A 144,179-nucleotide genomic window follows, 5' to 3' on the forward strand; every position below is an offset into this window, starting at 1 on the left:
GTGTTATCTCTTCACTGCAAAACCGATTAAGTTACTGCAATTCAATGTATGTGTTATGTGTTATCTCTGCATAACGGATGAATTAGTTAATTCATCGAAACACAACGTCTTTTGTGTTATATTTTCAATGCAGGAGGAATGCATTAGTTCTTAGGGTAAAGGGGAAACAGTGCATAACTTACAAGCTGCAATGCAGCCGCATATATTTTATATTAATTTTATCTATTCATAGTTAACTATTGTATGCAATGTATTGAAACAGCTCTTGATTCATTGCAATGCAACAGCATATGTGATTTGTTTTCTCTTCGATGCAAAAAGGAAAGTTCTTGTATGCAACACAGCGCAAAAAGTACCTGTTTTGTTTTTCTTCTAGGGACAACATAAGTTAAATATTGTTTGCAATTCACTGAAACAGTTCTTGATTCATCGCAATTCAACAGCATATGTGATTTGTTTTCTCTTCAGAAAAGCACAAATGAAAGAGTTGGTTCTTGTATGCAACGCTGTGCAACAAGCACCTGTCGTGTTATCTCTTCACTGCAATACGGATTAAGTTACTACAATGGAATGCACGTTATCTCTGCAATGCACAACGGTTTAAGTTACATCAGTTCAATAAATTAGTAAATTCATCGCAACACAACGTTTTTTGTGTTAGCTCTTCAATGCAGAAAGAATACATTAGTTATTGTATATAATGTAAGGAAACAGTGCATAACTTGCAATGCAACAGATATTTTATATTAATTTCTTATATTCACAGCGTATGTTACAGTTTTTCTCGATTGCTTAAACACATTTCTTTAAACTATGCCTCATTTTCTCAAAACAGTAAACACAAATCCATAACGTCTCACCCGATTCCCCAAACATCCTATTTTCAGGTCAAAATGAAGCTCTACACTCAAAACTATTCACTCTCGCTGAAAAACCAAAGTTTGCCCTCAGACATCACACACAAGCCCTCAGAAACACACACACTACAACATAGTCTTACACATTGGTGAAATAAATTCAAAACAATACTACAAAAACCATAAACAGTAATAAGTTGTGTTGCTTGTGTTTGTCTCCCTCAAGTTACTTTTCACATGATGAACACGTGTTCTTTAATGTACTGTACAGTACAATACAACAAACAACAACAAAAATATTCTGCCCCAGCATCACATCTTTGCTCTGGGACAGGTCAGAGAATCTCGTCAACATCACAGGCTGCACTGGTCCTATCCAGGCAGCGGGGGGGGGGGGGATCCTCTTGCATGCCTGATCCACCCCTGGCACGCATCAGCTGAAATGTCTAGTCAGGTTTCTTCCATTCCATCGTCTCTGTGTCCTACAAAAACAGAAGTACTGATTACTGTAATACATGCTTTTTTTTACTAAATGGAAGCAGACAGAAACTTTATCTCATACAGATAAAGATAAGGCAATTTGATGCATGTGTACAGATGCACAGTAGAGTGAGGTACACCTGCCTGTTTTCCTTCCTGAAGGTTCTTATGATCGAGGCAAGGGTGAAGCAACTTAAGTTTAGCTGAACTCATCCTCCCTCATAGTTATACCATAGACAAGGACATGGTCAACTAGTGGAAAGAATTTCATCTGAGACTCCTTGTCTCCTTGCCCCTCATCCTCATCCTTGTCCTCTTCCTCTGCTCTTGCTCATCCTCCTCCTCCTCCTCTCTGTTGTCCTTGACCTTCTCAATCACGTCTCTCTGGATTCATTGTTCCAAAACTGAATGAACTGACTCGGGCTCTTTTATCTCTCTATTGAAGGTTCTGATTGGTGTGTGATAAATTTTGACTCTTAGTGTGTACCACATGGGTAACTGTGTGCTAACTGTGAGCTAATTGAGCTCAAGCTATGCTGACTTGAGTGAACAATATTGAACGCTAGTGCTTTCTAAATGACAACATGGTCTAAGGTAATGAGAAATTAAGGGATTTGTGTCTAGAGTTTTGCAGTGACGGTTCAACAAATCTGATTCATGTGTCAAAACAGGGGAATAGTGTTTATAGTTTAGGGAAATGGGTGTGCTTTTTGATAAATGGCGTTATGGTTTTGAAATTTTAGTTCAAAAGCCTGGTTATAGTGTTTAAGCAATCGAGAAAAACTATAATCTTAATGTTAACAATTCTTATGAACCCCATTCACGTATTACTATATATATTCATACACAATATATTCAATTCTAAAATAAAACATGATTATACACACACATTGACGTTTGCACTTGATTTAGTGCAATGGATTTATAAATTTATAATAAGCTGCATGTCAAGCACTTCGTCTGTCCTTTCCTAAATGTTCTTGTAGTCTCTGCTATGGTTTGCAGTGCTGCATTAGGATTATGCAGTTGTTCAGAGAAAGCAGTATGAATGCATGGTTTCCCCACTGTCACAGAAAGGAGAAAGTTATGTTCAAGTCAGCAGGAGCAATCTAAATAGAACTAAAGATTGTGTGCCAAGTTGTGTGTTAATTATATACAGGTGTATCTTACGGTGGCCCAGTAGTGCACAACACAACGAAATTAAAAAAGCAAACATAAGTTCACAACACAACGGAAACAAGCCACAACACAACGAAATAAAGCCACAACACAACGGAATAAGCCACAACACAACGGAATAAGCCACAACACAACGGAATTAAACCACAACACAACGGAATCAAGCCACAACACAACGGAATCAAGCCACAACACAACGGAATCAAGCCACAACACAACGAAATAAAGCCACAACACAACGGAATTAAACCACAACACAACGGAATCAAGCCACAACACAACGGAAATGCTCCCGACCACTTGGGGGCTCTCAGAGCTAGGTAATATTACTATTCCTTGCCACTGTTCTATAAAGTCGACAGTTTTACAAAGATATCAATACCATGATTAGTTTTAAGTATGTAAGCATTGTATATCGACATGGTATATTAATTAAAAATCAACTACGTTCACAATAGCTTCATATTTATACTTGTGAATGATTTGACGCGATACCACGGCGCATGATAAAGGGAACATCCACCAATTCCACCAAGTGGTTAAAACGTATAATTTGTATTCATTAAAATTACTTTTAACATTTAAAAACAGACATGTTCAAATTCCAAAGGTTGTTAGTTCCTGTTGGTAAGACTGACAAGCTTTGGAATTTGAATATGTCTGTTTTTAAATGTTAAAAGTAATTTTAATGAATACAAATTATACGTTTTAACCACTTAGTGGGATTGGCAGACGTTCCCTTCATCATGCGCCGTGGTAGCGCGTCAAATCATTCACAAGTATAGGCCTAAATATGAAGCTATTTTGCACGTAGGTGATATTGAATTAATATTTCATGTCGATATGCAGTGGTTACATACTGTTTAAACTAATCGTGGTATTGATATTACTGCCGACTCTATAGAACAGTGGCAAGGAAAACTAACTTTACCGAGCTCTGAGAGCCCCCTAGTGGTCGGGAGCATTTCCGTTGTGTTGTGGCTTGATTCCGTTGTGTTGTGGCTTTATTCCGTTGTGTTGTGGCTCGATTTCGTTGTGTTGTGGCTTTATTCCGTTGTGTTGTGGCTCGATTCTGTTGTGTTGTGTCTCGATTTCGTTGTGTTGTGAACTTATGTTTGCTTTTTTAATTTCGTTGTGTTGTGCACTACTGGGCCACCGTAGTATCTGCCCTTTTTTTTAACAAAAAACAACACAACGTTTATGTTTATTAAAGGTTTATAAAATAAGGAGCAAGGAAAAGCTTGCAAAATCCAAGGAGCAGAGACGGTGAGGGTGCAGCATCATTGCATGGAGTCTTCAGGATCTGAATCCCCTTTGTGCTTGTATGGAAAGCAAGATAAAAGGAAACAAAATGGGAGAAATTAAATACAGTTGTAGTATATAATATACAGTTTTGGTATTTAGTATGATTTCCCATTTAGCCTATATATATATATATATATATATATATATATATATATATATATATATATATATATACATATAATTTTTTTTTTTTTGCTGCTTTTAAGCATTGTTTTTTTAATCTCACATATAAACTTCCCTCTCCCCATCAATCCAAAAATCAGCTGAGCTGACACATAATAGACAGTCAACAGAATCACAATGTATACATTCTCAAATATAAATTCTAAAATAAGGATTTTTTTTTTCTTTATTCCCAGGTAAAAAAAATACTATAGTAATTTATAGTAAATACCATAGTGTTTTTGAACCATACTATAGTAAAGTACTTGAATTAATTGGTAATTCTATAGTTGCTGTGATAATATAACAACTATAGTAATATAAACAAATTACGTTACCCAATACTGTACTAAGTTCTCTACAACTTTAGGGTATATTATACTACAATATACACTACAGTATACTGTAGTAAAAAAACTAAAGTATACTACAGTATTTATTACAGTTTATCAGTTCACTATACTGCAGTATGCTGTAGCATTCATTAACAACATGTTGTAAATACTATAATATATACAGTATACTACAATTCACTATAGTATGGTTCAAAAACACTATACTGTTTATTATAGTATTTTTTCACCTGGGTTGTACAATTAATAAGGAATAAGGATATTCTCATTTTACCACTTTCACCCACCACAAGCCCCAAAGTTATATTTAACTACGTTTAGAAGCCTTTTTCTCTAATTACACAACGATGAATAAGCTGTTTTAATCTATTATCTAATCTACTATCTGATAACATCCCTTGAAACTATTCTTTTAGTGAGCAATATCAGCTAGCATGTTTTAATACACAAGTTAATTTGATTCAGATGTACTGATAATATAAAATCTTATAATTTAAACGGCTTACCTTTTAAAAGTACATCAGAAGCGGTCTGTTCTGCTGTAACTCTACGGCGCGGCTGCTACTTCCGGGAACTATTGAGAGGCTCCACGAGCCACCATTGCTGTAAAAAACCGTTCCATTGGAGTCTATGGAGTTGTCGCAACTCTCTCTCTATATGGCTCTGAGTATAGTATAGTCAAAGCAGCTTTACAGTGATAACAGGTACATGGTGATCAGTAATGCAAAGAGGGTTCATTTTGGCTGTACAGCTCTAAAAGAAAATAGTGTCATTGTTCAGCTGAAGTCAGTTCAGTGTTGATTCACTTACATTGTTTAAAGATCATCAAATTATTATGTAAATTACTGTAATTATTTTCCTCTATAAAGCAGTTCTGCAGAAAACAGTGATGTCATCATCTAGGCTAGCTTAGTTCAGTTCTCATCCTATAATGTCAGTACTGTCAGATCAATAATATTGTTGAATATTATTGAATATTGTTGAGGACATTTTCCACATCACAGGCATGTCATTTCTTGCCAGGCAAAGGGAAAAACCTGTGCCGGATCCAGCCTTGACAGCCTTGTCTCCACACCCCTTGCTCTTTCTCCTCATCATCCTCTTACACATACTCTTCCTCCTCTACTTTTCAGATTGTTTCCATCTATTGTTGGTATCATCATTCAGCACCTGTGTCACCTGTGCACTCTGAACTGACCTATATTTTATACAGTTGATTTGATCACTTCATTAGAAATAAGTGTGAATAATTTTGAGTCATTGTGTTTAAAGGATGACAACTGTGTTGTAGTTGTGTTTAACTTTTGCCACATGTATTTACCATTTTGCAACACAGTGCAAAATGTGTTTTAGTGAGTAAGAATGTGTTTAGAGTTTTGCAAAAAGAGTGGATGAGATTTGCAAACAGTGTCTTAACTACCTGAACTTGTTTAAGGTTTTGCCTACAAAGTGACTGATTCGACAAATGGGTTTAGGCCACTGAGCACTGGGTTCAGAGAATGGGGTTTAGTGTTTTAGCAATTGTGAAATACTGTAATTAAATTTCACTTAATTAAATTTTACATTTCACTTATTTGCAATGGGTTTTTAAAGGCAATCACCTGTCACCTGCAGGTCTCCTGTCCCTGTGAAACCATAGTGAACATGACATAATTGCCCTTAACTAACAAACAAGTTTAAAAACATAAAAATACTTAAAAACAACTGCAACGCGATCTTTAAACAAGGTAATGTTAGCCAGAAATATGTTAACAAGGCAGGCAACGCTGGTTGACAACACTAATCCTCAAATATTAGCAGCTTTTAAAAACAACATTGCTGTAACTACATACACATACTACATTCACATGTCGGTGTATTACATAAATATTGTAAACCGATGCATTTATTGACTACAAATTACCAAAAAGCACGGTTCTGTCTCTCTAACCCTATCATTTTGAATTGCCGCCGAAGCACTTCCTGGAACTATCTGAAGGCTACACGAATCACGTGACGATCAAGCGTTTTGAACTTCCGTTGTCGCAACTCTGTCTCTCTATGGCTCTGACTATACTATACTAGACTAGACTAGACTAGTATCTGTGTAGTATAAATTGCAATTGAAATAAAGGTGACTTGACTTGATTTAGGCCGGACCCAACATGAAGACGTGATGCTGAAGCAGAATGAATCTCTCACTGACTCTGAACTTTATTTTGTGTGTGTGTGTGTGTGTGTGTACTGTGTCATGCTTTTCATACAGAGTTTTCTTTGACCTTTTAGTCATTTGCATTTAGACTGCTGTATGTTTGCAGTATGTAAGTACTGTATATACAGACATTCAATAATATATAATATTGAATATAATACTGTACTTGCAGTACATACAGTATACTTTAAATTCACATTACTTGTGATTTCTATACATTTTATGTAATGGCAAAATGTGTTTACTGAGTTACAATATACTTTTTTTTCTGTAACCTCATGTTCTGGATGTTGTGTTTTCCGTTCCCTTTCGTGGGAACTATCGACGCTACGTCAATGACGTGATGGGAACCTTCTGCATTTTGTGTTCGTGAAGCACCTCTGTATCCAACCAATGAGAAGACGTGACGTCAGAGGCGGGTGACGTCACGGACCAGGAAACTATAAAGCATACCCAAAAGCAGAGAACGCCAGCTTCTGTTGTCTTCAGCAAGCGCTATCTGTATCTTGTCTGTCTTATTTACTGTTGTTTGTCTCTGCACACATTGCACACACTGATCTCTTCGTCCGAGGACAAGAGTTTCATAACACAAAATAAGACAAATATATATATAAATGGCGGAAAAGCAGCAGAAATTTACAAAGTGTGCTCCTCCCTGTCCGCGCTTCATTACGGACGGGGATACACATGAAATGTGTGTAAAATGCCTGGGAGTTGAGCATGCACAGGCAGCTCTCGAGGGAGCTGTCTGTGTACATTGCGAGAGGCTCACTCTCAGAGTGCTGCGTTCACGCCGGGCGCTCTTTGAGGAGGGCGCCGCGGCGAGTGTTCCCCGCGGGTCCGGTCCCGCTGCTGCTGAGGCACGGCGAAGGCTGCACTCGTGGGGTTCACAAATGGATTTAGCAGAGGGGGAGAGACGGGCTCTGCCCTATCGCTCCCCTTACCTGCTAGACCCAGTGTCTCTCCTCTGGTGGCGGAAGCACGCGCTGCGGTTTCTTCCCCCCGGAGAGAGATACCGGCACTCAACATATCTTCCTCCGAGGAGGTTGATGTGGAGGGTGTCGGAGAAGGAGATGAGGGACCGCCATCCTCATCTCCAGCGTACGAGGAGCTTTTGGAGGTAGTGACCCGGGCAGTTGAAAAGTTAAAAATAGACTGGCCCGCAGAGAAAAGTGAAATTCAGCCTAAGAGCAAACTCGATGAAAGATTTCTTCCAGCACGGTCACTACCCCAGCGTCGGGGTCTGCCGTTCTTTCCCGACCTCCACACCGAGGTGTCGAGGTCGTGGAAGAGACCAGTACAATACCGTGTTTACAGCCCCCAAACGTCATTATACAGTAACATCATGGGGCTGAAACACCACGGCTATGGGACGATGCCTCGGGTGGAAGAGACGCTCGCCAGCTATCTCTCTCCCGAGTCTGCGTCATCCCTTAAGACCCCGACGTTGCCCACTAAGCCATTAAAAACAACCTCCAGCTTAGTGGGCAAGGCTTATTCGGCGGCAGGTCAGGTGGCGGCATGCCTGCATACAATGTCTATCTTGCAGGCTTACCAAGCCGACCTGCTGGGGGAAATAGATGAGAGCGGGGAAGCATCATTTGAAGCCATACATGAACTCAGAAAGGCGACAGATCTAGCTCTCCGGGCCACCAAGGAGATGGCCAAATCAATCGGCCGTTCTATGGCAGCCCTGGTGGCCACGGAGAGGCATCTATGGCTTAATTTATCCGATATAAAAGAGAAGGATAAAAACGTCCTGATGGACGCGCCGCTGTCTCCTGCTGGCCTGTTCGGCGACGCAGTGACATCTGTCGTCGACAGGTTCCAGGAGACACGCAAACAGTCAGCGGCGTTTCAAAGGCTTCTCCCCCGTCGCTCTCATCCCCCCGAGACTGCTGGGCGGGAGCAGTCTCGGCCGATAGCCAGCTCCTCGGAGCACAGGGCGCAGCAGAAAGCCAGTGTGGCCACCCGGGCTCCCCCGCAGAAAGCTTGGGGACCGGGGCGGTCAGCACAGGCGAAGCCTTCTGGGGGTAGGGCGGATCTGAGGACCGTCATTATCTCCCGGAAGGCTTCCAAGAAAAGGTCCTGACGCCAGTCATTTGGGACCTTTGAGGGCAGTCCCCTCCGGGGTAATTCAGTTATCATCTCGGGCGCCCGTTCTACCCCGGTGCCCTCAGGAGGCCGTCCTGCCAACCCTGCCACCCAGTGTGCGTCAGGGCGCAGCGGTCTCCACCAATCCTCCGAGGGGGATCGGTCAGCGCTCGATTCGTTTGTCTGCCGGTGCGCCGAGCCAAGTGCTCAAAAAACACCAGAGACCAGTCTCGAGAGACTGGTTCCCTTAGTAGAATATATGGAAGAATGGAAACGTCTCCCGAACATTTCAAAATGGGTGCTGCTCATGATACAACAGGGTTACAGAATTCAGTTCGGTTCTCGACCGCCCAAGTTCAATGGGGTTCTCCACACAGTGGTAGCCCCAGAGCAGTCTCTGGTGATGGAACAAGAAGTTACGACGCTTTTGCAAAAAGGAGCTATAGAGAGGGTTCCTCCTCCCAGCAAAATGTCAGGCTTTTACAGCCGCTACTTCATTGTTCCAAAGAAGGATGGAGGGTTGCGTCCGATCATAGATTTATGTGTGTTAAATCGATCTGTAAAAAAGTTGAAGTTCAAAATGCTCACACTCAAACAGATTATCCCACAGATCAGGTCCGAGGACTGGTTTGTGGCAATAGATCTGAAAGACGCTTATTTTCATGTATCCATCCATCCTTCTCACAGGAAGTTCCTCAGGTTTGCTTTCAGGGGCGAAGCTTACCAATACAGGGTCCTTCCTTTCGGCCTATCTCTATCACCCCGCACGTTCACGAAGTGCGTGGATGCAGCGCTGGCTCCGTTGAGACTCCAGGGCATCCGCGTATTGAACTATATCGACGATTGGTTGATACTAGCTCAAACAGAGCGTCTAGCAGTTCAACATCGAGATGTTGTTCTGTCACACATGAAGAAGCTTGGGTTGAGGCTCAATGCCAAAAAGAGTGTGCTGGTCCCGAGTCAGGTTGCAAATTATCTGGGTGTAATCTGGGATTCCACCACGATGCAGGCGCAATTGACCCCTGCTCGTGTGAGTTCCATTCTCGGGGCCGTGAACGGGGTGAAGTTAGGCCAGTCACTCACTGTAAAACAGTTTCAGAGACTGTTGGGTCTGATGGCAGCTGCGTCCAACGTTGTTACTTTTGGCCTTCTGCACATGAGACCCTTACAGTGGTGGCTCAGGACCAAGGGGTTTTCCCCGAGGGGAAATCCTTTTCGTATGATCAAGGTCACGCGGCGATGCCTTCGTGCTCTGGTCATGTGGAAAAAGCCTTGGTTCCTGTCCCAAGGACCCGTGTTGGGAACTCCTCGTCGTCGTGTAATGCTAACGACAGATGCTTCCCTCACGGGCTGGGGGGCGATCATGAGTGGTCGCTCAGCTCAGGGTCTCTGGGAGGACCATCAGCTCTCCTGGCACATAAATCGGCTGGAGATGATGGCGGTGTTTCTAGCACTAAAACACTTCCTCCCAGACCTGAGGGGACACCATGTGTTGGTCCGCACGGACAACACCACGGTGGTCTCATATATCAACCACCAAGGGGGTTTGCGGTCTCGCCTGCTATGCAATCTGGTCAGCCGCATCCTCCTGTGGGCCCAGGGAAAACTCCTTTCATTGAAAGCAGCGTATATTCCGGGGCGGTTGAATGTGGGAGCAGACGCTCTGTCGAGGCAGGGCGCGAGGCCGGGGGAATGGAAACTCCACACCGAGGTGGCGGAGTTGATATGGAAAGTCTACGGTCGAGCTCAAGTCGATCTATTTGCCACAGAGGAGTCAACTCAGTGCCCTCTGTGGTACTCTCTGGAGCACCCAGCGCCTCTAGGGCTAGATGCTATGCTACAGACGTGGCCGAGGCTACGTCTGTATGCATTCCCCCCAGTCTCATTGCTCCCGGGAGTTCTGGAGAAGGTTCGCCAGGAGAGGGCCGACCTAATACTGGTGGCCCCTTACTGGCCGACAAGAATATGGTTTGCGGACCTAATATCTCTCCTTCACGGCTCTCCTATGGAGCTTCCTCTCAGACAGGATCTCCTGTCACAAGCGGGCGGCACGATTCTCCATCCCCGCCCGGAAATGTGGAAACTATGGGCCTGGCCTCTGAGGGGGCAAGGCTCATAGAATCTGGTCTCCCAACCGAGGTTGTGGAGACCATCCTTCACTCCAGAGCTCCCTCCACGAGGAAGCTGTATATGTATAAATGGAAACTGTTCGCCACATGGTGTGGCCAGTGTAATACGGACCCTGTCCACTCTCCTATTAGCTGTGTGCTACAATTCCTTCAGGAAAAGTTTTCAGAAGGCTTAACCCCTTCAACATTGAAGGTATATATCGCAGCCATCTCGGCTTATCATAATCCTGTAGGGGGCTCCTCGGTGGGTCGAGACCCCCTAGTTATACGCTTCCTCCGTGGTGCACTGAGGTTGAGGCCTTCGGTGCGCACAAAAGCTCCGACCTGGGACTTATCTATTGTGCTCCAAGGGTTAGCTGAGGCTCCCTTCGAGCCAATAGAAGAAGTGTCAGATAAATTTCTAACACTAAAAACAGTCTTTCTGTTAGCAATTTCTTCCTTGAAAAGGATTGGTGATTTGCAAGCGCTGTCAGTCGCTCCATCATGTTTGGAATTTGCGCCTGGTATGATCAAGGCTTTCTTACATACTAGACCGGGCTATGTGCCAAAGGTCCCCACTAGAGTCCCAGGTCCCATTGTACTGGAGGCTTTCTGTCCTCCTCCATTTGAAAATCAGGATCAGGAAAAACGTAATCTGCTTTGCCCTGTGAGGGCGCTGGATGCCTACACCCACAGAGCTGCCCTGTGGAGAAAAACAGATCAATTATTTGTATGTTACGGGTCCCCTAGAAGGGGGGCCCAGCATTCAAGCAGAGGATGAGCAAGTGGGTGGTCGAGGCCATCTCACTTGCATATAAAGCAGTGGGACAGCCATGTCCCTTAGCCGTTAGAGCTCATTCTACAAGAGGTATGGCCGCTTCTAAAGCTCTTTTGTCAGGAGTGTCACTGGACGACATATGTGGTGCAGCTGGATGGTCATCCCAGCACACTTTCATCAGATTTTATAATCTTAATATAAGTTCTACTCCAGGTTCCTTGGTCTTGCAAGATAGCAGCCAGGCACTTGAAGATACGGCGTAGTTGGGACAGCGTTCCCATCACGTCATTGACGTAGCGTCGATAGTTCCCACGAAAGGGAACGTCTCGGGTTACGAGTGTAACCCCTGTTCCCTGAGTAAGGGAACGAGACGCTACGTCACGTTGCCGTACCTCCCTCATACCTGGAGCGCTTGCTTCAGACATATTCCAGAAGCTGGCGTTCTCTGCTTTTGGGTATGCTTTATAGTTTCCTGGTCCGTGACGTCACCCGCCTCTGACGTCACATCTTCTCATTGGTTGGATACAGAGGTGCTTCACGAACACAAAATGCAGAAGGTTCCCATCACGTCATTGACGTAGCGTCTCGTTCCCTTACTCAGGGAACAGGGGTTACACTCGTAACCCGAGACGTTTTTTAATGTAGTGTCTAATGAATGATCTGTATGTGTTTATATTTTGCTTAATGTGTGTATGATCTGAAAGCTTTGTTTGATTTTGCCATAAGAGTCAGAGGTTTTGTGAAATTAGTTTGAAGATTGGATTTGTGTTTAATGTTTTGAGAAAATGAGTGATGGTTTCAAGAAATGTGTTTTAGCAATTGTGAAATACTGTAAATTCTTCTATTCACAACGTAATAAGTTAACTATTGTATGCAATTACAGTTTTTTACAGACGCTAGGACACATTTCTCAATACTTAGGTCACTTTTGCAAAACTCTTCACACAGTGAGCACAACAGAAGTCTATGTGGGCTAAACTGAGGATCAATTATCATTGCTTTGACACAAAATGCATTCAATGACTACATCTCTCAAATTTCATGAATTCTTTTCTCACTCAGACACAACAACTGCCAAAACTCTTTGTACGTACAGGCCAATTTGCACATGCTTACATACTGTTTTCAAAACTGTTAAACTTATGTTCAAAACAATAACATAATACAAAACTGAATAAGACAGCAATTTGCTACATTCCTACAGTAATATTTTAATAAAATATATTTTAAATCTTAAAATTAAATGCTATAAAAACAATTGAATTGTATCTGTATCAGTGGATGGTGTGTATACAAATTCTTGTATTTTGGAATTATAAAAAAATATAAAAATAAATAAACGACATAAAAAATTGACAAATTCTGCATCATGTCTGATTCATTCCAGTAACATATATTGCAGTGAATTATAAACAGAGATGTGTCCTTGTTTTACATAAGAAAACATTGTATAATGCTACATGTTGTTAGTGTTTTTCAGGTCATTGTTTTGTGGGTGACAAAGTGTGTTTGTCGGCTGTCAACCTTTGCTAGTGTTCTGAAAGAATAAGTTGATTTGAGACCTGAATACAGTGTTTTGGTAGTTGTAGTGCATTTTGAATGTGAAATGAACTGCTTTGCCAAGATGAAAGTTGGTTAGGAGAACTGTGTGAAGAGTTTTGCAAAAGTAACCTAAGTATTGAGAAATGTGTCCTAGCGTCTGTAAAAAACTGTAACTAAAACAGTTCTTGATGCATTGCAATGCAACAGCATATGTGGTTTGTTTTCTCTTCAATGCACGAAGGAAAAAAATAGTTTTTGTATGCAACGTAGTGCAACAAGCACCTGTCGTGTTATCTCGTCATTGCACAACGGAAAAACTTACTGTAATGCAATACACATGTAACTGCATAACTTGCAGTTTGCAATGCAACAAACATATATGTTATATTAAATTCTTCTATTCACAGCGTAATTGTATGCAATGCACTAAAACAGTTCTTGATGCATTGCAATGCAACAGCATGTGGTATGTTTTCTCTTCAATACACAAAGGAAAGAGTTAGTAGTTTTATGCAACGCTGTGCAACGAGCACCTGTCATGTTATCTCTTCATTGCACAACGGTTTAAGTTACTGCAATGCACGTTATTTGTTATCTCTTCAATGCGTAACGGATGAGTTCATTCTTCGCAACACAACTTATTTTGTGTTATGTGTTCAATGCTCGAGGACTATATACGTTCTTGTATAAAATGCAAGGAAACAGTGCATAACTTACACTTTGCAATGCAACAGCACATATATTAAATTCTTCTATTCACACCATAATTGTATGCAATGCATTAAAACAGTTCTTGATGCATTGCAATGCATGCAATGCACTAAAACAATTCTTGATGCATTGCAATGCAACAGCATATGCGGTTTGTTTCCTCTTCAATGCACAAAGGAATATGTTAGTTTTTGTATGCAACATATCTCGTCATTGCACAACGGAAAAACTTACTGCAATGCAATGCACATGTAACTGCATAACTTGCACTTTGGAATGCAACAGCACATATGTTATATTAAATTCTTCTATTCAACAGCGTAATAAGTTAATAATTTGTATGCAATGCACTAAAACAATTCTTGATGCATTGCAATGCAACAGCATATGCGGTTTGTTTTGTCTTCAATGCACAAAGGAAAGAGTTAGTTCTTTTATGCAATGCTGTGCAACGAGCACCTGTCATGTTATCTCTTCACTGCACAACGGTTTAAGTTACTGCAATGCACGTTATTTGTTATCTCTTCAATGCATAACGGATGAGTTCATTCATCGCAACACAACTTATTTTGTGTTATGTGTTCAGTGCTTGAGGACTATGTAAGTTCTTGTATAAAATGCAATGAAACAGTGCATAACTACACTGTGCAATCCAACAGCACACATGTTATATCAAATTCTTCTTTTCACTGCGTAATAAGTTAATTATTTGTATACAATGCACTAAAACAATTCTTGATGCATTGCAATGCAACAGCATATGCGGTTTGTTTTCTCTTCAATGCACAAAGGAAAGAGCTAGTTTTTGTATGCTACGTAGTGCAACAAGCACCTGTCGTGTTCTCTCGTCATTGCAACGGAATAACTTACTGCAATGCAATGCACATGTAACTGCATAACTTGCATGTTGGAATGCAACAAGCATATATGTTATATTAAATTCTTCTATTCACAGCGTAATAAGTTAACTATTGTATGCATTGCACTTAAACAGTTCTTTAGTTCATTACAGTTTTTTACAGACGCTAGGACACATTTCTCAATACTTAGGTCACTTTTGCAAAACTCTTCACACAGTGAGCACAACAGAAGTCTATGTGGGCTAAACTGAGGATCAATTATCATTGCTTTGGCACAAAATGCATTCAATGACTACATCTCTCAAATTTCATGAATTCTTTTCTCACTCAGACACAACAACTGCCAAAACTCTTTGTACGTACAGGCCTATTTGCACATGCTTACATACTGTTTTCAAAACTGTTAAACTTATGTTCAAAACAATAACATAATACAAAACTGAATAAGACAGCAATTTGCTACATTCCTACAGTAATATTTTAATGAAATATATTTTAAATCTTAAAATTAAATGCTATAAAAACAATTGGACAATTGGACCAGCCACAGCTGATTCTCATTGTATTTTGTATTTTGGAATTACTCAGTGCAAAAAAATAAAAATAAATAAACAACATAAAATATTGACGAATTCTGCATCATGTCTGATTTATTCCAGTAACATATATTGCAGTGAATTATAAACAGAGATATGTCCTTGTTTTACACAAGAAAACATTGTATAATGCTACATGTTGTTAGTGTTTTTTAGGTCATTGTTTTGTGGGTGACAAAGTGTGTTTGTCGGCTGTCAACCTTTGCTAGTGTTCTGGAAGAATGAGTTGATTTGAGACCTGAATAAAGTGTTTTGGTAGTTGTAGTGCATTTTGAATGTGAAATGAACTGCTTTGCCAAGCTTAAAGTTGGTTAGGAGAACTGTGTGAAGAGTTTTGCAAAAGTGACCTAAGTATTGAGAAATGTGTCCTAGCGTCTGTAAAAAACTGTAATCACAACACCACGTATAATGTGTTATATCTTCAATGCATGAGGATTAAGTTAGTTCTTGTATAAAGTGCAAGGTAACAGTGCATAACGTACATGTTGCAATGCAACACTACTGTACAATACAATACACTAAATGTGTGATGCAGTAAAGCTGTACGTCTAAATGTAAAATGTACAGTGACGAGATCTTGTCCCACTGCAAGCTTCATGTATGACACGATGACAGTAGTGCAGTGCAGATTGTTTAGTGCTGAATTACTGTCCATTTATACACACCTGTTCTCCCGACTAAATGTTTGAATAATTGAATTTACAGTGGTTCTCCCAACATTTGGCTGCACCCTTCGACCAGACTCAGCCATTGTGAGGCCGTGATTGACAACATGATCCACAATTGTAGCCCTGATTTCATCAGGGATCTGCCTATGTACTTGGCCTCTTCTTCCTCTTCCCATGTTTTGTCCCCTTCCCCTTCTTCCCCGCACCCTTACCCCTCTTCCACGAGGCTGACCTTCCATTTCTGTGTCACAGTATTGTAGAAATGGTACACACTATGTCCTGCTTGGTTCGTATATGCTTGTAAAATGGGGGTTTATGGGATTCACCTCTGACAGTGATTGTAGAGAAGTGGCTTATCATTGGTTGCAACTAATGCTTCACACACCCCTTCTCATCAGTGAAAGTTTAGATTCACTTGAGAGAAATTGTTCAATTTAGGAGACATTTTCAGGAAAAAAAGATTTTAAAAAAATGTGTAAACTTTGCTTGACAGATTTTGACAACTAGTTCAACATTTTTGTATGTAATGACTCAAGCAATGAAATGAGGACTATTAGTTTTATATGGAATGACTATTCAGCATTCACAAGTATAGTTAATTTTGACTGACATGACATAAGCAAATGATAATGTTATAAAACAGCAGAGAGTTGTATGAAAGCAATTGATGCATGTCCAAAAGCATTTGCAATTTGTTCGAAGGAATGAGAAACTGCTACTATGATGTGCACAAATGACTAAATGTTGTGGAGGTTGAACTAGCTGTTGTGCAAATGTAAATAGTGATGTGAGAAATGCACCAAAGCGACTGAGAAAAACTGTAAATCGACCTCAATGCACAGTCTGTCTTAGGCTATTTGTTCTTCATGCTAGTAAGTGCTACATCGCCATTTTTACATTGTCGAAAAAGGCAGTAATTAAGGTAGGTTTTATTTACGACATTTTGCCTGCTAGAAATACATGCTCGGTTTTGATGTTATTTTACAGTTTTTCTCAGTCGCTTTGGTGCATTTCTCACATCACTATTTACATTTGCACAACAATTAGTTCAACCTCCACAACATTTAGTCATTTGTGCACATCATAGTAGCAGTTTCTCATTCCTTCGAACAAATTGCAAATGCTTTTGGACATGCATCAATTGCTTTCATACAACTCTCTGCTGTTTTATAACATTATCATTTGCTTATGTCATGTCAGTCAAAATTAACTATACTTGTGAATGCTGAATAGTCATTCCATATAAAACTAATAGTCCTCATTTCATTGCTTGAGTCATTACATACAAAAATGTTGAACTAGTTGTCAAAATCTGTCAAGCAAATTTTACATTTTTTTTTAAAAAATCTTTCCTGAAAATGTCTCCTAAATTGAACAATTTCTCTCAAGTGAATCTTAACTTTCACTGATGAGAAGGGGTGTGTGAAGCATTAGTTGCAACCAATGATAAGCCACTTCTCTACAATCACTGTCAGAGGTGAATCCCATAAACCCCCACTTTACAAGCATATACGAACCATGCAGGACATAGTGTGTACCATTTCTACAATACTGTGACACAGAAATGGAAGGTCAGCCTCATGGAAGAGGGGTAAGGGTGCGGGGAAGAAGGGGAAGGGGACAAAACAGGGGAAGAGGAAGAAGAGGCCAATAGGCAGATCCCTGATGAAATCAGGGCTACAATTGTGGATCATGTTGTCAATCACAGCCTCACAATGGCTGAGGCTGGTCGAAGGGTGCAGCCAAATGTTGGGAGAACCACTGTAAATTCAATTATTCAAACATTTCGTTGGGAGAACAGGTGTGTATAAATGGACAGTAATTCAGCACTAAACAATCTGCACTGCACTACTGTCATCGTGTCATACATGAAGCTTGCAGTGGGACAATAACTTGTCACTGTACATTTGACATTTAGACGTACAGCTTTACTGCATCACACATTTAGTGTATTGTAGTGTACAGTAGTGTTACAGTAAATAGGGCAACCAACATCATGTTAATAAATTTTGCTATGGTCTCCCCAGAAATTACGGACAATCACCTCATGGTCTCATTTGGCTCTTGAAAGCTTATTCCCATCAGCTCTTTATCAATCATCTTTTTCCTCAAGGTTTGCCCTGGCATAGTTGCATAAAGTTGTGAACACTTGTCACAATGAAAAACAAGCCATCCTAGGAATGTGACTTCTGGTGAGTGGTATAGAGGAACATTTTTGGGGCAGACTGCTGTACTTTTCACGTTTCTGGCCATATACATTTTTATACATTACAATTGACTCCTGATGGTATTACTTCACCCATAAGAAGTCCAAGACCTACTGAACATATTTCTGGCAAATTAGTCCTTGGTCATGATTTTTCTCTTTGACTCTATCTGATGTTCGATCAGCCATACAGAAGTCCATATTTGACCAATAGAACATCTCTCTGGCCAAAGAGACCCTAACCATGAACTTACTATACATAATCAAAGACTCCTGATGTTGAATCAGCCAGACAGTAGTCCATATTTGACATAATGAACATATTCCTAGCCAAAAAGTACTAGATTGTGAACTTTTTATACATACTCATTGACTCCTTGTGATGTCACATGTCACATGTTGCTGATTTAATATAAACATTGTCAATGAGTATGTATAGAAAGTTCAAGATTGTGTTCTTTTTGGCCACAAATGTGTTTATTAGGTCAAATATGGACCACTGTATGGCTGACTTATCATCAGAAGGAGTCAAAGAAAGTTCATGATCGACGACTCTTGGGCCAGAAATATGTTCACTTGGTCAACTATGAACAACTTTATGGCTGATGTTACATCAGAAGCTGTCAATGAGTATATATATAAAGTTCATGATCTCTTTGGCCAGAAATATGTTTAGTAGGGGAAGTATGGAGTACTGTCTGATGTAACACCAGAATGCTGAAAAACCAAACTTTACCCTCAGACATCACACACAATCCCTCAAAAACACACACACTACAACATAGTTTTACACACTGGTGAGATAAATTCAAAACAATACTACAAAAACCAAAACCAAAAACCAGTAATAAGATGTGTTGCTTGTGGTTCTCCCCCTCAAGGAACTTTTCACATGAGGAACACGTATACATTTGCACATTTTTTTTATTCCTTAATGTAATGTACAGTAAAATACACCAAACAACAACAAAAAATATTCTGCCCCAGCATCACATCTTTGGTCTGGGACAAGCCAGAGAATCTCGTCAACATCACAGGCTGCACTGGTCCTATCCAGGCAGCGGGGGGAAAATCCTCTTGCATGCCTGATCCACCCCTGTCACGCATCAACTGAAATGTCTAGTCAGGCTTCTTCCATTCCATCGTCTCCGTGTCTTACAAAAACAGAAGTACTGATTACTGTAACTGTAACATCCTTTTTACAAAATGGAAGCAGACAGGAACTCTACCTGTATGTAAGTCAATTTGATGCATGTGTTGTAACAGAGTACAGCACTCAAAAGTTACAGTAGAGTACAGTGAGGTACACCTAACTGTTTCCCTACCTGAAGATTCTTATGATCGAGGCGACGGTGAAGGAACTTAAGTTTGGCTGAACTCATTGCCCAGCCTCCCTCATAGTCATATCATGGACAAGGACATGGTCAACCAGTGGTGCGAATTTCATCTGAGACTCCTTGTCTCCTTGTCCCTCATCCCTCATCCTCATCCTCGTCCTCCTCCTCTTCCTCCACTCTTTACCGCTCTTGCTCATCCTCTTCCTCCTCCAGCTCCTCCTCTCTGGTGTCCTTAACCTTTTCAATCACATCTCTCTGGATCCATTGTTCCAAAACTGAATTAACTGACTTGGGCTCTTTTATCTCTCTATTGAAGGTTCTGATTGTTGTGTGATAAATTTTGACTCTTAGTGTTTCCACGTGGGTAACTGTGTGCTAATTGAGCTCAAGCTATGCTGACTTGAGTGAACAATATTGAATGCTAGTGCTTTCTAAATGACAACATGGTGTAGGCAATGAGAAAAGAAGGGATTTGTGTCTAGAGTTTTTCAGTGACAGTTCAACAAATCTGATTCATGTGTCAAAACATCGGAATAGTGTTTATAGTTTAGGGAAATGGGTGTGCTTTTTGATAAATGGCGTTAGGGTTTTGAAATTTTAGTTCAAATGCCTGGTTATAGTGCAATTAAGAAAAACTGTAATTGATTCCTTGTCTTATTCTGCCCACTAGTGGCTAATATCGAAAGAGAACATGCTGCTAACCCTACCCAATAAATACTTTTAATGTTATTAAACACTCGTTAGGCAGGTTATTTCCACTTTTATAACATTATTTTCATTTTTATTGATGTGTGATGGGAAAATAATTTCTGATAAATGATGGGAAAATAGCGAGCTCAGCAAAAGGCGGATTCAAACCGCGGCGATCGCAGTAAAAGCTAAACTTGTGAACCAACACGTCACTGTTGCACCACTGAATACTCGTGCGCATCTTTTATGAGACTTGATATTCAATAACGAGTTATTATGTTGAAATGACGTATTATGTCGAAATAACGACTTAATATCTCTAAATAACGAGATATTATGTCGTAATAACAAGATATTATGTCGAAATAAGGACTTAATATCTCGAAATAACGACTTATGTCGTAATAACGGCTTAAAGGTGCTATAGAGGATGTTTTGTTTTATACATTTTTGCAATATTACTTGAAACTGTCTTTACTAACTGATAAAAGACTATTTATTAGGTGCACTGAAATGAATAATATCAATATACATCATCTGTGCACGAGGTAGGGCCTTAAAAACATCAGCCAATCGTTTGTGTGATCATTGCATAAACGATTGGCCCTCTGGCTTGTCAATCACTGCCATTACGTTCCTTGTGAGAGACATGCGCAGATTGGCCCTCTTGACCAATCATAGCAGGTTTTTTTTTTTTTTTTTTGTCATTTCAAGATATTAAGTAGTTATTTCAGCATAATAAGTCGTTATTACGACATAATATCTAGCTATTTCAAGATATTAAATCGTTATTTCAACATAATAAGTCGATATTTTAACATAATAAGTCGTTATTACGACATAATATCTTGAAATAATGAGCGGTGATATACCGTCGTTATTTCAACATAAGTCTTTATTATATATCAAGTATGATAAAGGACACACATGTACCAACATCTTCAGTGACGCAACACTGTTGTGTTGGATCACAATATTAGCTTTTACTGCGAGGTCCGTGTACTTTTGCGTCCATTCCTTTTTCTTTTTTTAACCACGTCAAGAAAAACAAAAAACGAACGGTTGAAATGATATGGTTAATACACTGTAAAAAATGACCGTGATTTTAACAGTAAAAGACTGTAAAAATGCTGCGGTGAAAAACTGTTGATTGGTTTACAGAAAGTTTCCGTACTATATACGGTGAATAACTGTAATAGATCTAATGGTACATTTAATGTAATTTTACGGTAAAATACCGTTAAATTCACAGTTTTTGGAAGTGAAAAATAACAATTCATTGTAAAATTTACAGTGAAAAACCGTATATTGACATTCCCACAATTCCCTGCGTGATACTTCACATTTGATATATTTTCGTTGAAATAACTCTGTTTCTTCTTAGTTTTTCTCATTTTTTTCTAATCAGTTATGTACATTAGGGTTTTATGTTACATCTAATGTTGTTAAATTAATGTTTATTGCATTTTTAAAATTTCATGCATGTTACCATGATGGTGTTTAGTGTGTGTGTGAATGACACTGTGTGCACCTTCTATATATTAGTATTGTGCTTCTCAGCTTGTGGAAAAGCTGCTTGTGATGAACTTTGATTCATCATGTGACTCTCATCACCACTGTGTTTGGTGACTGTCAGTGTATTATAAAAGTACAAAACAGATATTAGTACTTCATTAGGTTGGTAAATTAACATTATATCAGTTAATGAAAATACGTTATTTTACCATAAATTTAACAGATTTAAAATGTAAAATTCACATGTAACTCCGTAAGTATGTTTACGGTTTGATGTCATTTTTACAGTATTGTTCTGGTAACCACAGCTGCCGGTATTTTTCCGTAGAAACAACGGGATTTTTTTTACAGTGTACCAAAATTTAAATTAAAACCGAATACACAAATTTCATGTGCACAAAATAAATATTGACTTATTTTCAGATGTTTGTTTATTACGTTTTTGCATCTTTATAAACCAAAATTAAAAAAGGACAGATGAAAGTTGAAAAAAATGTCAATTTACAAGTTTTCTTTTGTAAAAGTGTTGTTTCCCCCACACTTTCGAGAGCCATGTCTCTGAAACATGATAATAGCCTACTTGACTTAGGGTGACCACCTGGCTATTGATCTGTTGCAGGACATAGATGTAATTTTGCGGGACACATGAAACGGATAGATTTACAACTATTACGCTATGTAAATATTGATTTATATTTGTTGGCAAACTTGGCATATGCGCCGATTAATGTTTCTGCCGGTGGGTGCCCATAATGTTGCGCTTATGGCAACATTAAATCCTGGAGAGAAGATAATTCTAGATTCACGGCTGCACATGCAGGAGGACAAAGTTTGAGCACGCAGATGTAATATCTGAGCGAGAGCGCGCGCGCGTCCAGTTTTGTGCAAGGGAATCCGCCTGTGAGTGGAGAGATTCCTGCTCGCGTATTTGATGCGCTTATAATAATGTATTATAATATAATAATATAATAATGCGCTCTCGACATTTTTCATCATAATAACGCCATAAAACCCGTATTAAATGAACTATTAATGTGTGAAGAAAGTCGTGTCTGAATTTTGTATTGGTTAAAACAAATGGAGAATATTTCGTTTTTCTGTAGGTGCTCGACCATTTCCGTGTGTGGCGCTTGATCGTCGCCGTTCGTTGGAAATATTTAACATCAGGATGGATGATTACATGCTTTAATCGATTTGGGCAGCTTTGAGCAACTCTTGAGGTTCTTATCCAGTATGTGAGATGAAATCCTTGCTGGCGTAGTTGTGTATACTGACTTTGATGAGGCCTGCTCTTTGCGCTGTCCACAGTTGTCATCAGAGGGAAAACCTCTCTCTATGATTGCGTTGGTTGGTTATTTTCACAGCTAGAATATGACGGCTGCACAAATAGATTTTTAAATGCTCACAGTTTTTATTATATTTCTTACTGTGGTATTGTAATTTCAGGGATGAAAAAAAATTACAGACATAAATGAAATGCGGGACACTACTTAAGTCTTGCGGGACGTGGGACAAAGCTCCCAATTTCGGGACTGTCCCGCAAAATGCGGGACGGGTGGTCACCCTAACTTGACTTGATTTCCACCCCATTCTCACTCACGAAGGGTCTGATACTGCCGCATGTGCAAGAGATGATATACTGAATAAATGCCTATAGGGCAAGCAATGGAGTGTCTATTTACAATAAGTGCAAATAGCGTTCCTTGTTGACAAAAGCTCTTTACTAGGGTGACCAAACGTCCTGTTTTCCCAGGACATATCCTGTTTTCACGTCCTGTCCTGGCCGTCCTGGCCGTCCTGGTTGTTTTTTATAAAGTGATGAAAATGTCCTGGTTTTCATTGTTTTTCATTGAGCCATTAAATTGACCGGTGTTACGAGATTTTCGGTTTCTGAGATTTTTGGTTTCCGAAGGCGGAGCATACATTAATATAAATGAGTTTCGTAGACATGCGCGATTGCATGTGCAACTGAGGGTATTAGTTCACACTGTATCTCAAAACATTAGTGGATTATTCCATAAAGGTAACTATATTCTCAGCGTCGCGGCTGATTTATGCCCAAACTACAGTTGTTTACTACTTCTAGGTAACAGTTTATAATGTTTTCATTAGCAGGCAATGATTTGTGCATTCATCTGTAACTGAATAACAGATACTTCGTGTAACAGCAGAGCAACCTTCAGCTATCGTCTACAATGAGTTCAGCTCATTGTGCTCTTCCTTTGTACCTTGCGATGTAACAGCTGATAGACCTATATAAATTTCTTTATAAATTTCATGCTAATTTGTTAAGCAACAAAAAACTGCTGAGAAAGATCAGCTCTACAGGATTAAACAGGATTAAGAGGAAAACAAGGATGAAGAAAACTAAAGATTTTTTGTTGTTGTTGTTGTTGTTAGTTTTTGTAAGTTTGTGAGAGCTATTTTTGTTAAATTTGGATTGCTAATATAGCAGAGGTATTTTTTTTAGGTATTTATTTTTCTAATACAGAAGAGACATTATTTCTAACATTATTTAATTTGTTATTTTTTAAACTTGTTATAATAAAACATGTTGAGTAACCTCTGAGAAGCCTATCTGAATTTGTGTCTTTGGTTATGGATAGCATTTTGTAATATAACAATTTTCTACCCTTGTGAAAAAGAAGTGCACTTAATTGTATTGAAAGTGTACTTTGTGTGTACTTCAAATCTTAAAGTATACTTTTTAAAAAGTGCACTTGCAGATAATATAATATAATTAAAATTAAAGGCCACTTAAGTGTACTTAAATAGAATATACTTTAATGACAATATTTATTATCATGCTTAAGTGCACTTTTTAAAAATGCACTTTGTAATAATGTCAAATTAAGTTGTACTTAAAGAAAGTACACTTTAATGACAATATTTATTAACACGCTTAAGTGCACTTTTTAAAAATGCCCTTTGTAATAATGTCAAATTAAGTTGTACTTAAAGAAAGTACACTTAAATGACAATATTTACTAACACGCTTGAGTGCACTTTTTAAAAATGCACTTTGTAATAATGTCTAATTAAGTTGTACTTACAGAAAGTACACTTTAATGACAATGTTTATTAACACACTTGAGTGCACTTTTTAAAAATGCACTTTGTAATAATGACTTATTAAGTTGTACTTAAAGAAAGTACACTTTCATGACAATATTTCTAAACATGCTTAAGAGCACTTTTTAAAAATACACTTAATTTTTACTTAATTATGACTTTATAGTGTTTTAAATAAGTAAACTTATTCTGATGTATTGACTTATATATTAAAGCACATGAAAAATAATTTATTTTAATTTCAACTTAAGTGTGTAGTCCAAGATGACATTTGTTAATGTATTTTAAATGTGCTTTTTGTGTGCATTAATACACTTGAAATTTATTTTTCTGAATTTCAATACACTTGCTTATACAGTGTATAATCCTGTACAACTTATTGTTGAAATTTTTATCACCAGCTCCTGCTCTAAACTCGATAGTGTCAGTTCCCTTTCATGGGAACATCGACGCTGCGTAGTCGCTTTGGGAACGCCTCTGCGTGATTACGTCTTGAAGCACTTGTGTAATCGAACCAATAGTGTAACGGGACGTCAGAGCGGGTGACGTCACGGACCAGGAAACTATAAAGCACCCCTGAGAACAAAGAACGCTAGCTTCTGCGTCTTCAGCAAGCGCTCTGTGTATTGTGTGTCTTATTTGGTGTTGTCTGTCTGTTATACAGCTCGAAAATATCTCTTAGTCCGAGGGCAAGAGTATTTTCAGTCCACCAAGCACTTATATATATATAGAAAGACACATTTATAAATATGGCGACAGGACAAACAGGCAAGCAGCAGTTTATTCAGTGTGCTTCTCCCTGCCCTCGCTTCATCACGGGCGGGGATACACATGAGTTATGTGTAGCCTGTTTGGGAGTGGAGCATGCCCAGGCAGCTCTCGAGGGAGCTGTCTGTGTGCATTGCGAAAAGTTAACGCTCCGTACACTCCGTTCACGCCGGGCGTTCTTCGAAAAAGATAAAGAGGGCGCCGCGGCGAGTGTTCCCCAGGGATCGGGTCCCGCTGCTGCTGAGGCACAGCGGCGGCTTCATTCCTGGGGTTCACAGATGGATCTGGTGGAGGGGTTAGAGACGGGCCCAGCCCTATCTCGGCACTTACCCGCCAGACCCAGTGTCTCTCCTTTGGTTGCGGAAGCACGCGCTGCGGTTTCTTCCCCCAGAGGAGAGGCACCAGCGCTTCACCTGTCTAGCTCTGAGGAGTTGGATGTGGTGAGCGTTGAAGCTGGAGAGGAGGACTCGCCATCCTCATCTCCAGCATATGAGGAGCTGCTGGAGGTTGTGACTAGGGCAGTGGCAAAACTTAATATCGAATGGCCAGCAGAAAAAAGCGAAGCGCGTCACAAAAGCAAACTGGATGAGCGCTTTCTCCCTGCCCGGTTACAGCCCCAGCGTCGGGGATTACCATTCTTTCCCGACCTCCACACCGAGGTGATGAGGTCGTGGAAAAAGCCAGCACAATATCGTGTATATAACCCTCAAACATCTATATATTCCAATATATTGGGGCTCAAACAACATGGCTATGGGACGATGCCTCGGGTCGAAGAGACGCTCGCGAGCTATCTCTCGCCCGAGTCCGCGTCGTCCCTAAAATCCCCGACGCTACCCACCAGACCACTAAGAACAACATCAGCTCTGGTGGGCAAAGCATATGCCTCAGCAGGTCAGGCCGCAGCGTGTTTACACACAATGTCTGTCCTTCAAGCATATCAGGCTGACCTGCTGGGGGAGATCGATGAGAGCGGTGAGGCTAGCTTTGAAGTAATTCAGGAACTTTGTAAAGCCACTGATCTATCTCTCCGTGCCACCAAGGAGACGGCAAAAACAATCGGTCGCTCTATGGCAGCCCTGGTGGCAACGGAGAGGCATTTATGGCTAAACTTATCAGACATAAGAGAAAGAGATAAGAGCGTCTTATTGGATGCGCCGCTGTCTCCCCTGGGCCTCTTCGGCGACTCTGTCACTTCGGTCGTCGAGAGGTTCCAGGAGGCAAAAAAGCAGTCAGCGGCCTTCCAGAAGTTCCTCCCTCGCCGCTCTCTCCCGTCCGAGGCTGCGGAGCGGGAGCAGCCTCGGGCGTCTAGCAGCTCCTCATCCGCGCAGAGAGCGCAACAAAAACAGAGTGTTGCTGCCCGTGCTCCCCCGCAAAGAGCTTGGGGACCGGGACGGGCAACACAGTCGAAGCCTTCCCGGGGTAGAACAGATCTGAGGACTGTTATTATCGCCAGGAAGGCTTCGAAGAAGTCCTGACGCCAGTGGCCCAGGACTTCCGAGGGTAGCCCCCTCCGGAGGGGGTCCTGTATTAAAATCTATAAAATTAACTCCCCTCCGGCACCCTCAAGGGGCCGTTCTGCCAACCCTGCCACCTCGTGTGCTTCAGGGCGCAGCGGTCCCCACCGACCCTCTGAGGGGGGTCGGTCAGCACTTGATTCGGCTGCTCCCTGCCGGTACGCCGCTTCAGGGCGCCGAGCCAAGTGCTCAAAAAACACCAGAGGCCAGTCTCGAGAGACTGGTTCCCTTAGTGAAATTTCTGGAGGAATGGAAACGTCTTCCCAACATTTCTCAATGCGTACTGCGTATGATAGAAAAGGGTTACAAAATACAATTCGGGTTTCGCCCGCCCCGGTTCAATGGGGTCCTCCCTACAGTGGTGGGCCCCCAGCAGTCTCTGGTTATGGAACAAGAAGTTATGACACTTTTGCAAAAAGGAGCTATAGAAAGGGTTCCTCCTCCCAGCAAACAGTCAGGGTTTTACAGCCGTTACTTCATCGTTCCGAAGAAGGATGGAGGGTTGCGTCCCATAATAGATTTACGTATGTTAAATCGTTCAGTACAAAAACTCAAGTTCAAGATGCTAACACTCAAACAGATCACCACTCAGATCAGGTCCGAGGACTGGTTTGTGACAATAGATCTGAAAGACGCTTACTTTCATGTGTCAATCCATCCTTCACATTGGAAGTACCTCAGGTTTGCTTTCGGGGGCGAAGCTTACCAATACAAGGTTCTTCCCTTTGGCCTATCCCTTTCACCCCGCACCTTCACGAAGTGCGTGGATGCAGCCCTGGCTCCTCTGAGACTCCAGGGCATCCGCATACTGAATTATATCGACGATTGGTTGATTTTAGCTCAATCAGAGCAACAGGCAGTTCTACATCGAGATGTAGTTCTGTCACACATGAGAAGGTTAGGGTTGAGACTCAATGCCAAGAAGAGTGTGCTTCTACCAGCTCAGACTACCAACTATCTAGGGGTAGTTTGGGATTCTACTACGATGCAGGCACGTCTGTCTCCTGCTCGGGTGAATTCCATTCTCTCAACCGTGAAAGGGGTGAAATTAGGCCAGTCACTCACTGTAAAACAGTTTCAGAGACTGTTGGGTCTGATGGCAGCGGCGTCCAACGTGATACCTTTTGGCCTGCTGCACATGAGACCCTTACAGTGGTGGCTCAGGACCAGGGGGTTTTCTCTGAGGGGAAATCCTCTCCGCATGATCAAAGTCACGCGGCGATGCCTTCGTGCTTTATCCATGTGGAGGAAGCCCTGGTTCCTGTCCCAGGGTCCTGTGTTGGGAGCTCCTTGTCGTCGCGTAATGCTAACGACGGACGCATCTCTCACAGGCTGGGGGGCGATCATGAGTGGTCGCTCGGCTCAGGGTCTTTGGGAGGACCATCGTCGTTCTTGGCACATAAATCGGCTGGAAATGATGACAGTATTTCGAGCACTCAAATACTTCCTCCCAGACCTGAGGGGCCACCATGTGCTGGTCCGTACAGACAACATGTCGGTGGTCTCATATATCAACCATCAGGGGGGTCTGAGGTCTCGTCAGTTGTACAAACTAGTCCTTCGGATCCTCCTGTGGTCCCAGGGGAAGCTCCTCTCCCTGAGAGCAGCTTACATCCCGGGGCATCAAAATGTGGGGGCAGACATCCTGTCGAGGCAGGGGCCGAGGCCCGGGGAATGGAGACTCCACCCCGAGGCGGTGGAGTTGATATGGAAGGAATTTGGTCGCGCAGAAGTCGACTTATTTGCCTCGAAAGAGACGTCTCACTGCCCGCTGTGGTACTCACTAACTCATCCATCCCCCCTGGAGTTGGATGCCATGGTACAGACGTGGCCGAGGCTGCGTCTGTACGCCTTCCCCCGATTGCTCTGCTCCCCGGAGTTCTGGAGAGGGTTCGGCGGGACAGGGCCCGTCTCATATTGGTAGCCCCGTTCTGGCCAACCCGAGTATGGTTCACGGACTTAGTGTCCCTTCTAGACGGCTCCCCCATGGAGATTCCAATCAGGCAGGACCTTCTGTCTCAAGCGGGCGGCACAATAATTCATCCCCGCCCGGAGTTATGGAAACTGTGGGCTTGGCCTCTGAGGGGGCCGAGCTCATAGAATCTGGTCTCCCAACTGAGGTTGTGGAGACCATACTCCACTCCAGAGCTCCGTCCACGAGAAAACTATATGCATACAAGTGGAAGCTGTTTGCTACTTGGTGTAGCCAGTCTCAAGTGGACCCGTTCCACTCCTCTATCAGTCACGTACTGCAATTTCTCCAAGAAAAATTCTCGGATGGCCTAACTCCTTCTACATTAAAGGTCTATATAGCAGCAATCTCCGCTTATCACGCTCCTTTGGAGGGTGTTTCTGTGGGAAGAAACCCACTAGTCATACGTTTTCTCCGTGGCACCCATAGGCTGAGGCCGGTTGTACGTACAAAAACTCCATCCTGGGACTTAGCTATTGTACTCGAAAGGCTGTCTGCGGCTCCCTTTGAACCTTTGGAGGAAGTACATGAGAAGTTCCTCACGCTAAAAACCGTATTTTTGCTGGCTATTACATCTCTTAAAAGAATTGGAGATCTTCAGGCACTTTCAGTTGCTCCTTCATGCTTAGACTTTGCGCCGGGAATGGTCAAAGCTTTCTTGCATCCTAGACCTGGGTACATACCCAAGGTCCCTACTCATGTCCCAGGGCCTATTGTACTGCAGGCCTTTTGTCCTCCACCTTTCACAAATGAGGATCAGGAAAAACTAAATCTGCTCTGCCCAGTGAGGGCTTTAGACACCTATGTCCACAGAGCTGCCCTGTGGCGAAAAACAGAACAGCTGTTTATATGTTACGGGTCCCCTAACAAGGGAGCTCCCGCGTCTAAGCAGAGAATGAGCAAGTGGGTGGTCGAGGCCATCTCTCTTGCTTATAAGTCGTCCGGACAGCCCTCACCTTTGGCCGTCCGGGCACACTCTACCAGGGGTATGGCTGCCTCAAAGGCTCTGATTTCGGGGTTCCCCTCAATGATATCTGTGATGCTGCTGGGTGGTCATCTCATCATACTTTCGTTAGGTTCTACAACCTTGACTTGGGCTCCACTCCAGGGTCCTCAGTACTGTCATCCTGAAAGGTGATTCAGACAGTCATTTGGTCTTATGGCCTAGTTGGGATAGCGTTCCCAAAGCGACTACACAGCGTCGATGTTCCATGAAAGGGAACGTCTCGGGTTACGTTTGTAACCCTGGTTCCCTGAATAAGGGAACGAGACGCTGCGTAGCTTAGCCATACTCCCTGCACGCCTGTGAGCGCTTGCTTCATCCATATCAGAAGCTAGCGTTCTTTGTTCTCAGGGGTGCTTTATAGTTTCCTGGTCCGTGACGTCACCCGCTCTGACGTCCCGTTACACTATTGGTTCGATTACACAAGTGCTTCAAGACGTAATAACGCAGAGGCGTTCCCAAAGCGACTACGCAGCGTCTCGTTCCCTTATTCAGGGAACCAGGGTTACAAACGTAACCCGAGACGTTTTCTACATAATATTTGACATAAAATGTTTTTTTTTTTTTTTTTTTTTTTTTTTTTTTAACGGAGTGCTGTATTTGTGATACTTAATGCAACAGTGCTGTACTTTACATATCTGTATAATACTTTTAATATCATTGTTGTTCTAAGTTGATTAAACATATTTAATTGCAAGCAAAAGTTTAACAGATCTAAAAATTAATTTTAATTCATATTCAGTTAAAATACATTTAATTTTAATCAGACTAAACTATAAAATAATTGAATTTCAGTTAGGTGAATGAGTCAAGTTCTGTAAACTTACAGTCTAACTACAACAATGAATTAGAAAAACTTCAACTTGAACAAATTTAATCATGCACGTATTATAGCCTATAAACTTTTTGTTTAATGCGCATGCGCCAAAATACTACGTCATGACGGCGCACTACTTCACCAGAGTTTGAAAAATGCACCTTCAACCTTCAGTGATCGTGATGCGTGAGGCTGTTCAAAGAAGAAAACAAAGGAGCGCACGTTTGGATGACTACAAATGAGACGTTATGTATTACAAATAAAGAAGCAAGTAAGTATCTTGATATATGCTCTCTTTATTTTTATTTTTTCACCGGAACATAGCAGTTCTTATGAGTGTAACTTATTTAGTTTAATCGCAATATGGAGGTGAATTAATCATGTTTCCTGTAATTTATTTATGATTGCATTATAATAATTTCTTATATAATATGAACGTGGTCGCGTGTGTGGGCGTGTTCAAAGAATTTGGCTGCTGAAAATATAATATTTTAATTGAACTCTGACTTTTTAAATCATTTTTAATTACTTTAAGTTAAATTTGCAGAACTAAATTCAAAGATCTGATCTTGTAACATTTAAAGACAATTATATACATTTAATCGCTATTATAACCACCAGTAATGCTTATAATCTATTTTTCTTTTTGCATTTGAAAAGTTAGTTGTTCAATTACTGTTTGTGTTTGTAATATGTAATATTTTTGTGCTTATCTGTTGTTATATATATTCATTTTGTAGGATCAGTACATATTTGTTATTGGAGATACAGTGCAAGCTGTGTGGAATCAAAGACCCGTATTGATGAGGTGATGTTCCAAGTTTTGCCATTAATTCAGCCACCCTGATCACACACTACAAGCTAAAACACTGCCATCAACTGTCCTTATAGCTTTTAAATGCTTTGAATCTTTTCTATTTGCAAGTAATAAATTCTCACCTGTGCACTTACAAATCCCCATATAATCATTATATATTTATATTTATATATAATGATATTATATCATTATTTTCAAAGCAAAACCCCTCAATTTGCTTGGGCCTTTGGTTATTTATCTATATTTGTGTAATTGATAAAGTTATGTTTAATTCCTTGTAAAGTAGGAATAAAAATGTTTATAAAAATGTTCTCTATTTTTAAAGGCCAGTGTCAGTGAAGATGGTGTGGTCACTGGAATCCTGGTGTTTGTGGGAAATGTGAAGGAGCTTCTCCCAGGATTCTATTACAGTGTTGTCCTGATGACTGAGGTAATTCATCTTGGGTGATGCAGTTGCGGTCAAAAGTTTACTTACACCTTGCAGAATGAACTGCTTCATCAGGGAAGTACTAAATAAAGAAACAAATACAATGCTAATTTGTATGATTTGTATGATTTGTTTGTTTTATAATAAAGTTATGATTATGTAAACTTTAGAATTACATAATCATATTTCTACTCTAAATTGTTTTTTGAAATATAAACATTTAAATTGTAGCTGTCATAAATTATTTATTCAAACATTAAATACATAAATTAATTATAAAAAAAATATTTAAAATAAAATTATAATGAACATGTAACGTGGTGCATATAATTAGCAGAATGCTCCTCTCTATAGCTGACTAATGAGTTTATGCTGAATATGATTTTTCTGAAGTAAATGAGACGTTACGTGACATTGTTTACAAGCTGTTTCATTGACGTCTTTCCGCGCGTTGAAACACTGATTGAGCGATTAAATGTGACAAGTTATGGATCAGTTGTACTGTATCTTGTAACATACCTTCAGATGTTCATTCATATTTATTTCACACTGTAACTGGTATTAATTTCAAACCTACAAAGGTGTATATAAACGTTGGAGTTCTGTATATATATCTATATCTATTGCTTTCATTCAATTGAACCAATTATAATAATGGACTGACTCTTACTTCTTTTTTGTTTTTTTTCCTCCAGGTATTTATTTTTTTTACTTTCTTTCCTCTTTGGAACATGTTCATTTATGCATACTGTGTAGAGGTGGTTCGCAGCTTCATGGACATTTAAGGTTTTCTGCCGATGAAGAGCTTCTGGGACATTGACATAAACAGCACTTTTTCATACAACTTAAAAAAAGGTGGTGACAGACAATTTTGGTTTTCTTGTTTTTGTGCCTTTGGAATTCATTGTTTTTTTGTTTGTTTTGTTTTTTCTTTTCAAAATTACATTCACTGTAATGCTGGAGTAAGATTTTAGAAGAAACCTTTTTGTCCTGTTTAATGTTTGTGCTAGTAAGGGTTGCAGAGCTTATAAGTAACAAGGTTTACAAAAGGTAACACTTTACAAAAGGTCTCGCTTGTTAACATCAATTAATATATTAGACAACATTATCTAACTATGTGCATTAACTTTTTTTTTACAGTATTTATCAATATTTGTTAACATTAGGCAATAAAAAATATTTTTTTTTCAAGTTAATAAAATGTATAGTTATTGTTCATGTTAGTTTACAGAGCATTATCTATTAACATATGCAACTTTTGATTTTAATAATGCATAAGTAATATTAACTAGGATTTATAAATGCTTAAAGTATTTTTCATTCATAGTTCATGTTAACTAAAGTAGTTAACTAATAGAAAATTATTGTACAGTGTTACCCAAAGTTTTGAATCTTTTCTTTTCTTTACATTTTGTTTGTATTAATTAATGGGTGTTATCTTATTTATCATCTTATACAGAATGATTTTATCTGAAAATGTAAAAATGCAGAAAGATTGTGATGGGTAGGTTTAGGTACCTTTGTATGTGAGGGAGAAAATTATAGTGCATATAAGCCTCACTGTCCTCCAGACTCTTTCTAAATGAGAGTTAAAGTGTTGTAATTGTTTGTGATTGTGTATAGTGTTTCTTGGGTTTTTCTTGTGCATCAACAAAAAGGTTTTTGTGCATTTGTTTTAGAGATTATTTTGTCAGTAAATGTAGGGGGTTTCAATTTGCATTTGTGTTGATTGTAATATTTTGAAATATACTAAATTGTAACTTCATTATTATATGTACAAATAATGTAATTACAAATGTATTAAATTATATAATAGTGTACATGTAAATTACATTAAAGTATATTTAAGTTCACATTAATTGCTTGTCAGTACATTCAGAAGTACACTTTTACCATATTTCAAAATACATAAAAAATTGTATTAAAGTCCTACTTAAGTGCTTTAAAAAAATCACTCAGAAGTTCAACTTATTGCATTTACAGTTTTTGCCCGTTGCTTGAACACTATAGACCCATGCTTAGACTAAAGTAACACAACTTGAAGCTTTTGTTACCATACCTCAAACACATGTACCCATACCTTAAACAAAAGCGCTGCTTTGCACTCTAGTTACAATTCTGCAACACACTTACTCCTTTATGCAACACACTTGGTCCTGCATACTACACTCTATTTCATACATAAGACACTTCGTTCAAAAATGAAATCTCAGGGTGCCATTTGGAAAACACATGTATCCAAAATACAAAACACATCGGGTAATTGCAACCACTCAAATACACACCTCAAAACACTTACAAAACTGAACACCAATCAGCCAGTTACAAAAAGGCCTCAGTTAAGCCATTCTGAGAACTTTGCAAACATGGAGAGCAAGAGGTGGACAAATGCAAAAGAATATTTAATAGAGCTAATAATAGGCTACTTTGATTATGTTTACGAGCACTGCAGTCTCAAAATCAGTCTTTTGTCTATTAGAATAATCGTGTTGTCGCGATCAGATAGGCTACACCACTGTATCAGTGTCCAGTTTTCACATATAATTCATATAATTCATTATCAAGCATGGAGAGCAAGAGGTGGAGGCAGAGGAAGACAAAGAGAGAGAGGAGTAGGACATGGTCAAAGAGGCTATGCACGGAACAATATTTCAGATGATATTAGAGCAATGTTGGTGGATCATCTGGCCAGACCCAAACAGACGGCAGGATCTATAATCCCACCCACGCACAATTTGCCTGTTTTCCTGTATTTACAGTAGTGTATTTTGTTTTATTTTTGTATTATTTTTGCGTTACTGCATTTACTTTACTGTACTGTAAAGTATAGTACTGTGATGTGCAGTATTGAGTTGATGTCATTTGTAACCTTTCAGTACTTTCATTTTTGGTTGTTGTGAAAACCTTTGTTGGAAAAAAAAAAAAAAAACAGAACAAAAACTAAGTGTTGCATTGAGCTTCACAGAATGCTAACTGATGAACTGAATAAAAGCAGTGCACTTCAACTATATTTTAAAGGTACTAGAAGCAATTACGAAGGTTGTCATAAAGTTGTATTAAAGTACCACTTAAGTTGTTCAAAAAAATCACTCAAAAGTTCAACTATATTAATATTAACTTAATCTGTGATATATTTGAAATTGATTACAAATAGAATGCACTTAAGCGGATGAAACATTACATTTAATTCACACTTAAGTGTGTTCTTTTAAAGTATATTATTTGTGCAATAAGTACACTTTATAAAAGTATACTAAAGTGCACTTTTTTTTCACAAGGGTATCCATACAGAGGAGGCATACTTTAAATCTATTGAAATTATAAGGCATCTTTGAGTAAACTTTGAGCATCATTTGAGTATCTCATGGCTGGGCCGAGTGTCCTGGTTTTCAGTAATCAAAAAATGGTCACCCTATCTTTACAGTATGGCTCCAATGTTTGGTTGGGCCACTCAAGTTTAAAAGAGATGTAATTCAATGTATTCAGTGGCGCAACAATAGCATGTAGGGTTTGCGATTTTGGCTTTTACCACGATCGCTGTGGGGTCGAATCAGCATTTTGCCGAGCTCGGCCAATAATAAAGCTCACTCCTATTTTCTCATCACATACATTTTCAATAAAATGAAAATAATGTTCAAAAAGTGGAAATAAAATGTGAACAAATGTTTAATAATATTACATGTGTTCATTGGGTAGGGTTGGTGGAAGGTGGAGGGGATTTATTCTCCCAATAATGCAGCATCCATTTAATAATTTTAATAAATATAATCACAATCTATGATATTATTGCATCCTGTACAAAAATACTAAGGTACAAATAGTATCTGCCAATACAATGTAGCCTACAGTATCTAAATACTATTTACACTTCTTGCAAAGAACTGATACTTTTACATGGGGCTACGAGGATGAGTAGATGACGGTGACATCCGTGTTTGATGTCACTGCGTCCGATGGCGAGCGCTCCTCTGGCTGCTGGGGTATGTGGAGCTGCTGTATTTTTGGGACGCGCTTTTCGGCGGGCTGCAGCTGCTGTGAGAGCGCGTTAAGAAAGGGGCCGCATGCGGACGGCTCGACGAATGGTTCCTTTCTGTCCATGTATGTTGCAGCTCCCATAGACTTTCCATTCTCTCCTGATTTCCGCGTTTGAGATCGGGAGGGCATGGAAAACCCCCTGGCCGTTCAGATTTGGATCTGAGCCAGACAGATGGGAGGAGGAAGAAATGAGAGTAATGGATGATCGATTGTAAACACCGTTGCGTTTGTAATCAATCCTCCAGCTAGTTTAAGGCCGATTTATATTTACCCTCTCCTCTTCTTCTTTCACCTCCCATATATATATATATATATATATATATATATATATATATATATACTTTCTACTTGCTCAGGTGCTTCTTTTACAGTTAGGCTGTCAGGCCACCTTCTGGCTTGATAGTGAAAGTGCTTTTAGGCTTGAAAGAACTTTTGATTTCTTCCTTCTTCATGCTTTAAATAAAGAGGGAAAATCTTCGTCCAGGATGATAAGCTTTTATGTTTATAAAAAGTGTCGACCTTGTTTTTCCTGTATAGCTTTCCTGAGCATGTAGTCAGTAGGGTTAGAAGGGGTTCTTTTGGGCAAAATAACTGCATTAGGTTGGCTAGTTTTCAAAATATGCAGGCCGCTTTATGGCCGCTATTTTGTAGCCTCCTATGTGAGAGTAGCTTGTCAGCTAATACTTTAGTTTGGTTTTAGTTAGCACTCGTCGCTTCAGTTATTTGTGTGCAGGATGGCTTTTCGGCCGCCTGACACTGTTTGCTTGCAGTGCTTCATTTTCTCCTCATATTTGAAGGTTTCAGAATGAAGCCCAAGCTTTGCTTTGCCCAGTAGGCCTTAGCTAGTGGCTAGGCTAGAGCTAGGTTTAGGTGTTTGTTACATCAACCTTATTATTACTATCCCTGTGAGGTTGTATAGTTCCTAGTTCTGGCCTCCTCCTGAGGGAGTTGCGGGCTGTATGCCCATTTCCCCTTCGATGTGAAAATGTAGGTGCTATGGCTGAGGTTAACAGCTAAGGTTATAGGCTGTTCTCTGTTCTGTGAAACATTTATCCTGTTTGGATGGCATGTATTACAAGCATTTGCGTTTGCTCTGGGGTTCTAAGCTTTAGCCCTACATACATATGTGAGCTTACTCTAGTGCTGCCACAGGTTAACGCCTGTTTCTGTGATAGCAGGCTGTGATTAGCCTCTATCTATGAACATGGTGTTTTGTTGTATTCCCCGGTTAGGGTTTGTGTTTCACTGAGTGCACCTGTTGGATTGCACATTCAGATTGAGTGTAGAGAGTCTTATTCTGGTTAGAATAGTATGATCTCTGTTAGCTCCCAGTCGATCATGACCACAGCAGCTGTTTTGCATTTGCTGTTAGGTTGTTGGCTCTTTATTGTAGCCTCTTTCTTAATACAGCTTGTTTTTTTGGGTGCTGTTGGTTTAAAGTCACGAGTTTGCTCACATATTTTATCACTGCCTCAGGCTTATGCTCACGTTGTTTGAGGTGGTAGGCCTTCCTTAGACCGTGATAGTATATTTATGTGTACTGGGTACATTGCCTGTTGTAATGTGTAGGCTTAATCTCAGGTTGTGTAGCTAGTTAGCCACAGTTATCGTGAAGGGTCTAGAGCTGGTCCCCTTTATGGGGGGGGACCTGTTATGGGGGGGCCCTGTTATGACCACAGGCTGGCGCCACATGGTGCTAAAAGTAGCAGGCCTTGCCAGGCCTCCTTTGCAGCCTCTGTGTTGGCCCAGCTGGGTTGGTTATATCTAGACTCATTCCATGGTTGAGTCGTGTCTTATGACTCACGCCGCCATCGGCCACGCCCACCTCCATATGAATAGGCTCTAGGTCAGGCCTCTCGTTCAGTTTGGTGGCGTGGTATGTACTTCTCCTACCTAAGGGTTTCTCGAGTACTTGGCCTGCTGGCTGGCTTTAGTCATGAAGCTACCACTGGTTGATGCCGTGTGTTCATGGAGGTTGTAGGCCCCCATCAGGGCCTCCTTTCAGTCTGCATGTTGGCACAGCTTTGTGTGGGTTTCTGTGTGACTCATCACCATGGATGAGTCGTGATTGCCACTAGCTGACGCTGCATGTTTTTACGAGTTGTAGGCTTTCGCAGGCCTCCTAGGTATCACGCTGGAGTTTGGCTTTGTACTTCTCTCTCTTAGAGAGTAAAAGGTGCTTTTACTGAGTACACTTCTGAGTGGCCTGCCTCTCGGGGTGAGCTCCTGTATTAAAACCAACTGTTTGTCTGGTTTTATGCACTTGCTTCCTTGAGCTTGGTTTCCTTTAGCACTGCCTCAGGCTTATGCTCATGTTGTTTTTGAGGTAACAGGCCTTCCAGGCCTTCCTTAGACCATGTTTGCATACTATACTTTGCCTGTTGGAATGTGTTCACCTAGGCTCAGATTGTGTAAGCTAGTTACCCTCAGTAAACTTTAGGGTTCAGTGCTGGTCCCTTTTTGAGCTCAGGTTCTGTTTATGATCACTGGCTGGTGCCACCTGGTGCTAAAAGTAGTAAGCTTTACCAGGCTTCCTTTATAGCTTCTGTGTCGGCCCAGCTGGGTTGGTTGTATCTAGACTCATTCCATGGTTGAGTCGTGCCTTATGACTCACGCCACCATCGGCCACGCCCACCTCCGTGTTTTAGGCCCTGTCAGGCCTCTCGTTGAGTTCTGTGGAGTAGTTTGTATTTCTCCTAAAGGGGGTTTTCTGAGTATTTGGCCTGCTGGCTGGCTTTAGTCATGAAGCTGCCACTGGTTGATGCCATGTGTTCATGGAGGTTGTAGGCCTCATTCAGGGCCTCCTTTAAGTCTGCGTGTTGGCACAGCTTTGTGTGAGCTTCTATGTGACTCATCACCATGGATGAGTCGTGATTGCCACTGGCTGACACCGTGTGTTTACAAGTTGTAGGCTTCCATAGGCCTCCTAGGTATCACGCTGGAGTTTGGCTTCGTACTCCTCTCGCTTAGAGAGTAAAAGGTGCTTTTACTGAGTACATCTCTGAAGTGGCTTGCCTCTCGAGGTGAGCTCTTGTACTAAAACTAACTGTTTGTCTGGTTTTATGCATTTGCTTCCTTGAGCTTGGTTTCCTTTAGCTCTAGTCGAGCTCAATATCTACCCTGTCTGTTACTCGGTTCTATTTTGCTCCTAGAACTTTAGTGGCCGCTAGCTGACGCCGCGAGGCTTTAAGGGCCTCCTTTGGGAGCATGCTGGCTTTTTCCCTTTGAGTTTTATTTTACTGTAACAGTAAAAGGGTCTTGTGTCGCTGGCTGGCCGGGGCTCGGGCTGGCTAATGACCTCCCTTTGTAGTCGTTCTGTCTAGCCTGAACCTCGATAACACTACCACGAGCTGATGCCACGTGTCTGCTGAGGTTATAGGCCCATGGGGCCTTCTTTAGCACATGATGGCCTACGTTGTACTCCTCTTGCTTAAAGAGTTGAAGGGTGCTTTTACCGAGTACACTGCTTGTCGGATTGTGTTGGATGGGCTGTTTTGTGGGCACTCACAGCTACCTAATTACTTGGTTGGTCATGCGCTCAGCATGCTATGTTTTCAGTCGAATGGCCTTATGGGCCATCCTGAATACCACCATGTGTGTTGGGTTCACGTTGTGATATTAGTTCATTGTAAGAACTCTTAGTTATGTTGTAGGCCCCTTCTGGTTGGCCTCCATGGCTATGTGCCTACAGTATGGTCTGTCCGTTAGGTTGAGCTTCGTACTTCCCTTTGGGTTGACTGCGTAATTGTGCTTAGCTCCCTAAGCTGGTCATTGGTTGTAGACTTCTGTGAAGTCTCCCGTTCAGACTGGCCCCAGGCTGGTTTGTGCTCCCCTGTACCAGGGTTTTTCTAGCGCACAGCCTCCTCAGTGCTTTAATCAGAAGCTGAGTAGATCCTAGGATGAGTGGTCTTACTCCCCTCAATACGAGGGTTTATAGCGCTCAGCTGAAGGATGCCCATCTCTGCGTGTGGGTTTGAGTTGCTTACTGCCTTTTCACAGTCGCTCTTACCTGCTCTCCTCTTTTGGAGTTTGCGCTTGGAGATTCTGTATATCAGACAGGGTTGGCCCAGGCTATGTTTGGCTTTCCCTAGATTAGTACGGCCTCCTTGGTGGCGTCGGGGGTGATTTTGTCCCCTCTAGTGACTGGCTGGGATTCCTTCTGGTCTCCTGGCCACATTCCCTTTAAGGGACCACTTTCTACGGGTTGTTGGTCCCAGATGCCTTGAGCAAACTTGGCAGGCCTTTCACGGAAGGTCTCTTTTAGGCTCAGCTTGGGCTGTTGGCCATAGGGAATGCTGTCACTGACAGCCTTGGAGAAGTTGCTCCCGGATTTTCCCTGGAACTGCCGGACGTTTGTCCAGACATTTTGGGCATGCACTCTCCTCTAGCATGGCAGCGTGGGTATTTCGTTCCCCATAGCGTCAAGCGCAGAGTTGAAGTTCCCTTTCGAAAGGGAACGTCTCAGGTTACGCATGTAACCATGGTTCCCTGAGAACAGGGAACAAGACTCTGCGCTTCCCTGCCATGCTTCAGGATGCCTGCTGAACAGTCCCTCAAAGACGAGAAGGTGTTGACTGCTTCCTCAGGTGCTCCCTTTATATGTCACGGTTCGCGCCATTCAACGTCATAGGCTGTCGCCGGCCAATAGGATTGGAGTGTTGTGATTCTTGGCATTTCGAACACCTGTCACGAGTGATGGTTCCCCATAGCATCAAGCGTCAAGCGCAGAGTCTCGTTCCCTGTTCTCAAGGAACCATGGTTACATGCATAACCTGAGACGTTTTTTCTATTGTTTTTTTATTTTATTTTTTTTTTATTTAAAATCATGCTTTTGTTTTGTCTCCGAAAATGTTTTTGTTCGTGTACTATATTGTATTTAGAATATGTTCTGATTTTCAGTGCAAAATGTAACCTTTGGAAAGGCATGGATGTATTGAATGGTTTTACAATGTGGTGAGAAATAAATTTTCATCAATGTGCAGTACTGATCTTGTGTTTTTTTTGTTTGTTTGTTTGTTTTTTGTCAATATATTCATGTGCATTACTCTAACAATATCTGAAAAATGAAAAAAATAAAAACCAGACTATATCATTAGAAAAGTATAAAAGTTACAAGTGTTCAAGACTGAGCACAGCAGTGTGTAAATGAATCAAACAGAATCAGAATATATGAACCATGTGTGTTCCAAGTTGGGTTTTGTTAAGTTAATGTAAAGTTTTGAATGAAGTGTTTCATTTTGCAAAATAACTGAGGTGTGGATCTGTGATTTGTGTGTAGCGTTTTGACAAAATGAGCCTTGTTTTTAAAATTGTGCTTAAGCAATTGTAAAAAACTGTAATTGTCCCTGTCTTATTCTGCCCTCTAGTGGCTAATATCGAAAGAGAACATGCTGCTAACCCTTCCCAATAAATACTTTTAATGTTATTAAACACTCGTTAGGCAGGTTATTTGAACTTTTAGAACATTGTTTTCATTTTTATTGAAAATAAATGCCTTTTTTGATATGTGATGTGAAAATAGAGAAGAGCGAACTGGGCAAAAGGCGGATTCGGAAAGTGAAGTATAGGGGAGAGTGGGGTGATTTGTGCCAGGGGGGAAGTAGTTCCACCCATTGTTTCTGGAAAACCATAGAAAAATTGGTCATGTGACCACATAATTTAGAAAAGCCATCCATTTTACTCATCCTCCAAAGAAGAGAGACACATGGCATGAGAGGAAAGCACATTTTAGCTAAAAAAAACTGTTTTTTCCCTTTCAAAGTAAAATTTCTATGATCAAGGTTTTTTGATTGTAGTGTCTGAACAATTCTAGACAAGTTTGTAAACATTTCACACATGTTTTAGTGCTTTAGCAGGCTACACAATGAGTCTATACAGTTAGCATGATGTTAGCTCTTAACTGCTGGATCATGCTAGTTTTTCAAACTTGTTGGCCCGAGGTGATTTGTGCCAGAGGGCCTGGGTTAAGTTGTGCCAGTGGCACAACTCACCACCACGTATGATTATTTTCAACATATTATTAATTCGTAATTGTACATTGTACTCTTACATTTTAGCAGTTAAACTATGTGACATTCTTGATTTTAGACCAAAACCCATCATGCCACACACTTATAAAACGCACTTTCTGAAGATGAAAAGCATGAAATGGTCCAATGTTGTGCAAAAGGCATGAAAACAACTAATATTGTGTGAAAACTGAATGGAGATTATTGAATTATCATAAGATTTGTGAGTGATTTAGAGCACAGAACTCGGTCAGATAAAGGCTTATTAATGAAAGTTCCTGTCAAAAAAATTAATTGTATTAAAAGGGCAGCTATAAAAAAAGCCAGTGTTTAGCAGCAAACAGGTATTTTCATCTTCAGAAAGATCATTCTTCCTCCCCATTTTGCATGAAAACTGTGACTTGCTTAATAATGTGGAACAACCTCTAAGTAGGGTTTCCATAGACCTGGCAAATTATTTTGTCTGAGACTGATAACAGTTATAAGACATGTATAAATAAACAAACAAACATTTTCTTAGAAAAACAAAAATCTGAATGTTTATTCTACTGAAATCTTATTGATATGTCACTTGCATAATAATTTGGAATGTGGCGTATTCTTATATGTTATTCTTATAATTGAGAGACAGCGTTCTATGTATGTCAACAGGCATCTATTGCCAAAGCCTTTTTGCCTGAAATGATTCACATCATGTTTTCCTAAAAACTACAAAATATGACTTAGTCTATTCCAACAGTTTAATAGGGTGACAATATCTAAATAAACCTTAAATGAGTAATTTTGTATTGAATTTGTCTTGCTTTCATATAGCATTACAGTTCATAACATTAAAATGTTCTGTTTTACTTCAGAAATGACTGGCACAAATTACCCCTACGTATTCTCCCCAAAGGCACAACTTACCCCGCACCAGGGGCAAGTTGTGCCACGAGACCACTTTTTTTTTCCAAAAGCTATATTTCTGAAACAATTTATTTCAGATTCAAAGTTATTGTTCTCAGGCATGCACCACATCCTGAAATATATGTACATTCTTAAGTTGAAGGCATTACTGCCATGGCCTCACTTTAAAGTCACTTTGAGTAAAAACTGACACAACTCACCCCACTTTCCCCTACCCAGGGGGTCCGTGTACTTTTGTGTCCATTCGTTTTTCCTTTTTTAAACCAGAAATGAAATATGGAAAATGCGGTTTCTTTGTTTTTTATTTTAACATTGATGAATATAATTAACAGATACAAGCCAATTTTCTTTATGCAAGATTAATATTTTATTAAAAATAACATAAATGATATAGAAGTTGTTATTTAATATGTAAAAATGCTAAATTTAATTTCCAGTGTTTTGCGTCATAGGCTACACACAGACGCTAAAGCGCCCTCTAGTGCCTTTTCCTCTGGCGTCAATAGAATGACTCGCTTCAAGAGCCAGCCTAAATGACATTGATTAATTTTCATTCATTAAATTACTATCATTATTATTTGTACATTTATATTTTAACCTAAACATTACATTTCTAAACCTTATAGCCTCTTGTTTAGCGCTCTAACATGATCAAGTTCCCGCTTGTGGTCTCAATCCCGTCATTTTTATGTGAATAAAGGCCAAAACGACATCTAAATTACTGTGACTTTTTCATCTGGCTCTGTTAGGTGTTTTATATTGAGAAATTGTTTGGGATTAGGAGTCACTTTATAGCTATGCTGTTATGCTGTATATACCAACATTTGTTATGATGACAAAATTATACCCCAATATGTGATTTCGTGAAGACAAAATTCCCATACCCTTTGCCTCAGTGGAGGTTTGACATGAAATATTTCTCAGTTCTCATTGAAAGCAAGGCGTTACGCCCGCGTCGCTGGGACATTAATTCTTTATGTGGCTTAATCCTAAAAACATCCAGGGAGAAACATTTTCTTTTCTTGTCATCACTAGCATCTGCTATAACTGCAAAGTAAACAAAATGGAAGGACAATATAAAGTTATGCGTTTATAATGGGTTTCTACAAGTGGAAAAAGCTGAACGTTGAAAGCGCGTTGCCTTCGACCTGACCTGCTTGTCTGCATATCTGTATTGGTAATTTAATATCAGTCTCTTAATGCATTAGCGTTTTCTTCATAACTGTGTTTTATTTTCTAGGAAAATGCTTAACGTGTTATTAATTGTGTTCATAGTAGGCTGCTTATAAGGTGTAGTGAATTTGGTCCTCCAATATCACCTACATTAAGCCACATTAAGGATTTTTCACGTTAAGCACGCTTCGCTGGACGCGTTTGCTGCCAGTATAACATCTCTTGGACATGCGGCAGTATCGGACCCCTCGTGAGTGAGAATGGGGTGGAAATCAAGTCAAGTTAGGGTGAGTCCCGAAATTGGGAGCTTTGTCCTGCGTCCCGCAAGACTTAAGTAGTGTCCCGCATTTCATTTATGTCTGTAATTTTTTTCATCCCTGAAATTACAATACAACAGAAGGAAATATAATAAAAACTAGGAGCATTAAAAATCTATTTGTGCAGCCGTCATATTCTAGCTGTGAAAATAACCAACCAGCGCAATCATAGAGAGAGGTTTTCCCGCTGATGACAACTGAGTGGACAGCGCAAAGAGCGGGCCTCATCAAAGTCAATAAACACAACTACACCAGCAAGGATTTCATCTTCCATACTGGATAAGAACCTCAAGAGCTGCTCAAAGCTGCCCAAATCAATGATTTAAAGCATGTAATCATCCATACTGATGTTAAATATTTCCAACGAACGGCGCGCGATCAAGCGCCACACACGGAAATGGTCGAGCACCTACAGAAAAACGAGATATTCTCCATTTGTTTTAACCAATACAAAATTGCGAAATTCAGACACGACTTTCTTCTCACGTTAATAGTTCATTTAATGCGGGTTTTATGGCGTTATTATAATGAAAAATGTCGAGAGCGCATTATTGTATCACGAGAGCTCATCAAATGCGCGAGCAATCTCTCCACTCACAGGCGGATTCCCTTGCACAAAACTGGCTCTCGCTCACATATTACATCTGCGCGATCAAACTTTGTCCTCCTGCATGCAGCCGTGAATCTATCTTCTCTCCAGGATTTAATGTTGCCATAAGCGCAACATTATGGGCACCCACCGGCAGAAACATTAATCGGCGTATATGCCAAGTTTGCCAACAAATGTAAATCAATATTTACATAGCGTAATAGTTGTAAATGTATCTGTTTCACTTTCATGTGTCCCGCAAAATCACATCTACTGTCCTGCAACAGATCAATAGCCAGGTGGTCACCCTAAGTCAAGTATTATCATGTTTCAGAGACATGGCTCTCGAAAGTGTGGGGGAAACAACAATTTTACAAAAGAAAACTTGTAAATTGACATTTTTTCGACTTTAATCTGTCCTTTTTTAATTTTGGTTTATAAAGATGCAAAACGTAATAAACAAAAATCTGAAAATAAGTCAATATTTATTTTGTGCACATGAAATTTGTGTATTCGGTTTTAATTTAAATTTTGGTATTCACCATAGCATTTAAAAACACAACAACCGTTCGTTTTTTGTTTTTCTTGACGTGGTTAAAAAACGAAAAAGGAATGGACGCAAAAGTACACGGACCCCGGGGCTTTACTGTAACGGTTGTACCACGGAGGTAAGGTTTTAAAGGTCCCGTTTTTCGTGTTTTTTTGAAGCTTTGATTGTGTTTATAGTGTGCAATATAACATGTGTTCATGTTTCGCGTGTAAAAAAACCCAGTATTTTCACATAATTTACTTATCTGTATACCGCTGTTTCCACTGTCATAAAAACGGGCTGATGACTTCCTTGTTCTATGAAGTCCCTCCTTCAGAAATACCTAACGAGTTCTGATTGTGCCAGCGGTTCCTGTGTTGTGATTCGACAGCTCTGAGCGCACCGTGCCCGGAAAAGTCACGCCTCTTACCATAACGTGGAGATGCACGCGCTCAGTGTTTTTGTAAACATTTCTTTAATTTTACCCTATCAATTTGAGCCAGAATCAGACCCGGTGATTGGACTGCGGGATGAAAATAACAGCGTTTCGACGACATGGCGACAAACACACTCTACAAACGCAACTCTTGTGTATTCCTGTGGGCGGAGGTTAGTCAAAAAACTGTTTTAGTGACGTCATTAAAGAAGGAAGTAGAGGGATGTAGTCCAAACTGGCCGTTCGATGTAGGCGACTTCTGTTAAATAAAATATCTCGCTTGGCATTGAACTTTGAGCTTTAAAATTTTACAGATTTTATTTATACTCTAACAACAACATTACACACTAACTAAAGTTTGAAACATGGGATCACGAAGAACGGGACCTTTAATAGCGGATGCAGCGCAGAGCCATGGCGGGTCCGCGATCCGCCTTCATTGCGGATCCGTCACTGCGTGCAAGTGGACGCCGATACGGGTCCGTACGCGGATACGTTCCGGAAGCCGCGATACCTTTTGCTATGTGGGATTTTTAAATGCTATGGTGAATAACAAAATTTAAATTAAAACCGAATACACACATTTCATGTGCACAAAATAAATATTGACTTATTTTCAGATTTTTATTACGTTTTGCATCTTTATAAACCAAAATTAAAAAAGGACAGATTAAAGTTGAAGAAATGTCAATTTACAAGTTTTCTTTTGTAAAATTGTTGTTTCTCCCACACTTTCGAGAGCCATGTCTCTGAAACATGATAATAATTGACTTTTCCACCCCATTCTCACTCATGAGGGGGGTACGATACTGCCGCATGTCCAAGAGAATGCTATACTGGTGGCAAACCAGTAGCCTATGTCCCGCTTCGTCCAGCGATAGTGATATTGGAAGAGAAAATTCACTACTTAGGCTATAAGCAGTCCACTATGAACACAATTAACACGTTAAGCTTTTCCCTTGAAAATAAAACACAGTTATGAAGACACTGATATTAAATGACCAATAAAGATGTGCAGGCAAGCAGGTCAGGCCGAATATGAAGGCAACGCGCTTTCAACGTAGCATTATAGAAAACTATGAAGAGCCAATCAAGCCAAAATTCATTCTGGCACTCTCACATACATACATTCTCCTTTTACATACATACATTCTACTCTCACATACATATATATTCTACTCTCACATACATACATTCTACTTTCACATACATACATTCTCCTCTCACATACATATATATATTCTCCTCTCACATACATACATTCTCCTTTTACATACATACATTCTACTCTCACATACATACATTCTACTCTCACATACATATATATTCTACTCTCACATACATACATTCTACTTTCACATACATACATTCTCCTCTCACATACATATATATATTCTCCTCTCACATACATACATTCTACTTTCACATACATACATTCTACTCTCACATACATATATATTCTCCTCTCACATACATACATTCTCCTTTCACATACATATATATATATTCTCCTCTCACATACATATACATATTCTACTCTCACACATGCCTGTCTGAAGAAAATATGTGTATGTAAGAGAAGAATGTATGTGTGTGAGAGTAGAATGTAAGTGTGTGAGAGAGAGTATGATGGAAACGGAAGGAGTATGATGGAAACGGAAGGCAGGTCAGGCGCGATCATCACGTGATGTTCAGCTTCTCAGCGCTGCCCCGCCCCGCCGACTTGATGCATTTTGTCTATGAAATACAGGTTTGTGTATGTTTTATTTCATCTATAAAATCGTTGCTGTGCTGTAAATCATTTTATTTACAGTTTTTCTCAGTCGCTTTGGTGCATTTCTCACATCACTATTTACATTTGCACAACAGTTAGTTCAACCTCCACAACATTTAGTCATTTGTGCACATCATAGTAGCAGTTTCTCATTCCTTCGAACAAATTGCAAATGCTTTTGGACATGCATCAATCGCTTTCATACAACTCTCTGCTGTTTTATAACATTATCATTTGCTTATGTCATGTCAGTCAAAATTAACTATACTTGTGAATACTGAATAGTCATTCCATATAAAACTAATAGTCCTCATTTCATTGCTTGAGTCATTACATACAAAAATGTTGAACTAGTTGTCAAAATCTGTCAAGCAAATTTTACATATTTTTTTAAATCTTTTTTTTTTTTTTTTTCCTGAAAATGTCTCCTAAATTGAACAATTTCTCTCAGATGAATCTCAACTTTCACTGATGAGAAGGTGTGTGTGAAGCATTAGTTTGCAACCAATGATAAGCCACTTCTCTACAATCCCATAAACCCCCACTTTACAAGCATATACGAACCAAGCAGGACATAGTGTGTACCATTTCTACAATACTGTGACACAGAAATGGAAGGTCAGCCTCGTGGAAGAGGGGTAAGGGTGCGGGGAGGAAGGGGAAGGGGACAAAAAGAAGAGGCCAAGTACATAGGCAGATCCCTGATGAAATCAGGGCTACAATTGTGGATCATGTTGTCAATCACAGCCTCAAAATGGCTGAGGCTGGTCGAAAGGTGCAGCCAAATGTTGGGAGAACCACTGTAAATTCAATTATTCAAACATTTCATCGGGAGAACAGGTGTGTATAAATGGACAGTAATTCAGCACTAAACAATCTGCACTGCACTACTGTCATTGTGTCATACATGAAGCTTGCAGTGGGACAAGAACTTGTCACTGTACATTTTACATTTAGACGTACAGCTTTACTGCATCACACATTTAGTGTATTGTAGCGTACAGTAGTGTTACAGTAAAGATTTGCAATATGTACTGCAATATTGTTTACAGTTGTGCACAGCTCTACCCAAAGGGAGTTTATGTTTGTTGCAAATATGGGTGTATTTTTTCTTTTGCACAATGCTGTGAACAAATTAGAATTGAAAAGAGCATATGCAGTAAAAATGTGAAACATACATATTCAGTGTCTTGTACTCAGTTACCTCACTAAATACAGTAATGTGTAACTTTTACTGTATTTTTCAAATGGCTGTGCAAATAGTATATAGTGCTGTCTTGAGCATTTTCAGGTAGTGTCACCAAGATCTGACTTTTTTGCATTGGAAAACACTGACAGAGTAAACTGTCATAATGAAAACATGACAAAGCCATTTGACTATCTTGTTCATAAACAATGGTGTCAGGACTTTTCATCTTGATGACACTGACACTTTCATTGACACGAATACTTGCTTTTGAGGAATGACCTATCCATTTTGAGCAAGTGACACGCTTTTGCAGGTTATCAACTAGGTTTTGCAGTTTGTACTAATTGTTTTGAGAACTGCATTAACTGTTGTGCAAATGTAAATAGTGATGTGAGAAATGCACCAAAGCGACTGAGAAAAACTGTAATGCAAAGCAAACTACAGGGATGCGATGTCAGTTAACGAGTGTCGCATCCGTCTTTCGGATGAAGGAAACACTTGATGCCTTGCGTAAAATTATCAATTTATTCCCAAAGATACTGAATATAAATACTTTGGATATTGAAATATGTTCTCAGAACTGTGCACTGATTGTTTATGGCCAGGTTATGGAAGCAGCCAAAGCATCTTTCGGCTACGAGTGAGACGGAGGGCGGTGGTCTGAAATGAGTTCCGCCGCCAAATGCGAGCCCATCTCCGGCAGGAGAAGCAGCATCGTTACGGTGGAAACGGGACGTGACTTTTGATTACACATGAATAACTTTTTGACCTAAATGTATAATTTTTACTTCTAATACTTCTAATGTTTGTTAAATATATTTTTAGGCATGGTACAAACTATATAAAATAAGCTGTATTAAGAACTGTATTGAAAATAAAGCTGTCATAAACCAGTGGTTGTGTGTGACCGCAGTATTTTACACGTTTATATCAGTGATTCCCAACCGGGGGTACGAAAAAGATTTAGATTTTGCTTGGTTTGTTCATTCCTGTCGCTGGGACATTCTAAACATAACTTGTACAGAAAAGCAGATGAGCCTAGAATATGAACGCAACAAGTTTAATTACATGTTAAGCATTTTCCTCCCATAAAGAAAACGCTTAACGAGGATTAGACAGTGGATGTTAGACAGTGACATTAAAAGACCAAACTTACTCAACACTATACTATATAGAATAATTGTTTTGTGCAGAATTTGATCTTTGATCACTCAGTAGGCTACATTAAGCGACGTTAAGCTTTTTCTTTATAACGGTTTTCTATGGGAGGAAAACGTGTAATTAAACGAATTGCGATTATATTCTGGGCTCATCTGCTTTGCTGTACATGTATGGTATATTAGTATGATGTTTACTTGGTTTGGTCATTTAATATCACTGTCTTAGTACAATAAGCCATGTTCTATGGGAGGAAAATTCAAATTCTGGGCTCAACTGCTTTTCTGTAGTAGACTTTATTAGTATGATGTTTAGCTACTAAGTTTGGTCTGTTAATATCACTTAGTACATTGAGTGTTTTAATGTCCCCTGTCGCTTAAGTGTAATAGACTTGCTGAGTGCATTCAGTCGCCCCAGCTTCACCCCAACCTTGCGTGTTAATCGCTGCAAATGTGTCTATTTACAACATGATTTTGCAGCATTGAGTATTGTAGCCAAGCACATGCTTTACTGTTGAAAATAATGGCCAATCAGAATTGTTTGTTAAACTCAGCTCAATATCCCTCAAAACATTGAATAAGTTTCTTTTTAGTGTCAGTTTAATACGTCCTATGCTCACAAATCCTCTCATAAAAAGCGTAGTAGACACATTGTAATTTAAAGATTTGAAAGACTTTGACTTTTCCTACTTTAGTGCATAAAGTGCTTAACTTTATAAGCCAATAAGTGCTTATCTACCACCATCTACTGGTTATAGTGGCAGCCTATTTTTCGTGTCTTTATTTTTTAATAAAAGTGTTTGTTTTCAATCAAATGTTCCTACATCTTGAAATTTTCAGTTTTACAAATGGGGACAATCTCTGAAGGATGAATAAATATTTTTTTGTCATCATATTCAAAATAACATTTGAAGTGCTGGAATGTCCAATTACATTTACAATTACATTGTGCTTCTTATTTAAAATTTCCCAATATCTTCAAGTCTGAATTGTAATCAATAAAACTGGTTCATTGGTAAATTAGGTAATTGTTACAACTGCATTAAAATATAAACGCCACATTTTTGTTTAGTGTCGATAAAGGGGTACTTGAGCCTTATTGATGGAGTTGTGGGGGTACTTGAGGCTAAAAAGGTTGGTTTAGATAATTTAATCTGTAAGTACTAAATAAACTATATCATAGAAAAAAAATAATTAATAAAATCAACCCTTTATGCTGGGTAGAATTAGCCCAACCTGTGTTCTGTCCTATGTTTACCCAGCCCTTGGGCAAAAAACAACCAAAAATTTACACATGAAAATGTGAAAGGAGAATGTAAGTGTGTAATAGAGTAGAAATGTATGTATGTGAAAGGAGAATATATGTATGTGAGAGAGTAGAAATGTATGTGTGTGAAAGGAGAATATATGTATGTGAGAGTAGAAATGCATGTGTGTGAAAGGATAATGTATGTATGTGAGAGAGTAGAAATGTATGTGTGTGAGAGTAGAAATGTATGTATGTGAAAGAAGAATGTATGTGTGTGAGAGAGTAGAAATGTATGTATGTGAAAGGAGAATGTATGTGTGTGAGAGTAGAAATGTATGTAATGTATGTGAAAGAATGTATGTGTGTGAAAGGAGAATGTAAGTGTGTGAGAGAGTAGAAATGTATGTATGTGAAAGGAGAATGTATGTATGTGAGAATAAAAGTGTATGTGTGTGTGAAAGGAGAATGTATGTGTGTGAAAGGAGAATGTATGTGTGTGACAGTAAAATGTATGTGTGTGAAAGGAGAATGTATGTGTGTGAGAGTAAAAATGTATGTATGTGAAAGGATAATGTATGTATAGAGTGGCAGAATGAATTATGGCTTGTACGGCCCCTCATAGAAAACCGTTATAAAAGCTTAACATAAAAATATTGTCCTTCCACTTTGTTTACGTTGCCGTTGTCTTAGCCTTAGATGCTGTTGATGACAAGAAAATGTGCGAGAAAATAGTTTCTCCCTGGTTGTTGTTCTAGTAGGATTAAGCCATGTAAAGTGTATAATGTCCAGCGACGCGGCCGTAACGCATTGCTTTTAATAAGAATTGAGAAATATTTCATGTCAAACCTCCTGTGTCGTCATCATGACGTATTCCCAGTGGTGAACGCAAAGCATTTTGGGAATCCGCGGCACAAACATACATAAGGCGCCAGACTTCTTTGCATGGAGGGAAGAACGCAGTGTTCAAGATGCCGTCTACCTGCTGTGTTATACAGTAACTTCAAGTCGCTGCAGCAGGCCCAGGTCTTTTTTACAGATGGATGGGTCCAGGACCTGGAGATTGTAAAAGTGGGGCAGAACTCGCTCTCTCTCATCTATCAGCGTGCAGTCAGCATTCAACAAACCAGCGTGTGTGAGTGTGTGTGTGTGAGATTTTGGTTGGGTGACAGTTGTAGGTTACAGTTTGACCAGTTTACAGTTTGACAAAAGCACAATGTTGTGTTTTATTGTGAGTGTACACAACTATAAGTAAACACTTTGCAGTTTGAAAGATGTCATGTATGAACAAAATGATGGAGTATGTTTTTATTTTTCCACTGTTCGATCGTGCCCGCGCCTCTCTCACACACACACACACACACTCACTCACACACGGTTGTTGAATTCTGACTGCACGCAGATAGATGAGAGAGAGTGAGGAGTGTGGTGCTTAAAACATTAGCATACCTTTGAATGGACGACAGTTTTCTGCATCACTTTTACAATCTCCAGGTCCTGGACCCATCCGTCTGTAAAAAAGACCTGGGCCTGCTGCAGCGACTTGAAGTTACTGAAAACTTTGTGTGTGTATGCACTAACACTTAATATCATGTAGTTGTGTGTGTGTGTAATACATATATATATATATATATATATATATATATATATATATATATATATATATAAATATATATATGGGTGCTGGAAGTTGGGCAACAGTTTGACATCCCTTGACCAGTCGCTCTGCTCTTAAGGATCCAGTCCTTTGATTCCCTTTATTTTCTCGTCATATCTCGTCTTTGCATTAGGATTTAGTTTTAGGTGGTATGGTCCGACAATGTTTTCTTTAGCCTGCTGCATTTTGTAGGATTATATTCTGTTTTTCACGCTAATTTTTAATTATTTTCATGCCAGAACACTAGCCTGCTATGCCAGCCCATGTAAACGACCAAACATACCCATAATTCTTTGCGTTCTGATGACGTTGCCGCCCAGTTGGTCACATGTCTCAGCGATCTCTATAATTTTGTCATCATAACAAATGTTGGTATATTTTCAATTTGAACAGTATAAGTGACTCCTAATCCCAAACACGTTCTCAATATAAAACAATATAAAACACCTAACAAAGCCAGATGAAAAAGTCACAGTAATTAAGATGTCGTTTTGGCGACATCATAGTCTATAAAATAGAGTAAAAAGCAAAATAATGGGATTGAGACCACAAGCGGGAAGTCGATCATGTTAGAGCGCTAAACAAGAGGCTATAGGACTAAGGTTTAGAAATGTAATGTTTAGGTTAAAATATAAATGTAAAAATAATAATAATATTAATTTAACGAATGAAAATGAATCAATGTCATTTAGGCAGGCTCTTGAAGTGAGTCATTCTATTGATGCCAGAGGAAAAGGCACTAGAGGGTCCGTGTATCTTTTGCGTCCATTCGTTTTTCCTTTTTTAAACCAGAAATGAAATATGGAAAATGCGGTTTCTTTGTTTTTTATTTTAACACTGATGAATAGAATTAGCAGATACAAGCTAATTTTCCTTATGCAAGATTATTATTTTGTTAAAAATAATATAAATGATATACAACTTGTTTTTTAAAATGCTAAATTTACAGTTTTTTACGATTGCTTACACACTAAAATTAAAAATATAACACAGTTACTGAAACTCTACACTCAAGGAGCAAAACCTTAGCCCAGATCTGCAGAACTACAAGCACATTCTCAGCCTCACACTTTTTGCAAAACACTACACACATTGTTTTGCACAACAATAAACACACTTCTCTACATTAGACACAGAAATCTAACATAATGTCACTTCTTTGCCATTTCAAGACACTGCTGTCTAAAATACCACCCCTATAAACCAATTGATCAAACACAGCCATCAGGTGTTCAGACACTTAGGTGCCTAACTGTAAACTCAACAATCAGGTGCAAGGACTATAAAAAGGCAAAAGGTGAGTTTATGTGTCTTCAACAAAATAAAAGGCAATGTTGCAGTAAGAGGGAGAGGGAGAAACATCATCTTGAATGTCCTGGGCCAACGTGGTGTTAACATCACAATATATGTTACATGGACTGTGACCTAACTGATGCAAGGTCTGTGCAAGGATGGATTCGCCTTTCAAGAAGATTCTTCCCTCGCTGTCTTGCGAGAGAGGACATCGCCTGTAATGTGGATGAAGTGCTATGGCCAAATCCAGCTAGGGCAGAGATGATGCTTAGGTGTTTTTTCTATTGTTTTTTTTTATTTCATACTTCAGCCGGAGGGCGCTCTGCCCCTTTTGTCCACAAATGCCTCAGTAAAAGAAGAGGCAAATCATGTGACAATCAAGGAACTAACAGAGGCAAGAGATCGCTAAATATGGCTATTCAAAACACTTTTCAAGACAATAAATACAAGATTGAGATGATGAATGCATGTATTGCCTCTGAATTTGCTTCTGAATAGCGATCGCTCCGTGGGCGTGGCCGCATTAGCGGATAATGAGCTGAATCAAGGAATTCTGACATGGCTCTCTTTTCATACAGATTACATAAACACAGAAGGTTTGTTTTCGATTTGACTTACATGATTTAAAACCTGACATCTTAACGTTTTTTTAGACATAAGTGTAATTTTTTTGTCATTAGTATTCACTAAGTTACAGTTCATTTTCTAAGAACTATCAGATTGGAGTTCGTTCAGAGGGAGACGAGAGATCACGCATCATGTTTGTTTTCTTTATTTTACAAAAAGCACAACATTTTGTTTTTACTCTGAGTGTACACAAATGAAAGAAGATATTCCACAGATTAAAATGGTGTATAACTCTTAATTGTATGTGCAACATTGACGGAGTATTTTGAGTCTCTTTCACACTGATAAGAAAAAAACCACGGTGGTATCGCCGGCGATACCTTCAGACCTCAGAGTGTTAAGCTGTCATACACACAGACGCTAAAGCGCCCTCTAGTGCCTTTTCCTCTGGAATCAATAGAATGACTTGCTTCAAGAGCCTGCCTAAATGACATTGATTAATTTTCATTAGTTAAATTACTATTATTATTTTTACATTTATATTTTAACCTAAACATTACATTTCTAAACCTTAGTCCTATAGCCTTGTTTAGCGCTCCAACATGATCGAGTTCCCGCTTGTGGACCCGGTCCGTGTACCTTCGGATAATTTGTTTTCTCGTTTTTGTCTTCTAAATGAAAAAATTAAGAAAGCATTCATTTATCACATATTCGACCCTCCTCATGAGCATAAATAAACAAATCTCAAGTCTTTTTTTTATATTTTTATTTTTGTTTTAATCACACTTTGTTCTAATCCGCCAAATGGAAAAACAATAAAACCAAAATGGATAAACAGCTTGAATGTTCAATCTCTACATGGGCGGGAATAAAACGGCCCTTTCCGCTGACTGGTCAACAAAAGATCAAGCTGCGTCATCAGTTCTTAGCTCCAGAATCAGCTCCGCGCATTGCGCAACAGAATAGTAGCCTATATCTATCCATTTGTATGGATTATTACAGAGTTTATTGCAACTACATTTAATCTCATTCTCATCAAACAGCCAGACTAATAAATGGCTCGACACAACCCATGCCAGGGCAGAGCCTAGACAGAGCTTTCTTCCCCGATAGAAATTTTACGTTCCCAGAACATTTTCAGAACATCCCCACTGGTGTTAAGGACGTTGTCTTGTAACGTTCCCAGTACGTTCAGAGACGGTCACGATGTGGAGTTCTTTTAAGGTTTGGGGGACGTTATTTGGTGGACCTTCACAGAACATTCAGGACGTTCTCTGAACGTTTAGGGAACCATATTTTATTTGGAAATGCTCTCAGAACGTCCCTGCTGCCCTTGTCAAAAAATTTAATTGAAAATTAGAGCTAAACTGACTAATAAAAGTGGCTGTTCGAACAAAAATTATTTTTTCTTAAATGTCTTACAAAAGACAAAAAAAAAAAAAACAACAGCACATGCATGAGCTAATGTAACTGCTGTATCACAGCATCAGCAACTAAAGCAACATGCAGCAGAACATCAGTGTTTCTGGATCATCACTGACTGAAGCACAGGCTCTACTCTCCAGCACAATGGTGACCTCACAAAACTCAGATAACAGAAACAGAACATTAAACACTAACAGATCTCTCTAGATCTCTGCATCTTCACTTATTACAAACCAGTATTGACTTTATTTCTTTCATTCAAATTAGGGGTGTTGCAATATACCGGTATTGACGATAACCGTGATATTCAAAGCATGAAATATCGATATCGTGTTAATTTAGGGTGTGACGATATACCGGTATTGACGACAACCACAATATTTAAAATGAATAGGATGCTTATGATATCATGACATGTAAATACTCCAGCGCCAGTACCTGGTTAAGCTCTCAGGTGGCAGTATTGCACCTTAACACTGACAAACATCTGTCAAACAAGAAGAAGATGCAACGCATGCAGCTATTCCGAGCGGAAGAGTGAGAGGCTCTGTCCACACCCGAAAAAAGTAAAGTAAGCTCGACAGTATGGGAGTTTTTCGGCTCCTTAGACAGCCCAATCCGCAGGATTTGCCTAGCTACAGTCAGTGCGAAGGGTGGCAACACCACCAACCTTTTTACCCACCTCCGTGTCCATCTCCCTGCAGATTACGCCATTTTACAGAGAGTAAGTTGTGATAATTTTACTAGTCATGGAATGGGAAATGTTATATTAACCTGTTAACAGTGATTTTCTGTGTTCATATATTTAAATAAAGCGTGATTCTTTTAATAAGTAGCCTACCGCGTTTTCTTTACTCTTCTTATTCAGCGTGATGTAGTTATGCATGCAGTTATATGCCCTCAAAATTCAAGATACATAGGTATGTTTTGCCCCGACAATTTTTTGTCATTATATCATATTATAAGATGTAGTTGTTTTACAATATCACACAAGTAAGAGTGCCGTTTTTCCCAAATCAGTACAAATGCAATGTTCCTTTAACTTATTGTTAAATGAACAATGTGAGTTACATTTTAGACACAGTATTGTTAATATTGTTTTTTTTCCTTTATTTCGCCAACGAAAATTTCAAAATTATGAACAGCAGAACAGCCCCTGTGCAACAGAAATGTTTTTATTCTGACTGAATCCGCGTTTAGAACGAATGAATCCGAGCTTCGTTCCTGAATGAATCAGTCATTTGAACAAATCGGTTGACTCACTCATTAAGACAGTGACTTGCTGCCACCTACTGGCAGTTTAGTTTAGTTTCATAATTAAGGGACATTTTAATTAAAAAGTTAAAATTAGGAAAAAAAAATCCATATTTAAATATTGAATTAAATTTATGTAGACAAATTGTAAATGCTGTGTAAATATATTAATGCCACTTCTCATTCTGTGTCACCTCTGTATTGCAAAGATGGATTTTGTTGATAATGATTTAATTTGATTGGTAACAGCCATAATGTATAGGCTAGTATTAATTTTTATTTCTTCAGGTTTTAAAAAGCCTTAAATTTAACTTTAAAAAATGTACAGCAACCCTGAAAGAGAAAATGTACAGCAACCCTGAAAGAGAAAAACTAAATAAACAGATTCTATAAATATCGCGATATATCGATATCGTGAAATTTTTTGGCCACAATAACCATGGTGTAAAAAATCTAATATCGTGACAGCCCTAATTCAAATCTTCGTAATGAGGTGTTGTAAATACCCACGCCGCCATGCTGAAAGAGAGTGCATGCCAAATGTCTGGACAAACGTCCCGCAGTTCCAGAGAAAAGCCGGGAGCAACTCTCCCCAAGGCTATCAGTGACAGCATTCCCTATGGCCAACAGCCCAAGCTGAGCCTAAAAGAGGCCTTCCGAAGAATGCCTTCCAAGGCTGCTCAAGGCGTCTGGGACCAGCAATCCATGGAAAGTGGTCCCTTAGAGGGAATGTGGCCAGGAAACCAAACGGAACCCCAGCCAGTCACTAGAGGGGAACGAAGTCACCCCCAACGCCATCAAGGAGGCCGTACTAATCTAGTGAAAGCCAAACATAGTCTGGGCCAGCCTGTCTGATACACAGAATCTCCAAAGCGCATTCTTCAAAGAAGAGAGCAGATAAGAGCGACTGCGAAAGAGCAGTAAGCGACTCAAACCCACGCGCAGAGATGGGCATCCTGCAGAGCGGAACTCAGCTGAGTGCTATAAACCCTCGTATTGAGGGGAGTAAAATCCACTCGTCCTAGGATCTACTCAGCGTCTGATTCATCACTGAGGAGGCTGTGCACTAGAAAAACCCTGGTAACAGGGGAGCACAAACCAGTCTGAACAGGAGACTTCATAGAAGTCTACAACCAATGACCAGCTTAGGGAGCTAAGCACAATTACGCAGTCAACCCAAAAGGAAGTACAAAGCTCAACCTAACAGACAGACCATACTGTAGGCACACAGTCATGGAGGCCGACCAGAAAGGGCCTACAACATAACTAAAGTTCTTACAAATTAGCTAATATCACAACAAGAACCCAATTCATATGGTGGTATTCAGGATGGCCCATAAGGCCATTCGACTGAAAACATAGCATGCTGAGCGCATGACCAACCAAGTAATTAGGTAGCTGTGAGTGCCCACGAAACAGCCCGTCCAACACAATCCAATGAGCAGTGTACTCGGTAAAAGCACCTTTCTACTCTTTAACCCTCTGGAGTCTGAGGCTGATTTGGGGCCTGGAGAAGTTTTGACATGCCCTGACATTTGTGCTTTTTTCAGTTGTTCATAAACATATTAGTGGAAAAAGTGTCATTACACTGTATTCAGCACAAACTAGGCTACCATAATATGTGAGAAACATGTATGTACATGTTTGTATTTTTGAAGGAATAATGTTTATGCGTGGTTATTGAAAAAACAAAAAACTTAAGTCACTGAAATAAGGCCAAAAAAATAATATTATATATGTGTTCACAAGACTTCTGGGTATTGGAGATTGTAGACTAGAGTTTTTTGCTTCAAAATTATGTAAAAATTATCCTTACTACTCCTTCATATAAAACAAAAGAGAGATTTAAATTTTCTAAAACATTCTTTGGTCAAGAAGCACATTATGCGTGGAGGCGTGAATCATCATGAATAATGGGTGATTCTCACCTGAGAAGACAAAAGAATTGCATAAAGAGCTCTAATGACTTGCATAAATAATGAGCTCTTTCAGACAGGTAGGCTGTGAAAAAACCCTCTGTGATCATGTCTCAAAGCTCATCATAATGTAAATCAAACATACAGAAAAGACAGCAATACTGTGAAATATTATTAGAATTTAAAATAATGGTATTCTATTATATACTTTAAAATATAATGTATTTCTGTAATGCAAAGTGTCTGAACAATTATGTTACCTCTATGGCATTTCATATAGGCTTTTAGCTTAAAAGCATGCACATTTGGAGAAATATTGATGGATTCTCATATGTTTATGTCAATTTTCTATACAGAGGAGTAATATTTAGCTATTCAGTATTTAAGTATTTATTGTCATTACTATGAGCGCTGGATACTGTGTTTTCAATTCATACTTGCAGCCGGAGGGCGCTCTGTGCACCTTTAGTCCACAAATGCCTGCTAAAGAAGAAAAGGCAATCCAGGAACTAACCGAACTAACAGAGGCCAGAGATCGCTAACTATGGCTATTCAAAACACTTTTCAAGACAATAAATACACGATTGAGACGATGAATGCATGTACTGACTGAATTTGCCTCTGAATAGCACTGGCTCCGTGGGCGTGGCCACATTAGCGGATAATGAGCTGAATCTCGGACTTCTGACATGGCTCTCTTTTCATACAGATTACATAAACAGAGAATATTTGTTTTCGATTTGTCTTGCACGATTTAAAACCTGACAATTCAACGTTTTTTTAGACGTAAGTCTAATTTTTTTGTGATTTGTAGTATTCACTAAGTTACACTTCATTTTCTGAGAACTATCAGATTGGACTTCGTTCAGAGGGAGACGAGAGATCACGCATCATGTTAGTTTTCTTTATTTTGTGAAAAGCACAACATTTTGTTTTTACTCTGAGTGTACACAAATAAAAGAAGATATTCCACAGATTAAAATGGTGTATAGCTCTTAATTGTATGTGCAACATTGATGGAGTATTTTGAGTCTCTTTCACACTGGTAAGGAAAAAAACGCGGTGGTATCGCCGGCGATATCTCAGACCTCAGAGTGTTAAGCAAGAGGAGTACAGCGTACGCCATCACACGCTAAAGAAGGCCCCATTGGGCTATAACCTCAGCAGACACATGGCATCAGCTCGTGGCAGTGTTATCAAGGTCCAGGCTAAACAGACTGACTACAAAGGAGGTCATCAGTCAGCCCGAGCCTTGGCCAGCCAGTGACACAAATCCCTTTTTACCGTTTTCAGTAAAATTAAACACTCAAAAAGGTACATGCCAGCATGCTCCCAAAGGAGGCCCTTAAGGCCTACCCATCACACGCGGCCAAGCCACTCAGAAAATGTACTCAGTAAAAGCACCTTTTACTCTCTAAGTGAGAGGAGTACAAAGCCAAACTCCAGCGTGATACATAGGAAAACCCATACACACGCGGCATCAGCTAGTGGCAATCATGACCCATCCATGGTGATGAGTCACATAGAAACCCACACAAAGCTGTGCCAACATGCAGACTGAAAGGAGGCCCTGGTGGGGCCTTCGACCTCCATGAACACATGGCATCAGCCAGTGGTAGCTTCATGACTAAGACCAGCCAGCAGGCCAAGTACTCGAGAAAACCCTTAGGTAAGAGAAGTACACACTGCGCCGCAGAACTCAGCGAGAGGCCTGACCTAGGGCCTACTCATGCAGAGATGGGCGTGGCCGATGGCGGCATGAGTCGTAAGACAAGACTCAACCATGGAATGAGTCTAGATATAACCAACCCAGCTGGGACAACACGGAGGCTACAAAGGAGGCCTGGCAAGGCCTACTACCAGGGGCGTAGTTTGTGGGGGGGATGGGGGGGAGGTAACCCCCCAATATTCAAATCCATCAGTTACAACCCCCCCCAATACAATACAACCATACCAACGTTCAACTCCCCCAAAGTTGAAACCAAATCTACGCCCTTGCCTACTACTTTAGCACCATGTGGCGCCAGCCAGTGGTCATATACAAGACCCGAGCTCAAAAAAGGGCCAGTACTAAACCCTAAAGTTTACTGAGTATAGTATAGCTTACACAATCTGAGCTTAGATGTACACATTCCAACAGGCAATGTACCCAGTACACATAATATGCTATCATGGTCTAAGGAAGGCCTGCAAGCAATGTTCCCTCTAATTTTTTTTCTCGCTGAGCAAAACTTTTCTCTGTTGAGCGCACATTTTGGCCACCTGAGCAAAAACATACTTTATATCAGACCTGTACAATGAACGTAAACACATGGTTTTAAACAAATGGTTTTATCATGCAACTGTAACATTTAACTTTAATGTGCCGTTTCTATTTTATTTGACCCTTGATGTAACTTAGTGATTTATTAAATAATATGTTTGAAAACAAGTTCAGTCACTAAATTAAGCACATTTTAGGTTACTTGAGATTTTTTCACATTGCTGTATTAACTGTACCAGTCTTTACCAAGAAATTCTATAAAAAAATAATTTCTGTCCTCCTGCAGGACAGTTCAATTCTTTATAATAATACAATATGAGCAGTTACAATGATGGTTTGGGACAACCATAATGTATTTTTGTACAGTCAATTATTAGCAATAGACAGTGTTAAACCATCAAAATTACATGTTTATTGCTTATGAATTTCCCAGATTTTATATACCAGGAGATTAAGATTTTTCGTGACAAGGAAGCCCTAAACAATCCCCTTGTGAGATCAATTTTCTATTAGGCTTACATTATAATATAATAAAATATAATATAATATTTAAGTATTTAAACTGATATACAGTATTATATCAGTTTAAATGCTTCCATTTGTTTTAATATATTATATAGTGAAAACAAACTGAAGCATTTAAACTGATAGCTAAATATTTTTAAGAAAAGTGAACGTTAACTCATTTATAGTTATCTAAACATCCCTGAAACCCACACCACCACCACACACAATAATCTATTTAAACTGAGGTATATCACTGATGTATTTTGAGTTTTCAAGCTACACCTGTGGTGGGTGTGTGATTGTAAATGTCTCAGAGTTTTGTTAGCATTCTGTGCCCATCATGCGTTATCTCCACCACTTTTCATTAAAACATGACGTTTTATTTCACATTTCTTTTCATTTCGCGTTGCCTCTCGTATTGATGTATTTAGTCCGCAAACATGACAGTATTCTTACCGCGACTGATTTGGCTCAGGGCCAGCCAGCGCACGCGCTCAATCGTTCTCTTTCTATGAAACCTGTAAACCGCATTCACCGGTTCCAACTCTATAGCGACAATAACTCTATAGCGGTTGTCCAGAGCACTGCAATTATTTCTCATTTAAACTACTACAATAATTTTCATGTCTGTTCTCTGCGTGGCAATTATTTCTTCTGCGCGGTCATGGCTTCAGAAGTGCGCAGCCGCGCACACGCGCAGCTTAGAGGGAACATTGCCTGCAAGGCCTGCAACCCAAAGACTATAGAATAACACAAGACGTGTCACTCGTATTGTTTTGAATGGGAGAAAGTGTAACGCGCAATATGGCAGAATAAGTCCCGCCTTCTAGATAAGAGCCAATCCCCGACTGGTAAAGTCACTGCGTCACTGCAGCAGCCGTTAGAAGCACCAGTTTCTATAGAAACAGTCAGACGCGCGCCTCCGAAATGAGGCACAAGAGACGTGCATTTAGGCCTGCGCATTAGCTTGATCCAGCATAAAAATACAGGTTTTTTTTGTCATGATTCGAACGTTTGGAAAAAAAATTATGAGACAGTTGTTGTCAGATTTCATTGGTGATTTCAAATATGAAATTTAATCGAAAGCTTGGCAAACAGCTTTGGAGCTGCATGATGGCCAGGATGCCCGAGAGGCGTTTCAAAGATGGCCGCCGAGTGAAATTACTTGTCTTAAAGCAGGGATGGACAACTTCAGTCCTGGAGGGCCACTGCCCAGCAGAGTTTAGCTCCAACCCTAATCAAACACACCTGAACCAGCTAATCAAGGTCTTTAGGATTAGTAGAAAGTTATAGGCAAGTGAGTTTTTATCAGGGATGGAGATAAACTCTGCAGGACACTGGCCCTCCAGGACCGGAGTTGCCCATCCCTGTCTTAAAGGGACTTTGTGCTACCTCAAACAACATAAGCCTGAGGCAGTGCTAGGCTAAGTGAGCACCAACCCAGCTGGGTCAACATAGAAAACTGAAAAGGAGGCCTGGTAGGGCCTACTACTTTCAGCATCATGTGGCTCCAGCCAGTGGTTATATAAAGGGCCCAAGCTCAAAAGGGACCAGCTCTAGACCCAACAAGCTAATTGTGGGTAACTAGCTACACAACCTGAGCTAAGCCTACACATTCCAACAGGCAATGTACATAGTATACATAAACATGCTATCATGGTCTAGGGGAGGCCCATAAGGCCTACCACCTCAAACAAACATGGGCATAAGCCTGAGGCAGTGCAAAGGTACGTGAGCCAACTCATGATCGTAAACCAACAGCACCTGAGAAACAAGCTGTATAAGAAAGAGGCTACCCAAAAAGAGCCAACAATCTAACAGCATATGTAAAACAGCTGCTGTGGTCATGATCGACTGGGAGCTAACAGAGATCATACTATTCTAACCAGAATAAGTCTCTCTACACTCAACCTGAGTGTGCAATTCAACAGGTGATGCACTCAGTGAAACACAAACCCTAACCAGGGAGTACAACAAAACACCACGTTCATAGATAGAGGTTAATCACAGCCTGTTATCACAGAAACAGGCGTTAACCTGTGGCAGCACTAGAGTAAGCTCACATATGTATGTAGGGCTAAAGCTTAGAACCCCAAAGCAAACGCAAATCCTTTGTAATACATGCCATCCAAACAGGATAAATGTTTCACAAAACAGATCTGAGACCTGTAATGAACCCCAGATAACGAAAGCTAAAATATGTAGCATCGTAATCTCATACACGAATATAATTCATGCTTTTGTAAGCATGACAAAAGTTCTAAAAAGTGTGGCCTAGCAGCACTGCATAACTCATCTTCTCGAAGATAAGGGCCTACCACCTGGGAAAAACAGCACCAGGAAGGCTAATAACAGCCTATAACCTTAGCTGTTAACCTAAGCCATAGCACCTACATTTTCACATCGAAGGGCATACAGCCCGCAACTCCATCAGGAGGAGGCCAGAACTAGGAACTATACAACTTCACAGGGATAGTAATAATAACGATGATGTAACAAACATACACCTAAACCTAGCTCTAGCCTAGCCGCTAGCTAAGGCCTATTGGGCCAAGCAAAGCTTGGGCTTCATTTTGAAACCTTCAAATATGAGGAGAAAATGAAGCACTGCAAGCAAACAGTGTCAGGCGGCCGAAAAGCCGTCCTGCACACAAATAACTGAAGCGATGAGTGCTAACTCAAACCAAACTAAAGTATTAGCTGAGAAGCTACTCTAACATAGGAGGCTACAAAATAGCAGCCATAAGGTGGCCTGCATGTTTTGAAAATTAGCCAACCTAATGCTGCAGTTATTTTGCCCAAAAGAACCCCTTCTAACTTTACTGACTACATGCTCAGGAAAGCTATACAGGAAAAACAAGGTCTACACTTTTTATAAACCTAAAAATATAGACCCAGCTTACCTTCCTGCGGCTCGTAGAACGAAGATTTAAGCCTAAAAGATCCTCTCATTATCAAACCGAAAAAGTGGGCCGACAAAAATAATTACTATGGGCCCAGCCATCAGTCTGATCATAAGAAGTATCTGAGCATGATATAAAATATATATATACACACATGCATATAAATACATACATACTATATATACATACTATATATACATATATTCACACACACACACATATATATATATATATATATATATATATATATATATATATATATATATATATAAATGGGAGGTGAAAGAAGAAGAGGAGAGGGTAGATATAAATCACCCTTTAAATAGCTGGGGGATCGATTACAAACGCAACAGTGTTTACAATCAATCATCCATTACTCTCGCTTTTTCCTCCTCCCGTCTGTCTGGCTCAGATCCAAATCTGAATGGCCAGGGGGTTTTCCATGCCCTCCCGATCTCAAACGCGGAGATCAGGAGAGAATGGAAAGTCTATGGGAGCTGCAACATTCATGGACAGAAAGGAACCGTTCGTTGAGCCGTCCGCGCGGCCCCTTTCTTAACATGCTCTTACGGCAGCTGCAGCCTGCCGAAAAGCGCGTCCCAAAAACACAGCAGCTCCACATACCCAGCAGCCAGAGGAGCGCTCGCTATCGGACGCGGTGACATCAAACACAGACGTCACCGTCATCCAACAACACATCCTCGCCAGCCCTCGGGGAAGCCGAGAGAGAATATAATTCTCTCAAACTTCCCAACGAGCTCACCTGCGAGCCCTATGATTGCAGCCACCATATTGCCTCAGCACACATGGGGCTAGAATCACCAGGCACAGATGCAGACACCTCCTCCCTTGGGAAGAGTGTCAAACGAGAATGTAGCGTCCCGATAGGAGAGACACTCACAGTGAACAATAGACAAATGCACAGACGGCGCCCTCAAGCACCGTCTATGCGTTCGCTCCTCTCCAGACAGAAAAATGCCAGAAACGTGTAAATCAAGTGTCAAACCCCTGGGACATGGATGAACACATTCTCCTGAATGTTTGCAGACATAAATGGAGTAATTCCCTACTGGAGTTTGTGAAACAATGGCACGAACAAGATAGTCCCAAAAAGACGAGATGATGTTGACTGCTTCCTCAGGCGCTCCCTTTATACGTCACGGTTTGCGCCGTAATGATGTCATAGGCTGTCGCCGGCCAATAAGACTGGAGTGTTGTGATTCTTGGCATTTCGAACACCTGTCACAAGTGACGGTTCCCATTAGCGTGATCAAACGCAGAGTTGAGTTCCCTTTTGAAAGGGAATCTAATGTTAAATGTCAAGAATCAAGAGCCCATCTAAAGCAAACACTCACCTCTATAATGGTGACTTCAAAGTTTATTATTTTCTATAAAACATCCCCGTAGAAGGCGACGTTCTCGTGACCTTGCACAACTTTGCCTAAATGTTCTCTAAAAGTGACAAAAATTCTGACATTTTACAGAACATTTGGGACATAAAACATCTTCTTTTGGTAATGAAAGTGCTGCAGTTCAAGGTTCCTTATATGATTTTAGGGGGACATTCCAATTTGGTTAATTTTATGGTCACATAAGAATGTTACAATGAGGATATTTGGGACATTAACTGAACGTTCCCACGCGGCCCTCTGTTGGTCATTTAATAATGTTCCCGATATGTTTAGGGGGACGTTCTATTTTGGTTATTTTATGGTCGCACGAGAACGTTACAATGACCAACGGAGGACCGTGTGGGAACGTTCTGTTAATGTCCCAAATGTCCTCTTTGTAACATTCTTTTTTTGACCATAAAATAACCAAAATGGAACATCCTCCTACAGTCATATAAGGAACCCTGAACTGCAGCACTTTCATTACCAAAAGAGGACGTTTTAGGAACGCCCCAAATGTTCTTTAAAGGTTCTGAATTTTCGTCACCTTTAGAGAACTTTTAGGGAACGTTGTGAAAAGTCCTGAGAACGTCACCTTCTATGTGGGTTCTGTATACATTCGCGTGCCGTGAAATACTAATGTATCGTATTAAATAATAATTTACGTGGCATCTGCTCTCAAAACTTGCCAAACTATTTGGCACACTTATTAGCCTACTTATTCAGCTGACCAACTCTCAAAATCTGTGTGCCGGAGGTTGCGCGCTGGACAGCGCGGAGAGAATACATAAGCTATTGTACTGAAGCGGAATCGATTCGATTCAGAATCGATTCAAAGGTCAAGTCAAGTCATCTTCATTTTTATATAGCGCTTTTTACAATACAGATTGTTTCAAAGCAGCTTCACAATGATAATAGGAAATTAATAGAGTTTGTTTTGGTTTTACAGCAGCTCTAAGATAAAGTTTATCGAGCTAAAGTTTTTGATTGAATTACTTTCGTTGTAAAAATCATTAATTATTAACTTAGCGGATGCTTAAATGACACCTTTTTAACTGAAAACAGAAGAGAAACAGAAACCTTTAATGCGTTCTTGCCGTTCATTTACTTGTTTAAGGGTAGATAACACTTTGAACAATAAAGCCAGAGATGAATATATATTTTTATATTTATTGCCATCTATTACCGTCATAAATTAATTAGTCAAATAAGGCTACCTTTTTAAAATAGCTATATCTTATTAAATATAGGCCTATGCCATCTTTAAATTTAAAATCTTAAATTTAGTCAATACAATTATAGTTTGCCACTATTTAGTTTCAACCAAAGGCATCTTGCGCTGCAGAGGTGGCACAGCAGCATCTGAGGTTGTTTTCAGATGTATTAACACAATTTAATGCTGCTCAGAGAGGTCCGTAAATACATTCACACAGCAAAGCAAATAATGCAATTGCATTAATTTTATGTTTTATACAAAATGCTTTGAATACAGAAATATGAAATAAATTACAAGATGAAACGAATATGAAATATCGGCAGTAGGTGGCAGCAAGTCACTGTGTTATCGAATGAGTCATTTTATTCAATCGATTCGCTCGAAACGCTGATTCATTCAGTAATAAAAGGCTGTATGGCTGGTCAATCACTCAACCGATTTGTTCAAAGACTCGGATTCATTCACGAATTAACTACTGGGCTACTCTGTGTGCCTTATGTTGTGAGTCGCACAATGATCTGTGACTTTGCTTTAGAAATTTAGCTGGCAGAAAAAAAAAACATTGTTTTGAGGGACATAATCAGTGTTAATGAAATAAACTCTTGTGTATTGCTCAAAACAACAGTCAGGACTACTGATCTGCACTTCATTACAACCACATTCTCTTGCGCTGTTCAGTGAGTCGCGCATTTTTGGTGTACAGATTTCAAGTGTTGATCAGGTAAATAAAACAGGCGGTGTGCCAAAAGGCTAGGGGTAGTTTTGACAGCAGATGCAATGTAAATTAATTAATATTTAATATGATAAACTAATTCCACCGCACGCAAATGTATGCATAGGCAGAAGAAAGCTATGGCCTATAGGGTTTGTGTTGAGCCATTCATTAATCTGGTTGTTTGATGAGAAATAGACCTAGATGAAATGTCCGAGTTAAGAATACATACAACTGTAACTGATGAACAATTCTGTTGTGCGGAACTGAGAAAGAACTGCTGACAGCAGCTTGATCTTCACTGTAAATACATTCTCTCTGCGCTGTCCAGTGCGTTGTGCAGCTCCAGCAGAGATTTTTAGAGTTGGTCAGCTAAATAAAACAGCTGTGTGCCGAATACACAGGCTTGGAGTAGTTGTGAGAGCAGATGCCACGTAAATGAATATTTAATACGATAAATTAGTATTTCACGGCACGCGAAAGTAGAAGAAAGCTCTGTCTAGGCTCTGCCCTGGCAGAGTCTGGCTGTTTGATGAGATCGAGATTAAATGTAGTTGCAATAAACTCTGTAATAATCTGTACTAATGGATAGATATAGGCTACTGTAATATGTTCAAGTTCGTGGGGAAGGAAGAGGACAGGGTCGGCTTTGACTGCTGACTGAGCTTTTATTTCTATAACAAGTGTCCAAACAAAAGTCTGTGCAACGCACAACAAATAATCCACATCCACAGACGGGCTTCACTCCAGTAGCGATCTCCAGATCAGTCCCAGTGTTTCTCAGTCAGCAGTCCCTCTCTCTCCCTCACACTCCTGCTTCTTGGTCCGAACAGAGGGTGAATTCCTGTCACAGGAGATAATAGCGGAGGGTGAGGACAGCCCACCTGATGGCAAGACACTCTTTCTCCACTGTGCTGTACTTAGCTTCTCTCTTAGAGAGCTTACGGCTAATGTACAGCATCAGCCGTTCCTCCCCCTCTATCTCCTGGGACAGGACAGCACCCAGCCCTCTGTCCGACACGTCAGTCTGCAACATAAAAGGGAGAGAAAATCAGGAGAGTGAAGCAATGGCCCGCCACATAGAGCAGCCTTCACCTGGGTAAAGGCCTGCTGGCACAGCTCCGTCCACTGGACCGTATCTGGTGCCTCCTTTTTAGTTAGATCAGTCAACGGGCTGGTGAGGTCCGAATAATTAGGTACAAACCTTCTATAATATCCCGCCAGCCCGAGGAACTGTCTAACCTCCTTTCTGGTCTTGGGGCGTGGACAGGTCGCAACCGCTGCTGTCTTATCAATTTGGGGACACACCTGTCCATGTCCCAAGTGGAAGCCCAGATACCTTACTTCCATGCGCCCAATTGCACACTTCTTCGGGTTGGCTGTGAGCCCGGCCCCCCTCAGAGATCTCAGGACGGCCCTCAAATGCTGCATATGCCGCTGCCAGTCATTACCGAAGATAATAATATCATCCAGATAGGCAGCAGCATATGCACCATGGGGCCGCAAAATTTTATCCATGAGACGCCGAAAGGTGGCTGGTGCCCCGAACAGCCCGAATGGAAGTGTAGCGAATTGGTGTAATCCGAACGGCGTCATGAAAGCTGTCTTTTCTTTGGATAATGGTGACAAGGGGATCTGCCAATATCCCTTTGTTAAGTCCAGTGTCGAATAAAATCGAGCCGTACTGAGCAATTTGTCCACCCGTGGCATTGGATATGCGTCGAATTTCGACACAGCGTTCACCTTGCGGTAATCCACACAGAATCGCACTGAGCCGTCTGTTTTGGGAACCAAAACTATCGGGCTTGCCCAGTTACTTCTGGATTCTTCTATACCCCCATTTCAAGCATTGCCCCTAATTCTGCCTGAACTACCTTTTTCTTGTGTTCAGGCAATCTATATGGCCGGCTGCGAATCACCACGCCCAGATGTAGTGCTGAATGAGGTCCGTACGGCCCGGTAGGGGAGAAAACACGTCAGCAAACTCTGCTTGTAATTTAGTCAAATCAGTGAGCTGGGAGGGTGAGAGGTGATCTCCCCCTGGGGCCAGAGCGAGGGATTGTTTTTTGACATTCGCCTCTAGCCCGAGATCATCCTCTCCACTAATCACCGTCGCCAACATCACTGATTCTGCCTCATTCCATTTTTTAAGGAGATTGAGGTGGTAAATTTGACGTGCTGTCCCTCTTTTTTTTTTAATTGAGAGCAGTCCCTCTTTCTCTCTCACACTCCTGCTTCTCCTGGTGTTTTATCCTGTCTCCATGCCAATTACTGAAATTAGAAACAGGTGTTCATGATTTACATTTAACCCACTCACTCACCATGCGTCTCCCGGCTCTCTCTCCGGTTGCAGACTCCGCTGAACCACGCCCCCCTCGCCATAGCTACTATTCTGTTGCGCAATGCGTGGAGCTGATTCTGGAGCTAAGAACTGATGCCGTGGCTTAATCTTTGGTTGACCAATCAGCGGAAAGGGGCATTTTATTCCCACCCATGTAGAGATCGAATATTCAAGCTGTTTATACATTTTGGTTTTATTGTTTTTCCATTTGGCGGATTAGAACAAAGTGTGATTAAAACAAAACAAAAAAATGAAAAAACGACTCGAGTTTTGTTTTTTTATGCTCATGAGGAGGGTCGAATATGTGATAAATGAATGCTTTCTTTGTTTTTTTGTTTTTTAAACAAAAACAAAAAAACAAATTATCCGAAGGTACACAGACCCGGTCTCAAATACCCCTTTTCCACCAAGACAATTTGAGTGCTGGTTCGGAGCAAGAGCCTAGGTTCAAATCAGTTCTTTGTCTTTCGACACCCAAAGCCCCAGCTCCGAACCAGGAAAAGTGGTTCATAAGTAGCACCAAAACATTGCTGGGCTAGAAGTAAGAACCGCTTGCATCAGGGGTTGGGGGCGGGGTTACCATGACCAACAAGAAACTTGTGACCGCCATTTTTGAAATGGCAGCTAATCGAGCTAATAGCAGCTCGATTGTAATCTCCGTCTATATACAAATTATGGCGAGCCGTGTTTGGATGCCGATGTATGTTCGCAAAGCCATGAGCATCAACAGTAGTGAAACATCCGCGATTGTTGATGGAAGGCTTGTTCGAGATGCATCAGAACAGCGCGGACCGATTCGGCGGGTGACATCGGAGTGCCGCGGGTCCACGGGAGCGTTTGTATAGCATACGACTCTTTGTACTTTTGGAACGTTCTCGCGGTGCTTTGATGTCATGCGCCGATTGCTCTGCGGGAAGCCAATGCATCTCGAACAAGCTCGGTGTGTTTGTGTTTGGCACCGCAGTGCTACCTTTGCTGTGAAATATGAGACGTATATAGTGACATAAGCCCTGGCTCTGTGCTGGCTCTCTAGCCTGTGGAAAGGCTAACCAGTTCTTAGAAGGCTCGTCAGTTGAACCAACTCCGAACTGGCACTAGCTCTGAACTAGCACCCGGTTCGTGCTGGTGGAAAGGGGGGTAAAATTGAGACTCTCAATCCTGTCATTTTGCTTTTTACTCTGTTTTATATGAATAAAGGCCAAACTGACATCTAAATTACTGTGACTTTTTCGTCTGGCTCTGTTAGGTGTTTTATTGTTTTATATTGAGAAATTGTTTGGGATTAGGAGTCACTTTATAGCTATGCTATGCTATTCAATTGAAAATATACACACATATATTATGTTATGCTGACAAAATTATACCCCAATATGTGATTTTGTGAAGACAAAATTCCCATGCCCTTTGCCTCAGTGGAGGTTTGACATGAAATATTTCTCAATTCTCATTGAAAGCAATGCGTTACGGCCGCGTCGCTGGACATTAACGCTCTACATGGCTTAATCCTACTAAAATAGCCTAACAACCAGGGAGAAACTATTTTTTTGCACATTTTCTTGTCATCAACAGCATCTAAGGCTAAGACAACGGCAACGTAAACAAAATGGAAAGACAATATTTTTATGTTAAGCGTTTATAACAGTTTTCTATGACGCTAAAAGTTGAAAGCGCATTGCCTTCATATTCGGCCTGACCTGCTTGTCTGCATATCTTTATTGGTCATTTAATATCAGTGTCTTAATGCATTAAGTGTTTTCTTCATAACTGTGTTTTATTTTCAAGGAAAAAGCTTAACGTGTTAATTGTGTTCATAATGGGCAACTTATAAGTAGTGAATTTCCTCCTCCAATATCACTATCGCTAGATGAAGCGGGACATGCTGGTTTGCCGCCAGCATAGCATTCTCTTGGACATGTGGCAGTATTGAACTCCTCGTGAGTGAGAATGGGGTGGAAATCAAGTCAAGTATTATCATGTTTCAGAGACTCTCAAAAGTCTGGGATGTAAGACTTGATTTTCCTGCTCAGACAAAAACTGAGATCAAGCATCCTGCAATAAAGCAATAAAACTCATCTGGAGAGAAGATCTTAAAGGAATAGCATAGGACAATGCCTTGTCTTCACAACATGTACAGGATGCAACCCCCCCCCCCACACACACACAAACACACACACCCTCCTTCCCTTCCCCCTGACTCAAGTCACTGAAAGTTCTTTAAGACGTATAATGTAGCTTGTGTATCTATTGTTTTTCCCTTTCATGTTTGGTATCATTTTAAATGTCTCAGTGCGATTGGTAAAATGGTCTCAATTTCACAGCAGTCACTGGTATTATGAAGAAGATTGAAAACTAAAGAGAATTCTGTCCTTTTTTTGGGTTGTGCCTTTTGTGAAAACCCACTCCTCTCCCCCCAAAACGGGTGTTGGTGTAGTAAATATTTATAACCCTTTTGTTCTGGTCTGTATATAAGGTAAATTGCAAAGCAGTCATGTGGGATCTTCTGTAGCCAGAGGCCCCCATACAGAGATGGGCGAATGTCTGAAGACATTCACACATCACTGTGTGTATATGCATTTCTTTGCATAATTGATGCTATGCATTTATAGTTTCAGCATTCCAGCAAAGGCGAATTGAGAGACCAAAGGTGGACTGGTCAAAGATCACTACTTGTGTACAGAAAAAGGATGAAACTGTAAGTGAGTACACTGAAAGATTTTGTCAATCAGCTGCAGCATACAGTGGAATAGCTGACACTCCAGAGAAGGTGCTAGAGGATAATGGACCACTGTACCGCATGTGGTTTGATGGGCTCTTATCAGAATACAGAAATGCATTGCCTTTCTTAGACCTCACATGGTCCAGTGGAACCCTGCAAAACAACCTGGATAGGTTAGCAACTTGGGAAAGAGACTCTGATGTCAAGGCAAGAGTAAAGATTGCAGCAGCAACCTTTAAGGTCAACACAGAGAATCAACAGAAACGTAAAAAGAGAGAGGGCAGTTGTCATTACTGTGGTAAACCTGGATACTGGATGAAAGAGTGTAGGAAAAACAAAAAGACATTAAGAGAAATGAACAGGTTTACTCAGCTCATACTCAGTCTACTTGCTACACTGAAACTGCCCCTCCCCTCTACTCCAAACTCTTGGAGCAACAGCTTGCTGACATGCTAACCATTTGCGCTGTGAGTGCTTAATTTCCCAACTAATTTACAAGAAAGCTAAAAGACACTTTCTGAACAAAAGAAAGTTGACTGTCACTTCCACCATTTGGGGGACACTGGTTAGGTACACTCACAGCCTTAAATGTTAAGCTACAGCACATTCCATTCACTTATCCATCCTCTATGGGTTATGATGTCTGCTATGACTGATGTTTCATTGGAAAATGGAGATGTAACACAGTAAAGTTTGCAAATTAGCTACAGGGAGAGAATAGGACACACAGACCAGTGAGGAGCCCAGGGAAGAACCGAAGTGCATAAGGCCTCGGGGGCCAACCCTGTGGTGAAGACTTCCTCATATGTTTCTCCCTCTCAGTAGTTTATCCCCACCTTACTGGTCTATAGGTGTCAAATTGATTAAGACTAGGTTAAGAAAAAGAAGAACAAAACCACCATACAATCACTGGAAGTTTATTATAAGAGTTAGATATAAAAACTATACGATCATCAGATGTCTAACGTACTAAAGTCTATGCATGAATACTGCTGGTCTGCTGTTTCTTTGTTTTCTTGTGTTGCAGGTATGTGTATATGGCATGACAGCTCATAAGCAGCACCTGGTGTAAAGCATCACCTCAGATATCCATGAACAACCTTCATGACGACAGAATCATCTGAGCAACTCAGAGTTGCACAACGACAAAGAATCATCTGAGCAACTTGGAACAGTCATGGAAATGTGTTGGAAATGGACTCTACAGGGAACACACTCCACAGCTATTCATTTGCCATGGACTTTTAAAACATCCACGCTTGGGCTACATGGTTTTCTGTGTCATCATGTACTTTATACAACATGTTACCACCCTGTGTTGTATATGTGTGTCAACAGTTTACTCAAGTAAAAGAACAACACTTATGTAAATGTCAGACATGACACAGAATAAGATACAGTACAGTCCAAAAGTTTGGAACCACTAAGATTTTTAATGTTTTTAAAAGAAGTTTCGTCTGCTCACCAAGGCTACATTTATTTAATTAAAAATACAGTAAAAAACGTCTCGGGTTACGAGTGTAACCCCTGTTCCCTGAGTAAGGGAACGAGACGCTACGTCGGATGACGTGATGGGAACCCTCTGTATTTTGTGTTCGTGAAGCACCTCTGTATCCAACCAATGAAAAGACGCGACGTCAGAGGCGGGTGACGTCACGGATCAGGAAGCTATAAAGCACACCTGAACACAAAGCACGCCAGCTTCTGCAGGTTGTCTGAAGCAAGCGCACCAGGTATGCAGGAGATACGGCCACGTGACGTAGCGTCTCGTTCCCTTCCTCAGGGAACAGGGGTTACACTCGTAACCCGAGACGTTCCCTTTCGTGGGAACTATCGACGCTACGTCGGATGACGTGATGGGAACGCAATCCCAACTACGCCGTATCCCCGAGTGCCTGGCTGCTATCTTGTAGCACCCTGGCCCTCGGAGTGATGTTAAGGTGAAGATTGTAAAATCTGATAAAGGTGTGTTGGGATGACCATCCAGCCGCACCACAAATGTCGTCCATAGAGACACCAGATAGGAGAGCTCTGGACGCGGCCATACCTCTCGTGGAGTGAGCACGCACCATCAGAGGACACGGGCGCCCCACCGTCTCATACGCAAGTGAGATGGCCTCGACCACCCACTTGCCCACTTGCGCTGTTTAGATGCTGGGCCCCCCCTCTTAGGGGACCCATAACATACAAACAATTGTTCTGTTTTTCTCCACAGGGCAGCTCTGTGAACATATGCATCTAATGCTCTTACAGGGCAAAGCAGATTCTTCCTCTCCTGATCCAAATTTGCAAAAGGAGGCGGGCAGAAAGCCTCAAGTACGATGGGACCTGGGACCCTCGTCGGAAGCTTTGGGACATAGCCCGGTCTGGTATGCAGAAAGGCTTTCACCATACCAGGCGCAAACTCAAGACAAGATGGAGCGACTGACAGCGCTTGTAAATCACCGATTCTCTTCAGAGAAGAGACGGCCAGAAGAAAAATGGTCTTAAGAGTCAAGAACTTGTCTGACACCTCCTCTATTGGCTCGAAGGGAGCCTCAGCCAGCCCTTGGAGCACAATAGTGAGGTCCCAGGTCGGAGTTTTCGTGCGCACCACAGGTCTCAACCTGAGTGCACCACGGAGGAAGCGTACTACTAGGGGGTCTCGACCCAGCGAGGAGCCCCCTACAGGGATATGATGAGCCGAAATAGCGGCTACATATACTTTCAGCGTGGAAGGGGTTAAACCTTCCGAGAATTTTTCCTGAAGGAACCGAAGCACGTCTGAGACTGAAGAATGGACCGGGTCCAAATTATGCTGTTCGCACCACACAGAGAACAATTTCCATTTATATAAGTACAACTTCCTCATGGAGGGAGCTCTGGAGTGAAGGATGGTCTCCACAACCTCGGTTGGGAGACCAGTACCTATGAGCCTTGCCCCCTCAGGGGCCAAGCCCACAGTTTCCACATTTCTGGGCGGGGATGGAGAATCGTGCCGCCCGCTTGGGACAGGAGATCCTGCCTGAGAGGAAACTCTAAGGGAGAGCCGTGAAGTAGAGACATTATGTCCGAAAACCATACTCTGGTCGGCCAGTAAGGGGCCATCAATATTAGGTCGACCTTCTCCTGGCGAACCTTCTCCAGAACTCCCGGGAGCATTGAGACTGGGGGGAAAGCATACAGACGCAGCCTCGGCCACGTCTGTAGCATGGCATCCAGCCCTAGAGGTGCTGGGTGCTGAAGTGAATACCACAGAGGGCACTGAGCTGACTCCTCTGTGGCAAATAGATCGACTTGAGCTCGACCGAAAGTTTTCCATATCAACTCCACCACCTCGGTGTGGAGTTTCCATTCCCCCGGTCTCGCGCCCTGCCTCGACAGGGCGTCTGCTCCCACATTCAACCGCCCGGGGATATAAGCTGCTCTCAGCGTGAGGAGCTTTCCCTGGGACCAGAGGAGGATGCGACTGGCCAATTTTGATAATAGGCGAGACCGCAAGCCCCCCTGATGGTTGATGTACGAGACCACCGCAGTGTTGTCCGTACGGACCAACACATGGTGATCTCTCAGGTCTGGGAGGAAGTGTTTCAGTGCAAGAAACACCGCCATCATCTCCAGCCGATTTATGTGCCAGGAGAGCTGATGGTCCTCCCAAAGACCCTGAGCCGAGCGACCACTCATGATCGCCCCCCAGCCCGTGAGAGAAGCATCTGTCGTAAGCATTACACGACGACCAGAAGTCCCCAGCACGGGTCCCTGGGTTAGGAACCAAGGCTTCTTCCACATGACCAGAGCACGAAGGCATCGCCGCGTGACTTTGATCATGCGAAAAGGATTTCCCCTCGGGGAAAACCCCTTGGTCCTGAGCCACCACTGTAAGGGTCTCATGTGCAGGAGGCCAAAAATAATGACGTTGGACGCAGCTGCCATCAGACCCAACAGTCTCTGAAACTGTTTTACAGTGAGTGACTGGCCTAATTTCACCCCTTTCACGGCCCGAGAATGGAACTCACACGAGCAGGGGACAACTGCGCCTGCATCGTGGTGGAATCCCAGATTACACCTAAGTAGTTTGCAACCTGACTCGGGACCAGCACACTCTTTTTGGCGTTGAGCCTCAGCCCAAGCCTCTTCATGTGCGACAGAACAACATCTCGATGTTGAACTGCCAATTGTTCTGTTTGAGCTAGTATCAACCAATCGTCGATATAGTTCAGCACGCGGATGCCCTGGAGTCTCAGCGGAGCCAGCGCTGCATCCACGCACTTCGTGAACATGCGGGGTGAGAGGGATAGGCCGAACGGAAGAACCCTGTATTGGTAAGCTTCGCCCCCGAAAGCAAACCTGAGGAACTTCCTGTGTGAAGGATGGATGGATACATGAAAGTATGCGTCTTTCAGATCTATCGCTACAAACCAGTCCTCGGACCTGATCTGAGGGATGATCTGTCTGAGTGTAAGCATTTTGAACTTCAACTTCCTTACTGATCGATTTAACACACGTAAATCTATGATCGGACGCAACCCTCCATCCTTCTTCGGAACAATGAAGTAGCGGCTGTAAAAGCCCGACATCTTGCTGGGAGGGGAAACCCTTTCTATAGCCCCTTTTTGCAAAAGCGTCGTTACTTCTTGCTCCATCACCAGAGACTGCTCTGGGGTTACCACCGTAGGAAGTACCCCATTGAACTTGGGCGGTCGTGAACCGAACTGAATTCTGTAGCCCTGTTCTACCATGAGCAGCACCCACTTCGAAACATTCGGGAGATTTTTCCACTCTTCCAAATATTCTACTAAGGGAACCAGTCTCTCGAGACTGGTCTCTGGTGTTTTTTGAGCACTTGGCTCGTCCATCTGACGCGGCGCACCGGCAGACAGGCGAATCACGTGCTGGCCGACCCTCCTCGGAGGATCGGTGGAGACCGCTGTGCCCTGACGCACGCTGGGTGGCAGGGTTGACAGGACGGTCCCCTGAGGGCACCGGGAGGGACCCGATATCCGAATCCCCCCGGAGGGGGCTGCCCTCGAGAGATCCTGCACTATAAAGGTCAGGACCTCTTCTTTGAAGCCTTCCGGGAGATAATGACGGTCCTCAGATCCGTCCTACCTCCGGAAGGCTTCGCCTGTGCCACCCGCCCCGGCCCCCCAGATCTTTGTGGGGAGCACGGGAGGCGACACTGGCTTTTTGTTGCACCCTGTGTGCTGAGGAGCTGGCTGTCGGCCGAGGCTGCTCCCGCCCAGCAGCCTCGGGGGGATGAGAGCGGCGGGGAATAATTTTAGAGAATGCCGCTGTCTGCTTTCGTGTCTCCTGAAACCTGTCGACGACAGTTGACACTGCGTCGCCGAACAGGCCATCAGGAGACAGCGGCGCGTCCATGAGAACGTTTTTATCTCTCTCTTTGATGTCTGAGAGGTTGAGCCAGAGATGCCTCTCCGTGGCCACCAGGGCTGCCATAGAGCGGCCGATGGATTTGGCCGTCTCCTTGGTGGCCCGGAGAGCTAGATCTGTTGCCTTTCTGAGCTCATGAATAGCCTCAAAGGACGCTTCCCCACTGTCATCAATTTCCCCCAGCAGGTCGGCTTGATATGCCTGTAAGATAGACATAGTGTGAAGGCATGCCGCCGCCTGACCTGCCGCCGAATAAGCCTTGCCCACCAAGCTGGAAGTTGTCTTTAGGGGCTTGGTGGGCAGCGTCGGGGTCTTAAGGGACGATGTGGACTCGGGCGAGAGATGGCTCCCTCGAGAGCCGCCTGTGCATGCTCAACCCCCAGGCATTTCACGCACATTTCGTGTGTATCTCCTGTCACAATGAAACGTGGGCAGGGAGGAGTACACTTCTTAAACTGCTGCTTTTCCGCCATTTTGTGAATGTATGTTCGTGTCTTATTGTGTTTGGGAACTCTTGTCCTCGGACGAAGAGACCACAGTGTGTGTATAGACAATACAACAATAAATAAGACAGACAAGATACAGATAGCGCTTGCTGAAGACAACAGAAGCTGGCGTGCTTTGTGTTCAGGTGTGCTTTATAGCTTCCTGATCCGTGACGTCACCCGCCTCTGACGTCGCGTCTTTTCATTGGTTGGATACAGAGGTGCTTCACGAACACAAAATACAGAGGGTTCCCATCACGTCATCCGACGTAGCATCGATAGTTCCCACGAAAGGGAACAGTAATACAGGAATAAATTACTTTGTGAAATATATTCAAATAGAAAACAGTTATTTTAAATTGTAATAATATTTCACAATATTACTGTTTTTTACTGTATTTTTAATTAAATAAATGTAGCCTTGGTGAGCAGACGAAACTTCTTTTAAAAACATTAAAAATCTTAGTGGTTCCAAACTTTTGGACTGTACTATATATGTGCCTGTAACTATTTCAAGTTACATGACTGGAAGATGGGACTTAAGTTAACAAACATAGGTTATAGTATAGAGGGGATTTAAGAAGGTTTAAATTTGTATTATATGAGACTTATTAGAACTCTCAAAGGGGGGACTGTGGGATTACAAATTTAAGAATCTGTTTAAGATCTGCTGATCCTACATCCTGACATAACATCACATGAAAAGGTGAAGTACATTGTATTTAGCATTTTAAGGTAAAGATGATGACATCAGATGAATGATTCTGTTAAGTAAAGTTTCCAGCAAGAGTTTTCTGCCAGTTCCTGTTCTCTTTATTCTATGTCTAATGAGTCTGATTACTGAGATTCTCACCTTGTGTCTTTAATGGCTCTTGGAGCCCCTGTCCCATTTATTGAATAGTTATACTGATTGGATTAGCACCTATGCATTTGAATGACACTGTTATGCTGATTAGATCAGGGCTGGGGTAATGCCAGGAACAGGCTGATTCCTGCACTGCATTTGCATGCTTTGTTTAGATTGTCTCCACCTCTACTGTATGTATCCCTCCCCCTTGAATGTATATAAACTGCAATGTACACTGCCTTAGTTAGACTTGGATGACTACAGTGATGCACAGCATGTTTCTCAATAAAGAGTAACTTCTGCTTGAAAGATATCCCAACGTCTCCTGGTCTCTGCTTTGACGAGGAAAAAGGTTCCTATATAATTCATGTTTATTGCATTATTTTAGTGTCATGTGTTACCCTGAAGTTGTTTTGTCTTTGTATGTGTGATCTTGTGCACTGTCTAAATATGAGTATTGACCATGTTTTATGAACATGGTATGACCTTATGATGAACTCTGATTAATCATGTGGCTTTCTACTGTGCCACCTGCATTATTGTTGTGGTGGTTATTGCTACATTTTAAGGTAAAAAGGAAGATTTTGGTAGTTAAAGTATAGGTATATTTACATTAAATCACTTAAAATGTAAAATATACACATACAGGCACATTTTACATATACATATGTAAAATATGCCTGTATATACAGGCATCCTGTAAAACTGAAAACATTTGTCCCATTATTTTTTACAGTGAATTTCCAGCAGCCACAGCAGCCAGTGTTTTTCTCTGTAATTTAACGGGATATATTTTACAGTGTACCAAAGTGATTGGGTTATGTTGTAAAGAGAGCAAACTCAGAAAGTGTAAATGTCTTGACAACTGAATGGGTCAACAAACTTTTATTTTTATTCCGGAGGCTGAATTTGTTTTATTTGTTGCAAGAAGTTAGCATTGATTTATTTTTAATTTTACATTTTTTTATAATTATAATTATTTTCAGTTTTCAGTCACATTTTGGTTAGGTTTAGATAACAGACAATTACAATTTCAAATGTGTTAGAAAGCATCATTAGCAGTGATGTTGGGAAAAAAAAAAAAAAAACACACTGAGAAGAAGTAGTCTGAAATCATCATCTTAAATTGCTCTTTAATGTTTTGAGGTACAGCTTAATATTTTGTGAAATAATGGGCTATGTAGAGTGATACAATAGGTTAATGGCCAGGCCCGGATGGAGAACACATAAAAAACCCAAGGGTCCCCTTAGTAGCCTATCTTGGTGCCACATCGTTTTATACCACAGGAATAATTAGTATTTTAAATAAATAAATAAATAAATAAATAAATAAATAAGATCTCCAACTCACAAAGATACAATGAGTAGGGCCTTGAACGAATTCTATTTAATGAAAAAATAAAGGACAGAAACAAATAATAATGTTTTTGAATACACTGTGTTTAACAATATTAATATTAATATTAATATTAATAATTTAAATTGACTTATTTTGCCCTTTTATTACCCAATATTTCTACAGTGCTAGTAACTGCATGGTCAATTTTTATAGTGGTGTACAGTACACTTTAGTTTACATGGTCTTTTCAATCTGGTTTCAGAGCCTTTAATGTACAGATATCATGCTCGTGTCGAATTAAAATGAGTCAAACGACTTGGGGTGGTTATCACTTCAATAGAGTGGAGAAGGTGTCAAGCAAGTTCATCAGCATGGTGCGGGAGACTGGTCAAACTGCTCTCATGCTGCGACTAACGGATGCGCTGCACAGTTAAATCAGTGCCATTTCAGTGCTTGAGTTTTGGTGTTTGTTTCCTATGCATTCCAGTAAATAACAGAGACGACGTGTGTGTCAGGTGTTTTAAGACAATTAGACGTACTTTGTTCAAATATATATTTAAATACATTTCTGCTATACGCAGACACAGGCTGTGTTTAAGTCTTCTTTTTGTGGGCATTTAATCACAATTAAAACATTTTATCTATTGACAGCCCTAGTTAAAATGGAATGCCCTAAGCCCTTGATCAGGTGTGCGTAAATTAAGCAAACTCAAGAACTGTAAGTTGTTGTTCTGACATCACAATTGTGTTGCATTGTGGTATGCATATGAGTCTCTCGAAATATGAGTCGCTCTTTCGAAAATTGAGGAGTTGAGGGTCTGTCCAAATAAACTTACCTCGTCCATTTGACGAAGTTGAACACAAACAAAATGGAGGAGGGGATTCCTGCAGGGAAAGTGCTTAGCAAAGTTCATGAGTGTATGTCTTAAAGTGTAGTTAAACGCAGCCACATCTGACAGCGATGGAAGGGTAGACTGCTCCTTCTTCTGGGTAGCCTTGAAAGTGGTGCAATCCACCCGTCATAATCTAAAAGTGAAGCGGAACACACCCAAAGTCACCTCAAGGCTGTATGAGGCTCAACCAACGAGTAATGTAGTGCCAGGGTAACGCTGAAGCTTAGATCAATGCATTGGCCAGTGCTGACGCCAGACATGTGAAATAGACTTATACCATTGAAAGGATACTACTAAAAAGATATCGGACATGGCTAATTGATTTTTGGTCACAAATTTAGAAATTATAATGCACTAATAACTTTTAACATTAATACATTTCTAAATGTATATACAGTATATACATTTTTAAGTGTGGTTTAAATTTCAAAATACTTTTGGGACCACTGTATATGTAGAATATTAGATTCCAGAATATACAGTAGGTACGGAAAGTATTCAGACCCCCTTAAATTTTTCACTCTTTGTTATATTGCAGCCATTTGCTAAAATCATTTAAGTTCATTTTTTTCCTCATTAATGTACACACAGCACCCCATATTGACAGAAAAACACAGAATTGTTGACATTTTTGCAGATTTATTAAAAAAGAAAAATGGTCCTAAGTATTCAGACCCTTTGCTGTGACACTCATATATTTAACTCAGGTGCTGTCCATTTCTTCTGATCATCCTTGAGATGGTTCTACACCTTCATTTGAGTCCAGCTGTGTTTGATTATACTAATTGGACTTGATTAGGAAAGCCACACACCTGTGTCTATATAAGACCTTACAGCTCACAGTGCATGTCAGAGCAAATGAGAATCATGAGGTCAAAGGAACTGCCTGAAGAGCTCAGAGGCAGAATTGTGGCAAGGCACAGATCTGGCCAAGGTTACAAAAAAAATTCTGCTGCATTTAAGGTTCCTAAGAGCACAGTGGCCTCCATAATCCTTAAATGGAAGACGTTTGGGACGACCAGAACTCTTCCTAGACAAGTCACCTTTATTTATATAGCACTTTTTACAATGCAGATTGTGTCAAAGCAGCTTTACATTGATAACTGGTACATAATTTGGCTGCACAGCAGCTCTTAAATAATAGTGTCAATACAGGCAGATCAGAAGCACTGTTGAATAAATGTCAAAAATACTGTTGAATATCAAATGTCAAGTCAAATATCAAGTGTCCCCAACTAAGCAAGCAAAAAAACCTTGGGAGAAACCAGGCTTAGTCGGGGGGCCAGTTCTCCTCTGGCGAACAGTGCTTTGTTACAATCAGGTTGCTATCATAAGTCTGATAGGATCGCAACAATCAAAGTATTTATTTCAGTTCCATCCAGTTGAGGATCGTATTCATCACGCCGGTATGGACGGTCTGTTGAGGAACTGTGCTACTGGCTGTCGTGTCGATGAGGCTTTCACAATGGATGATCCAGTTGACTCGATCTCTGCTGAATACTTCAGGGCTGCGTTGTGGTCGTGTCCAGTTGAGGATCGTATTCATCACGTCGGTATGGACGGTCTGTTGAGGAACTGTGGCACTGGCTGTCATGTTGATGATGTCTTCACAATGGATGATCTAGTTGACTCGATCTCTGCTGATACCTTAGGGCTGCGTTGTGGTCGTGTCATGGCACCGGTCCTTGGTCTCAGCTGGATATGGCCCAGATCCGGTTGACTACGGTAAACTTTAGGATAAACAGAAAGACTAATATTAGCGTAGATGCCATTCTTTTTCTGATGTAACGAATACATCTGGTGTTATAGGAAGTGTTCCCGGTTCCGGCTGACCTATTTTATGCAGCCTAATAATCCTTTAACGGATTTGAAAATATAAATTGATAATGTGTTATGTGTATGCCAGGTTAAAGAAATGTGTTTTTAGTCTAGATTTAAACTGACAGAGTGTGTCTGCTTCCCGAACAATGCTAGGAAGATTGTTCCAGAGTTTAGGTGCCAAATAGGAGAAGGATCTACCACCTGCAGTTGATTTTGATATTCTAGGTATTATCAGCTGGCCTGAATTCTGAGATTGCAATAAACGTGAAGGACTATAATGTATTAAGAGCTCACTTAGGTACTGGGGAGCTAAACCATTTAGTGCTTTGTAAGTAATTAGCAAGAGTTTCAAATCTATACGATGTTTAACAGGAAGAAAATTCAGTGATGACAAAACTGGGCTAATATGGTCATACTTCCTAGTTCTAGTAAGAACTCTAGCTGCTGCATTTTGTACGAGCTGTAGTTTATTTATCAAGCGAGCAGAACAACCACCCAGTAGAGCGTTACAGTAGTCTAGCCTTGAGGTCATAAACGCATGAACTAACTGTTCTGCATTTTTCATTGAGAGCATATGTCGTAGTTTAGATATATTTTTCAGATGGAAGAATGCAGTTTTACACATGCTAGTAACATGGCCTTCAAATGAAAGATTGGTATCAAAGAGCACACCCAGGTTCCTAGCTGATGACGAAGACTTAACATCAAGTGTTAGACAGTATTCTAGATTATTGCGTGAAGAAGTTTTCGGTCCAAAAATTAGAATCTCTGTTTTTCCTGAATTTAGTAGTAGGAAATTACTGGTCATCCAGTTTTTTATATCAGCTATACATTCTGTTAATTTAGCGAATTGGTGATTTTCGTCAGGGCGCGAAGAAATATAGAGCTGAGTATCATCAGCGTAACAATGAAAACTAATGCCATGCTTCCTAATGATATCTCCCAAGGGTAGAATGTACAGAGTAAAAAGCAACGGTCCTAGTACTGAGCCTTGCGGTACTCCATATTTAACTTGTGATTGATATGACATCTCATCGTTTACTACTACAAACTGATAACGGTCAGATAAGTATGATTTGAACCATGCCAATGCAATTCCACTAATGCCAACATAATTTTCGAGTCTGTTTAGAAGAATATTGTGATCAATTGTGTCAAATGCAGCACTAAGATCCAGATAACACTAATGGAGAGATACAACCACGATCTGATGATAAGAGCAAATCATTAGTAACTCTAATGATAGCAGTCTCAGTACTATGGTGTGGTCTAAATCCTGACTGGAAATCTTCACAGATACTATTTCTTTCTAAAAAGGAACATAGTTGTGATGAAACTGCCTTTTCTAGTATTTTTGACAGAAAGTGAGATTTGAGATCGGCCTGTAATTGACTAATTCTCTAGGATCAAGTTGTGGTTTTTTAATAAGAGGTTTAATAACAGCCAGCTTAAAGATTTTTGGTATGTATCCTAGTGAAAAAGATGAATTAACAATATTAAGAAGAGGATCTATGACCTCTGGAAGCATCTCTTTCAATAGCTTAGTCGGTATAGGGTCTAACATACATGTGGATGATTTTGATGATTTAACAAGTTTAGACAATTCTTCCTCTCCTAAAGCAGTAAATTAATTTAATTTTTCTTTAGGGACACTACAATGCACTGTCTGACACAAGACTGTAGTAGACGGTTGCATGGTTATAATTTTTTCTCTAACATTATCAATCTTGCAAGTAAAGAAGTTCATAAAGTCATTACTGCTGTGCTCTTTGGAAACATCAGAAGTTGAAGCTTTATTTCTTGTTAATTTAGCCACTGTATCAAATAAATACCTAGGGTTGTGTTTATTTTCTTCTAAAAGTTTTGAAAAATAGGCAGATCTAGCAGTTTTTAAGGCCTTTCTGTACTCAGTCATTTTCTCTCTCCACGAAATGCGAAATACTTCTAGTTTTGTTTTCTTCCAGCTGTGCTCCATTTTTCTAACTGCTGTTTTTAGGGCCCGAGTGTGCTCATTGTACCATGGTGTTGGATTAATTTCCTTAATCTTTTTTAAACACAATGGAGCAACTGAGTCTAATGTGCTGGAAAAGAGAGAGTCAATAGTTTCTGTTGCAATATCGAGGTCTTCTAAGCTGTCTGGTATGCTAAGGCGATGAAACTGATTAGGAAGATTATTTATAAAGCAATCTTTAGTGGCAGAAGTGATGGTTCTACCATATTTATGGCAGGGAGGCAGTTTAGCCTCTTTGACTAAATGTAGTATACACAAGACTAGATAATGATCTGAGATGTCGTCACTCTGCTGCAGAATTTCAACGGCATCAATATCGATTCCATGTGACAATATTAGATCTAAAGTATGATTACGACAATGAGTGGGTCCCGACACGTGTTGTCTAACACCAATAGAGTTTAGAATGTCTGTAAATGCCAATCCTAATGAGTCTTTTTTATTATCTACATGGATATTAAAATCACCAACAACAAGGACTTTATCTACAGCTAGTACTAATTCTGATAGAAAATCGGCAATCTCTTTGATAAAGTCTGTATTGTGCCCTGGTGGCCTGTATACAGTAGCCAACACAAATGTCAACTTACATAATGTTATGTAAAGCACCATCACTTCGAAGGAATTATATTTGAAAGACTTCTGGCTGATACTGTAAATATTACTATAAATTACAGCAACACCTCCCCCTTTTCCTTTCTGTCGAGGATTGTGTCGATAATCATAACCTTGAGGACTAGACTCATTTAAAGTAGTGTAATCGTCCGGTTTTAGCCAGGTTTCTGTCAAACACAGCACATCTAGATTATTGTCTGTGATAATATCGTTTACAATAAGTGCTTTTGAAGAAAGTGATCTAATATTTAACAATCCAAGCTTTATCATTTGTTTATCATTTTTATCTCTATTTTTTATTTGTTGAACATCAATTAAATTTTTACCATTAAATGGGTTTGGAAGTTTTTTGTTTTTATTAATTCGGGGTACAGACACAGTCTCTATTTGATAATATCTAGGTGCAAGAGTTTCTATGTGTTGGGAATTATCTGACTTCTGTAATGTGAGGCAGCTAGCAGATGGTCGGTTTAGCCAGTCTGTCTGCTTCCTGTCCTGGGCCCCAGTTTGTCATGTTTTAGTTCTGAGACTATGTGCCATATTACTAGAGAGAAGAGCAGCACCATCCCGGGACGGATGAATACCATCTCTTTTCAACAGGTCAGGTCTGCCCCAAAAGCTTTTCCAATTGTCTATGAAACCTATATTATTCTGCGGACACCACTTAGACAGCCAGCCATTGAGTGATGATAATCTGCTAACTATCTCATCACTCCTACGAACAGGAAGAGGGCCAGAACAAATTACTTCTCCTGACATTGTACTTGCGAGTTCACACACCTCATTAATGTTAATTTTAGTGATCTCCGATTGGCGAAGTGGAACATCATTTGTGCCGACGTGAATAATAATTTTAGAGTATTTACGATTAGCATTAGCCAGCACTTTTAAATTTGCTTTGATGTCAGGTGCTCTGGCTCCCGGCAAACATGTGACTATGGTGGCTGGTGTCTCTATTTTCACATTCCGTGTAATAGAATCGCCAATAACTAGGGCACTTTCAACAGGATTCTCAGTGGGTGCGTCACTGAGTGGGGAGAACCTGTTTGATGTTCTTATTGGAACAGAAGAGTGGTGTTTTCCTCGGCTAGGCCGCCTCACCGTTACCCAAGTGCCCTGCTGCGCGGGCTCTACAGCCGGAACCTAACAACGTACAGAGTTCACTAAGCTAGTCACATCCAAAACAGTATCTGAAGCCCCTGCATTCTTACTATCCTTGATTAAAGTTTGGATGCGTGTCTCTAATTCTGAGATTCTCTCTGTCAGCCTGACTATTTCCCTACATTTATGACATGTAAATCCCTCGTCGCTGACAGAGAGAGCTACACTGAACATGTGACAAACTGAACACGAGATAACAGTGGGAAAGGATGACATGACTCACCGTGTTTGTAGACTGATCCGAGTTACCACTGTAGACTGATCCGAGTTACCACAGCTGTTTGATGAACGCGTTAGGTATTATCAGGTATTATCAGTTAACAAGCGAGATGCAAACGCGCTGAAACAGCGTTTTAGATTCAAAGATTACAGGCTAGCAACGTCAGATTAATGTGGTAGGCAATAATAATAATATAAGCAACAATGAATAAAAGTAAGAGATTCAATAAAAGTAAGAGAAAACAAAGCTATACGGAGATGCAAACACCAGCAGTGAGGCAGAGGCAGCGAGGCAGACAGGAGCAATCGAGCCGGCCGTCCTTCCTAGAGCTGGCCGTCCGGCCAAACTGAGCTATCGGGGGAGAAGAGCCTTGGTGAGAGAGGTAAAGAAGAACCCAAAGATCACTGTGGCTGAGTTCCAGAGATGCAGTCGGGAGATGGGAGAAAGTTGTAGATAGTCAACCATCACTGCAGCCCTCCACCAGTCGGGGCTTTATGGCAGAGTGGTCCGACGGAAGCCTCTCCTCAGTGCAAGACACATGAAAGCCCACATGGAGTTTGCTAAAAAACACCTGAAGGACTCCAAGATAGTGAGAAATAAGATTCTCTGGTCTGATGAGACCAAGATAGAACTTTTTGGCCTTAATTCTAAGCGGTATGTGTGGAGAAAACCAGGCACTGCTCATCACCTGTCCAATACAGTCCCAACAGTGAAGCATGGTGGTGGCAGCATCATGTTGTGGGGGTGTTTTTCAGCTGCAGGGACAGGATGACTGGTTGCAATCGAGGGAAAGATGAATGTGGCCAAGTACAGGGATATCCTGGACGAAAACCTTCTCCAGAGTGCTCAGGACCTCAGACTGGGCCGAAGGTTTACCTTCCAACAAGACAATGACCCTAAGCACACAGCTGTGGCTTCACAACAACTCTGTGACTGTTCTTGAATGGCCCAGCCAGAGCCCTGACTTAAACCCAATTGAGCATCTCTGGAGAGACATAAAACCATCCAACCTGACAGAACTGGAGAGGATCTGCAAGGAGGAATGGCAGAGGATCCCCAAATCCAGGTGTGAAAAACTTGTTGCATCTTTCCCAAAAAGACTCATGGCTGTATTAGATCAAAAGAGTGCTTCTACTAAATACTGAGCAAAGGGTCTGAATACTTAGGACCATATGATATTTTAGTTTTTCTTTTTTAATAAATCTGCAAAAATGTCAACAATTCTGTGTTTTTCTGTCAATATGGGGTGCTGTATGTACATTAATGAGGAAAAAACTTAAATGAATTAACTTAAATGATTTTAGCAAATGGCTGCAATATAACAAATAGTGAAAAATTTAAGGGGGTCTGAATACTTTCCGTACCCACTGTATATATAACTTTAATAGTTTTAATACAGTATGTGTTAAAAAAAAGCTAAACTTCTATGTTGTTTGAAATAAACACATCAAGTCATTCCACTGAAAACACGTTTGCCCTACCAAACACATTTGCACCAGTCTCGGGGTCAGATGTTGGGTAGGTGATGGTCATGTTTGTGCCTGTGTTTACTCTTCAGTTCAGGTGCTGGTGAGGTGTTACTGTTGGTCAGCTGTGGAAAGTATTGAGGCTGGAAAACAAATGTTGTTTTGTTGATTATGTTATGTTGATTAATAGCCAAAAAATGTGAAGTGAGCAACATGCATTACAAGGTTGGAAACCAAAGTTTTTTTTTTTTATTTCTGTGCTGCCCTTTTAAAATCTTTGATTCTTTCATTCCTTCCATTTCATCTCTCCAAAGAATTATATTTTGCATATTTTTTTCTGAATTATGACACTATGTTCAATACCATTAAGCCTAATCTCTGAGTTATTCTCATTACCTTATTATGCACTTTCTTTTTAGTTTTTTGAAATTCCCAAATAATTACTATAGGGTTATTCTGTGTCAACTCAACCAGAGGTCCCCAAAAACAAAATTTTGATTTTTCTTGTGAAAGAAATACATAAATGAAGAAGAAAGCCAAAATATTAAATGTCATGAATGTATATTTACTGAGTAAATCAATGTTTTGTAGAGGAGGGTCAAAATGACAAATTTCACCTGAGATCTGGAGCCAAATTACTGGGGGATAAACATGACCTTAGAAAGATGGTAGAATCATTATTTTATTTTTACACAGAGATTTGTAGGTCTGTTAAATCTGTTTACTTTAGTAATTTTTGTTGCATTATATGCCAACGGTGATGGTTTAAAAATGGGAAAAAGCACTTCTTGTATTTTTTGCCCCAAGTTTGCATGCCTGTAACTCAAGAAGTATTAAAGATATCGTCTCTGGTTACGCATGCAAACATGGTTCCCTGAGAACAGGGAACGAGACACTGCGGAAAAATCGCAAGGGGAATGCCTCCGCAGGAACCGGTGTCTGAAACACATACCCAGTCTCTGCAATATCATATTGACCGGCGACAGCCCATGACATCATAACAATATGACCGGCATGTATATAAGGGGCGCCCAAGTAACATGTCACCCGCTTATCATCTGAAGGGACTGTAAGCAGGCGGGCCCCGAGGCATGGCTAAGAGATGCAGCGTCTTGTTCCCTGTTCTCAGGGAACCATGGTTACATTCGTAACCTGTGACGTTCCCTTTCGAAAGGGAACTCGCGCTGCGTCAAAGTGCTAGGGGAATGATATACCAACGCCGCCATGCTGAGGGGAGTGCATGCCATGCATGGCAGTGACAACTGTCAGAATCCGGCAAATTCAAATGAAATGCCAGACCCACTCACCCTATGGGTCACAAATGAGCTTACACATCTTACACATGAAGGCCTGCCAAGGCCGCACAAAGGCCTGGAACCAACCACTTCAAAGGAAAGGGGTCCCTTTAAGGGACCGTGGCTAGGGGGCCAGAAGGGACCCCAGCCAGTCAATTCTCAGGGGAACACAATCAACCCTGAATGCCACCAGGGAGGCTGACCTGGTTTCTAGCTGAACTAGTAACCTAGACACAGAAGTCTCACAAAGAGACATCCAGAAAGAGGGACTGCAGAAAGGGCAGTAGACCAACTCAGACCGGATCTTAAGAGACGGGCATCCTGGAGAGCAGGACTTAGCGAAGTGCTATCGACCCTTGCAAGTAAGGGGAGCTACTCCTTGACCTATCAGGTCGACCAGGCTATAAACTTGGTGAAAACAGTTAGCCAAGCCAGGAACACGCAGAAGCATGCGGTCTCAGGGAGGCCGGAAGGCCAACCACCTGATAGCAAGACCCTGCTGACCGATACCGAGCTGCTGGGAACTCACATCAGGGAGGCCTACTGTGGCCAACCACCTGGTATCAAGTCTAGACTGGCAGAGAAGTAACTGAAGGGGTGGATTCTGGAATCCACTGCTGCTTCAATATATATCTTTTAAGTTATTAATCAACATTTATATTTCTGTTAAATTATTTAAATGACTTCTTCAATGTATGTTAAAGCATTTATTTTCCTCTGTACCTCTCACTGAGAGAAAAGAACATGTTATCAGTATGTTTTGGTAAAGTTTCCTGCTCAGAGCAGAGCTCAGATCAACTTTAACCTTGAAGAAGCTGTGAATCATGTATCTGTGTATGTGCGCTAAGTGTTCTGTACAGGTCCCTTTGTACTGGACAACTGGCATTCTGCTTGAGACCAGCAGACGCTATGTCGTGACCCCAAAAGGACATCCGGTACCTAAATCCAGGGTCCCCTCGTCAGCATCGTGACAAAGGAAGATATGCTTCTGACTATCTGTCCATGTGTGGAAGATTACCAAATTTGTCTATCTTTCTTAGCCAATCAGAATCATTCAACCTGAAGTAATGACATATTTAGTTGACTCTGTTAGAGTATAATTGTTGTGGAAATGTGAATGTACGCAAAGCGGCCTACGAACTCCTTGTGAGACTTGAAGCTGGCTTCTGCTGATGAAACTGCAAACTATTCTTCATTAAATTTTTCTTCAATTTATTAATTTTTTTTAACTTTGACTCCGGGTCTTTATTCATCATGTCTGGTCTCAAGGGTCCTAAACTGTTAATCCCCAACAGTTTATGGTGGAGGATTTTGCGGGCAATCATTCTTTGGTGACATTCCGGGCTAAACAACAAACAAGATAGGAAGCTGTTTTATTATTTGGTTAGGGCTGTCTGAGTGGAAGAGATTGGGGCAGGAGAGAGGCAGAGCTTCACTCAGACGTGAGTGAGGAGTACCATCGAACCGGATTTGGAGGCTGGGGAGGTACACTAATTATACTAGCTTTATGATATTGATGATCATTGAATTTGATAGTATAAGAAGTCGCTGAAGCCACGTAACGGCAGGCAGTGCATCGAACGCACTCCAATACAGGTCAAGTCAAGTCACCTTTATTTATATAGCGCTTTTTACAATGCAGATTGTATCAAAGCAGCTTTACATTGATAACTGGTACATAGTTTTTGCTGCACAGCAGCTCTTCAAGAATAGTGTCAATGCAGGCAGATCAAAGCACTGTTGAATAAATGTCAAGAATACTGTTGAATATCAAATGTCAAGTCAAATGTCAAGTGTCCCCAACTAAGCAAGCCAAAGGCGACAGCGGCAAGGAACCCAAACTCCAACAGGTGACATCAGGTGGCAAACAAGTGGCAAATAGGTGTTAAAATGGAGAAAAAAAAAAAAAACCTTGGGAGAAACCAGGCTTAGTCGGGGGGCCAGTTCTCCTCTGGCGAACAGTGCTTTGTTACGATTCAGGTTGCTATCATAATTCTGATAGGATCGCAACATTCAAAGTATTTCTTTCAGTTCCATCCAGTTGAGGATCGTATTCATCACGCCGGTATGGACGGTTTGTTGAGGAACTGTGCTACTGGCTGTCGTGTCGATGAGGCCTTCACAGTGGATGATCTAGTCGACTCGATCTCTGCTGATACTTCAGGGCTGCGTTGTGGTCGTGTCCAATTGAGGATCGTATTCATCACGTCGGTATGGTCGGTTTGTTGAGGAACTGTGGCACTGGCTGTCGTGTTGATGATGTCTTCACAATGGATGATCTAGTTGACTCGATCTCTGCTGATACTTCAGGGCTGCGTTGTGGTCGTGTCAAGGCGCAGGTCCTTGGTCTCAGCTGGATACGCCCGGATCCGGTTGACTACGGTAAACCTCGGGATAAACAGAAAGACTAATATTAGCGTAGATGCTATTCTTTTTCTGATGTAACGAGTACATCTGGTGTTACAGGAAGTGTTCCCGGTTCCGGCTGACCTAATTTATGCAGCCTAATAATCCTTTAACGGATTTGAAAATATAAATTGATAATGTGTTATGTGCATGCCAGGTTAAAGAGATGTGTTTTTAGTCTAGATTTAAACTGACAAAGTGTGTCTGCATCCCGAACAATGCTAGGAAGATTGTTCCAGAGTTTGGGTGCCAAATAGGAGAAGGATCTACCGCCTGCAGTTGATTTTGATATTCTAGGTATTATCAGCTGGCCTGAATTCTGAGATCGCAATAAACGTGAAGGACTATAATGCATTAAGAGCTCGCTCAGGTACTGGGGAGCTAAACCATTTAGTGCTTTGTAAGTAATTAGCAAGATTTTAAAATCTATACGATGTTTAACAGGAAGCCAATGCAGTGATGACAGAACTGGGCTAATATGGTCATACTTCCTAGTTCTAGTAAGAACTCTAGCTGCTGCATTTTGTACGAGCTGTAGTTTATTTATCAAGCGGGAGGAACAACCACCCAGTAGAGCGTTACAGTAATCTAGCCTTGAGGTCATGAACGCATGAACTAACTGTTCTGCGTTTTTCATTGAGAGCATATGTCTTAGTTTAGATATATTTTTAAGATGGAAGAATGCGGTTTTGCAGATGCTAGTAACATGGCCTTCAAATGAAAGATTGGTATCAAAGAGCACACCCAGGTTCCTAACTGACGACGAAGACTTAACAGAGCAGCCATCAAGTGTTAGGCTGGGTTCACACCGCAAGCGGCAGCAGCGCGTGAGCGTGAACTGCAGCTGCAGAGACGCGCGAGTATTCACACTGGAAGCGTTTGTACAGCATCACAGCAGCGCCTCGAAGCTACATATAAAGTGAGCATTTCTTTACAAAGACAGCTATAAATTTGTTTTTATAATTGGTCATTGTTAAACTTGATAGTCTTGAAAGTTTGTTAACATGCAAGGTGTACAACACTCGCATATAAACGTAAAATAAATAAAAATAAATAAACAAAAGCCTCCTGTCACCCATTGCTGCACACAAATGAGGTAAGCTTTGTGTTTTACATCATCTGACACATGAACATGTTTACAAGACTGCAAACTCGGCGAAAAAGACAGCAAACTCGGGTTTGATTTGGGTATGCAAGAGCCTATATTGCTGTCTGTGTAATAACTAAAATAATGTTTATATATCATATTTTCTGGCTAGTTTAGTTTAGTTTTCTATAATATACCATATGTGGCGAGGGGGGAGTGGTTCAGCGAGGTCTGCAACCAGAGAGAATAGCGGGAGACGCTTGGTAAGTGAGTGGGTTGGATGCAAATCACGAACACCTGTTTCTCGTTCTAGTGATTGGCGCGGAGCCAGGATAAGACGCCATGAGAAGCAGGAGTGTGTGAGAGAGAGGGGAACTGCTGACTGAGACACAGCGAGTTACTTGGAGTGAAGCCCTTTGCGGATTGTGTTTACCGAACCTGGAGTGAAGCCCTTTGTGGATTATTTGTGTTGCTGTTAGCATGCGTTGCACAGTCTTTCTGTTGAACATTGGTTTCAATAAAAGCTCAGTCAGCAGTTGTTCGCCGTCCCAGACCTCTTCCTTCCCATACACGAACGTGAACTGTGTTACACCATACTTTAGCCCAAACTGAATAATTAAAAACAAGTTTAAATGAGTAAATCTTCTATAAATATTTTTTAATATTGATTTTCTTTCATGACATACTTCAATTCTTGTTAAAACACACTAGATATGCTTATTCTGTGCATTTTGAGCACTTTTTGTATGAAATCATATTTATTTTGTTCAACAAAGGGGTACTTTCACTTTAATTGAGCATTAACAGCGCAGCAAAAATAGACCCAGCGCCGGAACGATTGCGGCACTGCTGCTTCTGCTCTGCTCCTGCTCCTGCTCCGCGCTGCCGCGCAGCCTCTGCGTGCGGTGTTAACGCTCTCATCTGTTAACATGGACGCCGAAAAAATATGCGCTGCTTCTGCTCTGCTGCCGCTTGCGGTGTGAACCCGGCCTTAGACAGTATTCTAGGTTAGTGCGTGAAGTAGTTTTTGGAATCTCTGTTTTTTTCTGAATTTAGTAGTAGGAAATTACTGGTCATCCAGTTTTTTTATATCAGCTATACATTCTGTTAATTTAGCGAATTGGTAAGTTTCGTCAGGGCGCGAAGAAATATAGAGCTGAGTATCATCAGCGTAACAATGAAAACTAACGCCATGCTTCCTAATGATATCTCCCAAGGGTAGCATGTACAGAGTGAAAAGCAACGGTCCTAGTACTGAGCCTTGGCGGTACTCCATATTTAACTTGTGATTGATATGACATCTCATTGTTTACTACTACAAAGATAACGGTCAGATAAGTATGATTTTAACCATGCCAATGCAATTCCACTAATGCCAACATAGTTTTCGAGTCTATTTAGAAGAATATTGTGATCAATAGTGTCAAATGCAGCACTAAGATCCAGTAACACTAATAGAGACCCACAACCATGATCTGATGATAAGAGCAAATCATTAGTAACTCTAATGAGAGCAGTTTCAGTACTATGGTACGGTCTAAATCCTGACTGGAAATCGTCACAGATACTATTTCTTTCTAAAAAGGAACATAGTTGTGATGAAACTGCCTTTTCTAGTATTTTTGATAGAAAAGTGAGATTTGAAATCAGCCTGTAATTGGCTAATTCTCTAGGATCAAGTTGTGGTTTTTTAATAAGAGGTTTAATAACAGCCAGCTTAAAAGTTTTTGGTACGTATCCTAGTGATAAAGATGAATTAACAATATTAAGAAGAGGATCTATGACCTAAGCATCTCTTTCAATAGCTTAGTCGGTATAGGGTCTAACATACATGTTGTTGATTTTGATGATTTAACAAGTTTAGACAATTCTTCCTCTCCTAAAGCAGAAAATGAATTGAATTTTTCTTCAGGGACACTACAATGCACTGTCTGACACAATACTGTAGTAGACGGTTGCATGGTTATAATTTTCTCTCTAATATTATCAATCTTGCAAGTAAAGAAGTTCATAAAGTCATTACTGCTATGCTCTTTGGAAACATCAGAAGTTGAAGCTTTATTTCTTGTTAATTTAGCCACTGTATCAAATAAATACCTAGGGTTGTGTTTATTTTCTTCTAAAAGTTTTGAAAAATAGGTAGATCTAGCAGTTTTTAAGGCCTTTCTGTACTCATTTTCTCTCTCCACGAAATGCGAAATACTTCTAGTTTTGTTTTCTTCCAGCTGCGCTCCATTTTTCTAGCTGCTGTTTTTAGGGCCCGAGTGTGCTCATTGTACCATGGCGTTGGATTAATTTCCTTAATCTTTTTTTAAATGCAAAGGAGCAACTGAGTCTAATGTGCTGGAAAAGACAGAGGCAATAGTTTCTGTTGCAACATCGAGGTCTTCTAAGCTGTCTGGTATGCTAAGGTGATGAAACTGATTAGGAAGATTATTTATAAAGCGATCTTTAGTGGTAGAAGTGATGGTTCTACCATATTTATGGCAGGGAGGCAGTTTAGCCTCTTTGACTAAATGTAGTATACACGAGACTAGATAATGATCTGAGATGTCGTCACTCTGCTGCAGAATTTCAACGGCATCAATATCGATTCCATGTGACAATATTAGATCTAAAGTATGATTACGACAATGAGTGGGTCCTGACACGTGTTGTCTAACACCAATATAGTTTAGAATGTCTGTGAATGCCAATCCCAATGAGTCTTTTTTATTATCTACATGGATATTAAAATCACCAACAACAAGGACTTTATCTGCAGCTAGTACTAATTCTGATAGAAAATCGGCAAATTCTTTGATAAAGTCTGTATGGTGTCCTGGTGGCCTGTATACAGTAGCCAGCACAAATGTCAACTTACATAATGTTACGTAAAGCACCATCACTTCGAAGGAATTATATTTGAAAGACTTCTGGCTGATACTGTAAATATTACTATAAATTACAGCAACACCTCCCCCTTTGCCTTTCTGACGAGGATTGTGTCGATAATCATAACCTTGAGGACTAGACTCATTTAAAGTAATGTAATCGTCCGGTTTTAGCCAGGTTTCTGTCAAACACAGCACATCTAGATTATTGTCTGTGATAATATCGTTTACAATAAGTGCTTTTGAAGAAAGTGATCTAATATTTAACAATCCAAGCTTTATCATTTGTTTATCATTATTATCTCTATTTTTTATTTGTTGAACATCAATAAAATTTTTTACCATTGAATGGGTTTGGAAGTTTTTTGTTTTTACTAATGTGAGGTACAGACACAGTCTCTATGTGATAATATCTAGGTTTAAGAGTTTCTATGTGTTGGGATTTATCTGACTATCTGTAACATGAGGCAGCTAGCAGACGGTCGGTTTAGCCAGTCTGTCTGCTTCCTGTCCTGGGCCCCAGTTTGTCATGTTTCAGCTCTAAGACTATGTGCCATATTACTAGAGAGAAGAGCAGCACCATCCCGGGACGGATGAATACCATCTCTTTTCAACGGGTCAAGTCTGCCCCAAAAACTTTTCCAATTGTCTATGAAACCTATATTATTCTGCCATATTATACCACTTAGACAGCCAGCCATTGAGTGATGATAATCTACTAACTATCTCATCACTCCGACGAACAGGAAGGGGACCAGAGCAAATTACTTCTCCTGACATTGTATTTGCGAGTTCACACACCTCTTTAATGTTAATTTTAGTGATCTCCGACTGGCGAAGTTGAACATCATTTGTGCTGACATGAATAATAATTTTAGAATATTTACGATTAGCATTAGCCAGCACTTTTAAATTTGCTTTGATGTCAGGTGCTCTGGCTCCTGGCAAACATGTGACTATGGTGGCTGGTGTCTCTATTTTCACGTTCCTTGTAATAGAATCGCCAATAACTAGGGCACTTTCAACAGGATTCTCAGTGGGTGCATCACTGAGTGGGGAGAACCTGTTTGATGTTCTTAATGGAACGGAAGAGTGGTGTTTTCCTCGGCTAGGCCGCCTCACTGTTACCCAAGTGCCCTGCTGCGCGGGCTCTACAGCCGGAACCGAACAACGTACAGAGTTCACTAAGCTAGTCACATCCAAAACAGTATCTGAAGCCCCTGCATTCTTACTATCCTCGATTAAAGTTTGGATGCGTGTCTCTAATTCTGAGATTCTCTCTGTCAGCCTGACTATTTCCCTACATTTATGACATGTAAATCCCTCATCGCTGACAGAGAGAACTATTCTGAACATGTGACAGATGGAACAGGAAACAATTCTGGGAGAGGATGACATGACTCACCGTGTTTGTAGACTGATCCGATCCGAGTTACCACAGCTGTTTGATGAACGCGTTGAAAGAGGAGTGCGCGAGACAAGTTGATGACAAGTTAACAAGCTAGCGAGATGCAAACGGGTTGTAACAGCGATTTAGATTCAAAGATTACAAGCTAGCGACGTCAGATTAATGTGGTAGGCAATAATAATAATATAAGCAACAATGAATAAAAGTAAGAGATTCAATAAAAGAGAAAACAAAGCTATACGGAGACGCAAACCACCAGCAGCAAGGCAGCGAGCAGAGGCAGCGAGGCAGACAGGAGCAATCGAGCAGGGACACAAAGTGATTAAGACACGGCGTGGTGTACAGAGGTAACCCTACAGGGAGTGTAAGGCACTGGATTGAGAAGATCCAGTGGAACCGTGAACCTAACTCTGTCTCTTCCACATCAGATAGGGGTACCCCGAACTTAGTGATTCAGACAGTTAGAGACTAAAACTATTAGTTAATTACAAAATAAAAAATGTAATAGATATAGGGTTTCTTGTTTGCCTGGGATGCATCTAGAACGATTCCGAGAAAAGTAAAAACTTTGTGACCATGGAATGTGAAGTGTTAGTTTCAGGGCTAGCCTACTGTCCTCTAACTATTTGGTATACGCACATGAGTTTGTGACCCTCACTGGAGGGGGTAGACTGACTGAAAGAATTGTAATACCAATTGAAAAAATCATTGCACAGTATACTTTGCAGTTTCATCAAGCAGAAGCCAAAGCTGTGTTTTTCAAAGATTGCCGCCTCCATCTCTTTCAGGTGAGTATTAACTTTGAATAAAATATGGCTGACAAATTGAGTAACTTGATCCGTAAACTTGATCAGTCCTGATACAGATAATGAGATGGAAGAGAGCAAAATGCTGTAAGCAGCTCTGCTCTGAAGCTCTCACTTCAAAGACAGAGATTATTAAAAAAAAAAAAAAAAAAAAAAAAGGTTAGTCAGGGTTTTGATTCTGATTGGAAAGTTAAACAACCAGACTGGCTACAAACAAAGAAAGAACCAGAAAAATTAAACTTTTTAGCTGTTTGTGCTTATTCATTATTTGTAAAATGGGCGGAGTGTCATTAACCCTGAATGAAAAAAAAAATCCAAGAAGTAACTGAGGGATGGTTCAAATTTGATTGCCCAATGTGATAAAAATGACAAGGAGTGTTTTAATTGTGGTGAGCAGGGCCATCTCGCCCGTAATTGTAAAAACCCACCTAAAAGGTGTAGACAGTGTGGAAAAACATGGCCATAGTGTAAAATATTGTAAACAAAAGAAAGAAACAAACAGAAAAAGAGACTTCCACTCTGTCTGAGAGCTTGTGAAATTGAGAAGAAAAAAATAAAATAAAAAAAAACGAGATAACAACAAGGTCAAAAGATTGTAGTCTTAAGGAATTCCTTTTGAAGGGAAATCTATAATAATAAGTTCCCTTTCGTGGGAACTATCGACGCTGTGTGGTAACGCATTGGGAACCTTCTGCGTGATGTCGTCACTGAAGCACTCATGTATCTAACCAATCGCGTAGCGAGACGTCAGAGACGGGTGACGTCACGGACCAGGAAACTATAAAGCATACCCGGATGCAGAGCACGCTAGCTTCTGTGTCTTCAACAAAGCGCTCTATGTTATCTTGTCTGTCTTATTTGGTGTTGTTTGTCTCCTTATTATCTAAAAAGACAAAAACTCTTCGTCTGAGGACAAGAGCTGCAGTACACCACACATTATTAAGATACATATAAAGGCGGAGAAACGATACAGGAAATGTGTGCATCCCTGTCCTAGATACATCCCGGACGGGGACACACACAACATGTATGTCGTTTGTCTGGGGGTTGAGCATGCCCAGGCAGCTCTCGAGGGAGCTGTCTGTGTGCATTGCGAAAAATTAACCCTCAGAGTGTTGAGATCTCGTCGGGCACTCTTCGAGGAGGGTGCCTCGGCGAGCGTTCCTCGCGGGTCGGGTCCTGCTGCTGCTGAGGCGCAGCGCCGGCTGTTGTCGTGGGGTTCGCAAATGGAGCTGGCGGAGGGGGTTGAGATGGGCCCAGCCTTATCTCGCCCTTTATCCGCCAGCCCCAGTGTCTCTTCTCAGGCGGCGGAAGCACGCGTAGTGGTTTCTTCCCCCCAGAGAGAGGCACCGGCGCTTCATCTCTCTTCCTCCGAGGAGGTTGATGTGGTGAGCATCGAGACTGGGGAAGAGGACCCGCCATCCTCTTCCCCAGCATATGAGGAGCTCCTGGAGGTAGTGACCAGGGCTGTTGCCAAATTAAAAATCGATTGGCCAGCAGAGCTCGGTCGCTACCCCAGCATCGGGGTTTGCCTTTCTTCACGGACCTTCACACTGAGGTGTCGAGGTCGTGGAGGAGGCCCGTGCAACATCGTGTGTTCAGCCCCCAAACATCTGTCTATAGTAATATAGTGGGGCTGAGACAGCACGGTTATGCGGCGATGCCCCGGGTTGAAGAGACGCTCGCGGGCTATCTCTCACCCGAGCCCCGACACTGCCCACCAAGCCGCTAAGAACTACATCAAGCTTGGTGGGCAAAGCATATACGGCAGCAGGTCAGGCGGCGGCATGCCTACATACTATGTCGCTGCTCCAAGCCTATCAAGCAGACCTGCTGGGGGAGATTGATGAGAGCGGGGAGGCCACATTTGAATGTATCCAGGAGATCAGGATGGCAACTGACCTGGCTCTCCGTGCCACCAAAGAGACGGCCAAAGAAATCGGCCGGTCTATGGCAGCCTTGGTGGCCACGGAGAGACATTTGTGGCTGAACCTCTCGGACATAAGGGAGCGAGACAAAGCTGCCCTTATGGACGCGCCGCTGTCCCCTGCGGGCCTCTTCGGCGACGCTGTCAATACAGTCGTCGTGAGGTTCCGGGAGGCTAAAAAACAGTCAGCGGCGTTCCAGAGGTTCATCCCCCGCCGCTCTATGATTCCCCCTGAGGCTGCTGAGCAGGAGCAGTCTCGGCCGTCCACGAGCTCCTCAGCACACCACAGAGCGCAACAAAAAGTGAGCGTGGCCGCCCACACTCCCCCGCAAACAGCTTGGGGATCGGGTCGGTCCGCTCAGAAGAAACCTTCCAAGGGCAAAACGGACCTGCGGGCCGTTATTATCGCTCGGAAGGCTTCAAAGCGGTCCCTGCCGGCCCTTCGAGGAGGGCCGGCCACTTGATTCGGTTATCATCTGCCGGCGCGCCGCGTCAGAGCACCGAGTCAAGTGCTCAAAAAACACCAGAGGCCAGTCTCGAGAGACTGGTTCCCTTAGTAGATTTTTTGGCAGAGTGGAAACTCCTTCCAAACATATCGAATTGGGTACTGCTCATGATAGAAAAGGGTTACAGAATACAGTTCGGGTCTCGCCCGCCCAGATTCAACGGGGTCCTTCCCACAGTGGTGACCCCCGAGCAGTCTCTGGTGATGGAACAAGAGGTTATGACACTCTTGCAAAAAGGAGCTATAGAAAGGGTCTCTCCTCCCAGCAAGCTGTCAGGTTTTTACAGCCGTTACTTCATTGTTCCGAAGAAGGATGGAGGACTACGTCCTATCATAGATTTACGCGTGTTAAATCGCTCAATCCAGAAGCTCAAGTTCAAGATGCTTACACTCAAACAGATTATCCCACAGATCAGGTCTGAGGACTGGTTTGTGGCGATAGACCTGAAAGATGCACACTTTCATGTGTCCATCCATCCTTCTCACAGGAAGTTCCTCAGGTTTGCTTTCGGGGGCGAAGCTTACCAATACAGGGTTCTTCCGTTTGGCCTATCGTTATCACCCCGCACATTCACGAAGTGCGTGGATGCGGCACTGGCCCCGCTGAGGCTTCAGGGCATCCGCGTACTGAATTACATCGACGATTGGTTGATTTTAGCTCAGTCAGAGCAACTGGCAGTCCAGCATCGAGATGTTGTTCTGCGTCACATGGAGAGGCTTGGGTTGAGGCTCAACACCAAAAAGTGTGTGCTAGTTCCGGCTCAAACTATCACTTATCTGGGTGTAGTTTGGGACTCCACCACGATGCGGGCACATCTGTCTCCCGCTCATGTGAGTGCCATTCTAGCGGCCGTGAAAGGGGTGAAACTAGGCCAGTCACTCACTGTAAAACAGTTCCAGAGACTGTTGGGTCTGATGGCAGCTGCGTCCAACGTGATACCTTTTGGCCTTCTGCACATGAGACCCTTACAGTGGTGGCTCAGGACCAGGGGATTTTCCCCGAGGGGAAATCCTTTTCGCATGATCAAAGTCTCATGACGATGCCTTCGTGCTCTGGTCATGTGGAAAGATCCCTGGTTCCTGTCCTAGGGACCCGTGCTGGGGACTTCTGGTCGTCGTGTAATGCTTACGACAGATGCTTCTCTCACGGGCTGGGGGGCGATCATGAGTGGTCGCCCAGCTCAGGGCTTATGGGAGGTCCATCAGCTCTCCTGGCACATAAATCGGCTGGAGATGATGGCGGTGTTCTTGGCATTAAAACACTTTCTCCCAGACCTGAGAGGCCATCATGTGTTGGTCCGCACGGACAACACTGCTGTGGTCACCTATATAAACTAGAGTTGTTTGTTAGTTTGGGGAAAGGATTCTGTCCCCAGTGTGTGTATGTCATTAACCTCTGTTTTATCATTACAGATTGTTAAGTGAAATGACAAATTTTGACAAGCCGATATTTCGGATTGAATCTTATGAAAAGATGATATACAGAACATGGAACGAACTTTAAGTGGATTGGATATCCAGCTCTGTCCGCTTGGTAATTATGACTTTTGTCATTTATGATGTTGATTTTAATTATTCTCTGGATTAGTATGTTTAAGAACATTTATATAAATTGGAATTGTGGAATTGAAGATTGCCGTCCATGGGTTAAAAACCCTTGTCTAAATTCAACTGAGGGTCTAAATTTAAACACTGTCTTCTTTGTTTGATCAGAATGATAAACGTAAATGTTATAAGATTTGACGGCTGAGACAAAGTGACACATTGGCTAAGTCACTAGTAAATTATCCAGAGAAACCCCTCAAATTTATGGAAGGCCAGTGGGCAAACAAAGGAGGAGTGAATATAACTGATAAAAGTTTTATTTTTCATCCATTAAATGGATGCATGACATTAGATGTTTAGAGAAATACAATTTATGTAATAAGGGTTGAAGGTGAAAGAAGCTATTAGGCTGTCTGTGTAACCTAGGGATTTGAAATTTGAGAAAAACAATACTTTGGTTTCTGCAAAACAAGAGATGAGTGGGACTGAGACAGTAACGATATATATATATATATATATATATATATATATATATATATATATATATATATATATATATTATTATTATTATTATTTTTTTTTTTTTTTTGATCTGCAGAATATTAATTTGATGGGATAGAGTGACAAAATTATAAACATTTGAAATTATTGTGATTAAAAAAATGTGAAAATGTTTCAAAAACAGCTTTAAAGAAATTGATAATGTCTTTTAGTACAAATTTGTATAATTTATAAGTGATATGGAAGATTATGTATATATAAAAAAATCTGTCCATTTGTGTTTTTGTTTATGACAATTTTGGTGCAGTGGCAAGATTAAAAAGATCACTGCCAAAGAAGAGGGTTAAGATTTTGGTCATTTAGCCTAAACAGTTATAATTGACAAGACATTTGAGTTTAAAACTGACTTTAAAGGAAGTCTTAATTATTATTAAATTATTTTGAATGCTGTACTTTTGACAGTCTCAATATTGTGAAATGTTGTGAAAATTGAGTTTCAGATTAAAAATAAATAGGTATTGAGTATGATTAACAGTGATGTCATGATAAAGAGATATGTCAGTCAAGACAAACAAATTGTTGCTATAATTGAATTTATATGTTTTGATGTTTATTTCATTTTGATGAAAGGTTTTTAACAAAATGTTTTAAAATTTAACAGTTCAGGTTTATGTTTATTTACTTTTTTTTGGGCTATAATGGATCTGTTGTGAAAAGAAATCTTAACAAAGGGTTATTATATAAAAGTAACAATTTTATGCTTTATTGAAAAGGATAATTGAAATGGTTCTGGTCATGTAAATTTGTTTTCTTTTATTTCTATTTTTAACAGTGTGTTTAAAAAAAAGAGATTTAAAAGATGTTCTGCAATTAAGGTGGTGCATGATGTGTCTATAGACTGTAAACTGAACAATGATTTAAGAAACTTAAAATACCTAGATGGATTATGATGGGTCTTTTTATTTTATTTTTGTTGTTGTTGTTTATTTTGAGTTAGACCACATTTTTTTTTTTTTTTTTTTTTTTTTAACCTTAAAAATGATCTATAAAGGGTATAGTGAAAGGAATGGATTTACGATCCATCTTCTTGTATTATATAATGAATTGGAAATTATATTTTTCTAAAAACCAGTGTATAAATCCTGGTGTTTATGATTAAAGGCAATGTCTGTATTTAGTATCTGAGGAGTGACTGAGGGTCTGGCCCATGCCAGGAATGCAATAACAGTGCTTACTCGTTTAGCCCGGCTTCCAGAGAATAAATATGTATTTGCTTTGTAGTCAAGGAATTTGATGATAAACCAAATAACAAAGATTGATGTAAAGACGACTATGTGTAAGGACTGAAGGTCAATAATGCACTCTATAGAATATTCTGTTCTAGTTAAGCCCTTCGAGGGAAAACCTATTGTCTATTTTATACAATTGTAACCTGCCAGGGGAGCATGGGTGAGCAATGTTAAAGGGATAGTTCACCCAAAAATGAAAATTTGATGTTTATCTGCTTACCCCCAGGGCATCCAAGATGTAGATGACTTTTTTTCTTCAGTCGAACGCAAATTATGATTTTTAACTGAAACCGCTGCCGTCTGTCAGTCAAATAATAGCAGTGATTGGGAACTTGAACAATAAGAGTCGAAAAAACTTCCATAGACAAATCCAAATTAAACCCTGCGGCTCGTGACGGCACATTGATGTCCTAAGACACGAAACGATCGGTTTGTGCGAGAAACCGAACAGTATTTATATAATTTTTTACCTCTAATACACCACTATGTCCAACTTCGTTCAGCTTCCGGCTAGTGAGGTCTGATCGCGCTCTGACAACGGAAGTGATGTCTCGCGCTCATTGAAGTATATGGGCGAGACATCACTTCCGTCACCAGAACGCGTTTTTTGACCTCACTAACAGGAAGCTGAACGAAGTTGGACATAGTGGTGTATTAGAGGTAAAAATTATATAAATAATGTTCGGTTTCTCACACAAACCTATCGTTTCGTGTCTTAGGACATTAATGTGTCGTCACGAGCCGCAGGTTTTAATTTTGATTTGTCTAAGCAAGTTTTATTTACTGTTATAGTTGAAGTTCCCATCTATTGCTATTATTTGACTGACAGACGGCAGCGGTTGCAGTTAAAAATCATAATTTGCGTTCGACTGAAGAAAAAAAGTCACCTACATCTTGGATGCACTGGGGGTAAGCAGATAAATATCAAATTTTAATTTTTGGGTGAACTATCCCTTTAAATTTTGAAGCTGCCTAAATTGTTAAGACCAGATGTGGTGTTTAAGACTTCACATCGGCCTTTTAAGGGGGACTGAAGGGGTGGATTCTGGAATCCACTGCCACTTCAATATATATCTTTTAAGTTATTAATCAACATTTATATTTCTGTTAAATTATTTGAATGACTTCTTCAATGTATGTTAAAGCATTTATTTTCCTCTGTACCTCTCACTGAGAGAAAAGAACATGTTATCAGTATGTTTTGGTGAAGTTTCTTGCTCAGAGCAGAGCTCAGATCAACTTCAACCTTGAAGAAGCTGTGAATCATGTATCTGTGTATGTGCGCTAAGTGTTCTGTGCAGGTCCCTTTGTACTGGACAACTGGCATTCTGCTTGAGACCAGCAGACGCTATGTCGTGACCCCAAAAGGACATCCGGAACCTAAATCCAGGGTCCCCTCGTCAGCATCGTGACAAAGGAAGATATGGAAGATATCTGTCCATGTGTGGAAGATTACCAAATTTGTCTATCTTTCTTAGCCACAGTGGTACAGTGGTAACTCGGATCAGTCTACAAACACGGTGAGTCATGTCATCCTTTCCCACTATTATCTCGTGTTCAGTTTGTCACATGTTCAGTGTAGCTCTCTCTGTCAGCGACGAGGGATTTACATGTCATAAATGTAGGGAAATAGTCAGGCTGACACAGAGAATCTCAGAATTAGAGACACGCATCCAAACTTTAATCGAGGATAGTAAGAATGCAGGGGCTTCAGATACTGTTTTGGATGCGACTAGCTTAGTGAACTCTGTACATTGTTCGGTTCCGGCTGTAGAGCCTGCACAGCAGGGCACTTGGGTAACGGTGAGGCGGCCTAGCCACGGAAAACACCACTCTTCCGTTCCATTAAGAACATCAAACAGGTTCTCCCCACTCAGTGACGCACCCACTGAGAATCCTGTTGAAAGTGCCCTAGTTATTGGCGATTCTATTACACGGAATGTGAAAATAGAGACACCAGCCACCATAGTCACATGTTTGCCGGGAGCCAGAGCACCTGACATCAAAGCAAATTTAAAAGTGCTGGCTAATGCTAATCGTAAATACTCTTAAATTATTATTCACGTCGGCACAAATGATGTTCGACTTCGCCAATCAGAGATCACTAAAATTAACATTAATGAGGTGTGTGAACTCGCAAGTACAATGTCAGGAGAAGTAATTTGTTCTGGCCCTCTTCCTGTTCGTAGGAGTGATGAGATAGTTAGCAGATTATCATCACTCAATGGCTGGCTGTCTAAGTGGTGTCCGCAGAATAATATAGGTTTCATAGACAATTGGAAAAGCTTTTGGGGCAGACCTGACCTGTTGAAAAGAGATGGTATTCATCCGTCCCGGGATGGTGCTGTTCTTCTCTCTAGTAATATGGCACATTGTCTCAGAACTAAAACATGACAAACTGGAAGCAGACAGACTGGCTAAACCGACCGTCTGCTAGCTGCCTCACGTTACAGAAGTCAGATAATTCCCAACACATAGAAACTCTTGCACCTAGATATTATCAAATAGAGACTGTGTCTGTACCCCGAATTAATAAAAACAAAAAACTTCCAAACCTATTTAATGGTAAAAATTTAATTGATGTTCAACAAATAAAAAATAGAGATAATAATGATAAACAAATGATAAAGCTTGGGTTGTTAAATATTAGATCACTTTCTTCAAAAGCACTTATTGTAAACAATATTATCACTGACAATAATCTAGATGTGCTGTGTTTGACAGAAACCTGGCTAAAACCGGACGATTACACTACTTTAAATGAGTCTAGTCCTCAAGGTTATGATTATCGACACAATCCTCGACAGAAAGGAAAAGGGGGAGGTGTTGCTGTAATTTATAGTAATATTTACAGTATCAGACAGAAGTCTTTCAAATATAATTCCTTCGAAGTGATGGTGCTTTACGTAACATTATGTAAGTTGACATTTGTGTTGGCTACTGTATACAGGCCACCAGGGCACAATACAGACTTTATCAAAGAGATTGCCGATTTTCTATCAGAATTAGTACTAGCTGCAGATAAAGTCCTTGTTGTTGGTGATTTTAATATCCATGTAGATAATAAAAAAGACTCATTAGGATTGGCATTTACAGACATTCTAAACTCTATTGGTGTTAGACAACACGTGTCAGGACCCACTCATTCTAATATTGTCACATGGAATCGATATTGATGCCATTGAAATTCTGCAGCAGAGTGACGACATTTCAGATCATTATCTAGTCTCGTGTATACTACATTTAGTCAAAGAGGCTAAACTGCTTCCCTGCCATAAATATGGTAGAACCATCACTTCTACCACTAAAGATTGCTTTATAAATAATCTTCCTGATCAGTTTCATTGCCTTAGCATACCAGACAGCTTAGAAGACCTCGATATTGCAACAGAAACTATTGACTCTCTCTTTTCCAGCACATTAGACTCAGTTGCTCCTTTGCGTTTAAAAAAGATTAAGGAAATTAATCCAACACCATGGTACAATGAGCACACTCGGGCCCTAAAAACAGCAGTTAGAAAAATGGAGCGCAGCTGGAAGAAAACAAAACTAGAAGTATTTCGCATTTCGTGGAGAGAGAAAATGATTGAGTACAGAAAGGCCTTAAAAACTGCTAGATCTGCCTATTTTTCAAAACTTTTAGAAGAAAATAAACACAACCCTAGGTATTTATTTGATACAGTGGCTAAATTAACAAGAAATAAAGCTTCAACTTCTGATGTTTCCAAAGAGCACAGCAGTAATGACTTTATGAACTTCTTTACTTGCAAGATTGATAATATTAGAGAAAAAATTATAACCATGCAACCGTCTACTACAGTCTTGTGTCAGACAGTGCATTGTAGTGTCCCTAAAGAAAAATTAAATTAATTTACTGCTTTAGGAGAGGAAGAATTGTCTAAACTTGTTAAATCATCAAAATCATCCACATGTATGTTAGACCCTATACCGACTATGCTATTGAAAGAGATGCTTCCAGAGGTCATAGATCCTCTTCTTAATATTGTTAATTCATCTTTATCACTAGGATACGTACCAAAAAACTTTAAGCTGGCTGTTATTAAACCTCTTATTAAAAAAAACACAACTTGATCCTAGAGAATTAGTCAATTACAGGCCGATCTCAAATCTCACTTTTCTGTCAAAAATACTAGAAAAGGCAGTTTCATCACAACTATGTTCCTTTTTAGAAAGAAATAGTATCTGTGAAGATTTCCAGTCAGGATTTAGACCATACCATAGTACTGAGACTGCTCTCATTAGAGTTACTAATGATTTGCTCTTATCATCAGATCGTGGTTGTATCTCTCTATTAGTGTTACTGGATCTTAGTGCTGCATTTGACACTATTGATCACAATATTCTTCTAAACAGACTCGAAAATTATGTTGGCATTAGTGGAATTGCATTGGCATGGTTCAAATCATACTTATCTGAACGTTATCAGTTTGTAGTAGTAAACGATGAGATGTCATATCAATCACAAGTTAAATATGGAGTACCGCAAGGCTCAGTACTAGGACCGTTGCTTTTTACTCTGTACATGCTACCCTTGGGAGATATCATTAGGAAGCATGGCATTAGTTTTCATTGTTACGCTGATGATACTCAGCTCTATATTTCTTTGTGCCCTGACGAAAATCACAAATTCGCTAAATTAACAGAATGTATAGCTGATATAAAAAACTGGATGACCAGTAATTTCCTACTACTAAATTCAGGAAAAACAGAGATTCTAATTTTTGGACCGAAAACTTCTTCACGCAATAATCTAGAATACTGTCTAACACTTGATGGCTGCTCTGTTAAGTCTTCGTCGTCAGCTAGGAACCTGGGTGTGCTCTTCGATACCAATCTTTCATTTGAAGGCCATGTTACTAGCATCTGTAAAACTGCATTCTTCCATCTGAAAAATATATCTAAACTACGACATATGCTCTCAATGAAAAATGCAGAACAGTTAGTTCATGCGTTTATGACCTCAAGGCTAGACTACTGTAACGCTCTACTGGGTGGTTGTTCTGCTCGCTTGATAAATAAACTACAGCTCGTACAAAATGCAGCAGCTAGAGTTCTTACTAGAACTAGGAAGTATGACCATATTAGCCCAGTTTTGTCTCCTATTTGGCACCTAAACTCTGGAACAATCTTCCTAGCATTGTTCGGGAAGCAGACACACTCTGTCAGTTTAAATCTAGACTAAAAACACATCTCTTTAACCTGGCATACACATAACACATTATCAATTTATATTTTCAAATCCGTTAAAGGATTATTAGGCTGCATAGATTAGGTCAGCTGGAACCGGGAACACTTCCTATAACACCAGATGTACTAGTTACATCAGAAGAAGAATGGCATCTACGCTAATATTAGTCTTTCTGTTTATCCCGAGGTTTACCGTAGTCAACCGGATCTGGGCCGTATCCAGTTGAGACCAAGGACCGGCGCCATGACACGACCACAACGCAGCCCTGAAGTATCAGCAGAGATCGAGTCAACTGGATCATCCATTGTGAAGGCCTCATCGACACGACAGCCAGTAGCACAGTTCCTCAACAGACCGTCCATACCGGCGTGATGAAAACGATCCTCAACTGGATGGAACTGAAATAAATACTTTGATTGTTGCGATCCTATCAGACTTATGATAGCAACCTGATTGTAACAAAGCACTGTTCGCCAGAGGAGAACTGGCCCCCCGACTAAGCCTGGTTTCTTCCAAGGTTTATTTTTCTCCATTTTAACACCTATTTGCCACTTGTTTGCCACCTGATGTCACCTGATGGAGTTTGGGTTCCTTGCCGCTGTCGCCTTTGGCTTGCTTATTTGGGGACACTTGACATTTGACTTGACATTTGATATTCAACAGTATTTTTGACATTTATTCAACAGTGCTTCTGATCTGCCTGCATTGACACTATTATTTAAGAGCTGCTGTGCAGCCAAATTATGTACCAGTTATCAATGTAAAGCTGCTTTGACGCAATCTGCATTGTAAAAAGCGCTATATAAATAAAGGTGACTTGACTTGACTTAGCCAATCAGAATCATTCAACCTGAAGTAATGACGTAGTTAGTTGACTCTGTTATAGTATAATTGATTCATTAAATTTTTCTTCAATTTATCAATTTTTTTAAACTTTGACTCTGGATCTTTATTCAACATGTCTGGTCTCAAGAGTCCTAAACTGTTAATCCCCAACATAACCATACTGTGGGACATTCACCTCATAAAGAGGCCAACTACAGCCACGCATCTCAATGGCAAAAGTTCACTGGCTGACTGTGGCCATCGGACTGCTGGGGACTAGCCTACAGTGCGACCCATCAAGGCCAGCTGCCTGGTAGCTAGTTTTAAGTGGCTAAACCATTCTAAAAAATACCCACACAAAAGGGAGCTCACTCACAGAGAGCCCTCTTAAGGCCTACTTATTTAAAGTGCATATTGCAGGTTAAACATTTTTTTTTAGATGAATATATAACCTTGTACAAAAATGCCATATAAAAAGGTACTGCAGGGTTTAAAAATGTTTTGCAGGACATAAGGGCACAAATTTAATAGATAAAGTGACGGTCTCTGTAAAAAACGTTTTTTTTTTTTCAGTGTCGTGTCATTTTACATCACGAGTGGGAGTCGTTCGCTGAGCTCTGTGTTAACTCAGTGCAGAGTAGGTTGGTATTCAGCAACAATGGTCATGATTCAATGTGTTTTCGGTAGTTTTTGTATCCTATTTATCATCGTCATGGTAAATTATTGTGTTTGTGGAGGTTGCACAAACTCCAGCCTGTCAGGACATTGAGTCCAGAGGTTTACTAACAAGAAGAAGGACGCTGCTATCTTCCATGCCGGTGTGTTTTGTGCAGGCAAAGAGAAAGGTACTTCATTTCTGCATCTTCTTCGAAAAACGCGTTCATTATATACTGGAGGATTATCATCCCGGTGATATGATGGAGTTCAACATTGTAATACTACTGTAAATGATGATATTAAATGAATAAACTTACACACGCGATGCTTCTTCACCGTTTTTACTTGAATCAATTTCAACACTGATGAATACAAATTATGTACACAAATTCATACAGTCTCACACTCACACAAAACAGTTTTGAATTATGTGCTGGTAATGTAAATACTCCAATCTCATTCATGGCATGTAAACTTGACTGTAAACGTATACATTCAAGTTCACACAACTACATAATCATGACTTCATGCATCCCCACACTATCAGTGAATGGGCACGGAATAAACTCATAACACATATGTGGCGAGGGGGGCGTGGTTTAGTGAACGCTGCAGCGGGGGAGAACGTCAGGAGACGCGTGGTGAATGAGCGGGTTAAACACAAATAACGAACACCTGTCTTTGATTACAGTGATTGGCGTGGAGACAGGATAAAATTTTTAATGCAGGTCCCCTTCGAACGAATTGGTATGGACCGCATCGGGCCATTAGAGCGATCATCGAGAGGGCATCGTTTTGCATTAGTCATTGTGGATTATGCAACGCGATATCCTGAAGCAGTGGCTCTCCGCAACATTTCCGCTAAGAGTGTTGCGGATGCACTGTTTAGTTTAATCTCCCGAGTGGGGATTCCGAAATAAATCCTCACTGATCAAGGCACGGCGTTTATGTCACGTATGTTACGCGAACTTAACGAGTTATTGGGCATTAGGCTGTTGGGCTGTTCGGGGCACCGGCCACCTTTCAACGTCTCATGGATAAAATTTTGCGGCCCCATGGTGCATATGCTGCTGCTTATCTGGATGATATTATCTTCAGTAATGACTGGCAGCGACATATGCAGCATTTGAGGGCCGTCCTGAGATCGCTGAGGGGGGCCGGGCTCACGGTCAACTCGAAGAAGTGTGCAATTGGGAGCATGGAAGTAAGGTATCTAGGCTTCCACTTGGGACATGGACAGGTGCGTCCCCAAATTGATAAGACGGCAGCAATTGCGACCTGTCCGTGCCCCAATACCAAAAAGGAGGTTAGACAGTTCCATGGGCTGGCGGGATAGGGCTGGATGGCTCCCCGGCCTGACTCGGGCGGTGGGGGTATGTGGCGAGGGGGGCGTGGTTTAACGAACGCTGCAGTGGGGGAGAGCGTCAGGAGACACGTGGTGAATGAGTGGGTTAAACACAAATAACGAACACCTGTCTTTGATTACAGTGATTGCCGTGGAGACAGGATAAAATGCCAGGAGAAGCAGGAGTGTGGGAGAGAGAAAGGGACTGCTGACTGAGACACTGGATCCTGGAGAGGAATTTCTGGTTGTGAAGCCTGATTTAAAGTTTTGTCTCTGTTATGCGTGTCCACTGTTCTTTATGTTATTGAAGCTCAATAAAAGACTCAGTCAGCAGTCAAAGCCGACCCTTGTCGTCTTCCTTCCCTACGAACTTTGTTCTTTTACCACAACATAATTAATGAATAACATTACATGAAACACATACAGCAACACTACTTATGTTCGGCTGCCAGCGGGAAACATGATCATGGATCCGTCAGAGAGGTGAAAACGTGAATTGTGCACCGTAAGTCTTGTTTTTTTACATTTGCTACAATCAGTCCTGATGAGAAACCGCTATATCACGTAACGTTAGTGTGGACGGATAACGAAGTTTATTAGTTTCTGTTATTAGTAATCAATAACGTTACTCCTAGATGACCAGCTTTGCTATTGCCTGATTCATGATAATAATCTGTACAAAATTGTGATCTGAACAGTATTACATATCGTTACGTGTATATCTATAAGCTAACACCGGTCTCTGCCCTGTTCTCCACTGGTTCTCCTCACACCACAGCTCAATTGACCCTTCGCAGGGAGTTTGATTGATCTAACCAATCAGAATGCCGAATCCGCCATTTTGTCCGACAAAGCAGTCAGGAGTTATAAGATTAACCTCGGTGGACTTAAACTTGAAAAATGGTGTGTATTGACATCTTTCTGCGTTTGAAACAACATTCCTTCTCATGTTCATTCATGTTTATTTGATGCCATAAATAAACTAGTAGGAAGAGATGATCAGTTCACGAGCCTCTTGAGCTGAGGCACTACAGCAATCTGTCACGACACATTAAAGAGCCACAAAACGGTTTTTATTGTTTGAATTTCTTAAAAAAAACTACACAGTTTGAAAACTGGGACTTTGTTTAATATCATAAGTAACCTGCTTTGTCTTGTCTGTCAACGTGTTGTCAGTGTCCTCTTTGCTCCGCGATGTATTTTTCACTGCGTGTGGCGTGACAGCGCCACGGCTTGTCGGACAAAGCAACAGTAACTAAGGGGGTCTTTGCGAAGGGTCAATTCGTCTCTTTTGACCGTTATTCTGTCTAATTCTGGCCTGTCCCTGCTCTCTTGACCGCATAGCAGGCTAATTGTATGGCTGTGGTCTGTTATACAAGTATGAATAAACATTTACAATTTCCTCAGTGTCTGAACTGTCATTGCGATCCATTGTTTTCCTATTGTTTATATTGATCGCACTCCCTCCAGTTACGTCACTTCCGATTTGGCATTTTTCAGACGCAGAAGTAAAATTTTCTCACAAAAAATGACTCCAGAAGCCTATCTTGCATATTTATACATGTTTTTTTCATGAAAATCTATTTCATACATTATTTTTCTATACATTGAATCACTGAAGCTCTAACCTGCAATATGCCCTTTAAAGCAAATCATTGCTAACTGAGCTTTTACATACCAAAGTGCTGGGGACTCGCTCACAGGGAGGCCTGTTAAGGCCAGCTACCCGGAGCATGTCTTGTTGCTACAATATCCACACTAATGGGGCTGACCAAGAGAAGCCTGCTAAGGCTTACCATCTGACGGCATAAGAAATAGCTACCAGAAAACCCATTTACTGGGGCTGCTAACAGGGAGGCCTGTTAAGGCCAGCTACCTGACAGCGCATGTGCTGGCTGCTAGGGGCCCAACATGGTGGGAACTCACTGTGAGAGGAGGCCAGTTAGGGCCTACTACCCTATAGCGAGTCTAGTAGCAGAGATAGTTTACTATTCAAACAACGCCTGGGACCTACCACATCGCCAACGAGCAGTGTACTCAGTCAAAGCACTTTTTACCCTTTAAGCAAGGGGAGTACAAACATATACCTACTCCAGATGAACACGGGCATCAGCTCGTGGCAATGCTGAGCTACAAGGGGCCATACTAAATTACCAGCCTGCAGTGAAGGTCAAATACCACTCGACCTGAGCCACAATGGTGCAGGGCAGATAACAGAGCTATAAGCGAAGCACTCTGAAAACACCTTGTTTACAAGGGAGTACTATCCGCCTAACCCTGAGAAACTACAGGGTGGAGGCCAACCACAAAGACTCCATCATGACAGAAATAATATCTGTACTCAGCCCCAGGGGAATAGGGGCTTTTCATTGAAAAACCTCCCACACTTATGTAAGGACTTAGCCTATTTATTAGCTCAATTTAATTGTTACAGGGAATAAGAATTGAATCAACTGTAAATGATTCACTGTAAATGATTCAGAATTAATATTTAACACTTCATCAATTATTCGTCCAGCGAAAATTGAGGTTAGAGTATTTTACCAATTCTGGATAAAATATTATTCTGCGGCCAACAGTAACAATATTTTATTATGATTATTGTTATTATTGTAATTATTATATTATAAGCAAGAGGTAACTTGATATTTTACGTTTAAGGCAGTAATTTGACACACAGCACAAGAAACTCGTATATGTGAAAATCAAAACAAGGTTTATTGACTACTTCTAATGATTACAAGAAACTAAGGCTAAACACACACACACACACACACACACATACATACATACATGCACACACATTCGCGGAGTTGATATGAGTCATGAAAAGTCCCAAGTTCAGTGCTAACTTAACTCATAACCTGAGGAAAATCACAAAAGCAGAGCTTTGGCTTGATTCTTTAGGTTTAAAGGAGTTTCACCAGTTTCCAGCAAGAGAGAGAGAAGTTTGCTTGTACCTGCGTTTGCTCTGACAGCTGAGGTAATCGGGTTGTTCCGTGACTCGTGTAAAGCGGAATCCCGTTCTGGATTGGCTGTCTTTCAGGTTACGTCTTCTCGGGAAAGCCCTGTGGGTTGCGCGGAAGCTTTGAAGGATGTTGCTGGCTGGTGCAACTGTTCTGAGCGTCTGGCTTGAGCGGCTCTCTTCTTGGGAGACTTTGGTCAGATATTTCACGAAGTGTTTTGGAGTCTGGATGTGACGGCTGTTGAATGATCAGCGGCGCGGCTCATGGTTGAGGAAATGGATGGAAAATCAGCCCCGGTCAATCAGTTCTCAATGACCCATGCGACTTTTCCGCCGTGGTCAAAGTAGCGGGGCTTCGGCTACTGGGCTTCAACGACTGTGCTTCAGTCCGACTTCTGACCGACCTTTTGACCGATTTCTGACTTATTTCGAGCGCTTTCTGACCTATTTCTGACTTCTGACTTCCAGCACTAGCTTGTTTGGACAGCATAGTTTTAAAGGAGCGATCCTCCAATGAGACGTTGCTACGGAGATTAGACACGCCTCGTCTATTGTCTATTGATCACATCGCGTGATATCTGTGGAACATTCTCCTGTTTTATTAACAACTTTATAATGTTTCTTAATATTTTCCTGATACTGAATTTCAATGTTTCATTCACACAGAATTACAGAGAATTATAAATTCTGCATTTAGAACTCAAACATGACACACTTCTTACACACATATTATTAGACTGACCTAATTAAAACAATGATTACCAGAGAAAGAAAAGGCATACGGGAATACAAACATATACTGCATTGACTCCAACATGTTAGTAATCACATCATAGCAAATGTTATTCTGGATATAGTTAATACTTTAAGTAATCGACAATTGTCCCTTTTGAGATTCAAGATTGAGTCCTTAAGCATAGTTTAAACTTTGACCGGAGTCACGAGTGACCGGGTCAGGATGGATTGCTCACACAAGGGAGGTATTGATAGGACAGATTCGTCTTTAAATCCGTTGATGGGTGTTTTCCTGTTCCGTCCGATAATACAAGAGGGTTTTGTGAGAGAATCAATAGATTTAATGTGATCAGATCCACGTGATGGGTTCTGATTAGTTTATTGCTGATGAGCTAAGAAGTCCTTTAGACAGAGTCCTTTGTTAAAAGAAGTCACATCATCACTTCTGTTAAGGCTAGGTGTTTCCTGTCAGGAAATGGATCTTTTGGACCAAATGAAGCTTTGTTCAATCATGTTGTTCATTGATAAAGTCATTGGTAAGTTCTGTCGAGCGATGCCCTACACTTAACCCAACGCTTGAATGCTAGTTCAGCATACTTAAGAGGAGCCTAACGAGGGCCTACCTGAGCTCAACTTCCAAAATGCATGCCGCAGCAAGCATTACTAATCACAATAGAGAAGGGAACCTTCTATTCTGCCTCTACACCAATCTGCACCATGCAGAAGGGGGGCAGGCTTTGGCCAAACGACTCTCAAATGAGAGGAGGCCAGCACTAGGGATACAAAAGGGAACCTACACTCACTAATGAGGGGTCAGAGGCAGGAATGTAAAACAGACCGCCTTCACTATCCCTAGTACTATCCTTGGCGAGCTATCAGGGCGGCCCGAGTGAGGATCTACCTGGCGCTCCTCAGAGCAGCGGCCTCTAAAGAGCAACTTTCAGCTGAGAGGAGGCAAAATCACTCAAAATGACACTGCTAAGGTGGCTTAAGAATACCAAAAAGCCTTAGCTATCCTAAATTAATCTTAGGATGAGTGACGCTAACCAGGTGACAATGTCAGGTGGCCTGTGGGCCAACACTAGACATTTAATCCATCTGAAGTCAAAGTGCTCGTCTCTTTGCAAAAGCAGCCCTCCAAACCTATAGGAGAGGAGACAAACTAATCTACCCTGAGGTGGCTATCAAGGCGGCCTGAAGAGGGCCAGCCTGCAACAGAGCAGTGTCCTCAAAACCACTCTCAAGTGGGAGGAAGCCAGCTTACTCACCAATAAAGAGAAAAACAAAGGAGTGTGGTCTCACCAGAGAACATACAATAATCGAAAACCCACATTCTCAACTAAGAAGACCCAAATGGTACTTCTTCATCTCTACAAATCATACTAGCCAACCTACAGGGAACTTCAGGGCCCTAATTATAATATTTTTGCAATAGATAAAATAAAATAAAACTTCCTTCCTAATTTAGATGGATGTCCAAGCACATCCTACACAGGGAACAGTGGTCTAAAGAAATACATTAGTATTTCAAATAAATACAAGACCTGGTAACTGTTTCACCTGTGGCCACAGGGTGGCAACCTCCACTATAGAAACATGGTGTCCTCCACCCTTACAAATCTGAAAGGATCTTCTCACTGTCAAAGCCAAAGGCAGACCAACAGACACAAGCCTGATGTAAGAAGTGCCTGGGGTTGAAGAAGGGAACCTTCTGGTCCCGTCCACGGCCCTCGGGTCGAGACGGGCGAGGCCCAACCTGTCTGGTTAAGGACTCAGACCTCAGCAGCATGCACGTCTTGAATGCCGCTGGTCTAAGTCACTCAGCAGTTCAGCCTGGTGCGTCTGCCACATAGCCATTGTGTGCAGAGCAGCACCAGCTTGACGTATGCCCTGCCATCTAAGCAAGATAAGCAGCTTAGATGGCAGAGTCTGAGCTTTCTTAATTATTTTTTGCAAGAAAAGTGCTGAATAATAACATTTATTATTGTTATAATTATAATAATCAGCCGGAAGCATTGTAGTGATCAGCAGGCAGACATGAGGGAAGACTCCCCTCATCACCTCATCTGCCATGATGAAAAGCACAGGACTCCAAAACTCACACCTCCAAGAGAAGCAAACAAGGGAATAGATAGTCTAGCAGATAAGCCTATCAAGACAATCACCCTGACCATTTGTGCAAAGGAAGAAAGATGACATTAGCATGTCATTGAGCAGGCTAATTCTATCACCATTCTCCCCCATTGTTCACCCCAGTCCCTCAGTCATTAGACCTGAGGTGTAAACTGAACTCCACTCACCAGATAGGTTTTGCTATGTGACTTGAAGTCACAAAGGACACAAAGGACACAAAATAGCAAATCTTCTCCATTTTTATTATCAAGAACTCTATATACTTAATGAGTGTTGTTTGTGTACATGCAAACTATACAAACTTGCCTACCAAGGTATACATTAATGCATGGGTAAAAGGTCAATATAACTCAATGATGTTTGGTCTTTATGTTTTCGGCACAATGCCAAGGGTAATCTGAAATTGGTTTGGAAAGTGAATTATGCATAGGAAAAAGCTTAAAGACATTGTTCTAAACGTGAACTTTAAGCTATGCAAATGAACCTCATGCAAGAGGGGGGCCATCCAGCAGCCACCTCTGACAGCATCAGCCAATCAAGACACTGCATCTGAAAGGTGCCAATTTGCATTTCCCTCCTTCTCGGGACAGGTTAAAAGACTTGTTTCTGAGACAGTTAATTGTTCCAGTTGGGTTGCTGCAGTTTCCCGTTCTGGTTCCAGGCTCCAGTTCTTGTTCCAGTCCCAGTTCAAGGTTCTGGTCCCAAGATGTGCTAAGCTAAGTCCAACTCTACAGAGTTGTGAAGTTGCTCTCTCAAGACTCAAGCTCTAAAGAGAGAAACAAGGAAGTTCTGCAAGAAGTGAATTTGGGGAGTTTGAAAATTGCAACAGAGACAACGACTACAAGCTTAGCCCCCATCTTCAAGATATCTTCTGTACCAACTTCAATCCTCTCATCAGAGATCCTCCAGATCTGCGTGTTCCAGATAATAAGGATCGTTTGCACAGAAATCAGAACCTTCAAGGCTGCTTCTTCTGCGTGTTCCAGGAAAAGACCTTCTCTGTGCTCCAGGAGTTCAACATTCACAAGTACTTCGTGTTCAAGGCTGTGAAACGAAAACTCCTTTCTTCCCACTGCAACACTGCTCAGCTCAACAAGTGGAAGACGTCACCTTCGGATTCAGCACGACCAGGCAGACGTAAATATCACTTACCAAACCTCTTTCTAGAGACCTTGGCATTAGTGTATATTGTCAGTATATGATTATCTAATTTGCATTAGATTTTGCATAGCTGAAATCAGTTGATAACAAATAATCTCTCGGTTTATTTGTTGAATTCAGAATAAGGTTTGCCTTATTTCTTCTAAAGAAACTACAGTTTATCTTTCTATAAGATTAACTTGTAACTGCCATAGTAACATCCTACTCATTCACTTGCATTTATCAATCTTTTCGCACTTTATCCATTCAGTAGTTGTTAGTTACTCTTGTCTATCCTTTTGTTAATAAAATCCATTTATTACACTTGTGTCTTCCTTGTGGTGATAATACAGTAAGAGGCTCTACAAGTTAACGATATCTCACAAATTTTTCAGATTGGTCAGATGATGAACTTCCTTCAATTCATATAATTGTAATTCAGTCAACAATCTTCCATGATTGTTCTTTATTGTCAAGGTGAAACTTGACTGGTGCCCCGAAAATATTGGAAGGAATCATCTGACTCAATATTAATATTAATACAAAATATTAATATTAATATTTAAGACCATAAACCACAAAATCTGTGGTACCCTCGAGTGAAGCTAGTCCAAAATCACTACAGCATTGACACATACCCATATTCCTTTCACCAACCCTACACAGGGAACAGTGGTCTGAAAAGAAATACTTTAGTGTTTAATTAGTAACCAAAACAGTTCGACCTGCGGCCACAGGGTGGTGACCTAACCCCATGTGAAGGTCTTTTCACCCTTATTAAGCCTAAAAAAGTTTTTTTTTTTTTTTTTTTTTTTTTTTTTCTCCCATACCGCCTCAACATCAATATGCAGGTCAGGAAGGAATGGAAAGCTCACTTGAGCTGTAGGATTATGGCCAGAGAGAATCCGATCATCCTTCATTGTGAATGCGCGCAGTCTCTCTCCTAACACGCTGCCATGGCAACTGTAGTCTGCCGGCAGCACGTTCCATAATCTCTAACAGTTCAGCATATGCGGGACAGGGTGGCTGAGAGGATTCAGTAAAATCACCCTCTCTATACTCCTCAGCCATCTCCTGCATGGCTGGAAGTGCACTCGTAGCTGGACCTGAGGATGCAGAAGACATTAGGTGTGTTCGAGCTCATGCAGCGCCGCACAGACCGATCGGCGGCTGACTTGAAGCAGTGCACGCCGGTAAGAAATTTTGTCCGACTTGAGACAGCGCCGACACCATGTGACTGTGATGTATGGCTTCAAAGTACCATGAGAGCGATTCGAGATCAGCCGCCTGAGGCAGCCTGCGCAGTTTCTCAAGAGGAGCTGCACGAGCTCTGATGAGAGACACAGCTGTTTCACGATTGGCCAGATTCACCGCATGACAACGATCACGTGTGTTTCGTGTTTATTGTCACGCCTTCAGTTCCAGTAATGCTCAAAAATCTGTGTTTTTATAACAGTTAAAGCTCTTTTCATGTAGTCGTGATGTTATATTGTGTCATGTTTATCAAATTAAAACTGATAAAAAACGTAGACCCCACTACATTGGCATTTAAATAATATATGCTTATGTTGAACTTTATTCTTGTAAAAACAGACGCAGTAAGCAGTACATAAAGTATTGAATGAAAATGTCTCTGAAACATCAGTGTAGGCTATTAGTCAAATATTGCATTTATTTCACTTTAGCTGTGATAAAGTATGCAAAAGCAGCGCGAGCGTCACTACGGGAAGCAGAAAGTGTCCGACTTCAGGCTTGTTCGACTTGATGCAGCGCCATACAGACCAATCGGCGGCTGACTTGAAGCAGTGCATGCCGGTAAGAAATTTTGTTCGACTTGAGACAGCGCCGACGCCATGTGACTGTGACGTGTGGCATCAAAGTACAGCGAGAGCGATTCGAGATCAGCCGCCTGAGTTAGCCAGTGCAGTTTCTCAAGAGGAGCTGCACGAGCGCTGATGACGACACAGCTGTTTCATGATTGGCAGGATTCACCGCATTACAACGATCACGTGTGTTTCGTGTTTGTTTTCACGCCTTCAGTTCCACTAATGCTCAAAAATCTGTGTTTTTATAACCGTTAAAGCTCTTTTCATGTAGTTGCAATGTTATATTGTGTCATGTCATTATCAAAATAAAACTGATAAAAAACATAGACCCCACTACATTGGAATTTAAATAATATATGCTTATGTTGAACATTATTCTTGTAAAAACAGACGCTGTAAGCAGGACATAAAGTATTGAATGAAAATGTCTCTGAAACATCAATGTATTAGTAAAATATTGCATTTATATCACTTAAGCTGTTATAAAGTATGCAAATGCAGCACGAGCAGCCGCAGCCGATGTCGAACACACCTTTCATGTTTCCGTTCCCTTTCATGGGAACATCGACGCTGCGTAGTCACTTTGGGAACGCCTCTGCGTGTTACGTCTTGAAGCACTCGTGCAATCGAACCAATAGTGTGATGGGACGTCAGAGCGGGTGACGTCACGGACCAGGAAACTATAAAGCACCCCTGAGAACAAAGAACGCTAGCTTCTGTATCTTCAGCAGGGAGTGGGAGTGGAGCATGCCCAGGCAGCTCTTGAGGGAGCTGTCTGTGTGCACTGTGAAAAACTAACGCTCCGTACACTCCGTTCACGCTGGGCGTTCTTTGAAAAACATAAAGAGGAGTTCCCCAGGGATCTGGTCCCGCTGCTGCTGAGGCACAGCGGCGTCTTCAGTCCTGGGGTTCCCAAATGGATCTGGCGGAGGGGTTTGATACGGGCTCTGCCTTATCTCAGCCCTCACCCGCCAGACCCAGTGTCTCTCCCTGGGCAGCGGAAGCACGCGCTGCGGTTTCTTCCCCCCAGAGAGAGACACCGGCACTTCACCTATCTAGCTCTGAGGAGGCGGATAGGGTGAGTGTCGAGGCTGGAGATGAGGACTCGCCATCCTCATCTCCAGCATATGAGGAGCTGCTAGAGGTTGTGACCAGGGCAGTGGCAAAGCTTAATATTGAATGGCCAGCTGAAAAATCTGAAGTGCGTCATAAAAGCAAACTTGATGAGCGCTTTCTTCCCGCCCGGTCACAGCCTCAGCGTCGGGGATTGCCGTTCTTTCCCGACCTCCACACCGAGGTGTCGAGGTCGTGGCAGAAGCCAGCTCAATATCATGTGTATAACCCACAAACATTGCTATATTCAAACATTATGGGGCTCAAATAATATGGTTATGGGACGATGCCTCGGGTTGAAGAGACGCTCGCGATCTATCTCTCGCCCGAGTCCGCGTCGTCCCTTAAATCCCCGACGCTGCCCACCAGACCATTAAGAACAACGTCAGCTCTGGTGGGCAAAGCTTATTCCTCAGCAGGTCAGGCTGCAGCATGTCTACATACAATGTCCATCCTGCAAGCTTATCAGGCTGACCTGCTGGGGGAGATTGATGAGAGCGGTGAGGCGTCTTTTGAAACGATTCAGGAACTTCGTAAAGCCACCGACTTAGCTCTCCGTGCCACCAAGGAGATGGCAAAAACGATCGGCCATTCTATGGCAGCCCTGGTGGCCACGGAGAGACATTTATGGCTGAATCTCTCCGACATCAGAGAAAGAGACAAAAGTGTTCTGTTAGACGCGCCGCTGTCTTCCCGTGGCCTCTTCGGTGACTCGGTTACCACGGTCGTCGAGAGGTTCCAAGAGGCCAAAAAGCAATCTGCGGCCTTTCAGAAGTTCCTCCCTCGCCGCTCTCTCCCTGCTGAGTGGGAGCAGCCTCGGCCATCAAGCAGCTCCTCATCAGCGCATAGAGCGCAACAAAAACAGAGTGTCGCCGCCTGTGCTCCCCTGCAAAGAGCTAGGGGACCGGGACGGGCGACACAGTCGAAGCCTTCCAGGGGTAAGACAGATCTGCGGTCTGTCATTATCGCCAGGAAGGCTTCGAAGAAGTCCTGACGCCAAGGGATCAGGACTTCCGAGGGCAGCCCCCCCGGAGGGAGTCCTTTATCAAAATCTATAATCTTGACTCCTCTTCGGTGCCCTCAGGGGGCCGTTCTGCCAAACCTGCCACCTCGTGTGCTTCAGGGCGCAGCGGTCTCCACCGACCCTCTGAGGAGGGCCGGCCAGCGTTTGATTCGGCTGTTTCCTGCCGGTACGCCGCTTCAGGGTGCCGGGTCAAATGCCTGTAGCGTCTGGACCAATCAGCCACACAATTATTCATTGTATTTAATGAATTACCCATAAACTCACTCCCACTATCAAAGTTCTCTGAACTCATCCCCCTAAACTGCAACCAGCATCCCAAGTGTAGCTAGCACACAGGCACAACTAGGTGTCCTGTTACAGTTATATGGTACTTTTATGATCCAGAAGAATGCTGTAGAGACTAGTGACTCATTCTTCCTGAGAATGACAAATAAACTCTCTTAATCCTATGTATTCTCTATATAACCACTTGGGAAATATATAAACATGTATCTCAATTTTCCCATCTCATGACTTTCCTTTTATAGGCTTTATTCTATGTATTAATTCTCTCTTTTGAACTATTTTGGTATTAATGTTCCATAGTTGCAAATGTATAGTTAACTGAGATCACATTGGCAGCATGCTTGGTATCTACGGACTCCAACTTTCATTTCCTATTTGGTAATTTATGTTACATGTTACTAACTCTGTGACACATTAGTATTATAAGAATCTAGAGGGTTCTTCTCTCAAACATCCAATCCAGTGTCTTATGCTAATATCTTGCTACAGAACAAAGACTCGTAAAACTTCCCTCCGAGGGGGCAACTCCTTATTGGCTCAGACACCTTAAGAGGGTGTGACGTCTTCACCCCTTATATTCACTGATCACAAGATAAAACCTCTCTCTTCCTGCTCTTCCTCCTCTTCTTTTTTTATTGACAAATGCTGACGTCAAGATGACACTTTAAGAAGCTAGAAGCTTCTAAGGAACCCCAAGCTTGTGCCAGGCCTCGGCCTAGACCTTCCATTCACCAAAGATCCTCTGAATCCAACTGGTTCTCTTTCATCAAGACAATATCAGCAAAGATTCAACGGGAGCCTCCACAAATTGCATCAGGACAGTTTTAATTCAACTTGGAGAGACATGCAAGTATCAAACTTAGTCTCATTATCAGATACATTGAGTATCCTTACCCCTTTTAAAGAAGGGCCTGTTAAAACTAAACTGATGGTTTGCTCAAGGCTGTTGATCTGCTGAAATGTACAACAATGCTGTAACCTCTTGCTTCCTGTACTCTGCTTTAGCCCTCTCTCTCTTGGTAAACTGTATGCATGTATGTGTGTGAATGTTAGAGTAGTTTAAGTGTTTAGTCTAGTTAATAAAGTCTTGTTCATGTCACACGTAAGGTTGTCTGTGTTTTGCGCTCATATACGGGAGTCCCTATTCATGTCGGTCCTGACTACAGGCTTTTAGTAGAATAAGATTGTTATTTCCCATAACCTGGAAATGAACATTTCTTAGAATTAATAAACAATTAACACTGTGTGTTCATTGAACAACAGGTTAATTGATTGTAATATTAATTTTATTACATTAAGTTAATTTTATTAACTGATTAAAATATTAATAATTAATTATAACTAGTTATGATTAAATATTCATATTTATTTTGAGCTAATTTGCTACATGCCCAAAAAACACCAGAGGCCAGTCTCGAGAGACTGGTTCCCTTAGTAGAATTTCTGGAAGAATGGAAACGTCTTCCCAATATTTCTCAATGGGTGCTGCAAATGATAAAAAAGGGTTACAAAATACAGTTCGGGTCTCGCCCGCCCCAATTCAACGGGGTCCTCCCTACGGTGGTGGGCTCCCAGCAGTCTCTGGTTATGGAACAAGAAGTTATGACACTTTTGCAAAAAGGAGCTATATAGAGGGTTCCTCCTCCCAGCAAACAGTCAGGGTTCTACAGCCGTTACTTCATTGTTCCGAAGAAGGATGGAGGGTTGCGTCCTATAATAGATTTACGCAAGTTAAATCGCTCAGTACAAAAGCTCAAGTTCAAGATGCTTACACTCAAACAGATCACCACACAGATCAGGTCCGAGGACTGGTTTGTGACAATAGATCTGAAAGACGCTTACTTTCATGTATCAATCCATCCTTCACATTGGAAGTTCCTCAGGTTTGCTTTCGGGGGCGAAGCTTACCAATACAAGGTTCTTCCGTTCGGCCTATCCCTTTCACCCTGCACCTTCACGAAGTGCGTGGATGCAGCTCTGGCTCCCCTGAGACTCCAGGGCATCCGCGTGCTAAATTATCGACGATTGGTTGATTCTAGCTCAATCAGAGCAACAAGCAGTTCAACATCGAGATGTAGTTCTGTCACATATGAGAAGGTTAGGGTTGAGACTCAATGCCAAGAAGAGTGTACTTCTACCAGCTCAAACTACCAACTATCTAGGGGTGGTTTGGGATTCCACTATGATGCAGGCACGTCTGTCTCCTGCTCGAGTGAATTCCATTCTCTCAACCGTGAAAGGGGTGAAATTAGGCCAGTCACTCACTGTAAAACAGTTTCAGAGGCTGTTGGGTCTGATGGCAGCTGCATCCAACGTGATACCTTTTGGCCTGCTGCACATGAGACCCTTACAGTGGTGGCTCGGGACCAGGGGGTTTTCTCCGAGGGGAAATCCTTTCCGCATGATCAAGGTCACGTGGCGATGCCTTCGTGCTTTAGCCATGTGGAAGAAGCCCTGGTTCCTGTCCCAGGGTCCTGTGTTGGAAGCTCCTTGTCATCGCGTAATGCTAACGACGGATGCGTCTCTCACAGGCTGGGGCTCAGGGTCTTTGGGAGGACCATCATCGTTCCTGGCACATAAATCGGCTGGAAATGATGGCGGTATTTCGAGCACTCAAATACTTCCTCCCAGACCTGAGGGGCCACCACATGCTAGTTCGTACAGACAACATGTCGGTGGTCTCCTATATCAACCATCAGGGGGGTCTGAGGTCTCGCCAGTTGTGCAAGTTATCCCATCAGATCCTCCTATGGTCCCAGGTGAAGTTCCTCTCCTTGAGAGCAGCTTACATCCCGGGGCACCAAAATGTGGGGGCAGACATCCTGTCGAGGCAGGGGCAGGGGCCGAGGCCCGGGGAATGGAGACTCCACCCCGAGGTGGTGGAGTTGATATGGAAGAACTTCGGTCGCGCAGAAGTCGACTTATTTGCCTCGAAAGAGACGACTCATTGCCCGCTGTGGTATTCTCTAACTCATCCAGCCCCTCTGGGGTTGGATGCCATGGTACAGACGTGGCCGAGGCTGCATCTGTACGCATTTCCCCCGATTGCTCTGCTCCCCGGAGTTCTGGAGAGGGTTCGGCGGGACGGGGTCCGTCTCATATTGGTAGCCCCGTTCTGGCCAACCCGAGTGTGGTTTACAGACCTAGTGTCTCTTCTAGACGGCTCCCCCATGGAGATCCCAATCAGGCAGGACCTTCTGTCTCAAGCGGGCGGCATGATTACTCACCCCCGCCCAGAGTTATGGAAACTGTGGGCTTGGCCTCTGAGGGGGCCGAGCTCATAGAATCCGGTCTCCCAACCGAGGTTGTGGAGACCATACTCCACTCCAGAGCTCCGTCCACGAGAAAACTGTACGCATATAAGTGGAAGCTGTTCGCTGCTTGGTGTAGCCAATCTCAAGTGGATCCGGTCCACTCTTCTATCAGTCATGTACTGCAATTCCTCCAAGAAAAATTTTCGGACGGTTTAACTCCTTCGACATTGAAGGTTTATATCGCAGCTATATCCGCTTATCATGCTCCTCTCGAGGGTATTTCCGTGGGAAGAAATCCCTTAGTTATACGTTTTCTCCGTGGTACCCAGAGGCTGAGGCCTGCTGTACGTACAAGAGCTCCATCCTGGGACTTGGCTATTGTATTAGAAGGGTTGGCTGCGGCCCCCTTTGAACCTCTAGAGGACGTACCTGAGAAGTTCCTCACTCTAAAAACTATATTTCTTCTAGCCATATCATCTCTCAAGAGAATTGGAGATCTACAAGCACTTTCTGTTGCTCCCTCATGTCTGGACTTTGCACCTGGAATGGTCAAAGCCTTTCTGCATCATAGACCTGGCTATGTACCCAAGGTCTCCACGAATGTCCCAGGGCCCATTGTACTGCAGGCCTTCTGTCCTCCACCTTTTATAAACTCGGATCAGGAAAAATTAAACCTGCTTTGCCCAGTGAGGGCTTTAGACACTTACGTCCACAGAGCTGCCCTGTGGCGAAAAACTGATCAACTATTTGTCTGTTATGGGTCCCCTAAAAAAGGGGGCCCAGCATCTAAGCAGAGGATGAGCAAGTGGGTGGTCGAGGCCATCTCTCTTGCCTATGAGTCATCCGGACAGCCTTCACCCTTGGCTGTCCGGGCACATTCGACTAGGGGTATGGCTGCCTCAAAGGCTTTAATCTCGGGGGTTCCCATCTCCGAAATTTGTGATGCAGCTGGGTGGTCTTCCCAGCATACCTTCATTAGGTTCTACAACCTTGATTTGGGCTCCACTCCAGGGTCTTTTGCTTTTGTCACAGAGATAACAGACAGGCACTTGGTCTTATGGCCTAGTTGGGATAGCGTTCCCAAAGCGACTACGCAGCGTCGATGTTCGCATGAAAGGGAACGTCTCGGGTTACGTTTGTAACCCTGGTTCCCTGAATAAGGGAACGAGACGCTGCGTAGCTTAGCCATACTCCCTGCACGCCTGTGAGCATCTGCTTCATCCATATCAGAAGCTAGCGTTCTTTGTTCTCAGGGGTGCTTTATAGTTTCCTGGTCCGTGACGTCACCCGCTCTGACGTCCCATCACACTATTGGTTCGATTGCACGGGTGCTTCAAGACGTAACACGCAGAGGCGTTTCCAAAGCGACTACGCAGCGTCTCGTTTCCTTATTCAGGGAACTAGGGTTACAAACATAAGACAAGACGTTTTCAGCTCCTCCCCGCCTGCACACGGCTACTCTCGCCGATCGGTTGCATCCAGCCGCAGCCGATGTCGAACACACCTAATGCATCCTCTCCCAGCAGCTCACTCTCGCGAGCTGCCGAACAGCATGAGCGGTCACACCCCTCTCAACCAGTCCAGCGAGCTCCATCTGTGAGCCCCGTGATCTGAGTCTCCGCCCTGCCTCAGCACGTGCGGGACCGAACCACCAAGCCCAGATGCTGAACTCTCTTCCCTCGAGAAGAGACCCAGACGAGAACGGAGCGTTCTTAAAGGCAAAATGGCTCGATAGTGCCACCTACAGAATTTTAATTAAGCGCCCTTCATGCTACCCAACAGGAAGTGAGATATTTTTATTTTCTTAGCAAAATTTTGGCAGTTTTTACCATTTCCACACGTTGTACTTTAACAAACTCCTCCTAAAGCTTTAATCAGATCAACATCGTATTTGGTCAGTCTAATCTAAAGGCCTTTGAGATGTTAAATTGCGAAGATCTAGAGTTTTCGCTGAAGGGTGTGTCTGTGGTGGCCTGACAAAGTTCGATGTTTCACCAGGAAACAGGAAGTTGTTGTAACTCGGGCATACAATGTCCGATCTGCCCCGAAATTCACATGTTTTATTAGAGTCCTGGTCTGAAGACATCTACATGGCAATATTCAGTTACAGTCAAAGCACCACCTGCGGGTAACAGGAAATGACATGTTTTACACTGTGATTAACTCCTCATAGAGATTTAACCAGAAGCACATCATATATGGTCAGTCTAGTCTTAAAGGATTAGTTCACTTTCAAATAAAATTTTCCTGATAATTTACTCACTCCCATGTCATCCAAGATGATCATGTCTTTCTTTCTTCGGTCGAAAAGAAATTAAGGTTTTTGATGAAAACATTCCAGGATTATTCTCCTTATAATGGACCTTATAAAGGTCAAAATTACAGTTTCAGTGCAGCTTTAAATGATACCAGACAAGGAATAAGGGTCTTATCTAGCGAAACAATCGGTCATTTTCGAAAAAAATGTAAATGTATATGCTTTATATAAACAAATGATTGCATTCTAAGTGGTTCCGCCAAAACCGCACTTTTGTATTCTTCAATTTTTTTTTTACAATTTTTCAGAAAATGACCCATCGTTTCGCTAGATAACACCATTATTCCTCGTCTGATATCATTTAAAGCCCTTTGAAGCTGCACTGAAACTGTAATTTTGACCTTCAACTGTTTGGAGGCCCTTGAAGTCCATTATAAGGAGAATAATCCTGGAATGTTTTCATCAAAAACCTTAATTTCTTTTTGACTGAAGAAAGAAGGACATGGAAATCTTGGAAGACATGGGGGTGAGTAAATTATCAGGAATCACATTTTTGAGGGCCTAAACATGCTTGAAAACACCTTAAACTTTGCAGATGCGTCAGAAGTGGTGAAAATTTACATATGATATGGGTTTCAGAATTAGGTGTGGCAAAATGGCTTGATAGCGCCACCTACAAAACTTCAACAAAAAAAGTTTCTTGGAGCAAAATCTGAAAATCAAAAGGAAGTCAGATATTTTGAATTTTCTTTGCAAAATTTGTGCAGTTTTTGCCATTTCCAGTTTTGCCATGAAACAGGAAGTTGTTGTAACTTGGGTTATACAATGTTGGACCTGCTATAATCTTCACATGTTTTATTAGAGTCCTGGCCTGAAGACATCTACATGCCAATGTTCAGTTACAGTCATAGCGCCACCTGCCAGCAAAGGGAAATTACATGTTTTACACTGTGATTAAGTCCTCATAGAGATTCAAACAGAACCACATCATATATGGTCTATCTAATCTTAAGGCTTTAGCCATGTTAAATTACAAAGATCTTGAGTTTTCATTGGAGGGCATGTCCGTGGCAGCCTGACAAAATCTGATGTTTCGCCATGAAAGAGGAAGCTGTTGTAACTCAGGCATAAAATGTCAGATCTGCCCCAAACTTCACATGTGTGATAAGAGTCCTGGCTTAAAGACATCTATATGCCAATATTCAGTTAGTCATAGCACCACCTGCTGGCAAAAGGAAATGGTATGCTTTATACTTTAATTCACTTCCAGAAACACATTTCAATATGCCACAAAGTACCAAACATACTAGAAACACGTTAAATCATGCAACACTTGGTCAAGTGCTAATGTATGCGATTAACGGCACAAAACAGGAAGTTGTAGTAACTCGGGCATACAATGCCTGATCTGCTCCAAACTTCACATGTTTGATAATAGTCCTGGCCTGAAGACATCTACATTGCAATATTCAGTTATGGTCAAAGCACCACCTGTTGGCAGCAGGAAGTGTGGCAATTTGAAATGACTTGGCCATAATTCTCCTGTATTTACACGCATGTCACCCACTGTTCACTGTTTTCCTGATGTCAAAGGGTGGCGGTGAGCCCGGGTGTGAGGGCCCTTTCATCGCTGCTTGCAGCTAGTGTTGCTTTCGTCAATGAAAATTATGACTAAATATCGTCGTCAACGAACCTTTATCACGTTATTTTGTCTCGTTTAGTGGCTCACTTCAGGGGCTGCATCAGGTCGCACTGCGCAGACGCAGGCAACGTTACTTCCTCAAGCCCCACTCGTGGCATTATTTAGAAGATGCAGCTGCGGTGAGTTAGAGTAAATGACAACAAACAAAGTTAAGTCTGACACAGAGAAAGGGACTGATGGCCGGCCAGCCGGGGTTCGCCTTTGGGAGAAAAAGAAGAAATGACATTTGGAAAAACTTTCGTTACATAGAAGTGGAAAAGAAAACGGAATGTGTTGTGGAAAAAGATGGGGAGAAATGCGGCCACAAAATCACAGGAAAAATCACCACGAACCTTAAGAGACATCTCAAGGCATTCCATAATGAAATTGAGGTAAGTCAAGACATTAATGTAACATTACTTTCTATTTTAGAAAGCTCATGCCAATTCATGAGGCTGTGGTTAATGTGTCTCATTTTAACGTTAGCTTTAGACATTAGCTTTAAACATTAGCCACTGGAGCTGAAAACAACTGAAAACATGTGTGACTAGCGTGTGTGTGTATATTTGTTTGTGAGAGAGTGTAAAGTGGGTTAACATGTGTGACTAGTGTGTGTGTGTGTATTTGTTTGTATGAGAGAGTGTAAAGTGGGTTCTTAGTTCCTACCTGACTGAACGACTCCATTTATACTAAGCATCCCTTGTTGGCCAAATACTGTAGCTAGTTTTGTCATTCACATAGCAATCACACTGAATTGAATTTGGCATCAACAACATGCCTTTGAATACCTTATTCTAGACCAATATATTTAAACAAATGGTACTGGCATTAACATGCCTGCCGAGACTACTGCTTAGACTACTTATGTTTTGATTATGTAGACCTTTTTTTTTTCTTTTACGGTCAGTCAAGTCACTCACTCAGAGGTTGATTTATTATGGTAAAAATCATAGCAAGGATTTATGCTACAGTTAGATTTTCCAGAGGCTGCATCTGTCCTGACATTGTATCTATTCCTGTGCTAGATTCCAGAAATAGCACCAGTGAAGCAAGTCCCACCCAAGAAGATGGACAAGCCAACTAGTGCTCAGGATTTCTTTGCCATAAGGAGGTACTGTACAACGACAACTCCCTTGAGCAACGTACCAAAGAGGAGGGGATAGCGCAGTGGATAGGCCGCACAGGACTCCCAGCATGAATTGTTGAAGATGAGGAGTTCATCGCCATGATGGCAAAAATGGACAAAAAGTTCAAAGTGCCAAAAATTTTAAACTTTACTGACAAAATGTACAAAGAAGAGAAAGAAAAGATCAAACAAAACCTGGCCACAGCACATAGGATAACTATAGGGTTGGATATTTGGACTAAAAAGGGGCTTACAGCATCCTTCCTGGGAGTCAGCGCCTGTTACTTCAACCCGAAGGAGATGGTTCACCCTCACACCGCAGAGTCGATTAGTACACTTGTGGAGGAGTCAATGGAAAAATGGGGGATCCCCAGAGAGAAGGTCCTCACAACAATTACTGACAATAACAGCAATATGGTGGCTTCGTTCCACACACATGCAGAAGTTGCCACAACTTCTGAAGAGGACTCAGAGGCAGAGCACGACGATGCCAATGATGACTATGAGCATCAGAAAGGAGAGGAGGATGACAGGTAAGGTAAGTTTGTGTATGAAATTATGCTATTAATTCGGAATCAGAATCAGCTTTATTGGCCAGGTTTGCATATACAAACAAGGAATTTGACTCCGGTTAGTCTTTGCTCTCAAAGTACACAACAAACACTTTACATATAAAGAGTAAAAACACAAGGGGACAGTAAGAAACAGAAAAAATACTATATACAATATAATTCATTCAACATTTATGTAACTTGTCATATTTTTTTTTTTTTTATGAATAAAAAAAAAATTCCATAGAAAGTTAAAAGATTAAAAATTATGCTAGTCTGATGTTTAAAAGATGAAAATGAAAATGGTTTATTAGATTTAGATTTAGATTAGATGGTTTATATAGATTTAATTTCATATACATAAAGACTGAAGCTCATAGGAACTTAACTACTAGAACTGTTTCATTTAGTTCAATAATGTAAGGGCTAAAATGGTTAAATATGTACATTTGTTTTTTTTTTATTATTATTTCCATGTAGATACGACTACGGAGTCATAGAGAGGACACCATGCATGGTTCACACCGTACAGCTTGTAGTGAATATGGTCCAGAAGGAATCCCCAATCCAAAGGCTGTTGGAGAAAGTGAGGCACTTGGTGAACAAATTTAGGAAGTCATCTGTCGCCACAGTGCGGCTGCTGCAGAAGTGTGCTCTGGTTCTGGTAAAAGACTGTCCCACCAGGCGGTCAAGTTGCTTTGCTATGATTTCACGCTGTCTTGAAGTTGAGCACCTCACAGCTGTGGCTGAGTCCATGGGCTGGGACAGCCTGCAGCCCAGTGAGTGGCAGAAGATCGGGATGCTGAGAGACCTTCTTCTGCCATTTGCGGAGCACATTAAGTTGCTTGAAAGTGACATTCAATCACTTTCCCTTGTTATGCCAGCACTCCTGGATCTCAAAAACCACCTGTCGGAGTTCTCGCTTGCACATGGGCGAACCTACAAAGATGCAACCACTCTGGCTAGAAGATGCTGTCCAGCATGGATAGGTGCTTTAGTGTGTTTCTTGACATAATGGCTGACAACTTCTCACCACTTCCTGCAGCAGCATGCTTTGTGGACCTTGTGTAGCTGAAACCCTTCTGGAAAAATGATGACAACGAAGTACAGAATCTTGTCAGAAAGGCAGAGGACTACATTGCTCATCTTGTGCATCTAGAGCAGTTGACCGATGATGAACAAGTTGCAAATGAGGGTACAGAGGCTCCAGAGTCAACCCCCGCAAAACGGTGTAGATTTAAGTTCTTCAGTGCCAAATGTCCTTTGAGGCCCAAGACAGCCAAGACAACAAACATTAGGCAGGAGATTTTAAAATATAAAGAGGGGCTGTCCAAGTCCCACCAGACTGCTGCTACTAGTGCTGAGGTTGAGGAATCCGGCATTGAGTATTGGTTAACTCAGTGTTGTTCCACTGCATTTCCAACACTGAAACCTCTGGTCTTGGACCTCCTGGCGATGCCACTCTCAGGCATTTACAGAGAGGGTGTTTAGTGTAACTGGTTACCTCAATTGTGGCCGCAGGAACAGGGCTAGGACCATTTTGGAAAGAAGCGCTTTCCTCAAAGTAAACAAGCCTAAGTAGTAGTTAATGGCTGGCCTGAACAGAACCAACACACAGTGTTAACAGCTGAAAGCTGAAGGTGTAGACTTTTAACAGTTTGACAAATGTGGGTTTTATGGCAATCGAAAAGAAAAGAAAAGAAAAGAAAAGAAAAGAAAAGAAAAGAAAATCTGATATAAAAAATATAGCCAAAGAGTAATGTGTACTGGACAGTTTTGTTTTTTTGTTAAAATAACACATCCAGGAGGTTACAGTTTATGTAGTTGCTGTTGAGACTGCTGGTTATTTGGTTCAGTAGTTGGCATAATTCAGTACTGTTTGTTCTTTTCTGTCAACAAATTCCACTGTATGCAGCCAGTGTTTCCCATCCCATTATATCTCTCTAAAGTCCAAACCATTTGAGAGTTATATCTTTTAATAGTTTTTATGATGCAAAGTGTGTTTACAAGCAATAAAAAGAACAGATACACACTTTTTATTTGCACTATTTAGTATGTTATTGTAGATCGAGCATTCAAGCACCTTGTTTCTCTTTGTTAAACTTGAATGTATTAATTTTTTTCTGGCATTGTCATGTAATGCTATTTTATTTTTTATTTTATTTATTGTTTTTATTTATTTTATTTAAATTTATGTGTGTGTACTTCTAACATGTTTGGTTGGTAAAATAAATATGTTGTAAATTCATTCAGAGCGTCTTCCGTGTCTGGAATGGATGTATTCTTGGATATAAGGTAACAATAATATAATAAGATAACCTTGTTTGAAATGGGTTTGGCTAAAAGAAAATTTTGGTTTCATCTATACTACTAGTTACTTATACTATACTGACTGGGTTAAATAGAATTGCAGTACTAAAAAGAGACTAAAATACAATTTTCATTGACTAAAACTAGACTAAATGTCATCAGTTTTCGTCGACTAAAACTAGACGAAAATAGTCATGGATAATTCTGACTAAAATAAGACTAAAATGCTCAGACTTTTAGTCGACTGAAACTTGACTAGACTAAAAAGAGTATGAACGTAACTAAAACTAATAAAACTAAAATGACAGTTTGACACAAAGACTAGACTAAAACTAAAATTAAAACAGGCCGCAAAAAACAACACTACTCCCAGCTTTAATCTATATATGCAATTGTGTTGATAGAAAAAAAAAAACAAGATACATTTCTAGTTTCAACATTGTTTGTTGTTCAGATATTCCTCTTTAAAAGAAAAAAAGTATCAGCTGTATGTAAAGTGACCCACATTTGGTTTTTGGCCAAATGTATACAACTTACCAATTTACTCATGGAACTGCATTAAGATAATTTTGACCTGCCTCTGCATAATAGTGGATTACTCAGTCAATATACACCCATTACATTTAGTATTTTGGTTTTCATCACTATTTATGTTTGTCTTTCTCCAGAAAAAAATATTAACAAAATCAAAAATTTGGGCCGGGAAGTTTTTCGAAATGTAACACGGAATGACACGGAAAACTTAACACGGAACATCTTAACACGGAATGACCCTATGCAGTGTTTTTGTATATTTTTTTTTGCATTACATTTATGAGAATGGGGAGGGAATGCAAATTTGTTTTGAAAATTACATAATGCAAAAAAAAAAAATATATATATATATATAATAATAATTTATTTAAAACAGGAATTTGATTTGGAATCAAAGTCTTTTTTCTTTTCTTTTCTTTTCTTTTCTTTTCTTTTCTTTTCTTTTTTAAAAACTTTTTTTGAGTTTGTGAATTGTTTTTTTTTTGTTTTTGTTTATTTACTGTAGATTCATACCCCTGGAGGTCTGCGTCTTAGGCCTTTCTCATAGCGTCTTCCGAGATGATCATTTTCTCTGCCCCATCCCGTTCCCCCATCCTCCTGGAAGTATGGCAGCTCTAGAAGCTCTTCACAGGACAACCTGCCAGATGGATCCATTACTAGGCAGGACTATAAAGACACACACACACAAACACACATAGAAATTTATTTGCAAGTCTTATCACATTCTTATAACGTTCAAAATCAAATCAAATCATCCTAAGTATTCAGACCATTATGTACTACAGATGTCTTATGCGGGGGCATCAAATGCAGGTCTCTCATGCTCAGAGTCTTAACACTTTCCAACTGAGCTAACTCTCCAATGAATGAACCCAGGAGCAGAAGAGTAATGCGCAGTGAGTTGTGAAATTCCAAAAAAACAAATAATCTTTACTGAAGGTAAAAAAGCAACAAAGTACATCAAAATGTAGGAAGCCAAGCTTTCAAAAACAGAGAAACTAAAGCAGACACAAGGGTTAAAATACAGAATAAAGCAGACTTAATTTCTTTGCAGGTCATAGGAGAAAAGTGGCCTGTTGCATGAAGCTAGCTGAATAAACTCTGAGTTTCAGAGTAGGTTCGAGGTTTCAGGTAGAATTGACAAATCCAAATAAATCCAACCTGGTTTACATCAGGTTCAGTGGTCTTACACTCACTATAAATGTTCTTTGTCTACTCAGGTTTGATATAGGGTTTGTGATTAACTCTGAAGTGTGTGCACCTGAAAGTGTGACAAGTACGGCAAACAGCCAGTCAAACAGAACATGCAGAGGGTCTGTTTGATTCACGTCTCATGAGAGAACCACGCAATTCACTTCTCTTCAGAAGCTTAAGAGATTGTTATGAAAAATATCATTAAATTAATCGCATTTACAAGGCAGGAATAAACACTGCTGCTGCAGTTAAAGTTTGAGAAGGCTGTTGAAAGTAAATATCTGACTATATTGATACATGTGAATCAAAGAAGGAGGCTTTATATATTAAAGCATGTATTATATTTATATGAATTTAAAAGCAAAGTTTAATATTCATTTTCAATTAATATAATAATTATATGAATATATTATATGAATTGTACATAATTATAATTCATATAACATAAATAGTAGCTAAAGATGAGCAATTTTGTCTCTACATTTCTTTTACTAAACTGCTTTAATTTGGAGCGAGAGATACAGGGGGAGTGGCTTTATTGCATCAGATACATGTCGCTTTACTCACAGCTGATTGGTCCTATTTGGGTTTGCGATCTCTAACCCTGAATAAAACCATGACAATGAAATCTGCTAAAAACCAATCCACCTTCTTGAGCCCGTTAGTGCTTGGAGATTAGTGCTACAGAGTTTTCTTGCACACTTGACAAAAAAACAGAGTGAGCATATTATTAGACTGATACGTGAATATCCCTCACTCTTTTCTGATGTGTCTGGCAGAACCACTGTGCTAAAACATGACATTGATGTTGGTGCGTCTTCCACAGTCAAGCAAAATCCCTATAGTGTAAACCCAAGCAAGCGTGACATAATGAGATCTGAAATTGAGTAAATGCTGCAACATGGACTAGCGGTGAACAGTCAGTTCATAGAGTATGTCCTGTTTATTAGTGCCCAAATCAGATGCTTCTATCACTTAAATGCCGATTATTATAAGGTTAACTCCTTATTGTTAACCATGCAACCTTCTACTACAGTATCGCGTCAGATACTGTAGTATCTGCTTAAAAGTGTCCCTGAGGAAAAATTCAATTCATTCGCTGCTATAGGAGAGGAAGAATTTTCTAAACTTGTTGAATCATCAGAATTAACAACATGTATGTGACCCTATACCGACTAAGCTATTGAAAGAGATGCTTCCAAAGGTCATAGATCCCCTCTTCTTAATATTGTTAATTCATCTTTATCACTAGGATACGTACTGAAAACTTTTAAGCTGGCTATTATGAAACATCTTATTAAAAAAACACAACTTGATCCTAGAGAATTAGTCAATTACAGGCCAATCTTGAATCTACTTTTCTGTCAAAATACTAGAAAAGGCAGTATCATCGCAACTATGTTCCTTTTTAGAAAGAAATGGCATCTGTGAGGATTTCCAGTCAGGATTTAGACCGCATCATAGTACTGAGACTGCTCTCATTAGAGTTACAAATGATTTGCTCTTATCATCAGATCGTGGCTGTATCTCTCTATTAGTGTTACTGGATGCTGCATTCAACACTATCGACTACAACGTTCTGTTAAACTTGAAAATTACGTTGGCATTAGTGGAATTGCATTGGCATGGTTCAAATCATACTTATCTGAATGTTATCAGTTTGTAGTAGTAAATGAAGAGATGTCATATCGATCACAAGTTCAATATGGAGTACCGCAAGGCTCAGTACTAGGACCATTGCTTTTCACTCTGTACATGTTACCCTTGGGAGATATCATTACGAAGCATGGCGTTAGTTTTCACTGTTATGCTGATGATACTCAGCTCTATATTTCTTCGAGCCCTAACGAAACTTACCAGTTCACAAAATTAACGGACTGTATAGCTGATATAAAAAATTGGATGACCAATATTTTCTTACTACTAGATTTAAAAAAAACAAAAAAAACAGATTCTTTTTTATGATTCATACTTTTTATTTCCTTCAATGGGCAAACAATATATTAAATTTACAGATAATTAAATGTTTTGTAAACCCCTCCCCCAAGCCCACTCATACAACGTGTCAGGTACAATTATTTGTAGATTGCTATTGTAGAGCTAACAGACACAAATAAATACAATCAACTTGAAATTAAAAAAAAGGAGAAAGAAAGCACAAAATATAACAGAATAAATCATTTACATTCTTACTATGTCTCTCACCACAAGGACTTTAGAGATCCTCAAGAAATGCCAAATATCTACCCCACCTTCTCTCATAAACCACAATTTTTTTGAGTAATCTGTGACATTTTTTCATATGCTGCCACCTTCCCCAATTCTGCAACCCATTCTTGAAAAGATGGTGAACCTAATGACCACCATCCCCTCATAATAATTTGTCTCCCTATCATAATACTTATTTGAATCCACTCGGTCATCTCAACATTAGCACTTAATAAAAGCGGGTCTGCTAAGATGTAAACTTAGGACAAAATGAAAAGCAGCATCCTGACACATCTTGAATATAGTTATTATATTATTGGGTGAGACTTAATGGACAAGCATTGCAGTGGTGGAAGGGGAGGTAAGATAGTTCGTTCAACATTAAACCAAGGTGGTGCCCTCTCTGGGGGGAGGGACCAATGAGCCAAATATCTCAGACTAAAGGTGTAATAATAAAACAAAAGTTTAGGAAGCCCCAGTCCTCCTTTGTCAACCGGCTATTGCAACTTACTCATATGCAACCGTGGGTGCTTATTATTCCAAAGAAATAACTTGGTTAGCTTATCAAACTGTTTAAAATATTGCAGAGGAATCTCTATTGGGATTTACTGAAGTAAATAATTAATTCTTGGAAGGCAGTTCATTTTAAGAACATTCACCTTGCCCCAAAGAGACAAATTTAGTGATGACCACCGCCCTATATAATTTGACATTTTTTGTAGTAATGGTTCTAAATTCACCTTTACTAAATCTTTAAGTTTATGAGAGAAGAGAATACCAAGGTATCTCATTCCTTGTTTGGGACACTGAAAGGGAGCAGGCTGGAAAAAAGACATAAGGCAATAAGCTGTCAAAGGAAGAGCTTTAGACTTTGACCAGTTAACTTTGTAACTAGAAAGCTTAGAAAATTAATTAATAATCTCCAGCAAACATGGCACTAACTTTTGAGGCTCTGAGACAAACAACAATATGTCATCTGCATATAGCATCAGTTTATGGACTGTTCCCTCCACAGAAACCCCAGGAAAGCTTGTACTTGCTCTTATAGCTTGACACGACCACAACGCAGCCCTGAAGTATCAGCAGAGATTGAATCAACTAGACCATCCACTGTGAAGGCCTCATCAACACGACAACCAGTGGCGCAGCTCCTTAACAACCATCCATACCGGCATAATGAATACGATCCTCAACTGGATGGAACTGAAATAAATACTTTGAATGTTGCGATCCTATCGGACTTATGATAGCAACCTGAATCATGACAAAGCACTGTTCGCCAGAGGAGAACTGACCCCCCGACTAAGCCTGGTTTCTCCCAAGGTTTTTTTTCTCCATTTTAACACCTATTTGCCACTTGTTTGCCACCTGATGTCACCTGTTGGAGTTTGGGTTCCTTGCCGCTGTCGCCTTTGGCATGCTTAGTTGGGGACACTTGACATTTGACTTGACATTTGATATTCAACAGTGCTTTGATCTGCCTGCATTGACACTATTCTTTAAGAGCTGCTGTGCAGCCAAAATAATGTACCAGTTATCAATGTAAAGCTGCTTTGACACAATCTAGATTGTAAAAAGCGCTATATAAATAAAGGTGACTTGACTTTAACAGGAATCCAATGCAGTGTTGACACTGGGCTAATATGGTCATACTTCCTAGTTCTAGTAAGAACTCTAGCTGCTGCATTTTGTACGAGCTGTAGTTTATTTATCAGGCGAGCAGAATAACCACCCAGTAAAGCGTTGCAGTAATCTAGCCTTGAGGTCATGAACGCATGAACTAACTGTTCTGCATTTTTCACTGACAGCATATGTCGTAGTTTACATATATTTTTAAGATGGAAGAATCCGGTTTTACAGATGCTAGAAACATGGCCTTCAAATGAAAGATTGGTATCAAAGAGCACACCCAGGTTCCTAACTGATGAGGAAGACTTAACAGAGCATCCATCAAGTGTTAGACAGTATTCTATTATGTGAAGAAGTTTTTGTCCAAAAATTAGAATCTCTGTTTTTTCTGAATTTAGTAGTAGGAAATTACTGGTCATCCAATTTTTTTATATCAGCTATGCATTCTGTTAATTTTGTGAATTGGTAAGTTTCGCCAGGGCGCGAAGAAATATAGAGCTGAGTATTATCAGCGTAACAGTGAAAACTAACGCCGTGCTTCGTAATGATATCTCCTAAGGGCAGCATGTACAGAGTGAAAAGCAACGGTCCTAGTACTGAGCCTTGCGGTACTCCATATTGAACTTGTGATCGATATGACATTTCTTCGTTTACTACTACAAACCGATAACAGTCAGATAAGTATGATTTGAACCATGACAATGCAATTCCACTAATGCCAACATAATTTTCGAGTCTATTTAAAAGAATATTGTGATCAATAGTGTCAAATGCAGCACTAAGATCCAGTAACACTAATAGAGAGATACAACCACGATCTGATGATAAGAGCAAATCATTAGTAACTCTAAAGAGAGCACTCTCAGTACTACTACTGGAAATCCTCACAGATACTATTTCTTTCTAAAAAGAAACACAGTTGTGATGATACTGCCTTTTCAAGTATTTTTGACAGAAAAGTGAGATTTGAGATCGGCCTGTAATTGACTAATTCTCTAGGATCAAGTTGTGGTTTTTTTAATAAGAGGTTTAATAATAGCCAGCTTAAAAGTTTTTGGTATGTATCCTAGTGATAAAGATGAATTGACGATATTAAGAAGAGAGGATCTATGACCTCTGGAAGCATCTCTTTTAATATCTTAGTCGGTATAGGGTCTAACATACATGTTGTTGATTTTGATGATTTAACAAGTTTAGACAATTCTTCCTCTCCTAAAGCAGTAAATGAATTGAATTTTTCCTCAGGGACACTACAATGCACTGTCTGACGCGATACTGTAGTAGACGGTTACATGGTTATAACTGTTTCTCTAATATTATCAATCTTGCAAGTAAAGAAGTTCATAAAGTCATTACTGCTGTGCTCTTTGGAAACATCAGAAGTTGAAGCTTTATTTCTTGTTAATTTAGCCACTGTATCAAATAAATACCTTGGGTTGTGTTTATTTCCTTCTAAAAGTTTTGAAAAATAGGTAGATCTAGCAGATTTTAAGGCCTTTCTGTACTCAATCATTCTCTGTTTCCACAAAATGTGAAATACTTCTAGTTTTGTTTTCTTCCTGCTGCGCTTCATTTTTCTGACTGCTACCTTTAGGGCCCGAGTGTGCTCATTGTACCATGGCGTTGGATTAATTTCCTTAATCCTTTAAAATGTCCGATCTGCTTCAAACTTCACGTTCGATGATAGTCCTTGCCTGAAGACATCAATATGTCGATATTCAGTGATGATCAAAATGCCATCTGTTGGCCACAGGAAGTGTGGCATTTCGAAATTGGCACTGCAGAGCCCCTGCTCCCCGCCCGTTTCTAAGGCTTTGTCCATACCTACTGTATGACAATAATGATATATGTGTCGAGTTTCATCCAATTTGAAGCATGTTAACGGCTTCAAAAACGCCCAAGAATATTATAAAAGTTTGACGTGTTGCCAAGGCAACTATGTTTGAGATATCACAATTCTTTTCAAAAGTCTACATCTGCCATGTTTTGCCACCCCGGTGGCAATTCTTTTCAAAAGTCTACATCTGCCATGTTTTGCCACCCCGGTGGCTTCAGGGCAACTGTGCACGGCGGGCAATGGGCATTTAAAACAGTTAAGCATAAGAGGACTATGTCAAATTCACACCACATTTACTGCACTATAATGTGGCGCCATAGAGCCCCTCCTCCCTGCCTGTTTCTAAGGCTTTGCCCATGTCTACTGGCTAACAATCCTGATGTGTGTGTGGAGTTTCAAACAATTTGAAGCATGCTAAGGGTCTCAAAAGCATTCAAAACCAATATTAAAGTTTGATGCGTTGCCAAGGCAACTGTGTTTGAGATATCACGATTCTTTTCAAAGGTCTACATCTGTCATGTTTTGACATTATTTAAATGAAGTTTGAAGCAAATAGGGTAAAAATAAGATGGTGATCTCAAAGCATGCTGAAAGTAACACATTTCCTGCTGCCAGTTGGTGGCGCTATAACTTTGACTCACAATAGTCACATCTATATGATCAGCCTTGTATAACGAACCCACAGCCGAAGATTCATCAAAATCAATTAATGTATGCAGAAGTTATAACACTTTGTTTCCCTTTTCTTGCTATAAATTCGTTGCCTCGCCACAGCCAAACCATTTGAGATATCCAAAATCCGTTTGCAATTCAACAACTTCAATGTATTAGCAACAAGTTAAAAAAGTTTGGTGTAAATTGTATAAACCCTGTAGGAGTAGTAGTATAAAATTCATAGCCTGTTTTTTCAAAAAATCAACATTCAA

General features: G+C 41.0%; 1 long non-coding RNA gene across 1 annotated transcript; it reads right to left on the reverse strand.

The window, feature by feature from the left end:
* Positions 1-3,713: 3,713 nt before the first annotated feature.
* Positions 3,714-5,095, reverse strand: LOC125248133. The gene is made up of 2 exons (XR_007180247.1): positions 4,843-5,095; positions 3,714-3,835 (listed from the first exon to the last, which is right to left on the reverse strand). It is a non-coding gene; the product is annotated as an uncharacterized LOC125248133 (long non-coding RNA).
* Between the last annotated feature and the right edge of the window lie 139,084 nt (positions 5,096-144,179).

The sequence above is a fragment of the Megalobrama amblycephala genome, linkage group LG16 (genome assembly GCF_018812025.1).
Source record: "Megalobrama amblycephala isolate DHTTF-2021 linkage group LG16, ASM1881202v1, whole genome shotgun sequence".
NCBI classification, from domain to species: Eukaryota; Metazoa; Chordata; class Actinopteri; order Cypriniformes; family Xenocyprididae; genus Megalobrama; species Megalobrama amblycephala.